Source organism: Talpa europaea, assembly GCF_964194135.1.
Source record: "Talpa europaea genome assembly, chromosome: 8".
Lineage (NCBI taxonomy): Eukaryota > Metazoa > Chordata > Mammalia > Eulipotyphla > Talpidae > Talpa > Talpa europaea.
The window spans coordinates 8,433,370-8,577,548 of NC_140075.1; positions in this window are offsets into that span (position 1 = coordinate 8,433,370).

The window sequence follows — 144,179 nt, forward strand, 5'->3', positions numbered from 1 at the left end:
TTATGCAATACCTACCAAATACCAAGGACGTTTTTTATAAGGAAATAGAACAATCCCCACATTTATATGAACCCAAAGAAGGTCCCAAATAGCAAAAATATCTTGGGAGAAAAGAAGAAAATGTAAGTATCACATTTCCTGACCTCAAAATATATATAACACCAACAGTAATCACAACATTATTTTACTGGAACAAAACCAGAACTCAGAGCAATGGAAGGCAACTAAAAACCCAGAGAGCAAATGATATAAATATGAAGAGTTCAATCTTGGACAAAGGAGCTAAAATCATACCATTCAGACAAGACAGCCTCTTTAATAAATAGTACTGGGTTGGGCTCCCTGGTGGCCTAGGGGTTAAGAGTCAGTGCTATCATGGCTATTCCCGGCCAGAGAGCTGACCCACATGTGGCACAGCCGACCTCAACTGTCCCTCCCACTGATTCCCCGAGCAGTGTATTTCAGTGGATCTGCCTGTTCTGCTCCATACTGTGTTTCTGGCAAATCTTCTCAAACCCTGAACATCTGGTCTACACCCCAGTTCCTCTATGCATACATAAATAAATATATATTTAAAAAAAAAATGGTGCAGGGAAACATGAATAATGACTTACAAAAATAAGAACCAAGACCCATTCAAAACTCCATACAGAGCCTCCCTGGTGGCACAACATATGAAGGTATCCATAGCCACTTATGCATGAGTTCAATCCCCAGGTACGGAGCTACCCATATGGTGCTGAAGACCTCTCCTGACTCGCCCGCTGCTCCCCTTACCAGTGTATTTCAGTCAGTCTGCCTGTTCTGTTCCTCACTCTGTCCCTGGTTGTGATACATATTGAATCCTCTCAGCCCCCACACCTCCGGCCTGTACCCCAGTTCTTGTATGCATAAATAAATAAATCTTTAAAAGAAAAACTCCATACAGAAAACTAATTCCAAATGGATTAAAAGTTTGGACAACCTAAGAGCCCAAATCATGAAGCACTGAAAGAAAATAAAAGGGTACACTACGGGACAGCTGCTGCAAATGTACGAGGGAACACAACCCCAATGCCAAGGGAAACAAAAGCAAGTTTCACAAGTGGGACAACACCAAATCTAAAAGCTTTTAGAACTCAAAAGAAACCAGCACAGAAACAGAAATGCATCCTACAGAATAGAACACATGCAACACATCTGTCAAGGGGTTCATTCCAAAATTTGTAACGTTCCCACCCAGTGTGAAAAACCAAGCAATGAGTCAATTGAAAAGGGCAAAGGAAATAAACACTTTTCTAAAGTGGAAATTCTGAGGTCCAACAGGCATAGGAATGTTCACCTTAATTTATTGTAAGAGAAATGTCAATTAAAACCACACTGAGATGCCACCTCAACACTTGAGAATGGTCCAAATAAAAAAGAGTGAAATGAGCAATGCTAGAGAGGGTGCAGAGAAAAGGGAGCTCTCACCCATGGCTGGTGGCCATGAGAGTTGGACAGTCCCTGCAGATAATGGGGCAGAGATTTCTTAAAGAAATAAAAATGGAAATTTCATATGTCAGCAATACTTCTACATGTTATTTATCCAGGGCCTCCCTGGTGGCGCAGGGGTCAACACACAACCAATGAAGCAATCCACAGCCACTGCCGCATGAGTTCGATTCCTGGCTGGCCAGGGAGCAACCCACATGGCGGGACAGACCTCCCCTGACTTGCCTACTGCTCCCCTCAACAGTGTACTTCAGTCTGTCTGTCTGTTCTGTTCCTCACTCCGTCCTTAGTGAATACTCTTGCCCCCTGTGCATCTGGACTGTTCCCTGGTTCTTGAATAAATAAATAAATTTAAAAAATAAATAAAAATTTAAAAAAGAATGGATTAAATATTTTGGAAAAAATCAATCAACTTTATTAAAACCTGCATTAGGTTCACATATAGTCTAAATATTTAAATATCACTGTATGCTCCATGTTGAAAATAAAACTGCAGGCATTTAAGAAGCATTCTTGTTCTTTTGAAACCAGGATCCCTAAGTTGGTGGTCAACAGAGTCATTACTTAGCTACTGTGCATGCACAAATTCTACGCCCAGTACAGGACAGTAACCTCTTCTGTCATCATGTGTCTGTGAAGATTTCTTTTGGCAATGATATCAAATAATATTCATCTCTCTATTACTACCATAAAGAAACATCAAAATTTTAATAAACTGTGCATTTCCTCAAGGAGTCCATCGTGATATGATTTGACATGTTCCTCTGTCTGACTTCAATGGCAACATTAAGGCCCCGAACTCTTCTTGGTGATTTAGATCAATGTTTTGAGTCAACCCGAAGCAGCATGTCCATTCATATGTTCCTGATTCATGGCACATTACTGTCCTAAATATACCCTGCAAGTTAGATATAAACAAATCCATTGACTAGGACAGTCTCTCAGATGTTTGAGGCAGCAAAAAAAAAAAAAAAAAGAAATCAAACACCTGACTTCACATACACAAGGGGACAAAGGCAGAGAATGAACTGATTTAGAGCTGAATTATATTCATCTCCTCTTCATAATATCTCAAGCACTCTGACAAAAAGTACGTGGAATGTAATTATACTGGTCCCCAACACATCGCCTTGGACATTTAAATGATACTAATACATACTTAGTGCTTTAATGTTGGTTTATGCTCCATAAAATATCTGATTTAAATATCAGTGAAGTTTTTGAATTATTATTGTACTGCAATTTTTAAATGTATATTTAGAGTTGATTATTCTATGACAGCTTACTTTCCCCTATCTTTACTTCTTCAAAGGATCATGCTAGCATGAAAATGGTGGTTGCAAAATATCTATTCGTACAAACCACTCATCACTTTACATTTGCATGTTTCTCACCAGTGTGCATTCTCTGATGTGCAGAGTGATTTGACTTCCGGTTAAACAGTGGGCCACATTCTTCACATTTTGAACATTTCACTCGTATATGAATTCTCCGATGTTGAGCAAGTTTTGCCTTCTGCTTAAAGGCTTTGCTGAATTCTTCACATTTATAAGCTTTTTTTTCACATTTGTATGAATTCAGTGACGATGAGTAAGACTTGACTGCTGGTTAAAGACTTTCCCAAATTCTTCACATCTGTACGTATTCTCAGCATTATGAACTCTCTGGTGTTCAGAAAGGTGACACAGGTAGAGAAAGGCTTTACCACAGTGTGGACATGTGTAAGCCTTTTCTCCAGTATGAATCCTTACATGTTTCGTGAGCTGTGGATGCCAACAAAAGGCTTTACCACACTCTTCACATTTGTGCCATTTCTCTCTCTGATGTTGAGTGAGTCTTGAGCACCATTTGTTAGCGTTGCCATATCCTTTACAGTTGCAGGGATTCTCCTGAAATGTGTGATGTTGGAGTAGTTTTGAGGACTCCTCAATATGATCCCATGTAGATTTTTTTATCTTCCCATTCGCATCTCTGATGTTGAGTACTATTTGACTCAGAGTATACACCTGTCCCATATGCACAATGTACTGAATGATTATTGCATGATGGAGTATGGGACTGCCTATATGTTCTAACTGTCTTCTCAGAGAATATGTATTATTAAAAATCTGGTAGAGATCTCTGCTTACAGAAACACCCTTATCTATGCAAGGAACAGACATAAAATGCGGCTTGACCCAAGACATTTCACACACATGATCTCTTCTTGTGGGAAGAGTTGTATTCTGGGTCATTGTTCAGCTTGGCTATCTTCATTGCAACAAATGTTCTGCCCTTCAATGGATCTTTGGCGTGTCTGGTCTTCCACTAATTGTAAATTCTCAAAGGCACAGATTCCATCTCCTCCCAGTTCCATATCTGGAAGCAAATCTTCTGTGCCTTACTATGGCATGAGGACTTGGATGTCATGAGAAGAGATGACTGGAAGAAAGCAAGTGACTATTTACCACATTTACAGCACTCAAGAAAAATACATTATATGCATAGTCTATAAAATTATAATATCAAGTAAAGGACATAGGCACGATGTTAGAATAGGTAACACTATGACTTTGCTCCTCCTATAAAGCCTAAAGGATTCTAGACAGCAACACAAAAGTTTATGAAAAGGTACTATCCTTAGGGAAAGGTAAATACAAAAAATATACAAAATTGCATGATACAGTCCTGTAGTAAAAATACTGATTCTGCTTGAGCATTTGGAAAGGCCACGTCAAAAATACCCATGGAATTATGTTCTGGAATATACGATGTAGTGAGATGTTGTGATGGCAACAATGTTGGTGTAGGGTAGGAATGTCAAAGAGTTGAGTTTCGTGTGTGCAATTGAAATTACATTCTTTTCAGTCTAAAAGGTTTCATAGCTTTTCAATATGGCACGTAATGCACATTATAACAATAAAGACACCAGGAGAACACATGGGAGGGAAATGAACATGGCTTTGTCCTGTGCACACAGGCTAGATGTGCTGTGCACACAGGCTAGATGACAATACTGTACACAATAAATAGTATTATGAATCAATATACCTCAATAAGCATAAAAAATATGATGACATATTAGACAAAAATCACCAGACAAAAAAGGAGAAAGGAATAAAAGCATGTCACACAAAGTCAAAGAAACACAGAGATGCAATTGAGAGGAAATGAGGTATGAAAAAGGCTGATCATAAAGGAAACATTTTTAAATAACAATACCTGGGCCTCCCTTTCTGTAATTAGTTTATTCATAAATGAAAAAAAATCCACACTGAAATGACAATATGTCTAAATGAATAAGAAAACGACACCAATACAATCTTATCCACATCACAACCACCAAAGATTTAAGTGCACCATGAGGAATGGAAGATGGAACTATATGATGGGAAAAGTGATAATCAAATATGGAGCTATGTTGAACACACTAATATCAGAAGAATATAAACTGAGTCAAAACCATCACAGAATGTAAAGAAGATCACAACAATAGAAAATGACATATTTTGGGTAGTCATTAAAAATATTCCACATGCACTAACGTGAGGTCACTGAATGTGTGCAGACCACACAGGCAGGACTGAATGCAGAAGAGGAAGACATTATAATTCTAGGAGAGGTTCCAGCCCCAATTGCAATTAGAAGGAAAATAATAATGTAAGTTCAAGAAGGTGAGTTGACCAATAGGGCCAAATTTAAATCAGAAATCAAGATGCAGTTCACATACACGATAGAGTAGAGACAGCTAAGCTATAAAAAAAGGATGAACTCAGGCTACTTGCAACAACAGGATGGAACATAGCAGGAGCATAGCTAATGTAGAAAATCAGGAGAAAGACATTTGCTGGATCGCTTCACTCCAATTTCAAATCTGGAGGAAAAAAGAAAGGAACCAACAAACCAGAACAAACTCTAGAAATATGACTGCAGAATTGTGGGTATTAGAGAGGGATGGAGAGTGGGTGTGGGTACAGAGGTGGGAGGGTGTTCAAAGATCTATGGAGAAGGCCCACGAGTACACTGGTGCTGAGTGTGGTGGTGGCAGACCTCTGAGAAGATGAAACTCTATTCCCTAAATCAATTGTTACCTCAATTCAAAAAATTAAAGAATATATTGAAAATATGGAGATGAAACAAATTTCCCAAAAACTGTGGACTCAGAAAACGATAAGATGTAAATTTCAAGCACTGGCACACTAACAACAACACGGATCTCAGCTGCTTAAATTAACTCTAAAACTCAAGAAACTAGAAAAGGAACAATCTAAGCTCTAAATTTCCACAAAGAAGGACATTTCAAAATAAAGAAGAAATACATAAACGTAACATGACAAAAATGTTTGGGCTTCTCTATGAACAGAAGTCTGGAATTTGAACAAAAGCAATAAATTTAACAAAATGATAGTTCAATTCACTAGAAATGAAAGGCAGAAGACCAAGAAAATCAGAAAACCCATAAAGTTATTTCCTTAGTTTTTATGTCTCCTTGGCACTGGCTACAGTCATATGCAGATGTTTTCAAAGGCATGTACTTCCCTTCATGGCAGGGAGAGACCTTGCTGTCAATTCTTATTTAAATGTTACATCACACGCTGCTCAGAATGACAGCATATGCAGCAAACTCTGCCTCATCTTTTGTCCAACTTTCTCCTGCTCATCGAAGGGAAAAAAGTTCTGCATCCAGCCTGTGGTCGTCACTGTGAAAGGCTTTCTGCACATCCTTCTGACATCAACACTCCCTGGCTGCTACTGGAGTCACTGCAATACTTGGTACCTGTTTCTACATAATTCATAGCAGCTCAAGTTTTTATCTAGTATGTTAGTTGCACTATATCATCCTTTCACTGATGCTTTTGCTTTCTTCCAGATGATTCCCACAAGAAGGTGGAATTGCACAGATCAATCTCCTCCCAAGGTATGAGCCCCCAACCTGAAACTCTTGGTTCCATGGCTTTAGAAACCACAACCTTAGGTTTCCCCTCACATGTCAGAACATCCCGTCCCTCACTGAATGATTTCTGGGTTCTCCTCAGCCTCACAAAGGCTGACTGAAATCCACTGCTGAGGGGAGCAGCAGACAAGACAGGAGAGGTCTGCTGTGCCATGTGTATAGCTCCCTGGCCGGTCGGGGATGGAACTCATGCTGCAGAGGCCACAGATAGCTTCACAGTGCTGTGCTTAACCCCTTGCACCACCAGAGAGGCCCACATTTTCCTTTCTCACAACATATCACTTCAACAAAGCAAAGACCACTTCCGTGATTACTATTCTTATCCCCACTCATAGATAATTTATCACTGTCAAAAACTTCCCGTGAACATACTGAGTGAAAAAACTATGTCTGGGGCCTCTCCGGTGGCACAGCGGTTGAGTGCTGGGATGTGAAGCTGCCCACAGCCTCTGCCGCTCTGGTTGGATCCCCGGCTGCTCCCCGGCCACTGGAGGAGGGTTCCACATGGCACGCAGACCTCTCCTGCCGTCCGCTGCTCCCCTCAGCAGTGTCCTTCGGTCCTTCTGCCTGCTCTGCTCCCCAATCTGGCTCTGGGGAATTCTCTCACCCTCCCGCACTTCTGACTGTACCCAGTGCTTGTATAAATAAATAAATTTTAAAAAAAGACTGAATAAGTACCTTAAAGAAAACAGTCGGTGAGAATAAACTAATAGAGAAAACACAGAAAATGTGATTACTGCAGAATAATTTCCTGCTGTATCAGGGACTGCATACTGGTGAAGTCCAACATTGACAACCATTAAAAAAAAGAGCAGGAGGAAATCTAGGAGAGAGCTTATGTGGAAACTGAATAAAGAATCACTTTGATAAATGCAGATAAACTGTCCAAGGTTTGGACACTGGAAAGGTAGTGCAGTGTGGCCAATATCACTGGCCTCTCTCCCAGCCTCCTGCTAGCCTCCTGCCAGGCAAGCACTGACTGACCTGAGAGATTCTGGCTTGGGGCTTCCTCCACATTCCACGGCTGTACTCCCTTCTCCAACCTGATGCTCTCCTCAGGATCGGTAACACAATGTCCTGTGATGAGGAACAGTGTTGGTTCGGTCAAGTCAAACTTCAGTTTTGAAGACTAACGAAAGCAGTGTTAAGAGCTGTGCAACAAAGGTGATCTGGAACTTTTCAGAATTAGGGCGAACACCCACAATCTAGTCTATTTGCCATGTTCAACCTCACCACCACCCAATTTCACAAGAAAGACCACACTTAATCAGTGTAGAAAACAGCACTTGCACTCGTATTACACTGGAGCGTCCTCACAGAGGGACACCAGGTGACTGCAGGTCTCCAGCATCACATCCTGGTACAGGGTCCTCTGAGCATCATTCAGGTCTTCCCACTCCTGCCAGGGGAAGTTCACAGCCACATCCTCCAATGACACCATCCCCTATGAGGGAACATTTCTCCTCATTTCAGGGCCGTCAGCCTGGGTCACACAGCAACAGTGTAAACACTCCTTCTTGTGCTCTTGTACAGGAGGCACCATCTTCCTACTCACACTGTGCTGTGAACAGAATTCTCAGGGGAAATAGTCTTACCTCTAGATTAACCCATTTGCTCCTAAAAGAACCACAATAGTTTACTATACAAATTTGGAAGTGTCTTTGATTCTATGAATACAAGGATGAATAAAATCTTCTCCTTGAAGAGCTTATCACCTGGTTGGCAGGTAAAATAGACACATACGTGGAATAACGTGCTACGTAGCAGTGTGAAAAGCCTGCTGAATGCAGACACGGTACAAGAGAAGAAAAACCAACACTTTGTAGTGTTGCGTTACACGTCACTGAAGACCCAAACGCTTAGCTCTTCCTTGTAAATCACACTGTCATGAGGATGAGACAACAGCAGATGTCATAGAGTGAGAAAATAAAAAACACTCACCATGATAACTGAACTGCAAAGAGCATGCTGCCAGGCAGAGTCCCCAGCAGTAAGGCAGGGGAGACAATGAAAGTATTCTGTCCTGAAACTGAATGATCTGGGCTCGGCGTCCCCGTGAGGCGTATCCTGACACCTCCTCTGTCAGATTCCTGCCCCTATGGCCTCACTGCTGCCTCCTGGTCCATCCCCTCATCTCCTCATCTCCCTGCCCCTGACTTCCCACATCTGAGTACCCAGAGACCACATTTCCCACAGAGTCTCCTCCTGGGTCACACCCACACGTCCCCTCTGCAGGATGGGCTCGTCCACCCCGGGTCCCTCCCGGCCCCTCTGTCCCCCTCAGACTCATGCAAGTCTGTGCAATGAGAAGGCCGCTCTGGGGCTGAGCCGGACGGTCTGTGTGTGTGGCTGTCCTTGCCAGTCCCAGGGTCCCTGGTCCCCCGGGTGCGGGTTTGTTCCTCCATCCAGGCCCGTGCATGAGTGGGGACGTCTGGACATGGGGCAACCATGTCCTCACTCCACCTCCCCCCAGTCTCATCCTCTCCCCACTTGGTGGAGTGATGGAGGGTCGGGCCCTGGGGAGGAAGGATTTGTAAGAAGATATAGTAATATAAAATTATTGCCACACATTGGTAGGAATAATTCCAGAAATTTATAAAAACAAGAAAATAAATCAGGGTTTGTAGTGGTCAAAAATGTTGACATCTGTCGGGTAAACTTAAATACATCTCTAAAATTTATAAAATAACTTGACATATCTCCTCCAGGCCTTGATTAAATACTGTGACTCATTTCACAATTACACTGACAATCCCTGAGTGTGGAGATCGGGAAAAATCCCAAGTTCACGTCCACAAATAGACAGATGTGGGCACCACCATCATGTTAGTGCCAGAGCCATGAAGGGGTCAACATGTTGCTGACAAGTTACTGAATTGCTTCCTGACTCATACCTGTAATCATGTTCAGGAGAAAAGGCATACCATTCTGAATTGAACAATAAGTGTAATGTTTAATTACCTCTTGAATGTCTTCCTCACCATCCAATTCTATTAATTGCTGTGATTTTATTCAGTGGCCAGAACCCACTGAGTGTGCCGATGCTCATCCCAGGTGTGCAGCAGAAATCGTCACAGCTCCCATGTATTAAAACCTATGATCAATGTTTTAAAAGTCAATATCTTTGACCACTGTAAATTATAAGAGAATGTGTTTTCTCTCACCGAGTCTCACCCAGGCTGACAGGGCAGTGGGACATGACAACTTGGGCCCCGTCAGCATCAGTTGTCACAATTTACACAGTGAATAGTTTAACTGCGGTGCGTTCTCCAGTCTAAAATGGAGCTTGAATCTGAAAATTTCCAAGTGTGAGTGGATTCTCCCCTGTAAACGGCTGGGGGCAGATACCCTCAGTCTGCGGGGGAAGTTCCTGCTGCCGCTTCTAGTCTGTCTCCTGAGGTTGTCCCATGGCAGGACAGAGGGCGTCCCGGCCTCTCACTCCATGGTCTGGGCTCGTGGGGAGCCTCTGAGCACTCACAGGATGTTCCACCCCATCCTGTGCCGCCTCATGGACAGAGCAAGGCCTCAGGGCTGGGCTATTTGAGCTCTGGAGCTGGTGTCCACGGGTTGGACACTGTCCAGATTCCAGCCCTCAGGGACCTTCCTCCAGAGGGACACGTGCAATGTGTTGTTGACGTTAACTGTCTTAATTGGCATCGTCCTGTAACACATTCAGTGACCGTTAGTGCACTGAGTGTGCCAGATGCAGTTTTGTTGCTTTGACCCCTGTGAGGACTGGATTGTGGTTCCTCATCCTCAGGCTCCATCAGCCTCCACTGACCAGAAGGGGGAACCTGGTGTGGCCCCATTATCAGAACCCCAGATGAGCCAAGTCTCAGAGAGCAGGAAATTCGCCGCCACCCGCATTGCGCCCTCCTGGGCCTGGCAGGTGGGGACAGGCATGTGGAGGCGGAGGGAGAGGGAGGGAAACCAAGAAACCCCCAGGAGCGAGAGGGTCTTCTGGCATGGGAATTTGTTCGCATCTCTCAGAATTATTTTATTCAAAAAGGCCATTTACTCTCAGCACCAGTGACTCTGTCATCACATTTGAACTGTTGTCGTGTGTGAGGGAAGCTTGTGTTTATCTTCCACTGCGGGGCAGTCCCGAGGCGGCACTGTTTGTGTGTCCTCGGGGTGGTCTGTGACTCGGCTCTGACACAGCAGAGTAGGGGGCCCTCTCCGGGTGTGGGACTCCCCCAGAACCTCACGGCCCCAAAAGGTCAGGGTCTTAGACAAAAGGGGATGGACAGTCCTGGGCCCACGCACTGTCCCATTTATGTCCGCAAAATCCACCAGGCCAAGTCCAGAGCTGCCCAGCGAGAGGGCACTACCCTGGTGGAAGTGAAGCTGGAGGCCTGGGGTGGGCGGTGTTGGGGCCCCATCCTGGCTGTGGGTGTATGTGGTCACTACTCCTGAGGCCCTGCCACAACCCGAGTTCCTGGACCCTCCGGCAGCCTGGACAGGCCCCCTTCCAGGCCTGCCACCCTGAGGCCACACACCACCAGTAGTTCCGGAGTGGTGTGCACCCCCACCTGGGGTTCCTGGTGTCAGCCTAGGGCAGCTACACTAGTACAGGATACGACATTCACCCCAGCCCTGTGTCCACTGCAGTGGCGGGCTGGACCCGCCACCCATATCCTAGACCTGCCTGGGCCTTTCTCTCCTTTCCCTGAAACCCCAACATGCAGCACCACAATCCCCAGGACCAGCTCCCCAGGGGAAAGGCTGGGCTGCTTAGCGAGGCCTGAAGCCATCAGAGAAGCCGGAACTCTGGTGGCCATCACTCCTCTAGGTCTGATGATGTCCACTGGGATTTGGGCAAAAGACAGTTAGTGCTTGTCCGGGACAGGACACCCAGTACACCTGCCCCCTGGCTTGGCTGGACCCGGCTGCCCATGGGAGAATCAGCTCCCCACTGCAGGACCCTGAGTTTTTGGGTAACAGGTCAGTGTCCTCGTTCCAGCAGAGAGTTCCCAACAGACCATGGAACTGAGGGGTCCCATGGAACGGCCCTGAGACTTTGCAGATGGGGATCCCGTGATGGTCACTACAAGGCCCAGCCCACCTACAACCACAAGGGCTGGTGGGAACCGAGGATACAGGGCATTCCTCCGGATACCTGTTTGGGCTCCAGGCTGCAAAAACTTGGGGCCTCAACTCAGGAAACCCCAAGTTCAGAGACAAAACCTGCTTACACTTCCTCTTCCTCAGACACCAGCCTCTGCCCCCGACTCCTGCAGGAGGATAATAAGTAAATCCACTTTTTCTGCTTACACCACCATCCCTGGTGAGGCCTCCTCCAGCCTCCCTGGTTCCCCTCAGGTTCTGCCAACCATGTTATGAGAAAATTTAAAATAAGTCTCTCATAAAGGGGACATGAAGTCATCTTCTCTATTACATATTGGTGAGTCTCCCCTTCATCAGTCTCCCCACAGCCGACTTCATGGCCTGGTTCCTCAGACTGTATATGATGGGATTAAAGGTGGGGGGCACCACCGTGTAGAACATAGAAATGACCAGGTCATACATGGACGGGGTCCCTGAGGTCAGCTTCAGATAAGCAAAGCATCCAGTGGAGACAAACAGCACCACAACCAGCAGGTGGGGAAGGCATGTGGAGTAGACTTTGGCCTTCCCTTCTGTGGATGGGATCTTCCTGACCGCAGAGAAGATGTGGACATAGGAAATGACAAGGAATATGAAACAGCAGATACCCCAGACCACAGTGATGAGCATGGGGACAAGTTCATTCATTAAATTTCCTGAGCAGGAAATAGCCAGTAACTGTGGGAGGTCACAGCAGAACTGGTGGACCACAATGGACCCACAGAAGGACAAGGAGAAGGTTACAGCTGTGTGCATCACAGCATGGAGACCCCCACCCAGCCAGGACATAGCTGTCAGCTGCACACACCTGTCCCTGATCATGATGACCTCATAGTGCAGGGGGTGGCAGATGGTAGCATAGCGGTCAAGGCTCATCAACATGAGCAGGTAAAGCTCTGTACCTGCTGAAAAAATCATCATGAAGACCTGGAGGACACAGCCCGGGAAGGAGATGGAGCTGCTGTGCCTCAGAGAGTTGGAAATGGACTTGGGGACCATGGCTGAGATGAGGCATATATCCAAGAAGGACAGACTCCTCAGGAAGAAGTACATGGGAGCGTGAAGGTGCCGGTCCAGAGTGGTGATGAGGACGATGAGCCCGTTCCCCAGCAGGGCGCACAGGTAGAACAGGGAGAAGAGCAGCGGGTGCAGGAAGCCCATCGTCCCCTGGGTGGGGAACCCCAGGAGCACGAATTCTGTCACAGCTGTGAGATTGGTCACCTCTGGAGCAGCCATCATCTGTGTAAAAAATAGAGAGGAAGAAAACATTCCCATATCTTTCAATATGGAACACAAAATGTGTTATCTGCATAAAACAATCTTGCAATATATTTATGCTTTATCGTTATCTGAGCAAATTCATATTTTATCTCATGTGAATGTGCTATTGATGTATTGTCCAAACATGTGTCTATAAATTTCTAAAGAAATGAAATTTTAAACAACCTTGATAAAACCTGAATATCAGGTCTCTCAGTGAAAAGTATTGACAGACCACCAGTGCCTAGTCATTCCCAGGCCCGCAGTTCCCCCTCCTGCCAGGCCCCAGTGTCTCCGCCCAGCTTGTCCAGGGCACAGCCCCAGAGGACACTTGACCATGCCCAGCCCCTCCCCACCCTGGAGAGTCTGTCGCTGCTCCCCCAGCACAGCCCTGGTCTGGGGACGCCCCACAGTGACGGGTGTGCAGGGAGATGGGGTGTGGGGGTTCCCCGTTTTCCTACTCCCCGGGACCCAACACTGTCCTGGAACTGAATGATCTGGGCTCGGCACCCCCGTGCGGCATGTCCTGATGCTTCCTCTGTCAGATTCCTGCCCTTGTGGCCTCACTGTTGACTCCTGGTCTGTCCCCTCATCTCCTCATCTCCCTACACCTGACTCCCCACATCTGAGGACTCAGAGACCACATTTCCCACAGAGTCTCCTCCTGGGACACCCCCACACGTCCCTCCTGCAGGATGGGCTTGTCCACCCCGGGTCCCTCCCGGCCCCTCAGTCTCCCTCAAACTCATGCAGTTCCCCTCAAACTCAGTCCCCCTCAAACTCATGCGAGGAGGCCACTCCAGGGCTGAGCCAGACGGTCTGTGCTTGTGGCTGTCCCTGCCGGTTCCAGGGCCGCGGTCCCCTGGGTGCAGGTATGTTCCTCCCCCCAGGCCCGTGATTGAGTGGGGACGTGTGGACACGGGGCAGCCCTGCCCTCACTTCTTCCCCCAATCTCACCCTCTCCCCCCTCCATGGGGTGGCGGAGGGGGAGTCCCTGGGGAGGCAGGACTTTTAAGGTCAAATAGTAATTTAAAACAATTACAACATGTTGGTAGAATTCTTCCTAATAATTCAATAAAAACAAGGAAATAAATCAGGATATGAAGTGATCCAAGATGTCGACATCTTACGGATGATATGAAACATACGTTATTGATGACAGAAACTCTGATATTTTCTCTTCCTGTGCAGTATCAGTCACGACCCCTCGGTGGTGGAGTTGGGGAAATTTACCCAAATTCATGTCCGTAAAGAGACCTGAGTCCACACCCAACTTCTCTTTAGTGCCAGAGCCATGAAATAATCAACGATGTTGCTGTAAAATTTGCAGAATTTATATTTGACTCTTAGGTCTGTCATAATAAGTAGGCAAAAGGCATAATATCTGATTTTTAACAATAAGTATTATATTAAATCTCCCCCAGAATTTCTTCATCACAGTGTATTTCCATTAGCTGTTGCCTTTTATACAGTGCCCACAACAACTCAGGGTGCTGAATGCTCAAATGGCAGTTATGCAGCATTAATTGTCACGTTCATCAAAACATTCTAATATATAAAGGTACAAGTCAATCTTTTGAACACTTTAAGTTCAAGGAGAGAATATTTCCTCTGGTTGAGACTCATCCAGCATGATAAGGCAGTGGGGCACTGAGAAACTCGTGCCTCTTCAGAATTTATTCATTTTCATGATTTATAAAATGAGCATTTTAATTACCTTGCTTTCTCATATCTAAAATGAAGCTTGCATTCTAAAAATATTCAAGTCTGAATGATTTCCATTCTGAAAACTGCCAAAGAACTGAATACTTTAAATTGGGGGGGAAAGTTCTGGCTGCCTTGTCCATCTGTGTCCTGAGGTTGTCCCCATGGTGGGACAGAAGGCGTCCCGGCCTCTCAGTCCAGGGCCTGGGCTAGTGGGGAGCCTCTGAGCACTCACAGGATGTTGCAACCCATCCTGCGCCGCCTCATGGACAGAACAGGGCCTCAGGGCTGGGCTATTTGAGCTCTGGAGCTCGTGTCCACGTGTTGGACACTGTCCAGATTCCAGCCCTCAGGGACATTCCTCTAGAGGGAAAGTGTGTGTTTACTTAACTGTGTTAATTGGAGTGTCCTGCAGTGCATCTCAGCGAGTAATTATCACACTCGGTGTGCAGCTGTGATGTTGTGTCTGGCTCACACCTCTATGGACGTGAATAGACAAATCTTCATGTCCAGGTTCCATTCCCCACCTGTCGTGTCTGCAGTGGTGGGCACCATCAGTCATAACAGTGCCCTGAGCCCCTGTCTAGACAGCTGGACAGTTGCCTATCACCCCCCATGTGCCCTTCATGGAGAGGCCCTGGGGATGGGTATGAGGGGGATGTGGAAAAAGAACTGTATCTTTTTTGAATGCTGACTAATATTCCATGGCGTATATGTACCACATCTTCTTGATCCAGTCATCTATTTTTGGGCATTTGGGTTGTTTCCATAGCTTAGCTATTGTAAACAGTGCTGCTATAAACATAGGGGTGCAGGTGCCCTTTGGAATTGATGTTTCTGTGTCCTTTGGGTAAATACTTAGGAGTGGAATTGCTGCATCCTATGGAAGCTCTATCTTTAGTAGGTTGAGGAATCTCCACACAGCTCTCCATAGTGGTTGGACCAGTTTGCACTCCCACCAGCAGTGCAGGAGAGTTCCTTTTTCTCCACATCCTCGCCAACATTTGTTGTTGCTAGTTTTTTTAATATGTGCCATTCTCACTGGTGTAAGATGGTATCTCATTGATTTGCATTTCCCTGATTACAAGATAAAAGCATGAAGTTTGCAGCAACATGGATGGAGCTGGAAGGGATCATGCTCAGCAAAATAAGTCAGAAAGAAAAAGAAAAATACAGGATGGTCTCACTCATAGCAGGAATTTAGAAAACCTGTAAATAAAGGACCAAGAAAAAGACTAATTAATACAATGTAAAAAACAAAATCAACGGGCCTCCCCGGTGGCACAGCGGTTGAGTGCTGGGTTGCCAAGCTGCCCACAGCCTCTGCAGCGCCAGTTCGATCCCCAACTGCTCCCCGGCCACTGGAGGAGGGTCCCACATGGTGAGCAGACCTCTCCTGCCGCCCGCTGCTCCCCTCAGCAGTGTAATTCGGTTCTTTTTTCTGCTCTGCTCCCCACTCTGGCTCTGGTGAATTCTCTCACCCTCCTGCGCTTCTGACTGTACCCAGTGCTTGCGTAAATAAATAAATAAATAAACAAACAGAAAAAAAAAGAGTTCTCCTTAAAAAAAAAAATCAAAATCAACAAGCAACTAGAAACTAGAAACACAATAAGGTAGGGGGAGGGAAGGTGGGAGGAAGAACTAGGGTCAAAAGAAGGAGGGGGTGCAATTGTATGGGGAATATAACCAAAATGATAATGCATACATTGTGCAAAAATGAAAAATGATGTAAGAATTATATAAAATAAAATATTTATAAAACAAGAAAAAAAACTGTGTAAAATTCATCTTGTTGCTGTGTTTTTCTTTCCCTTTGCTCATCTGTGAAGAGATGCAGTTCTCTGTATGCTTAACCTAAAAATATTGTGATTAGAATTGAATATATTCTTCTTCCTGCTTAGATATGTTATTTTTAATATTTCTCATAGAAATGAAAATTGGTGATCTCAAGGTTGATATTTTATATATTGTATTTCATTCTTGGATTGTCTTGTGTTAATGGGAGAATAAATCAGGGCAAAAAGAAAGTCAACACACTGGGAACTGTTCTGGAATTACCATTTCTGTGCTTGTCTAAATTTAATGATATTTGCATACAGTCCCCATAAGATCAAAGCATGCTCTGTCTGGTTGTGGGGCCCTCTGAAAATGACTCTCTCTTGATTAGCACTTTTTTCATGGCATATATGTTCTTACAAGGTCTGAGTCCTTGACCAGGGCTGCTTTCTATTCTCTTGTAGGTTGCATTTTTCAGGTAGAGTGGATATCATCAGAGTTTTATGTGCTGTATTAGTTTCTTTAAATATATATATATATATTTATTTATTTATACAAGTACTGGGTACAGTCAGAGGACAGGAGAGTGAGAGAATTCACCAGAGCAGGGAACAGAGCAGGCAGACTGACAAAATACGCTGCTGAGGGGAGCAGTGGGCGCAGCCAGAGAGGTCTGCACACCATGTGAGACCCTTGCTGGCAGCCAGGGATCAAACAGGCTCTGCAGAGGCTATGGGCAGCTTTGCAACCCAGCACTCAACCGCTGCGCCACCGGGCAGGCCCCTATATTTGTTTCTTAAAATCAAACAAAAAGCAATGAGAAATCAATGTTAAGACAAGGTGGAAGCTAATGACCAGTCCTGACTGACTGATTCACCCATTTATTCTATTTTCAAGAAGATATACACTTTTATACATTACGAAAATGTTTTCATTCTTTTGTTTTAGAGATATAATTCCTCTTTAATGTAAGTACAGTACAGTATGAATCAACTATGTTAAATGTTAGAATAGGGCCTCCCCGGTGGCGCAGCGGTTGAGCGCTCGGTTGCGAAGCTGCCCGCGGCCTCTGTGGCACCGGTTCGATCCCCGGCTGCTCCCCGGCCACCAGAGGAGGGTCCCACATGGCACGCAGACCTCTCCTGCCGCCCGCTGCTCCCCTCAGCAGTGTACTTTGGTCCTTCTGCCTGCTCTGCTCCCCGCTCTGGCTCTGGTGAATTCTCTCACCCTCCCACGCTTCTGACTGTACCCAGTGCATGTATAAACAAAAAACAAACAAACAAATAAATAAATAAAAAAATGCCTCTATTAAAAAAATATATTAAAAAAATGTTAGAATAAAAGTTATTTTCACTAAGTAGACATGCAATTCAAGGTCAGGGAATTGTTCTCACCTTTCATGACATCTGGGTTTACAAATGATGAAGTGTGAATTTATAAGGTAAGCTATTAAAAGTGCTTTGAGGAAATAATGAGTTAATCCAGAGGTAAGGATATTTTCTCCTGTGTAGTCTCTTCCTATCAAAATTTAGAGTAAATTGACAGTTCAGAGTCCTCTCTGATGGCATAAGGGGTTAAGTCTCAGCACTATGAAGGTATCCGGAGCCACTGCAGCACAAGCTCCATTTCAACCCAGGGAGCTGACCCACATGGCACAGCAGACCTCTCCTGTCTCACTGCTTCTCCCCTCAGCAGTGTATTTCAGTCAGTCTGTCTGTTCTGCTCCCCACTCTGTCTCTGGTGAAGCTTCTTGAAGCCCTACAATGCCCCACAGTACCTCTGGCCTGCATCCCAGGTCTTGTATGCATAAATAAAATACCAATCTTTTTTTTTAAGTTTTTTATTTTATTAAAAAAAATTAATTTATTTCTACAAGCACTGGGTACAGTCAGAAATGCAGGAGGGTGAGAGAATTCACCAGAGCCAGAGCGGGGAGCAGAGCAGGCTGAAGGACCGAAGTACACTGCTGAGGGGAGCAGCGGGCAGCAGGAGAGGTCTGTGCGCCATGCGGGACCCTCCTCGAGTTGCTGGGGACCAGACGGGGATCGAACTGGCACTGCAGAGGCCGTAGGCAGCTTTGCAAGCTAGTGCTCAATAGCTGCACCAGCCGGGAGGCCCAGTTTTTTTTTTTTTTTTAAAGATTGATTTATTTATACAAGCACTGGGGTACAGGCCAGAGGCACGGGAGGGTGAGAGAATTTACCAGAGACACAGCAGGGAGAACAGGCAGAAGGACCAAAGTACATTGCCGGTGGGAGCAGCAGGCGAGAAAGGAGAGGTCTGGCCCGCCATGTGGGAATCTCCCTGGCCAGCCAGAAATAGAACCTGTGCTGCAGAGGCTGTGGACAGCTTCATAGTGCTGTGCTCAACCAACTGCACAAACAGGTAGGTTCCTAAAAAATAAATCTTGGCCCTCCCCTGGTGGCGCAGGGATTGAGCGCTGGGCTGTGAAGCTGCCCGCAGCCTCTGCAGCGCAGGTTTGATCCCCAGCCACTGGTGAGGGGCCCACATGGCATGCAGACCTCTCCCGCTGCGCCCACTGCTCCCCTCAACAGTGTACTTCGTTACTCTGCCTGTTCTGTTCCCCGCTCTGGCTCTGGTGAATCATCTCACCCTCCTGCGCTTCTGACTATACCCAGTGCTTGTATAAATAAATAAACAATTTTTTAAATAAATAAAAATAAATCTTTAAAAAAAACCCAGCAGTACATCCTACACAAGATCAAAGACCCACAGAAGATTATGCTTTCACACTTGCTGTTCTCTGACCCAGGCTGATGACCCTGAAGTGAAGAAGAATGTTCCCTCACAGGGGATGGTGTCATTTGAGGACATGGCTGTGAACTTCATCTGGGAGGTGTGGCAGGACCTCAGTGATGCTCAGATGACCTTGTACCGGGATTTGATGCTGGAGACCTACAGTCCCTGGTGTCACCAGGCAAGGAAACGCCTTTGTAATCCTCAAGTGTATCCACTGTCTTCTACACTGTTAAATATATGCATAGTCTTGCATCTGCTTTTGTCATTTATCCAAAACTGAAGCGTATGCAACTTGACCAAGGACCAAAATTGTTTTTTTTTAAGTTTTATTTATTTATGCATACAAGAACTGGGGTGCAGGCTAGAGGTGCAAGGATTCACCAGAGACAGAGTGGGGAACAAAATAGGCAGACTGACTGAAATACACTGCTGAGAGGAGCAGCAGGCAATACAGGAGAGGGTCTGCTGCACCATGTGGGTGGCTCCCTGGCTGGCCAGGGGTTGAACTTCTGCAGCAGGAGCTGCGGATAGCCTTGCAGTGCTGTGCTTAACCCCTTGCCCCACCAGGAAGGCCCTAAAATTGTTTTTTGTTTAAGTAAATTGTGTTAATAATGTTGAGGTGAGCATCAGCTTGGAGGAGGGAGAAGAGCCAATGACCATAAAGAACCCCAAAACCAGCACTTCTCATGTCAGTCAATGTACATCTTTCAGGGAGGCTGGAAGGAACTGAGACTGGCAGACATTGACCATATGGAGCTACTTATCCCGATCCCCAAACCTTGGAAAGTTTGTCTGCCTGAATCAGACGTGTTCATCAGTCAGTTTCAATTATGACTCTCTTGTCAGTCTTCCCCTAGTTTTTGAATGGTGGTTAATTTTCGTAGACCTGTCCAGTGTCTCCTTCCTGTCTGTTCTCTAACTTTTTCTGCATTAGGTATGTTTTCCATATTTGCAATATTCCTGCATTCTCAATGGACCGTTTTTGTTCAGGTATTTTCCTCAGCGATTTGTTTATTCTTTCAGCACGTTCATGGGAAGTGTTAGACGCTGGTAAATTTTGTATTTGTGAAATAATATAATCAAAGAAATGTTCTGTGCTTTATTGAAATTACGTTCTGTGAGGAAGGAAAATGCAATAAATAAGTATATCAAATTGTGAGATAAAGCCACAGAGAATGTTTAGCTAGGATGAGAGAAAACCATGGAGGTTATTTCAGAGTGTGTGCTTTCAAGGCTTAGTTATGGAGATGGAGTCTTTTCCTTGCCGAGCTCTAGTTTGAGATGGATTGCATTTTGACATGCACTGTATATAGTTATATAATCTATCTGGGTTAGAGGTTGTGCCTGTCTGTTGAAGGTATATTTATTTGACAGCTAATGAACTCAAATGTGATAGAATGAGAGGGGATTGAATAGAATGTTACTTAGAATATGAATAGTCTTCCAACGATGAGTCTTGTGACTCCACTCACACCAGAAACTATGACTTGAAGAGCACCCAGCAAATCGTGAAGCAGAAAAAGGGATGATCAGTGACACAGGAGAGGAAACCGGAGAATGTAGTTTCTAAAGCCATGGAACCCAGAGTTTCAGGTTGGGGGGCTCACATCTCGGCAGTTTGCAATGTGCAGTTATATATCCTCCTGTGGGAATCACTGGGAAGAAAGCAAAAGAATAAGATACATACTTGGGACTCCAATTATGTAAGTATGAGATAGCTAAAACTAAAATACTAGATAAAATGTTCCAATGCCATGAATTATCACATTGAAACACTCGTTCCGAGGAGTGGAGTGAAACTATCAGGAGTGATGATCTCAGAGGATATAAAAATTGCTTTTTAATGGTGACTAATACGGCCTGGATTGCAGAAGTTAAAGTTGGACAAAGGGTGAGCCAGAGTTTTCTATTTCTGTCGAGGTTCTGAGAAGCCTGTATTGTAATGTTTAATTAAGAATTTCCTGTAATGGGGGCCTCCCCGGTGGCACAGCGGTTGAGTGCTGGGTTGCGAAGCTGCCCACGGCCTCTGCTGCGCCGCTTCGATCCCCCGCTGCTCCCCAGCCATGGGAGGAGGGTCCCGCATGGTGCACAGACCTCTACTGCCGCCCGCTGCTCCCCTCAGCAGTGTACCTCGCTCCTTCTGGCTGCTCTGCTCCCCGCTCTGGCTCTGGTGAATTCTCTCACCCTCCCGGGCTTCTGACTTTACCCAGTGCATGTATAAACAAACAAACAAACAAATAAATAAATAAATAAAACATGCCTCTTTAAAAAAAATATAATAAAAAAAAGGAATTTCCTGTAATGTCTCTCCCCCCTCTTCCCCGCAATGATAACGATGTGACTTTAAAAAAAGAAAAAAGAAAAAAAGAACCCAGATGACTATGGCCTGTGCCAAGGAGAAGTAAAAACTGAAGAAAAGTAGAAGCAGAATCCTTATTTTCAAAGCGATAGTCTTGCTAAACTGACTAAAACATGTCCTTCACTCACATCTGATAAATAGATTTTCCAGGAAAGTGATGACATCTAGAAAGCATTGTTGTTCAAAAAGTACCACCTAGGTCACATAGTTATAGGAACAACAGTAGAATGCAGGCTAAATGGTAGATTAAATGCTACTAGCTGTCATCTTCATCTAGAGTTAATTGAATATGTTTACCAAATATTTCTTCATGAATATAAAAAGTCATGCAATATGAAAGGCGCATTACTGATTGCTTTTCAACCTGTTTGGCCATAGGAAATCTATTCTTTTAATGTTATATAATTTGTTTGGGGTAGAAATTTCAATCAGAAAATCAAAACCAGGTACTCTGTTTTGTTTTGTGTTGTAGTAAAGCAACTTTGTGCCTTTATATTAACATTCACAGGAAACGTTTAGATGTTCACAGAGATGGTTATTTTTATCTTTTATTTTATTTTTTTATTTTTAAAAATTTATTTATTCATACAAGCACTGGGCACAGTCAGAAGCACAGGAGGGTGAGAGAATTCACCAGAGTCAGAGCAGGGAGCAGAACAGGCAGACTGACAAAATACACTGCTGAGGGGATCAGCGGGCATGGCAGGAGAGGTCCGTGCACCATGTGGGACCCTCCCTAGCGGCCGGGGATCAAACCGGCGCTGCAGAGGCTGCAGGCAGCCTCACAGCCCAGCGCTCAACTGCTGCACCACCAGGGGAGGCCCGGCAAGGCCCTATTTTTATCTACTTTTAGATGTCCATACTGTGGAGTACTTGATTAAAGCCAACCAGCCAAATCAGGACAGACTTTTGAGGCAAGTTGTTGTTGCCAACAGCAAAACATCAACCATGGAGGAACTTTGGGAAAACAAATTATTTGGACTCAAGTCATAGTTTGAACCTTAATAGTAGAAATGGAAACGTTTCAGCATCGATGCCTGAGAATTTTGCTGTATGTAAGAACATGTTTATCCCTGCTGAGCCTCATGAGATGCATGCTACAAAGAAACTTGAGGGCTTTAGTATGACTAGGGAAACTGTAAGGTATCCTGAGCACTGTAGTCATCAGATGATCCCACCTTTTCAGCACCCTTTTCACTTACCTGAACAAGGGAAAGCCTTCGACAAAGAAGCAATATTATTTACACATTGAGGTGCTCTTATGGGACAGACTGCCCGGAAATACAATGAATGTGAGCATACCTATGATATGGTACCTTTCATTGGTTAAGATAAAACTCAAATAGGGGAGACTCCCTGTACATGTAACAAAAGGAGGAAATGTATTGATGAGAAACCAGTACGTTTGACTCATCAACATTTTGAAGATGAACAGCATACATGTAATGAATGTGGGGGTAAACTCAGCTTCAATTTCATGTCAGTCAGCTTGAGAGAACTCTGTTAGAACAGAATATTTTTAATATAATACATGTGGTGAAATGTTGTCTGAAATGTCTTTTTACTGAGCATGAGAAAATACAAAGAGGTGATAAACCTTCTGTAACATCTGATATTTCCTTACACAAAAGGTATCAGGGAAGTGTCACTACAAGGTTCTTTGGCTATAAAGAAAGTGGGAAACCTTTCTCCTGGAAGACAGACCTCAGTGTACATCAAAACTCATAAGGGGGCCTCCCCGGTGGTGCAGCAGGTTGAGCACAGTGCTGTGAAGGTGTCTGCAGCCTCTGTAGTGCCGGTTCGATTCTGGGCGGGCCAGGGAGATACCTACATGGTGCCTCTAGGGGCAGGATGGGCACTGAGCAGGTTTTCTGATCCAGCAGATGGGTAAAGGAGAGTCCTGGAGCCCTCGGTGGCTTTCTCAGGCTTTTATTGAGCTTTCTCATGTAGTGTGGCAAACAGGTACATGGCAGGCAGAGATTCAATGGGGGCCAGGAGGCCAGAAGGCCTCCAAGCTCCCGGCAAGTTTGGGCTTCTCTGACTTCCTTTCTACCCTTCTCTCTCCTGCCTCTTCTGCTTTTCTGTTTCTGCTTCTCTTGGTGACTACTCAATACTCCTCCCATGACCCACAGAAGTAAATAAGATAGTTTGCAATAATGTAACACTATAGGTGCCCCCTCAAGCAAGAGGCGATCCTAATTGTGGGAGGGCAGAAAAGCCTGAAAAACCATTTACCCTGCAGTGCAGGCATACCTTTCCTGTCTCTCCTCCTACTCCCCTCAGCAATATTTCCAGTCCATCTGCCTGTTCTGCTCCCTGCTCTTGTTCTCTCCGGTGAATCCTTTCACCCTTCCCCCCGGCTGGGATGTACCCCAGTTCTTGTAAAATAAATAAATCTTAAAAAAATTCACACAGGCATGAAGCATTATAAATGTAAAGGATGTAAGAAATCATTCTGTCACAAGTCAGGCCTGAGTGTTCATCAGACAACTCACACACCAGAAAAACCCTATGAAAGTCCAAAGTGTAAGAAAACGTTCTACCGGAAATCACTCCTCTTTGTACATCAGGGAAGTCACACTGGAAAGGAACTCTATGATAGTCAAGAGTGTAGGAAAACTTTCTCCTGGAAATCAACCCTCATGGAACATGAGAAGCGCTATGAATGTCTAAAGTGTAAGAAAACATTGTACAGGAAATCACACCTCATTGTACATCAGAAACTCACACTGGAGCCAAACCCTATGAATGTCGAGAGTGTAGAAAATATTCAATATGATGGTTGAGATATAATTATTTTTGTGTACTTTTTATCAGTCACACTTGGGATATTATGAAGTGGGGATGAATGTAACACAGCTCTAATTCACTCCATTCTCTGGCTTTCTCCCCTTGTGTGTGTGAAGTCATGCGTTCGCTTTTTTGCTGCCTCAAACATCTGAGAGATTCTCCTAGTAGATGGATTTGTTCTTGTCTATCTTGCAGGTAAATTTAGGACAGTACTATGCCATGTATCAAGAACCTCTGAATGGAGGTTCTGCTTCTAGTTGACCCAAAACATTGATTTAAATCACCAAGACGAGGGCCTCCCCGGTGGTGCAGCGGATGAGTGCTGGGTTGCGAAGCTGCCCGCGGCCTCTGTGGTGCCGGTTCCATCCCCGGCTGCTCCCCGGCCACCAGAGGAGGGTCCCATATGGCGCGCAGACCTCTCCTGCTGCCCGCTGCTCCCCTCAGCAGTGTACTTTGGTCCTTCTGCCTGCTCTGCTCCCCGCTCTGGCTCTGGTGAATTCTCTCACCTCCCCGCGCTTCTGACTGTACCCAGTGCTTGTATAAATAAATAAATAAATAAATCTTTAAAAAAAATAAATAAATCACCAAGACGAGTATGGCCTTCATCGTTGGCATAAAAGTCAGACATAGGAACATGGTGGAGTTCAAATCATTTCATCAATTTCTCCTTATGGAAATATGCTGACAGCTGATTAAAATCATGATGTATCTTCATGGTAGTAATAGGGATCAGGACTATTATTTAACATTTCCAAAAGAAATCTTCACAGGCATAGGATGAAAGAACAGGTGACTTTCCAAAAACAGAGCATAGAGTTGTGTGTGTGCACATTAGCTAAGTAATGAGCCTCTGTGTTGACCACCAACAATGGGATTCAGGAATCAGAAGAACAAGAATGCTTCTTAAATGCCTGCAACTTGATTTTGACCAAAGAGCATACACTGGTAGCTGAACTAAGTATGTTTTAATAAAGCTGATTTTTTTTAAAAATTACTTATTTATGCATATAAGATCAGAGGTTGAAGCCGAGGTTGGGTTGGGGCGGTGGTGAGAAGATTCACCAGAGACAGAGTAGGGAGAAGAACAGGCAGATCTGCTGAAATGCACTGTGAAGGGGAGCAGCGGACCAGACAGGAGAGTTCTGCTGCACCATGTGGGTCCGCTCCTTGCCTGGGGATCAAACTCATGCTGTTGTGTCTAGCGACAGCTTGATACCACTAAGACTTTGACCCTTCTGCCACCAGGGAGGCCCATAAACCCGACTGATTTTTATGTGTATATCCTCAGGTATATTTGATATCTTTATTTGTAATTTTTTTTTTATTTTGCGTAGAAGAACAAGAATGTAGGCCAGTGGTGCCGTTGGTGAGAGGATTCATCAGCGACAGAGTTAGGAGCTGAACAGGCAGAGTAAATGAAATACACTGCGAAGAGGAGCAGCGGGCATGAAAGGAGAGGTCTGTTGTGCCATATGGGTAAGCTCCCTGGCCTGGATCAAACGCAGGCCTTAGCAGTAATAAGGGTGAGACTTAATTTCTAGGCTACCAGGGAGACCCTGATTACATTTACCTTCATCAACATTAACCAATTCCTCCTTGTTCAAGGATTTGGTAAACTATAGGAACAATAAACTGGTTGTCAACACAGTATCAGGCTCCATTCACACAGGCCTCAAATTTCAAATAGTTTTGATTGTATTTTGCAACAACTACACTTTTGTCTGTTTAGTAACAGTGGACATTGTAATGTGAATATTGACAATTATGTAGAAGTTTTGTCAAGAACTTTCGTCCAACACTCCATGGTACCCTCATAGAGGATCTTGCTACATTGCCTCAATCACACACTGAAGAATCACAAGTACATATAATTTCTTTACATGAGCTCATTTGCACATATTGGCAATGGTAGTCCCTCACAGGCCCTCCCCATGATTGGCCCTGGACCTCCACAGAGTGGGCAATAGTCTTACTGTTTTAGGATTACCTCACATAATATAATCTCAGTTCAGAAAAGTTGAAGCACTCCAGTTAGGTAGCCTAATACATTCACATGCCCCATTTCCTGCAACTCTCTCCTTCTGAACTCTGACGCATCCACATAGCTGCACAAGGTGTGAGTGGACATTTATCAGTATCTCTGTGTCATAAATTCCTCTATTTCCATTCCTCGTCTGGTCTTCTGTTGAACTGTGACTCTTAACAATTTCTACTTTAACTAGTCACATGTACAATGAGAAGCAATGCCTCAGCAATTCTCAATCAGGACCTATAAAATCGTACCCTATTTAACAGTCCATTTTCATGGCCTATACAACGAACACTCTCATGGCTGTGATACATGTTGAACGCTACATGTAAATATATTAGGAGGCATTATTTAGGAATGACAGAATGTGTGGGAAGAGAGTGTGTGTCTCTGGGCCTGATGTCCGTCACAGGCAGGCAGTGCTGGTAGAGGGTCACGCAGCAGTTGTTTAGTTTTTGGTCAGGATGCAGTAACTCTTAAAATCTGTCTGGCAGGATGGAAAATGTCGTTAAAAGCCCATTTAGCGAGAAATGAGGAGACTGCGAGCCCCTCAAACTCAGACCTTTTAAGATACAGGTGGAAGGACCCTGGCTCAGCCTGGAGGCCTCCAGCAGCTCTAAGCCCTCACACTGAAAGATATTAAAGGACTAAACATAGCAAGACAGCAGCCATTTTAAGGAAAACGACCGTTTTAAAGAGCACAGCTGTCCGTTGCAGGGTAAAACCACAAGAACCACAAGGCCAGGGTGAACGAAACTTAAAGGCTGCCAAAGAAAGGTACACAATCAGATTGAACTTGGTCCCCGTTGTGAAAGGTCCCCTTTTTCTGATATGAAAGGTCCCCTTTTTTCTGCTGTAACAGAGTATAAAAAACAACTTGTCACCCTTAAAGGGGTCCTTCTCTCAACCTGATGAGACTGCTGTGTCAGTACACCAGGCAGAGTCGGGCCCTAGCTTAAGCTAGCAATAAAGCCTTTTTGCTTTTGCATCTCTGGCTCCGTGTAGTTTTTGGGAACCCCGGACGGAGTTGAGGCGCCAACTCCTAACAACACGGTGCATGGAGAGAATGGGGTCTGAGGGCACAGAGTCCCATCTGGGAGCCTCCAAAGCTGGTCTCTCACTGGCGCCCAGAAAGGCAAAGCTACGACACAAGAAAGGCCGTTACATGGGTTTATTCAAGATGCTGTCCAGGGAGTGCGCCCTAAACACCCTCCTGGGGGTGCAGCTCCCCAAGCGCAGGGAGAGAGCAGAGTAAGAGGAACCCACTTCTCTGGCATCAAAACACTCTCCTCCTTTTCCTCGCCAAACAGACTCGGTTCCGGCGCGCCGGGCGGTCTGCGAGGCCGCGCTCACGTGGCCCCACCACCCAATATGTTCCTGAGCCCCACTGGGGGAGGACGCGCGCCCTGACGCTCCCGGACGCGCAGCGCGCGGGATAGTGGGAAATGTAGTCTCCTGAGGACACGCGGTTCCCGCCCAGGGCTCCGCCCAGGGGCGTCCTGCCTCGCCGGCCTCGTCTGCGCAGGCGCGGCCCCGTGTCCTCCCCGTCTTTCCCGGGGCCCCGGGGCCTCCGCGGTCGCTGCTCCCCCACCCCGCGCGGGTTGCGAGCGGCCTTGTCGCCGAGGCTGGGCTTGGGGTGAGGCTGAGGACCCGCGTGCGGGATCGGGGGGCGGGCGCGGCGGGGAGGCGCCAGGGGAGGCCTGAGGCGGGTGAGGGGGCCCGTGGCCCGGAACAGGCGCCAGGAGGGTCCGCCGGGGGGAGGCTGGGGGCGAGGGGAGCGGGGTCCCCGCCCTGGACACGGGCGAGCCCCCCGACGGCCGCCCCTCCGCGTTTCCGGGAGTTCCGTGCGCTGGGACGGCTGTCGTGGGCTGCGGAACCCCCCGCCACGTGCGCCCGCCCCGGGTGTGGCTTCCGCGGGTCCCCGAGCGTTTTCTCCCGGAGACCCCGAGCTCACCCTGGAGCACGCGCGCCGTTTCCCTCCGGACGCGGACGGGGCTGCGTTCCGGGGTCTCGCGTCCCTCGCGGCGTGGCTACGGGGGTCCCGGGCCCTGACTGAGCCGGCGGGTAAGAGTTTCCCGTCCTTTGTGCCTGTTTATCGTGGCCGCCGCCCCGCCGCGTGCCTGCCCGTGACCCCGGGTCTCCCCAGGAGGACGGTGTCCCGGAGGCCAGACCCCTGGGAAAGTGCCTTTCCTCCCGTGCGTGTGCGCCCTCTTTCCCCTGGAGGGACACCCCAGGCACTTCCAGGGCATGGGCACCGGGGTGTACGAGGACATGAAGCCGGGCTCTCGGAACCATTCCTGGGCGTGTCCGTCCTGCCAAAGAAGTGCATAAGGTGCACCATTTCCTTTGAAATTGTGTCCAATTTTTTAAATTCATTTTAAAATTTTTTTTAAGATTTATTTATTATTTGTTTGTTTATACATACAAGCACTGGGTACAGTTAGAAGCGCGGTTGGGCCTCCCCGGTGGCGCAGCGTTTGAGCGCTGGGTTGCAAAGCTGCCCGCGGCCTCTGCAGCGCCGGTTCAATCCCCGGCTGCTCCCCAGCCACCTGCGGAGGGTCCCACATGGCGCGCAGACCTCTCCTGCCGCCCGCTGCTCCCCTCAGCAGTGTACTTCGGTCCTTCTGCCTGCTCTGCTCCTGGCTCTGGTGAATTCTCTCACCCTCCCGCGCTTCTGACTGTACCCAGTGCATGTATAAACAAGCAAACAAACAAACAAATAAATAAAAAAAAAAAAAAGAAGCGCGGGAGGGTGAGAGGATTCACCAGAGCCAGAGCAGGGAACAGAACAGGCAGACTGACGAAGTACACTGCTGAGGGGAGCAGTGGGCTGCAGGAGAGGTCTGTGCACCATGTGGGACCCTCCTCTGGTGGCCGGGAAGCAGCCCGGGATCAAACCGGCACTGCAGAGGCTGCGGGCAGCTTCGCAACCCAGCGCTCAACCGCTGCGCCACTGGGGAGGCCCTTAAGTGATTTTTTTTAAAGATTTATTTATTCATGCGTACAAGAACCTGAGTACAGGCCAGATGCACGGAAGGGTGAGAGGATCCACCAGAGACAGAGCGGGGAGCAGAACAGGCTGACTGACTGAAATACACTGCAGAGGGCAGCAGTGGGCGAGACAGGCGATTTCTGCTGCGAGATGTGGGATTCTCCCGGGTTGGCCGTCGGGGATCAAACCCGTGCTGCAGAGACTGTGGACGGTTTCACAGCGCTGGGCTCCGTCCCCTGGGCCACCAGGGAAAGCCCTTTTTAAGTGATTAATCATCTTTGAAACTTTTGTTTAGTTCTTCACATGGACTACTAGTCAGTCTTAGGAATCATCAGTTTTATTAACTTACGGTAAATTGTAAACCCAAATAGTATTAGTAATGGACTAGTGGGTCCTTTCCTGCCCCTTCTCAGAGTGTGAGCACAGCTGTCACGCGCAGTGACTCTGGTCTCTCCCAGGCAGTGTGTGGAGCGCTCTGGACAGGAGACTCCAGGACCCGGGACCCGCTGCCTCCGTCCTTTCCTGCAGGACTCCATCATCTCTCCCAGCGCCGCCTCCAGAGTCCTCTGGCATCTTGGAGAGCAGCGGACAATGGATAAATCTCTGGTGAGTGATTTGTTTTCTTTAGCTTAGCTGGGCAGTTGGGAACAGTGCTGCTCTGCTCTTAGGTGTAGATGAATCTTGTAATGAGTTTTCACGTTGGGGTAAATAACTTAATAGAATTATTGCTGATCATATGGAATTTCTATTTTTATTTCTTTAAGAAATCTCTGCACCGTTATCTGCAGGGACTGTACTGCTCTAGTGGCTCAAACTCATGCTGCAGTGACTGGGAATAGCCTCCTAGCATTGTGTCTTAACCCCTTGCGCCACAAGGGAGGCCCGGATACATTATAAATTTTGGAATGAACTCCTTGTCAGATGTGTGACATGCAAATATTTTTTATATTCTATAGGGTGCCTTTCTGTTTCTATGCTGGTTTCTTTTGAGTTCCAAAAACTTTTAGGTTTGGTGTTGTCCCACATGTTGAATTTTGCTTTTCTTTCCCTTGGTGTTGGGTTGTGTTCCCTAATGCATTTTGTAGCAGCTGTCCTATAGTGTACCCCTTATTTGCTTTCAGTACTCCATGCTTTGGGCTCTTATGTCCAAACGTTTCAGCCATTTGGAATTAGTTTTCTGTATGGAGTTTTGAATGGGTCTTGCTTCTTAGTTTTGCAAGTCACTATACATGTTTCCTGAAACCATTTTTAGGAAGATATATTTATGCATGGAAGAACGGGGGTGTAGACCAGATGTTCCGGGCTTGAGAGGGTCCACCAGAAAGAAAGTAAGGAGCAGAGCACATAGATCCACTGCAGTGCACTGCTGAGGGAAGCAGTGAGGGAGACAGGTGAGGTCTGCTGTGCCACATGTGAGTCAGCTCTCTGGCCTGGAATGGCCATGCTGTGTATACAGCACTGACTCTTAACCCCTTGGCCGCCAGGGGTCCCCATCCCAGTATTATTTATTAAAGAGGCTGTCTTGTCTGAATTGTATGATTTTAGCTCCTTTGTCCAAGATGAACTCTTCGTATTTACATTATTTGCTTTTTGGGTTTTTAATTGCCTTCCATTGCTCTGAGTTCTGGTTTTGTTCCAGTAAAATAATGTTGTCATTACCATTGGCATTTAATATATTTTGAAGTCAGGAAGTGTGATCGTTACATTTCACTTTTTCTCTCAAGATTTTTTTTTTTTGCTATTTGGGACCTTCTGTCGGTTAACATAAATGCAGTGATTGTTCTCTTTCCTTACAAAAAACCTCCTTGGTATGTGGATAGGTATTAGCTCTGTAAATAGCTCTGGACAATAAACCATTTATGATGTTAATTCTTCCCACCTAGGAGCACAGGACATCTTTCTATTTCTTCTTATCTTTTGTTTCCTTTACTAGAGTTTTATAATTTTCAGTGTTCAGGTCCTTCACCTCCTTTAACTTTTTTTTTTAAGATTTATTTATTTATGTATACAAGAGCTGGGCTGCAGGCCAGAGGTATGGCAGAAGGGGTTGTGTAAGAGGATTCACCAGAGACAGAGTAGGGAGCAGAACAGGCAGACTGACTGAAATACACTGCTGAGGGGAGCAGCGGGCGAGACAGGAGAGGTCTGCTGCGCCATTTGGGTCACCTCCCTGGCCGGGGATCGAACTCATGCTGCAGTGGCTGCAGATAGCTTCATAGTGCTGCCTCTTAACCCCTTGTGCCACTAGAGAGGCCCCTCCTTCTTTAACTTGAATGAAATAATCACAGCTATTTCATTCTTTCTGGTGTGAATATCAATGGAAATGCCAGTCTTTTCACACACATTCTCTTCATGACTTGTTTATACTTTCAGAGAAATAAACACATTTTATCATGTATTCAATTGTAAAAAGTGATAACATAGTTCAACATATATAATGGACACCAAGGGTTCAAATATGATTGTTTCCTTGTTGTTCTGCTTAGTATTTGATCATTATTTACAATTTCCTTCCAATCTTTCAGGTCAGTCTACTATGAATTTTCCAGTTGTCCTGCCTCCCTGCTGTACAAATGTGTGCCCTGGGTCAGATTTGACATCACTGCAATTATAGTGTCCACGGTGGTTCTGTGGGCATATGTGATCTTTGGGCCCAGTGGGTGCATTAGACTGTTACTGTGTAAACATGGGTCCCATAAGGGCATTCTTCTCTCTTAGAACCAGGTCTCCCTTTTTTTAAGATTTATTTTACTTATTTATATGTAAACCAGAGGTCAGGGCATTGGGTGGGGGATGAGATGATTCACAGAGACAGAGTGGGGAGCAGAACAGGCAGATCTATTGAAATACACTGCTGAGGGGAGGAGCAGGGAGACAGGAGAAGTCTGCTGCGCCATGTGAGTCAGATCCCTGGTCAGGGATCCAACTCATCCTTCGGTAGTTGTCGTAGCTTCATAGTGCTGAGACTGAACCCTTTGTGCCACCATGAGGATACTCTCAAAACTCTCTTTTCACCTCATACCCTATTCAGAGCTCCGCTGTTGGCCACATGGTAACTGTATATTTTGATTTCAGGAACCCTTGACCTTCAGAGATGTGGCCGTAGAATTCTCGCAGGAGGAGCAGGACTACCTGGACCCGGCACAGTGGGAATTTTACCGAGATGTGATGTTGGAGACCTACAGGAACCTGGCGTCCTTGGGTGAGGAGAATATCCCTCCAGATTTCCTCATCTGCCCTCACCGTTTCCTGTGCTATGTGTGTATGCTCCTGGGATGTCCAGATTTGTAGGCTACGTTTACATCCCTGATTTTCAGAAAAACAGTGTGAGTTTGTTGGAAAGAAAGTCTCATGCTGTTTGAGCATGACTTAAACATCTCTCTTAGGTGATCTGCAGCCTGCTCTATTAGTGCTCATTCAAGAAAATCAGTTCCTTATTACAAGCTAAAATCAGTGTGTTATTGCACATTCCTATGACTCAGATGTCTGGAAATGGTTCTCAGGATTGAAAATTTATTTCTTTAAAGATTTATTTATTTATGCATACAAGAGCTGGGGTTCAGGCCAGAGGTGTGAGGGGTGAAATGACTCACCAGAGACAGAGCCGGGAACAGAACAAGCAGATCAACCGAAGCACACTGCTGAGGGGAGCAGCGGTCGAGTCAGGAGACGTCCACCTCGCCATGTAGGCCACTCTCTGGCAGGCCAGGGATTGAACTCTCGCTACAGAGGCCACGGACAGCTTCACAGGATGCTCCTTAACCCCTTGCACCTCCAGGGAGGCCCCAGGATATGAAAATTTAAATGATTTCTGGTAAAGGTGGTGTCAGAAAAAGTATTTGCAGTGATCCTTTTCTAGAACCTTCTGTATTCTCCTCTCTACTGAGCACAATCCTGTATTGGTAATTTGAAAATCTGCAGGCCATCTCATATCACCTGTCCTAATAAACAGGTCTTGCTATGTCTAAGCCTGACCTGGTCGTCTTGTTGGAGCAAAAGGTGGAGCCCTGGGATGTGAAGAGAAGTGCAAATCCCTTCCTCCTCCCAGGTAGGTGGAATGAATCTGGCAGAGGCCGCAGCTGGCAGGTGCAGTGGTACAGGAAAGCATCCTAAATATGTCTAGGAAGCTCTGTTTCAGGGATTGCAGACATGCTCATATTTTGTCCTGGAGTTTTAGTCTTACTTTCCCTGGGGGCGTCTCCTCTCGGACACCGAGTCCTCGCCTTTCCTTCTTACTGAATTGAACTTAGGTTTTGTCCATTTTGTTGATCTTTCAAAATCCAGACTTCCTTTCATGGAGAAGCACCTGCTTTTTGGCCATGATGTTACATCTATGTATTTTTTATTTCATTTTAAATGTCCTCCTTTCTGCCAATATGGAGCTTAAATTATTCTTTTTCTAATTCCTGGAGGTGTGAAGTTATGTTGCTCAGGTGAGATCCCTCTTATTGATAGTGTAATTGTTTAATGCTTTAAATTTACTTCTTAGTGTTATTTTCTGAATCCCACATGTTTTGGAAGTTTGCTTCCTTTCAGTGTCTCAGTATTTCTTAGTTATTTAGAATCTAGGAAACACGAGTTTACCTTGCTCTATGTGATTCGAGAATAGATTCTCATCACCTCAAATGTTTGTCACCACCACACCCACCACCACTGCACTTATGGGCCTCACCATAGATCTTTGAATCCACTCCCACTTTTGTACCCACAGCCAGTGTCCCTACCTCTTCAGTACCCTCACTTCTGCAGTCTTAATTCTCGAGTTCATTTTGGTTTGTATTTTCAGTTTCTTTGCTTTGTTTCTCCATATTCCAAACAGGAGTGAATTCATCCAGTAAGTCTTTCTCCTTCTGATTCATTTCACTGAGCATCATCCTCCCACAATATTCCATCCTTGTCGTTGCAAATGGCCAGATGTATCCTTTTTCAGTAGTATTCCACCCTGTGTATATACCACACCTTTCTTTAGAATTATTTTTCACCCCTGTTTGTCAACTCCGGTTCCTGAATTTATACCATTATTTTCCTTCCAGTTGCAATTGGGGCTTGAACCCCTCCTTGATCTTATGTTTTCCTCTTCTGCATTCAGTTCTGTCTTTGTGTGCTGCACACATTCAGGTCCTCATGTTAGTGCATGTGTTATATTACAGTGCTTCCCAATACATGTAGTTTTCTGTTATGTTCTTGGGGCATTCTTTTCATCCTGTGAGGCTTTAAACTCAGATCATATAATTCTGATATTAGTGTGATCAACATGACTCCATGGATCAGTTTTCATAGAATCTAGTTCCAACCTTACGTTCTACATGGTATGCTGATGTCTGTGTTGAGTTTTATATAGGTAAGATTGAATTGGTCTTATTTTTTAATTCTTTCAGACATATTTGTCATTTTCATGTGGACTTTTAATTAATTTACACACAAAGTATTTCTGAAAGGAAGGCATTAACTTTATTAAAAAATGATTCCTGTATTCTCAGCCATTTTATACCTCATTTCCTCCCTAGTACAGTTCTATTATTCCTCTCTTCCTTTCTTGTGGGTGATTTCCCTCCAGTTGCTCTCATTTTATATGCTAATTGAGGTATACTGGTTTGTAATCTTATTTACAAACATTGTAAAAAGCATTGTCACCCAACCTGTTACATATGACATCATTCTCTGTTTTCATTTCCTTTTCCATGTATTTTACTGGTATCTTTTTTGTCACATGGGGATTATATAACATGTTGAAAAGTTATTCAGCCTTATCTAAACTGAAAACAATTACATTCAACTGCATACCAAAACCCAACTGTTTAACATTTCTAAGTTCTCAAACAGAAACAGTATTTTTGCTATAGGATTATATCATACCTTTTTCTCTGTTTGCTATGTATTTACCTTTCCCTGAGGACATCACCTTTTATAAGCATGTGTGTTGCTGTCTAGTGCTCATGTTATCTGTCTAACATCAGGCCGGGGGTCTTTATTTGGTATTAATTTTGTGTATAAAATAGTTAAAATATTTTATTTTGTCTTGAGTGCTGTGAGTGTGGTAATTATTCCTTGCTGTATCCCAGCCATGTCTTCTCAAGACGACCAGGACTGCATACCACAGTCAGGCACAGAAGATTTATTCCTAAATGTGGGACCGGGAGGAGATGGAATCGACACCTTTGAGAATTTGGAATTATTGAAAGATCAGACATGTCAAGAGGCATGTGAAGGGCACAGCAGTTGTTGCGATGAAGATGGCCAAGCAGCGACAATTATCCTTAGTAAAATTTCTCCTGCAAAAACTGATCCAGTGTGTAAACCATGTTGGGTAAAACTCCATTTTATGTGTGTTGCATGTATAGATAAATATGTTTCTGTTAGCAAAGATCCATGTGGCATTTTTACCAATACACATTCTCAGAGAGGAATATTGGAACATACGGGAAGTCCCCTAGTCCATAATGGAAATGATTATTCAAAACATTGTCACCATGGGGTAGGTTTAAACTTTGTGTCAAATCATTCTCAACATCAGAGAATTAGAAAGGAAGATGAAAAATCTACACAGGATCCTATTGAGGAGTCCTCAAATCTTCTCCAATATCAGACAATTGGTGAGAAACCTTACAATTGTAAAGATTATGGCAAAGATAACACATGCTGCTCCAGCCTTAATGAACATCAGAGAAAGAAATGGCGTAAATGTGGAGAGCATGGTAAAGGCTTTTATTGGCATTCACAGTTGACGCGACCTCTAAGAAGTCATACTAGGGAAAAGCCTTACATGTGTCCAGACTGTGGTAAAGCCTTTCTATATTTGTGTCGCCTTTCCCAACATCAGAGAGTTCATAATGGTGAGAAACCTTACAAATGTGAAGAATGTAAGAAAGCCTTTAAGGTGAAGTCAAGTCTTAGTCAGCATCAGAGAATTCATACTGGCCTGAAACCTTACAAATGTGAAGAATGTGGCAAAGCCTTTAACTGGGTGTCAAATCTTTCTAAACATTACAAACTTCATACTGGTGAAAAGCCTTACAAATGTAATGAATGTGGAAAAGCCTTTATTTATAATTCAAAACTTATTCAACATCATAGAATTCATACTGGGCAGAAACCTTACAAATGTAAAGTATGTGGCAAAGTCTTTAACCAGAAGTCACATCTTAATCGACATCACAGAATTCATACTGTAGAGAAACCTTAGAACTGTTAAGAATGTGGCAGAGTCTTTAAAAAAACAGTCATATCTTAGTCAACATCATAGAATTCACACTGGGAAGAAACTACAAATGTGAAGACTGTGGCGAAGCCTTTAACTGGAAGTCAAGTCTTATTCTACATCACAAAATTCACATTAGAGAAATGTTAAAATTCAAAGGTCATTTTTTTACTGTAGTCTCTTTAACCAGAAGTCCAGAAGTTTCACCAGAAGTGGCAGTGATTATCCAGAAGTCAAATCATCCTAAACATCAGAGTGCCTAGCGAGAGAACCCATAAATGAAAGTGACCAATGGATTGTCCAAATATATATTATGAAACCACCAGATTTTCATACTGGAAACTTTAAAGAAGCAAAAATAGGAGAAAGTAATTTATAATGAAAATTAGATGCATATTTAGACATTGCAGTGCAGTAGTAAGTTAATTCCACTTGGCCAGACATAACCTAAAATGAGAATATGGTCATGGAGCATAAACCAAGATTAAAACACTAAATATTAGCATAATTTAAAAGTTCAGGAGGCCTCCCTGGTGGTGCAAGGGGTTAAGTTGCAGCTTTGTGAAGCTGTTGGCAGCCACTGCAGCACAAGTTTGATCCCTGTCCAGGGAGCTGACCGACATGGAGCAGCAGACCTCTCCTGTCTTGCCTGCTGCTCCCCTCAGCAGTGTATTTCAGTGGATCTGCCTGTTCTGTTCCCCACTCTGTCTTTTGTGAATCCTCTCACCCCCCTCACCTCTGGCCTATACCCCAGTTCTTGTATGCATAAAAATACATCTTTAAAAATCATAAATAAAACTTGAAGACAATGGTTTGGGTCATGTATAGTTATTTTCTATGTCCTTTTTTATCAGCCATACTTGAGATATGAATAGACATGATGAATGTAATTCACGCCTAAATTACTTCATTCTATGACTTTCTCATGTATGCCACATCATGTGTTTGATTGTTGCTGCCTCAAACATCTAAGGGATCCTTCTCTAATGGATGGATTTGCTCACATCTGACTTGCTCCTGCAAATTTAAGGTGGTGTCATATATCATGTATGAAGAAAATGTGAATGGATATGCTGTTTGGTTGACTCAAAAGATTGATCTAAATCACCCAATTGACATAGAAATTAGAGAAACATGCTGAAGTTCAAATCGTTTTATCCTTTTGTCCTTAGGGAATACATTGACAGTTTATTAAAGTCCTGATGTCTCCTCAGAGTAGTAATAGAGATCATGAATATTATTTGATGTTGTTGCCAAAAGAAATCTTCACAGGCACATGATGAACGAGAAGGTGACTTTCACAAAAGGGCATGGAATTCTCATCCATTCACATTAGCTAAGTAAAGAGGCTCTGTGTGTGACACTACGGGATTCTGGTATCAGAAGGTCCAGAATGCTTCTTACATACCTGAATCCTGACTTTTATTAAATAGCATACAGTGCTATCTAAATGTCTTATTTAGACTATATGTGAACTTTATATATATATATATATAATGCTCATTGATTTTTTTTAAAGAAGCATTTTTTTTTTATTTATTTGTTTTTGTTTGTTTATACATGCACTGGGTACAGTCAGAAGCGCAGGAGGGTGAGAGAATTCACCAGAGCCAGAGTGGGGAGCAGAGCAGGCAGAAGGACCGAGGTACACTGATGAGGGGAGCAGTGAGCGGCAGGAGAGGTCTGCACGCCATGTGGGACCCTCCTCCGTTGGCCAGGGAGCAGCTGGGGATCGAACTGGGACCGCAGAGGCCGCGGGCAGCTTCGCAACCCAGCGCTCAACCGCTGCGCCACCAGGGAGGCCCATGCTTATTGATTTTTAATGTAGTCATCTGGACATGCACTTAATCGTAAGTTGTCCCCCATCAGCATTAACCAATTCCTCCATTTTAAGGCTTTCTGTAACAGATGAGAACAATCAGGTGGTTGTCTACACAATGTTACATCACCAGCAGGCGCTGTTCTCGATAGCTTATATCTGAAATAGTTTTGACTGTTTTCAATATCTACACACTTTTTGTTCTCTTAGTAGTCCGGAATATTGAGTGCTTTCAAAATAATGCCAGAGTATTTTAAAGAATTTTGCAAAACACTTCATGGTATTGGTGCTTTGCCATCCATTTTTTTGTACCTAAACTATCTCTGGGGACCCTGAAGTGACACTAGACCTTCTTTTAGAGGTTCTTGCTATCGTCTGTTGTAACACTCTGCATGATCACAAGAAAAATATAAATTCTTCACATGACTTCACATGCAGAAATTGTCTTGACTCTCCTGTCTAGGGGCCTCCCCTTGGTTGGCCCTGGATAAAATCTCCATAGAGCTGACAATTGATAATACTTAGTTACTTCCATTAACTAATACTCACTGTATTTCTGCCTTTGGTTTACCTGCAGCAATACAATTTTCAGGATCTTTGAAACACTACAGTTATTGACCTTTTAGTGGCCTTCAAACAGACATTGTCTTAGATTTGATATATATGTAATCCACCATGTAAGTACATTGAGACATCACTTAGGAATGACAGATTGGTTGCGGGGGGTGGGGTCTGTAGGTGTGTGTTTATATTACGTGCATTCTGGAGAGCAGGGTGTGTGTGTAGGGAAGCATTTTGTGATGTCACTGGCCTGGGCAGCAGTTGCTTATTTTTCAGAGAAGAGGCAATTACTTCTAAAATGGGGATGTTTGCAGGAAGTATCTGGCAGGTTGGAGGCACCCTCTATTCCATTTCGGTGAAAATCAGGATAGCTCACACTGACATCTTTAAAGAATGATGTGGGGTCTCCCGGGTGGCACAAGAGATAAAGCACAGTACTATGAAGCTATCCACAGCCTCTGTAGCATGAGTTTGATTCCAGGCCACCAGGGAGAAACCCAGTTGGGGTGGCACACCTCTCCTGCCTTGCTTGCTGCTCCCCTCAAAAGTGTTTTTAGTCCATCTGCCTGTTCTGCTCCCTGCTCGGTCTCCCCTCCCACACCTCTGGCCTGTACCCCAGTTCTGGTATGTATAAATAAAAAAATGAGGAGATAAACCCTCCACATGACTAGGTAACGAAGGGCAGGAGGCAAAGTCCCTCTGTGCTCATGCTTCTTTTCCACTAGGTTAAATTCAAACGTTTTCTGGAGGAAAGTGGATCAGGGCCTCCCCGGAGGCGCAGCAGTTGAGCACTGTGTTGCGAAGCTGACCACAGCCTCTGGGGCGCCGGTTCAATCCCCAGCTGCTCCCCGGCCACCGGAGGAGGGTCCCATATGGCGCACAGACCTCTCCTGCCGCCCGCTGCTCCCCTCAGCAGTGTACTTCATCAGTCTGCCTGCTCTGCTCCCTGCTCTGGCTCTGGTGAATTCTGTCACCCTCCTGCGCTTCTGACTGTACCCAGTGCATGTGAAAACAACACAAAAAAAACAAAACATGCCTCTATAAAAATATTTTAAAAAAAAATAAATAGGGCCTCCCCGGTGGCGCAGTGGTTGAGTGCTGGGCTGTGAAGCTACCCGCAGCCTCTGCAGCACCGGTTCGATCCACGGCTGCTCCCCGGCCACCGGAGGATGGTCCCACATGGCGCACAGACCTCTCCTGCCGCCCGCTGCACCCCTCAGCAGTGTACTTCGGTCCTTCTGCCTGCTCTGCTCCCCGCTCTGGCACTGGTGAATTCTCTCACCCTCCCGCGTTTCTGACTGTACCCAGTGCATGTATAAATAATAAATAATTTAAAAATAAATAAATAAATAAATAAAAAGAAAGTGGATCAGGTGGCTTCCTGGGTGCAAATCTTTATTTTATTTTTTAATTATTTTTATTTTTTTATAGAAGCATGTTTTATTTATTTGTTTGTTTCTTTGCTTGTTTATACATGCACTGGATACAGTCAGAAGTGCGGGAGGGTGAGAGAATTCACCAGCGTCAGAGCGGGGAGCAGAGCAGGCAAAAGGACCGAAGTACACTGCTGAGGGGAGCAGCGGGCAGCAGGAGAGGTCTGTGCGCCATTTGGAACCCTCCTCCCATGGCCGGGGAGCAGCCGGGGATCGAACCGGTGCTGCAGAGACTGCGGGCAGCTTCACAACCCAGCGCTCAACCTCTACACCACTGGGGAGGACCTTCAATTTGTATATAATTTTTTATATATATTTTGTATATATAATTTTGTATATATAATTTTTTTCAAAGATTATATATACAAGAACCGGGGTACAGGCCAGATGTGCGGGAGGGTGAGAGGATCCCCAAGAGCCAGAGAGGGGAATAGAACTGGCAGACTCACAAAATACACTGCTGAGGGGAGCAGCGGGCACGACAGGAGGGGTCTGCCGTGCCTTGTGGGACCCTCGCAGGCCGGCCGGGATCGAACTGGCACTGCAGAGCCTGCGGACAGCCTCAAGTGTGATGCTCAACAGTCTGCGCCACCAGGAGAGGCCCCCAAATCAGACTGTGGGTTCACAATGACTGGCGGCTCCCCTCTTGACTCCCCTCTTGGCTACCTGTTGGCTAATTGCTTTGGCAACTATCAGTACAAACCACATCTGATAGAATGAAAGTCTCTCCGTAATTTGAGCAGAGGCCATGCCAGGGACTATATTGCTTCAGGTTGTCCTAAATTGCCTTCTGAGTGGAAACAAGTTTTTTTCTAGCTGGCCTACGAGGCTGTGATTGAATAGGGAGGGAAACCAGTGACTCTATGCGTTTCATTTTTCTAAATTGTTGGTAATATAAGTTGGGATATTCTTCGGATTTTCATTTTAGGTTTCTCCATTTAGCCATGATACTTGGGAGGTTTCTCACACGAGGCCTCTGAGCTCCATGTCTAAAACAAAAATTCTCATTTGAGGCTGGGGTATATAGAAAGAAAATAGACTTTTAGAGAAGCATGAAAAATATTTTAGTGCGTTTATTCCAGTTTTATCTACTTCAACGCGTGTAGTAGGTAGATGAAGAAATAGGAGGATTAAAGCCCCAGATAGTTGACTTTTTAATACAAAACTCGCTGCGAGTGCGCTTGGGATACACGTTAGTGCTCCGTTGGTCCCAGTCTTACCACTTGCAAAGCCTCGACTGGGAGACACAATAGGAAACGGTCTTCTTAAGCCCCCGTCAGCACTCTGCGGAAGGCTTTGTTTCAGCCCAGATGGTCAATAGCGCCCTTAGGTGTCTGGGCACATGCACTGACTGACCAGGGAAGAACTCCTGGTGATAATCCGGCGCCTTTCAGCTTTGTTTAAGATGTAGCAAGGAACCTGTGGGATGGAGGCAGCACTTTCTGGTTTTCACATCTAGTTCTGCCGTTCCCTGGTTTACTCTCTGCCACATGTGGCTCCTTCTAGTCTTGAAACTGTGGCTGATGCCACTGGTTGCTTTCACAGGGATCCCAAATTCCAAATCCTGAAGAGGGTGTAAGTCTCATGTTCTGGTATCCACTGGTGTCCAGTGTTTGGAAATGCACTGGGCTTGTTCGGAAAGTTTGGATTCTCTGAGCTTTCTTCTGGAGAGCCTGCAATCATTGTCAGTCTCTCCACGATGGGAGAGGTGTTGCAGAGTCCACCTACATTCCTTAGTCTGCCTGGCCTTCATTACCTGTATCAGGTGTATCTGGACACTTCAGGGGCAAGGCTTGCCCCTCTCCAACTCAAGACAGCTCCTCCCAAACACTTTATCTGCAGGGAGCAATTGAGGAACCCCCTGTGCGCCAACATTTCTTGATTCTTTTACTGTGTGCAGTGTTGTAGATCTGTGATTTCATTCATCTGTAAACCACGCTCAGCAGTGGGTATTGCTGGTCCCAATTTATACATGAGAAAATTGAGACTTGAAGGAAGAGCAGCTTGCCGAATGTCCACAGCTATTAAGGAAAATGGACTCCAAAGCCTTTCCTCTCCAGTAACCCGTTTGCCTCCCCAGAAGGATTTGGGCCTCTGTCCTTCTCCTGGCAGGAAAGCATTCCATGGGGACTCTGTAGGGGGCTGCCCTCCTGCCCTGTGGAGCAGCTGTGATAAGCGCTCACTGCAACCTGCATGGGGCTCTCTGCACTTCTGTCAACACCCTCCTGTTGAGCAGGAAGCCACACACACACATTCCTCCAGAAGGTTAGTGAGAGAGCTGCAAGCAGAAGTTGATTTTTCTTTCCCTTCCGAAACAAATATCGCTCAACTCCTTTAACAATTGACTTCCTAAGTTGACTTTGAGTGTAGGTGATGCAGCAAGCCCCAGACCTAGGATTTTCAAAATGTCCTTGGCCAGTTATTACCAATGACTGTCAAATGTGTTCTCGGTGGTCTGGGTGTATCCCATGGGAAAATGCCTTTTCTCAGGGAGTGGAGCTTTTACAGTTCATTTGTGACTTAGATTTTAGCTGTATGTTGAATTCATAACTTTCTCCGCTCTTAACTATCTTGTCTCATAGCAGAAGCTGTTGAATGTGGTCTGTGCTCATACATTAGGTGTCTGATGTGATTGTCTTTATTCTGGTGGGTTGGGCCGGGAAGGGGTCGCTTCAGCCGTGGCCAGTGATATCCTGGGGAGAAAGTGAATCCATTGGCCCTGGATTCTGTCCAGTATATTCAGTTCCTTTATTTCACATCCTAGGGAGGTGACATGATGGTCAAGGTTACAGTACTTCTTAGTGGTACCTTTTGTCACCCAGATTTCTAAGTCACACTGCCCTCATACCAGGATTTTGGGGGCTCTCTGATAGGAGGAGGGAGGCTCAGAGATGAAGTGACTTGTCTGAGGTCCTGGCTGGTTGTTGTATGAGTTGCAGCTAGAACTCAAACCTGCTAAGGACTGGAATGTAGCTAACTGAATGTTTAGCTACAGAATGTTTTTGTTGTATTGTAGCTGACTGAATGTTTTTAGAAACTCAATTATTTCTCCACTCTACCAAAAAAACTAGCTGTTTAAACTTTCCCATAGTGATTGTAAGATGAACAGTTCTCTCTGATTTGTCATATAGTAGGGGGAACAGGGACACCAATTCATGTGTTTACTTTTTGGATTTCCTGAGGCCAGCTCTCCTTAGGTTGCCCCCACCCCAATCCTAGATCCAGACCTAGGGCTCCACTGCCTGAGGACTCTGCTCCACCTGCTGCCTCTGTTTTTCTACTGCAGAGGCTGTGGAAGTGGGAGCTCATTAAACAAAAAAAAATCAGGAGTTCACCCTGCATTTCAGTTCCCTTTTGGAGCCAGGGTGGAGGGCAGAGAAAGAAAGGTGTGCTGCTCCACAATGTGGCTGCAGACTTTGCAGCCATTGGGCTGACCTCCCCCTGGGCAGGAAAGTGGACAGACAGGGAGTGCTCCCAATTTCAGGGGTGGCCCTACTGAGTGGCTTCCAGCACTTCTTACAAGAACAGTGAAGACCTCCTGGGCAGCTGCAACAGGTGATAGGCTCGATGGCCTCACTGGATCTTGAGCTGAAGCCAGGACTGTGCTGAGTGACCCCAGTCAGTGAGCAGTGCAAAGCAGTGGCCTCTGAACCTTCTTCTTCCCCACATCCCAGTCTCTCTGTGCTGGAGTCCTGGACAGGGCACCGGAGCATCTGGCTCAGTCAGGCTACTAAAGTATTGCACTACTGAACACTCTTGAAACTGTTGCACCCTTTCTGATTACACAGCGAGTAGAGTAATAGCAAGACTGTGCTACACGTGATGGCTCTGCACTTAGCTAGGCTGTCAGGCAGGCCGGGCTCTGCCCAATGGTGGCCTGCTGCCATTGCGTTTCCCTTCCTGTGTGGGTCTCTGCTGTCCCTGAAGCATCACCGGGATACCTTGGTGTCCTTCTGAATGTAATGACTTACTGTAACTCTAGTCACATCCCAGGAAAAGAAACAAAAGCAGGGACCTGACCGCCTCCTTAGACCCTCTTTCTTGTTTAGGCAACCAAACATATTTAGAATTGGGCCCTGTGTCTAGCCCAGGGGAGGAAGAAGTTTCTAGCAGTTAGGGCTTTCTGTTTGCTGCCTGGTGCTTTCACAGAAATACTTCATTTTTTTTTTAACCAAATTGCATTTGTTCAGTTGTCATTGTTGAGGATGTGTTTCTTGTGTATTACAGACGTGAGTATATATATGTATGTACTTATATATAGGTATGTATGTATGTAGAAAACCAAACATATATGACAAGGTTAAGGCATGTATACTAGATATTTTGAAGTTATTTATCAAGGGGAAAGATGTGTGTTATAGAGTAAACAGAGTCTGTATTTTATATATAATGCGGATAGCAAGAATAGCATCCACATTATACACAAGTTTCCTTTCCTCTTTTATTATTAAAGGAAAAAAAAAAGAGGACCATAAATGCAGCTGTTCCCAGAGTTGTGAAGGCCAGGACACCGTCGCGGGAGGGACTGCCCGGCCCTGGGGTATGCTCTGTGTTCAGGCCCAGTCCCACACTCCCCACCGGCTGGCTCTGCTTCCCCGGGGCTTCCTGCTCTCCCCCAAGGTCTGCATCGCTGGGGTGAAGGGTGAGAGTAACCAGTAAAGATTGACCAACAGAAGTGATTCTGGCTCTTCTCCTGCTGGGTCGCCTCGGGGCTCTCCTTCAGGAGCCCGCACCTTGTGGGTTGTGGACTCTGAGGCAGCGATGGGAGTGGGTCGGTGGTGGTATTTAGCGTGTGCGTGGGGTTCTTAGGGGGGAAAGGCTGTCCTAAGGCTAATTCCACACAGGCTTTGTGGACTCCACCCCCACCTCAGGTCAAAGCCAAAGACACTGGGAACTCCACATCCCATCACCACCCAAGGGAAGGTGGCTGGGACCTGAGGGTGGGGTTAAGCAGCCAGGTGGATATAAAGCCATACCCGTGGGCTTTGGAGGGGTTCCCCATTTTGGCTCTAGGCCAGCTCGCAGCGTCCTGCCTTTGGGTTTACAGGTCGGCGGATCGGGTAGGACGCATTAAAGACTTTATTTCCCTATTTTCTCCCTGAGTTGTACATTTTCCTTATTTCCTTGTCCCTTGTAAGTAAATCTTTCATTAACCTTCTGTGTGTGCCTGCAGTGGAGTATTAATGGGTCCCTTTTAAGCACACGGGTGAGGACCCACAGCCAGGCAACCCGTTCAATATCAGGGCTGCCCTATAACAGGGTGGTGTGCGTATGTGACCATAGGTGCGTGTAGTTCGTGTATGGTTGGTGTGCGTGTGTGTGTTTGTGTGCATGTGAGAGAGAAAGGCTGGTCCACACAAGCCGATGACGGCACAGACTTTAGATGGGAGAAACAAGTTTTAAAATTATTTATTATTCTGATGACTAAGTGACTACCTCCACTGATCTCTAAAGGACTTTCCTAAGTTGTATCTGATTATTCATAAGAGCATCTTTGCTTCCCTCTTTCTTAGCAGTGTTGAAGGGTCACCATCTTCAGTGAGCTCAGGCAAATTGCTAATTGGCCTGATAGTGTAACAGGGTGATCCCCAGGAAAGGGGGAGGTTCCAGGTTCCCTGGCCCACCTAAGGGAAGATGGAGCTGAGCAGGTAGAGAAGAAGTTACAGAGGAGACTGAGGAAGGAAGGAAGCAGGATGGAGACAGGAGACCTGGAGGAGGCACATGGAGTCTAGAAACACGTGAAGAAACTGCACTTGCCTTGTGGTCGTGGACGTGGTGACACAGATGTGGGTGAGACCCGTGGGAGGTGACAATGGCAGCTTTTATCTTGATGTTGATTTTGCTCTTTTACTTCCGGGCTTGTCTGGTTGTTTCTGACCCTTTTCTGTGGGTCCCCACTGGAAGATGCTTTAGACTTGTGGCAGGGTTTGAGACCTTGTTCTGGGCCGATCCCATATGGATAGACATTTACCCATGAGGGGACGGGTGACTGTGGGTGCTTCATTTAGAAACTAGATTCTTTGCCTTTCCTGTATTGTTTCCTAGTTTTATTAAAGTTCCTTCCCATTAAATTATCCTATGTTTTGTGTTGATGCGGCGGATGGCAGAACCCATTTAGAATAGGCAGGTTTGCGGGGTTTGGGCTGCCCCTCTCCCTGCCCTATAACAGTTAGACCGGCCTCCCTTTCCACCCTCTTCCAGCCTAGAGCGTGCACGCAGGCAGGTCTTCTGGTGCATAGTCTCCCTTCACTTCACAACAATGGAAAATTGGAAATAATAATACAAAGATGAAATCTTTTGTTGCGAGCCAGCCACAGCCGTCTGGGTGTCAGGGGTTCCTGAAGGATGGGATGGCGGTGGCACAATTGTAGAGAATGATAAGGGAGGGGGATGAGGAGACACAGACACTGGGTCAGGGTGAGGGCCTCGTCCTGCTGAGGGTCTCCGCAGCCCTTCATTTATGCATTTCAGGCAACCCGGGAGAGTGCGTGAGCACAGGCATGAGGGAAGGGAACAGTCACATCTTTCCCAGAGCAGTAAGGGTTGATTGACCCTTTCGCAGAGGCTGTGACTGAAAGTTTCGGTGCGGTAAAGACAAGGAGAGCCAGGCTACATTTCTCAAAGGGAGGGAAAGTTTATTGCGCCCCGCGCAGACCTCACGCACCCAAGGTGGGTGTCAGTGAAGCCACGCACGTTGTTAGGGGGAAACAGGGTTTTAAAGGGTGAGCAGGGGTCAGGTGGGAAGTTGGGCTCCTCTGGCAGGAAAAAGTTTGTTGGGCAGGGGGAGTCTTGTGGGGCAGGTAGAGTTTCTTTGTCTGAGAAGAGACTCTAGGGGGAGGGGGGGTCTCACTGTCTGAGTCCTCCAGGCAGGTATCCGCATTCCTGCCCCCCAGGTGGGCTTCCTGGTAGGCTTCTGCATTCTGGCCTCCTGCATGGACCTTTCATACCAGCCTTTTGTTGATAGGAAAAGGGGTGAAGTTTCTCTCTTTGGCTACTTCTGGCTGAAAGGGGCGAAAATCAAGGGGGTGGCTCAGGCCTGGTGATAAGGGTCTTCTGCAGGGACGCAAGAATATGGGTGTAGAAGGAGTTGGTTAAAGGTGGTAGGAGACATTTCCCGAATGCGAGCCTGTGTGAATTTTAGTAGGAGGCGAGGAGAGAAAAGAAAAAGTAATGTTCTCATTAGTATTGGCCCCAAGAGTGGGAGGAGCCATGACACTAGGATTTTGAAACCTTGTCAGCGGAGAGTTGGAGTCCCCAGTTTTACTAGTAATAACATTCTTCCCTGAGGAACAGGCAGGTACCCCCTTTATTAGCTGTTAACAAGTCCAGAGCCCGCCGGTTTTGGAGAGTGACCTGTGCCAGGGCGGTGAGCTGTCTATGTAATGATGCTGAAGACACATAGGTTTTTTTCTAAGGAGGTATCTATTCTTTCATGAAATTCCTGGGCAGAAAACAGGCTGTGTCCCAGGGCCCCACCTGCCATTCTTGCGGCTGCTATCGATGATGCCAGGCTAATTCCAACCATGATTGGGAGAAAGGCCACCCGCTTAGTCCGATGTGGTGGGAATAACCAACCTAGCTCAGACCGTCCGTACAGAGCTAACTGTGGGACCGCGAGGACTTGGATACGTGGGCCTGGAGTAGCAGAATTAATACACCGAGAGAAAGAGCCATTGCACTGTAACAGGGTGGTCCCCAGGAGAGGGGGAGGTTCCCTGCCCCACCCAAGGGAGGGTGGAGCTGAGCAGGAAGAGGAGAAGCTGCAGAAGAGACTGAGGAAGGAAGCAGGATGGAGCCCGAAGGAGGAGTGACATGGAGCCTAGAGACACGTGAAGAATCTGCGCTTGTCTTTTGGTCGTGGACTGGGTGACACAGATGTGGGTGAGACCCGTGGGAGGTGACAATGGCAGCTTTTATCTTGATGTTGATTTTGCTCTTTTCCTTCCGGGCTTGTCTGGTTGTTTCTGACCCTTTTCTGTGGGTCCCCACTGGAAGGTGCTTTAGACTTGTGGCAGGCTTTGGGACCTTGTTCTGGGCCAATCCCATATGGATGGATTTTACCCACGAGGGGACGGGTAACTTTGTGTGCTTCATTTAGAAACTAGATTCTTTGCCTTACCTGTATTGTTTCCTAGTTTTATTAAAGTTCCTTTTCATTAAAGTCTCCTATGTTTTGTGTTGATGCGGCGGATGGCAGAACCCATTTAGAATAGGCAGGTATGCGGGGTTTGGGCTGTCTCTCTCCCTATTCTACAACAGCACCAGAAAAAGTTTCCCTTTGCTGTTGTTCGGAGCACAGAAGTAACCGAAATGTTAGAAGCACAGGAATGAAAGCTCACAAGGGCATCAGTTTGCTAGCAGGGGTAGCTGTGATTGGCGTCCCACAGGGGGACTGAGAGTTGGGGAGTCTGGCAAGCAGCGTCCGTTATCTTGGCCGTAGTGGTACTGAGATTAATTGGACCTGCTGCCAGTAGAGGCCTCTGAAGGGAAGCACAGAGGAAACAAGAGGAGGTGTTAGTCCCACAAGAGTCACTTAGGAAGGTTATAGCGTTTTGGATTATATGAATCCAGGTTGAGGGTTGTCTCGGTCTTTTCTGATGCTGTTAGCTTATTTTATAGGATTTGTTCTGAATGGAGGATGTCCTGGGAGACTTGGACTGTGGCATTTTGTGTCGGGACATATTCCCTTGAGATGGACAGTGTTGCCACTGGATAGGAATGCCAGCCAGTGCACACTGCGGCTTGGACTCCCTGTACCCAACATTGATCCCAAGGATCTGAAATAGCAGAGCTAACTTCATTCATATTGAAGCCCGTATTATGACGGACCAGAGAGAACATTTGGCCTTTGTCTGGAAGTTGCACTGTGCATGACTGGTAAGGGCACCCCCCATATTCTCTATAGGCATTTTTGCAGTGATCTAAGGTTTGATGGTAAAGAAACAAAACAAGGTTTTCATAAGGTTAGTAATCTATGAAAGAGTTAGGGTGAGAGTGATGGGTGCTGTGCATCCGGCCTGTGGGCACTCCGCAGTACCCACCTAGTGGGTTGTCTCAGTGGATCCTGAGACAAAGGTCTCCCTAACTTTGAATTTCCATACACAGGACACTGAGCTAGGAGAGATTTTGACAAGAAATGCACATCCTAGTAGGACCCACGTTACGACATACATACTGTTTGTCTTCGGGGGCACGTTTGACCCCTGATAGATGGTGCCAGGAGGGGTGTCCCAGAAGTGTTACCGCTGTAGGCGTGGTGAGAATAACCATGTGTGGGCCGGTCCACCGAGGCTGCAGTGGCTTTGGCTGAAGCGATTTGAGCAGGACTTGGTCTCCCGGATGCAGTGGTGGGGAAGGTTGGTTGAGGAGGTCAAGATCCGAGGCAGGACTGGGGAAGTACCGGTCTGCGTGTTCCTGGAGCAGTTGGCTGAGTAGGGAGAGGCCAATCCTGTCCGGGTAGGTGTCCACACAGTTGGTGAGCTGATTGATGGTAACATGGCCTAGGCAGCCCTCCGCTGACCGTGCGCATCTTCACAAGAGCTGCCGTCTACAAACACAGGAGGCATCTGACAAAGGAGTCAGTCTGGAGGTTTGCATTTCGTCCAGGATTTTAGGACACGAATGAGTGGCAGAAGGGGGCCAGAGACAGGCAGGAGAGTGGCTGGGTTGAGAGAATTAGACTGAGTGGGACTCACTAGAGGGTTTTTAATAAAGAGCACATGGAAGTCCTGTGAGCGGGCAGGAGTGAGAGTGGAGAGTGAGCGGGGAGACGGGAGGGCCTGAAGGCGGTGTGGGGATTGCACTGGGGTGGGTCTTCCCAGAGTAAGTTTGAGGGATTCCTGGGTGAGTAGAGCTGCCGCCGCCAGGGCTCTAAGGCAGGGTTGCCAGCTCCTAATGGTGGGATCCATCTGCTTGGAGAGATAAGTGACAGGACGCAGGGCTGGCCCGAGAGGCTGGGAAAGGGCACCGCCGCCTTACCCCGATGTTCGGCTGTGAACAGGAGCAAAGGTTTTTCTGGATCAGGAAGGGTAAGGACAGGTGCCTGAAGAAGGATATGTGTGACCCTGTGGACTTTCCAGGGGATTGGAAAGGTTTTTTAGGAGGCTTTTGCTTCGCCGTGCAGTGGCCTGTCTGGGAAAGCAAAATTAGGGATCCCATGACAGAAGAATCCAACCAAACCTAGGCAAGAAAGGATTTGTTTTGCCGATTCAGGGGAGGGAAGGTCCCGAATGGCCTGTTTGTGGTCCACCGTCAGCTGGTTGGAGGAAGGATTTAGTGGAAGACCCAGATAGACGCCTGTGGGAACTTAAAGTTGGGCTTTGAATGGAGAGACACGGTATCATTTTGAGCACAGGAAGGTGAGGAGTTGTGCCGTGTGTTGCTGAGATAGTGGCAGAGAAGGATGGCAGAGGAGGCCAGCGACATCCTGGAGGAGAGTGCAGGGTGGAATATGACATGACGAGAGGTCACTAGCTCATGCCTGACCAGACAGATGAGGGCTGTCCCGGAACCCCTGAGGCAGGACAGCCCAGGCCAGTTGCTGGGAGGTGTGTGTCCGGATTTTACCAAGTAAAAGCAAATAGTAAGTAACATGGAGGATTTAGAGGGATGGTAAAAAAATATCTTTGAGGTGAAGTACAGAGAAGTGTGTGGTAGAAGACGGTGTATGAGACAGAAGGTGTAGGGGTTCGGCACTACGGGATGGATAGGCACCACCACTTCGTTAATGAGGCGAAGGTCTTGAACTAGGGGATAAGAACCATCAGGCTTTTCAATGGAGAGAATGGGAGTATTACAGGGCGAGTTGACAGGAGTAAGGAGTCTCTTTCCCAGGAGTCGTTGGCTGATGGGTTTGAGACCCTGACGGTGAGTGAGAGAAATTGGAAACTGGGGGTGAGAGGGAAAAGAAGAGGGATCCTTAAGGCGAATGAGGACTGGGGTACGATGGGTGGCAACAATCATGATAGAGATATTCCAGAACATGGGGTTGACAGTGGAAGGAGACAGTGGGGAGTCCTGAGAAGGATTAGGAGATGTTTGGAGCCGTGGGAGGATGAGAGCAGCGCTAGGGTGGTGGAACCATGAGAGAGTAGCCCTGAGTTTGGTCAGAAGATTGTGACCCAGGAGTGATGTGGGGCAAGAAGGCATGACTAGAAGGCCTCCCTGGTGGCGCAGCGGTTGAGCGCTGGGTTGCGAAGCTGCCCGCGGCCTCTGCAGCGCTGGTTCGATCCCCGGCTGCTCCCCGGCCACCAGAGGAGGGTCCCACATGGCGCGCAGACCTCTCCTGCCGCCCGCTGCTCCCCTCAGTAGTGTACTTCGGTCCTTCTGCCTGTTCAGCTCTCCGCTCTGGCTCTGGTGAATTCTCTCACCCTCCCACACTTCTGACTGTACCCAGTGCTTGAATAAACAAAACAAATAAATAAATAATACATGCCTCTTGGAAAAAAAAAAAAGGCATGATTAGGAAAGAGCGGACCAGTGGTCCTGAGCTGAGAAGGAAGGCCGTCAACACCCATAACCCAGGCCTGAGAAGGATAAACTTGACCGGAATAAGACGGGAGGACAGAGAAGGTAGCCCCCGTGTGAACCAGAAAGGAGATGGACTTACCTGCTACCTTGACCGTTACACTGGGCTCCTCAAAGGTTATTGGAGTCAATGAGTCCAGGCCTCTTCATTCCTCAGCCGCCGAACCCGAGACCGCCGGTGGCAAGAGTTGCAGGGACTGGAAGGACTGGCCCACCACAGCCAGGCGTGGAGGGACAGTCACTTTTCCAGTACCCTGGATGTTTCCGATGAGGCACGGTCCTGGCGTAGGGCGGGGGGTGGGGCATTGTCTGGACCAGTGGCCTTCTCAGCCACATTTGAAGCAGGCTTCAGCGGCGGTTGGTTGGGGCGCATGGGTCCCATTGTCATACTCTGTCAGGCAGCAGGCGCTGCGGTCGTTGGAGGAGCATGGCCTGGCGGTCTCAAGGCAGCTACTGGGGCCTGAGCTTGAAGCTCAGCCTTCTGGCGACTACGGAGTTCCCTCTCTGCCCTGTCCCGTTCCTCCCGGTTGTTAAATACCGTAAAGGTCATGTTCAGCAGGTCCCGGATAGGGGTTTGAGGACCATCCTCAGCCTTTGGAAGTCAGGAGGGTTTTTTGAGGCAGACGGGGTAATCTTTCTGAGCTTATGAAAGTTTATAGGTTTAGGCACTGCCGGTTGGAGACCGGCTAGGGGACAGGTCAGAGGTCAGGGTGGAAGAGAAGAGAACATGTAATTATGACATGTATGGTCATAGGCTTGGGTAAGATAATGAAATTTTTAGGTGTAGGTAGTGGGATCGTTTGTGAAAGAGCCAAGATGCTTTTCAAGTTGGGAGAGATCAGACAGAGAAAGGAACATGGACTCTACCTCCTCCTCCAGTTCCCACCCACTTCCCTGCGGGGAGGGAAAAGAGGATCAGCAGGGAGAGGGTGTGGCGGCTGGGAGGTGAAAATAAAGGGGAGGAGGGGCTGGATTGGGGAGCTGGAGGAGGTGAAGACTGAGAATCTAGAGGATCAGAGAATGCAGAAGAGGGTCTGGAGAGGGTGAAGAGAGAGAGGAGTCTTGAGACTTAGAAAGTGCGGCAGGTTTGCAGGAGGGAGGGAAGGGGCGGGCGCAAGAGAAAGCCAGCCTGGCCCTATGGATCTCTGACCATGTTCCATTGCGGGGACAGAATTTTTGAGGTCTGTGAGGACCAAGAAGTCAAAAGTGCCATGTTTGGGCCAGTGGGAACCGTTGTCCAATTGATACTGAGGCCACGTAGTGTTGCAGTGAAAGACGAGACACTTAGGGTGTCAGATGAGACACTTAGGGTGTTATGTGGCCTAAGTCCCAAGGGACCGAGGTTTGAGAGAAGGCATCCCAGTGGAGTGGCCGGAATTTGGCTTGGAATTTGCAGATCCCATGACTAAGTGAGGAAGAGAGAGCACTTAGTCAAAGTGTTATAGGACAGGGAGAGGGACAGCCCAAACCCCGCGCACCTGCCTGTTCTAAATGGGTTCTGCCATCTGCCGCATCAGCACAAAACATAGGAGACTTTAATGGGATGGAACTTGAATACAATTAGGAAACAATACAGGAAAGGCAAAGAATCTAGTTTCTAAATCAAGCACCCAAAGTGACCCATCCCCTCGTGGGTAAAATTCCATCCAAAGGGAATTGGCCCAGAGCAAGGCCCCAAAGCCTGCCACGGTCTAAAGCACCTTCCAGTGGGGACCCACAGAAAAGGAGCAGAAACAACCAGACAAGTCTGGAGGGAAAAGAGCAAAATCAATATCAAGACAAAAACCGCCATGGTCACCTCCCCACGGGTCTCACCCACATCTGTGTCACCCCGTCCACGACCAAAGGACAAGTGCAGTTTCTGCACGTGTCTCTAGGCTCCATGCGCCTCCTCCAGGTCTCCTGGCTCCATCCTGCTTCCTTCCTTCCTCAGTCTCTTCTGCAGCTTCTTCTCTCCCTGCTCAGCTCCACCCTCCCTTGGGTGGGGCAGGGAACCTGGAACCTCCCCCTTTCCTGGGGACCACCCAGTTACAAAAGGTCAAAGTACCAACTGCTCAACAGTAAAATGTGATGATGAATTTTGTCCATCGGGGTGGCCTGGAAGGCAGCCCTTGATGGAAGACTCCACTGTCCCAAGTTTTAGATCCAATGCAGGAGCTCGTCGTTCCTTCCCAAATCTGGAATTTGTTTGTGATGTTGGTTTCTCTCAAATTAGGCCCATTTCTTGTTTTGGAGACCAGGAATTATATTTTCTTCTACTAGATCAGTGTTGCTTCCATAGTTTGGGGGCACTTGCTTAATTAGAAAGCATGCATTATACTACAAGTCATTCAGGTTTTTGTTTCCTGGTCAAAGAGAAGTCTGTGTCCTGCCATGCCCATGTATCCCCCACCCTCTCCTACTGCACACAGAGAAGGGACAACCACTTTCCAGTTTTACTTCCTGCTGCTTTTCTCCTATGCCTTTTTAGCACCTGGTGTGACAAGTCTGGGTGGTTCCATATGAAAAATGACATGACGGCAGTAGTTGTCATGAGAATGAATTACACATATACGAAGTATGTCAAATTTTGTGTAGAAATGAAGAAAAAATCACTTCACCTCTTTCCAAGTAGTAGGCTCCCACTTTATTAACCCATGTTTACCTTAATCTTACCTAAGCAGAGAAGATCCCTCTGCGTAGATATACCTGGGCCATCTCTACATCTGGCAGCTGCAGTGGCCCCTGCCAGAAGACTGTCCGAGAATTCTAGACAACAGATGACAAAGATGTCATTTCTCAGAGTTTGGCTAAGTCAAAACCAGGTAGATGTGGTAAGGCGTGTGTGACCAAAACATCTAAATTCTACAGAAATGCTGATGCACAACATTCAGAGTCCTTTGTCATGTTTATTCAAGTTCAGGCTTCTTCTTGAACACTCTCTGAGTCTACATCTGCTGGGTGAATTCCTGTGAGGTGACTTGACCTGTGACTGCTTCTGCAGCAGGGATGTGGCCCAGCCAAGGCTGTGCAAAATGAGATCACCATATCGAAGTTGGTGTTTGGACTTCCTCTGAATGGCGTCCTAATTCTGGAAACACATTTCTCTCCTGATTTTACTCGAGTTCTGTCTTCTTTTGAACCAACCAAATGCTCCCTTCAGCCTTGAGTGAAAATGAAACACTAAAAAATGTTAGGAGCGCTTCTTAAGCAATTACAGATTAATTCATTTCTTGATAATATTTGTGCTCAAATTTGATGGGGGTTCCACTCCAGAATTATGTTCTAGAACATCTATGTATGTAAGTCCCATTGTCTCTGACCTGTGCATACTGGCCATCAATGCTTTGGAAGAAGGACATACTGGACAATTTTCTTGTCTTTTTTTTTTTTTTAATAGAGGCATGTTTTATTTATTTGTTTATTTATTTGTTTGTTTGTTTATACAAGCACTGGGTACAGTCAGAAGCGCGGGAGGGTGAGAGAATTCACCAGAGCCAGAGCAGGGAGCAGAGCAGGCAGAAGGACCGAAGTACACTGCTGAGGGGAGCAGCGGGCGGCAGGAGAGGTCTACGCACCATGTGGGACCCTCGTCTGGTGGCCGGGGAACAGCAGGGGAACAGCCGGGGATCGAACCTGCACAGCAGATGCCGCGGGCAGCTTCACAACCCAGCGCTCAACCGCTGCACCACTGGGGAAGCCCTTATTTTTTTTTAATAGAGGCATGTTTTATTTATTTATTTGTTTGTTTGTTTTGTTTATACAAGCACTGGGTACAGTCAAGGGCAGGAGAGTGAGAGAATTCACCAGAGCCAGAGCGGGGAGAAGAGCTGGAAGAAGGACCGAAGTACACTGCTGAGGGGAGCAGCGGGCAGCAGGAGAGGTCTGCGCGCCATGTGGGACCCTCCTCCAATGGCTGGGGAGCAGCCGGGGATCGAACCGGCGCTGCAGAGGCCGCAGGCAGCTTCGCAACCCAGCGCTCACCCCCTGCGCCACTGGGGAGGCCAATACTGGACAATTTTCAAGAACTCCAAGGGGTCCTTAGTAACAGCAGCTGATAGGGCCTATGTCCACAAAGCCTGCGGGCGCTTAGCAGTCCTCAGTCTTGAATTCCCCCAAGTTCTAATATCCTTTCAGAGCACACTGAGGGGTGGAAATCAGACAAGGGGTATCTGAGACTGCCTTGGACCTGGTGAATCACTCGTGACCCCAACATCAAGGACCAGCAGGAACAGTAGCTAATGAGATTATTGGTGGGAACAAGACCTGTGACCCACTCTTTCTAGGTCTTCTGAGACTGCCCACCTGGAACATGGGCGTTCACAGGGGAGCCTAGAAAAGTCGGTCAATCTTCAATGTGCTCGGCTAAGGAATCTGGACTTGACATTTAGGTTTCCTCAGGCACCAAAGAGTATCTGGGAAGAGCAGCTGTGAATCAGTCTGGCTCTGAAGTGCTAGAACTATATGCATTAGAGAAGAAGCAAGTGGGATGGAAGGGATGAGAAAAGAGGATCGCTGGAGGTGATGGGAGGCAGCATGGGCGCTAGAGGGAAGGAGCTAACCTGGAGTCCATGTCAAGGGTAAATGGATCAGGGGGAGACAGATGAAAGGCACATCTAAGACATATAAGTTTCAGGCAATAAGTAAGCATTACATGAGATATCTGGAATATGGCTCCTCTCTGGCTGACGGGCCTTTATCTGTGTTCTGAGAACAGCTTGCATGAGGGGGATGGCACATGAGAAGGAATGAGGGAGGAATTCTTACAGGAACTTTCAAAAGTCTGGCTGATTCACTTCTAGAGCTCATCAAAGCTATCAAGCTGTTGACGTTTGCTAGAAGAATTTTAACACCAACCATACATGGAGTGCCACACGCCCCGGGTAGACCTGGAATCACATCCTCCCTTTTAGTTGCTTTCCAGTTGTGATTTTCCCAAACCTGCAGTCTTCAAGTATTCGTCGCCTGCCACATCATCCTTTCCATCAGTCCCCTAACCCAGGCCCCTGCACACACTTTCCCCTCAGGCATCAGTCATGAAGGCTCTTCTGTGTAGGCAGCCTCTTGTCTCCTCTCAGCTCTCAGGTGCCCTGCCTCCAGGCCTCACTCGGCACCAGAGCATTTCTTTTTTCTTTCAGTAGTCCCCCTAGCTCTCCCACCGCCACATCACCCGTGAACCATCACTGTGTTTTCCTCTCCTGTCTCGCCCCCCTCACTCTCCTTCCTTTGCTGTGCACCTCAGCTCTGTGGTCAGTTTGCTAGTTTTGTCTTTTTCTTGATTGTTTTTTTTTTTTTTTTTGTTTCTCTATATTCCACATATCAGTGAGACCGTCCGCTATTTATCTTCTTCCTTCTGACTTACATTGGCTAGTGTAGCCTTCCAGCTCCATCCTTGTTACCGCAGATGGCGAGAGTTTGTCTTTCTTGATCCCTGAGTAACATTTCATCCCGTGCCACTGCACCGGAGCATTTATGAAGAACATCCCTGGGAAGAGCCCAGCAGGAGTGGACCTGCCTCAGCTGTGTCAGTCTTTGGTCTCAGCTGTCCTGAGACTCCCTGCTCTGTCCTCAGACCTCTCCGGGGTCTTCCCTCTCACCAGCTGGCCTGTGACCTCCAAGTGTGTCCCCCACTTGTTTATAGTGACTTCTTGCTTTCATTCATTGGAACTGAGGCCTCGGACATGTGCCTCCGGACCTGTTTTTCTGGACATTTCTGTACATTGGTATCCTCCTCTTTGCATGAGCAAGTGAAGGCAGCCCTCTATTCTGTCACTTGGTCTCACCCTTCCCAGCCTGCTCTGTGGGAGGCTGCACCTCCCATGCTGTCTCTTGACATCGTCGGGGCATTAGGAGAGACTCTGAGAAGCGGGGTCCCTGTGCTCCCCTGAAGAGGGAAAGTTGTACTTCCCAGAAGAGTGGAGTTCTTGCACCTCCCAAAGAAGATCTGAACAAGGGAGTCTCCATGGCAAATCCTGCTAAAGCTCTCCTCTTTGTTCCTGGTTAATGCTGAAGTAACTTAGTTATTCATTGGCCTGTGAAAACCTAATTGGGACCCAGGTGACAATTGGCTTATTGTTCTTATGCATGAACTGTCACAAAAGAGGTAAAAATTGTTAAAGGTATAGTTAGGAAAGAAAGGTTTTGGCCCTGAGAACTGTGGAGAACAAGCTGCCTGAACCAGCTGTGCTTGGAAACCATAGCCTAACCTGGGGGTACCTATTTGGGGCAACAGTACATCTCCTGGTGTATGCAAAAAGTTAACAGTGCGCAGGTTATGTGGACGTTCGGTATTTCTTGTTGAAAGTTAGATTGTTTTTTTAAAGGTTTATTTATTTAGACAAGCACTGTGTACAGTCAGAAGCGCGGGAGGGTGAGAGAATTCACCAGAGCCAGAGCAGGGAGCAGAACAGGCAGAAGGACCGAAGTACACTGCTGAGGGGAGCAGCTGGCGGCAGGAGAGATCTGTGTGCCATTTGGGACCCTCCTCCAGTGGCCCGGGAGCAGCCGGGGATCGAACCGGCGCTGCAGTGGCTGCAGGCAGCTTCACAACACAGCGCACAACCGCTGTGCCACCGGGGAGGCCTGGAAGTTAGATTTTTGTAGAACTGAAGAGTATTAATGAGTTCCTTTAGATCACTTTGAAGTAATTGGTAATGGGCTAGAGGGATTGAGTACCAGGGAATGGGTTGATTTTAGTAATACAGCATAACAATGGACTTTCATGTCCACTCAGAAATTAGGAAGGCTTGACAGGGTGATTGATTGTTACTGAACATTGTACTGTCTTAGACAATGGATTACGTTAGAAAAAGAGTACCTAAGGGAGTCATTGTCCCTGTAGATTTTCTTAATCAGATTAAGGAAGTGTCCTTTTGTAGTATGAGATCAAGAGGGTCTTTGTATGTTCATGAGAAAATTTGTAATGATTGTCTATGTTATGCTTTGATGCTTATGCTGATGTCATCTCACCGCTGGCCTTAAGGTATAAAAAAACCTGCTGAGACCCTCAGGAGGAGGTACTTGCACGAGAGACAGTGTCTGTGTCTTCCTCACTCCTACCTGGCTCCACTTCCACTCAGCCCTCCGAAAAACTTCACCAAGGTGTCCTCTCCTGCTGAGATCCCTGACAGGACATCTAGCTGGAGCTGGTCTCCAGCCTGCTCAGATTCCCCACATTGAACTCTCCCTGTTCACTGAACTCAGCCCTTTATCCTTCAATTAGATGGGAGTATGGAATCAGGGAAGAGGTAAAATGCATCTTGATTTTCCCTAATTCTAACTGAAATTTAGCATTTTATTTAATGGTGGCATCACATTATAGTTGTAGCAGCAGTGTCTGTGATTGTCCTGCCAGCAGAACCACATGTATTTTCAGCTCTCATGATTGGTTTTGCTTTTACAGTTGACTGGCCCTTAAGCAACATGGAGTTGGGGTGCTGATTACGGGCGGTGGAAAATCCATGTATGACTTTTGAGCCCCCAGAAACTTTACAGTCATCCCTTGGTATCTGGGGGAATTGGATTTAGGAATGACACCGCCACACCCCCAGCAGATAGCAGAAGTCCACAGATGCTTAAGTTCCATATAGTTGGCCTGGAGAGTCCTCAACACAGAGTCAACCTGCTGACATCTGTTCACCAGACCGAGTCCAGCACCATGAGCCAAAACGCCACCAGGGCGCTGATGCCCTGTTGCTGGGCTCTGCCCCTTGTGGTTCCCACCTTCTGTGTTTACTCAGTTCCAGCAGGGAATCAGCTCATCGGTGGCTTTGTTCTAGTCACCGGGTAGCACCAGAGACCTGCACTTGCTGTCCTGTGCTTTTCCCTAGTGGTTCTCTGAGAAAAGCGGGGGAGGGCTCAACACAGGGGCTGTCCATCAAGCCGGGTGCTGTGTCTGCTGCATGTTCACCCGGCGCTGTGCCCGCAGCTATATGGATCCCACCCCCAAATGCTGCGCTCTAGGTCTCAGTTCCTGCCTTCTGCTCCCTTGCAGGTGGAGGGGTGCACGGAGGTGCCACCTGCTGGGGTCTCCCCTTCCACATTCCCGAGGACCTCCCTGTCGAGCTGGAGACTCCCGTGCAGAAGCCACCCTCTTGGGCAGGTGTTTGCCCCAGGGATGTCCCCGCAGTGGGTCTGGGAATCACTCTGCAGCATGGGCAGGACTGAAAGAGGTGGCGGTGGGGGGGAACAGAGACCCATCGTGGCTCAGGCCCCTTGTTGGGGCAGGTCCGTTCCAGGACAGACATGCGAGATGGCGGAGACCCCGACAGCAAATCCCTGAAAACTCAGGAGCCTGAGGGCAGGCCAGGTGTGTCCTCTCCCCCAGCAGCCCCTGGAGGGGGGACTTGCAGAGAGGATGTGGCAGGTGGTGCCCAAAGCTGGGGTCATCACTGTGGGGGTCATGGGACTGACCCCACATGCCTGGGAGGCTTTGGTTCCCTGGAAACTGTTTAACCCTGTCCTTTCTCCTCTCCCTTGCACCCCAACCCTTTTGTTTTCCACGGCAGGGCTTTCACATGAGGGGGTGTTTGCTCCACACACTGCAGATGGCAGTGCCGGTGGAGGGTGTGCAGGGACTGGGGTCTCAGGGTGCCTCTGGGTCTGCCCCTGACACTGCCACCTGCCGCTGCCGCGTGACTTCCCTTTCCTCATCTCCCTCCTCTTGCTCCTGGGGTAATGCCTTACTGCTAGGGACTCTGCCTGGCAGCGTGCTCTCTGCAGTTCAGTTATCATGGCGAGTGTTTTTTATTTTCTCACTCTATGACATCTGCTGTTGTCTCATCCTCATGACAGTGTGATTTAAAAGGAAGAGCTAAGCGTTTGGGTCTTCAGTGATGTGTAACCCAGCACTACAAAGTGTTGGTTTTTCTTCTTCTGTACTGTGTCTGCATTCAGCAGGCTTTTCACACCACTACATAGCACGTTATTCCACGTTTGTGTCTATTCTACCTGCCAACCAGGTGATAAGCTCTTCAAGGAGAAGATTTTATTCATCCTTGTATTCATACACTGAAAGACACTTCCAAATTTGTATGGTAAACTATTGTGGTTCTTTTTGGAGCAAATGGGTTAATCTAGAAGTAAGACTGTTTCCCCTGAGAATTCAGTTCACAACACAGTATGAGTAGGAAGATGGTGCCTCCTGTACAAGAGCACAAGAACGAGCGTTTACACTGTTGCTGTGTGAAGCAGGCTGATGGCCCTGATGAGGAGAAATGTTCCCTCACAGGGGATGGTGTCATTGGAGGATGTGGCTATATTCATGGGAAGTTTTTGACAGTGATAAATTATCTATGAGTGGGGATAAGAACAGTAATCACGGAAGTGGTCTTTGCTTTGTTGAAGTGATATGCTGTGAGAAAGGAAAATGTGGGCCTCTCTGGTGGTGCAAGGGGTCAAGCACAGCACTGTGAAGCTATCTGGGCCTCTGCAGCATGAGTTCCATCACCGACCGGCCAGGGAGCTATACACATGGCACGGCAGACCTCTCCTGTCTCGTCTGCTGCTCCCCTCAGCAGTGGATTTCAGTCAGCCTTTTGTGAGGCTGAGGAGAACCCAGAAATCATTCAGTGAGGGACGGGATGATCTGACATGGGAGGGGAAACCTAAGGTTGTGGTTTCTAAAGCCATGGAACCAAGAGTTTCAGGTTGGGGGCTCATACCTTGGGAGGAGTTTGATCTATGCAATTCCACCTTCTTGTGGGAATCATCTGGAAGAAAGCAAAAGCATCAGTGAAAAGATGATATAGTGCAACTAACATACTAGATAAAAACTTGAGCTGCTATGAATTATGTAGAAACAGGTACCAAGTATTGCAGTGACTCCAGTAGCAGCCAAGGAGTGTTGATGTCAGAAGGATGTGCAGAAAGCCTTTCACAGTGACAACCACAGGCTGGATGCAGAACATTTTTCCCTTCGATGAGCAGGAGAAAGTTGGACAAAAGATGAGGCAGAGTTTGCTGCATATGCTGTCATTCTGAGCAGCGTGTGATGTAACATTTAAATAAGAATTGACAGCAAGGTCTCTCCCTGCCATGAAGGGAAGTACATGCCTTTGAAAACATCTGCAGATGACTGTAGCCAGTGCCGAGGAGACATAAAAACTAAGGAAATATCTTTATGGGTTTTCTGATTTTCTTGGTATTCTGCCTTTCCTTTCTAGTGAATTGAACTATCATTTTGTTAAATTTATTGCTTTTTTTTCAAATTCCAGATCTGTTCATAGAGAAGCCCAAACATTTTTGCCATCATGTTACATTTATGTATTTCTTCTTTATTTTGAAATGTCCTTCTTTGTGGAAATTTAGAGCTTAGATTGTTCCTTTTCTAGTTTCTTGAGTTTTAGAGTTAATTTAAGCAGCTGAGATCTGTGTTATTGTTAGTGTGTCAGTGCTTGAAATTTACATCTTATCATTTTCTGAGTCCAGTTTTTGGGAAATTTGTTTCATCTCCTTATTTTCAATATATTCTTTAATTTTTTGAATCGAGGTAACATTTGATTTAGGGAAGAGAGTTTCATCTTCTCAGAGGTCTGCCACCACCACACTCACCACCAGTGCACTCGTGGGCCTTCTCCATAGATCTTTGAACACCCTCCCACCTCTGTACCCACAGCCACTCTCCATCCCTCTCTAATACCCACAATTCTGCAGTCATATTTCTAGAGTTTTTTCTGGTTTGTCGGTTCCTTTCTTTTTTCCTCCAGATTTGAAATTGGAGTGAAGTGATCCAGCAAATGTCTTTCTCCTGATTTTCTACATTAGCTATGCTCCTGCTATGTTCCATCCTGTTGTTGCAAATAGCCTGAGCTCATCCTTTTTTATAGCTTAGCTCTCTCTATTGTGTATGTGAACTGCATCTTGCTTTCAGATTTAAATTTGGCCCTATTTGTCAACTCACCTTCTTGAACTTACATTATTTTCCTTCTAATTGCAATTGGGGCTGGAACCTCTCCTAGAATTATATTGTCTTCCTCTTCTGCATTCAGTCTTGCCTGTGTGGTCTGCACACATTCAGCGACTTCACGTTAGTGCATGTGGAATATTTTTAATGACTACCCAAAATATGTCATTTTCTATTGTTGTGATCTTCTTTACATTCTGTGATAGTTTTGACTCAGTTTATATTCTTCTGATATAAGTGTGTTCAACACAGCTCCATATTTGATTATAACTTTTCCCATCATGTAGTTCCATCTTCCATTCCTCATGGTGCACTTAAATCTTTGGTGGTTGTGATGTGGATAAGATTGTATTGGTGTTGTTTTCTTATTCATTCAGACACATTGTCATTTTAATGTGGATTTTTTTTCATTTATGAATAAACTAATTACAGAAAGGGAGGCCCAGGTATTGTTATTTAAAAATGTTTCCTTTATGATCAGCCTTTTTCATACCTCATTTCCTCTCAATTGCATCTCTGTGTTTCTTTGACTTTGTGTGACATGCTTTTATTCCTTTCTCCTTTTTTGTCTGGTGATTTTTGTCTAATATGTTATCATATTTTTTATGCTTATTGAGGTATATTGATTTATAATACTATTTATTGTGTACAGTATTGTCATCTAGCCTGTGTGCACAGGACAAAGCCATGATCATTTCCCTCCCATGTGTTCTCCTGGTGTCTTTATTGTTATAATGTGCATTACGTGCCATATTGAAAAGCTATGCAACCTTTTAGACTGAAAAGAATGTAATTTCAATTGCACACACGAAACTCAACTCTTTGACATTCCTACCCTACACCAACATTGTTGCCATCACAACATCTCACTACATCGTGTATTCCAGAATATAATTCCATAGGTATTTTTGATGTGGCCTTTTCAAATGCTCAAGCAGAATCAATATTTTTACTACAGGACTGTATCATGCAATTTTGTATATTTTCTTTGTATTTACCTTTCCCTAAGGATAGTACCTTTTCATAAACTTTTGTGTTGCTGTCTAGAATCCTTTAGGCTTTATAGGAGGAGCAAAGTCATAGTGTTACCTATTCTAACATCATGCCTATGTCCTTTACTTGATATTAATTTTATAGACTATGCATTTAATGCATTTTTTCTTGAGTGCTGTAAATGTGGTAAATAGTCACTTGCTTTCTTCCAGTCATCTCTTCTCATGACATCCAAGTCCTCATGCCATAGTCAGGCACAGAAGATTTGCTTCCAGATATGGAACTGGGAGGAGATGGAATCTGTGCCTTTGAGATTTTGCAATTAGTGGAAGACCAGACACGCCAAAGATCAATTGAAGGGCAGAACATTTGTTGCAATGAAGATAGACAAGCTGGAACAATGACCCAGAATACAACTCTTCCCACAAGAAGAGATCATGTGTGTGAAATGTCTTGGGTCAAGCCGCATTTTATGTCTGTTCCTTGCATAGATAAGGGTGTTTCTGTAAGCAGAGATCTCTACCAGATTTTTAATAATACATATTCTCTAAGAAGACAGTTAGAACATATAGGCAGTCCCATACTCCATCATGCAATAATCATTCAGTACATTGTGAATATGGGACAGGTGTATACTTTGAGTCAAATAGTACTCAGCATCAGAAATGCAAATGGGAAGATAAAAAAAAAAATCTACATGGGATCATATTGAGGAGTCCTCAAAACTACTCCAACATCACACATTTCAGGAGAATCCCTGCAACTGTAAAGGATATGGCAACACTAACAAATGGTGCTCAAGACTCACCCAACATCAGAGAGAGAAATGGAACAAATGTGAAGAGTGTGGTAAAGCCTTTTGTTGGCATCCACAGCTCACGAAACATGTAAGGATTCATACTGGAGAAAAGGCTTACACATGTCCACACTGTGGTAAAGCCTTTCTCTACCTGTGTCACCTTTCTGAACACCAGAGAGTTCATAATGCTGAGAAAACGTACAGATGTGAAGAATTTGGGAAAGCCTTTAACCAGCAGTCAAGTCTTACTCATCATCACTGAATTCACACAAATGTGAAAGAAAAAGCTTATAAATGTAAAGAATTCAGCAAAGCCTTTAAGCAGAAGGCAAAACTTGCTCAACATCGGAGAATTCATGTAAGAGTGAAATGTTCAAAATGTGAAGAATGTGGCCCACTGTTTAACCGGAAGTCAAATCACTCTGCACATCAGAGAATGCACACTGGGGAGGAACCTGCAAATGTAAAGTGATGTGTGGTTTGTAGGAATAGATATTTTGCAACCACCATTTTCATGCTAGCATGATACTTTGAAGAAGTAAAGATATGGAAAAGTAAGTTGTCATATAATAATCAACTCTAAATATACATTTAAAAATCGCAGTACAATAATAATTCAAAAACTTCACTGATATTTAAATCAGATATTTTTATGGAGCATAAACCAACATTAAAGCACTAAGTATGTATTAGTATCATTTAAATGTCCAAGATGATGTGTTGGGGACCAGTATAATTACATTCCACGTACTTTTTGTCAGTCATGCTTGAGATATTATGAAGAGGTGATGAATATAATTCAGCTCTAAATAAGTTCATTCTCTGGCTTTGTCCCCTTGTGTATGTGAAGTCAGGCGTTTGATTTTTTTTGCTGCTTCAAACTTCTGAGAGGCTGTCCTAGTTGATGGATTTGTTTATATCTAACTTGCAGGGTAAATTTAGGACAGTAATGTGCCATGTATCAGGAACATATGAATGGACATGCTGCTTCTGGTTGACTCAAAACATTGATCTAAATCACCAAGAAGAGTTCTGGGCCTTAATGTTGCCATTGAAGTCAGACAGAGGAACATGTCAAATCATATCACGAAGGACTCCTTGAGGAAATGCACAGTTTATAAAAATTGTGATGTTTCTTTATGGTAGTAATAGATTAATATTATTTGATATCATTGCCAAAAGAAATATTCACAGACACATGATGACATTACAGGTGACTGTCCCGTACTGGGCATAGAATTTGTGCATGCACAGTAACTAAGTAATGACTCTGTTGACCACCAACTTAGGGATCCTGGTTTCAGAAAAACAAGAATGCTTCTTAAATGCCTGCATTTTTATTTTCAACATGGAGCATACAGTGATATTTAAATATTTAGACTATATGTGAACCTAATGCAGGTTTTAATAAAGTCGATTGATTTTTTCCAAAAGATTTAATTCACTCTTTTTTTTAATTTTTTTAAATTTATTTTTAAATGTATTTATTTATTCAAGAACCGGGGTACAGTCCAGATGCACAGGAGGGCGAGAGGATTCACCAAAGATGGAGTGAGGAACAGAACAGACAGACAGACCGAAGTACACTGTTGAGGGGCACAGTAGGCAAGACAGGAGAGGTCTGTCCCACCATGTGGGTTGCTCCCTGGCCAGCCAGGAATCAAACTGGTGCTGCAGTGGCTGCGGATTGCTTCATAGGTTGCGTGTTAACCCCTGCGCCACCAGGGAGGCCCTGGATAAATAACTTGTAGAAGTATTGCTGACATATGAAATTTCCATTTTCATTTCTTTAAGAAATCTCTGCCCCATTATCTGCAGGGACTGTCCAACTCTCATGGCCACCAGCTGTGGGTGAGAGCTCCCTTTTCTCTGCACCCTCTCCAGCGTTGTTCATTTCACTCTTTTTTATTTGGACCAGTCTCAAGTGTTGAGGTGGCATCTCAGTGTGGTTTTAATTGACATTTCCCTTACAATAAATTAAGGTGAACATTCCTATGTCTGTTGGACCTCAGAATTTCCTCTTTAGCGAAGTGTTTATTTCCTTTTCCCTTTTCAATTGACTCATAGGTTGGTTTTTCGCACTGGGTGGGGACGTTACAAATTTTGGAATGAACCCCTTGTCAGATGTGTTGCGTGTGTTCTATTCTGTAGGATGCATTTCTGTTTCTGTGCTGGTTTCTCTTGAGTTCTAAAAGCTTTTAGATTTGGTGTTGTCCCACTTATGAAACTTGCTTTTGTTTCCCTTGGCGTTGGGGTTGTGTTCCCTCGTACATTTTGCAGCAGCTGTCCTGTAGTGTACCCTTTTATTTTCTTTCAGTGCTTCATGCTTTGGGCTCTTATGTCCAAACTTTTAATCCATTTGGAATTAGTTTTCTGTATGGAGTTTTTCTTTTAAAGATTTATTTATTTATGCATATAAGAACTGGTGTACAGGCCGGAGGTGTGGGGGGTGAGAGGATTCAATATGTATCACAACCAGGGACAGAGTGAGAAACAGAACAGGCATACTGACTGAAATACACTGGTGAGGGGAGCAGCGGGCGAGTCAGGAGAGGTCTGCTGTGCCATATGGGTAACTACATACCTGGGGATCGAACTCATGCTGCAGTGGCTATGGATACCTTCATATGTTGTGCCACCAGGGAGGCCCTGTATGGAGTTTCGAATGGGTCTTGGTTCTTATTTTTGCAAGTCATTATTCATGTTTCCCTTCACCAATTTTTAAAAATATGTATTTATTTATTTATTTATTTATGAATAGAAAAACTAGGGTTTAGACCAGATATTGAGGGTTCGAGAAGATTTGCCAGAAACACAGGACGGAGCAGAACAGGCTGATCCACTGAAATACACTGCTCGGGGAATCAGTGAGAGGGACAGGTGAGGTCGGCTGTGCCACATGTGTGTCAGCTCTCTGGCCTGGAATAGCCCTGATAGCACTGACTCTTAACCCCTTTATTAAAGAGGTTGTCTTGTCGGAATGGTATGATTTTAGCTCCTTTGTCCAAGATTGAACTCTTCATATTTATGTAATTTGCTCGCTGGGTATTTAGTTGCCTTCCATTTCTCTGAGTTCTGGTTTTGTTCCAGTTAAATAATGTTGTGATTACTGTTGGCGTTATATGTAATTTGAAGTCAGGAAATGTGATACTTACATTTTCTTCTTTTCTCCCAAGATTTTTTTCTATTTGGGACCTTCTGTGGGTTCATATAAATGTGGGGATTGTTCTATTTCCTTATAAAAAATGTCCTTGGTATTTGGTAGGTATTGCATAAGTTTGTAAATTGCTCTAGACAATAAGGCCATTTATGATGTTAATTCTCCCCACCTAGGAGGATGGGACATCTTTGCATTTCTCTGTGTCTTTTATTTCCTTTAATAGAGGTTTTTTTTTTTTAATTTTCAGGGTTCAGGTCCCTCACCTCCTTCTTTCACTTTAATGTACAGTCACAGTTATTTCATTCCTTTCACTGTGAATGTCCATGGAAATGCCAGTCATTTCACACATGTTCTCTCTCATAGCTTGTTTATACTTCCAGAGATATGAACCAAAAAGGTTACCATGTATTCAATTGTAGTAAAATTTTAAAATAGTTGAACCTATATAATGTAACATTTTTTTGAGAAATTACACTCAAAAACAGTAGCTTTTATTATAATGGATTCCACGTTGTATGTCTACATAGTAGGTTTGAAGTATGCACATAATATCACCCACAGCTTGGTTTCCTTTATAGTACTTGAATAATCTTGAATTCATTGACAAGACTACATTCATCCATGTAGTATGTATGTGGTCCCATTTTTATTAATTGAAACGTAACATTATATACTTTGTCCTGTGTCTTTCCCTTTTTTAACCAAACCATTCTTGTCAGCTATAAAACCTGCTGTGCTCATTCATTTAGGGTCCTCTTTGATTCATTTTAGCTCAGATCTGTAGGGAAAACCCTGGTCTGTAATATCGTGGGTGTTTGAGGAATTGGTCACATAAAAGATAAAGTATATTAAAAGCTCAGATAATTATATCTGGTTCATACATGAGTCTAATGAAAGCTGTGGGAACAGGGTCTCCCTGGGGGGGCAAAGGCTAAGCACAGCACTGTGAAGCTGTCCGCAGCCTCTGCAGCACGAGTTCGATCCCTGGCAGGCCAGGAGGCTGCCCACATGGTGCAGCAGACCTCTCCTGTCTCATCCACTACTCCCCTCAGCAGTGTACTTTGATCAGTCTGCCTGTTCTGTGCCCCACTTTGTCTCTCTGGTGACGCCTCTCACCTCCCGCACCTCTGACCTGTATCCCAGTTGTTCTATGCATAAATAAAAAAAATCTTTAAAAATGATCGTTTTTGTTGTTGTCACTTTGCTTAGTATATGATCATTACCTACAATTTCCTTTCTGTCTTTCATCTCCGTTTCTACTATGAATTTTCCAATGTCCTGCCTCCTTGGTGTACAGATATGTGCCCTCGGTCAGATTTGACATCACTGAAACCAGCGTCCACGGTGGTTTCGTGGGCATATGTGATCCTCTAGGCTCAGTGGGTGCATTAGACTGTTGCTGTGTAAACATGGATGTCACTGCATAAGGGCATTCTTCTTTCTCAGAACCAGGTCTCCCCCCCTTTTTTTTAAAGATTTATTTTAATTACTTATACATAAATTGGTGAGGTATGGGCCAAAGGTGAGGGTTTGGGGGGTGAGAGGATTCACCAGAGACAGAGTGGGGAGCAGAACAGGCAGATCTACTGAAATAAACTGCTGAGGGGAACAGCGGATGAGACAGGAAAGGTCTGCTGCGCCATGTGAGTCAGTTCCCTGGCCAGAGATCAAACTTGTCCTTAAGTGGTTGTTATAGCTTCATAGTGCTGAGACTGAACCCCTTGTGCCACCATGGGGCCCCTCACAACTCTCTTTTCACTTTGTGTCCTATTTAGAGTTCTGCTGGTGGCCATGTAGTAACTGCAATTTGATTTCAGGAACCCTTGACCTTCAGAGATGTGGCCATCAAATTCTCACACAAGGAGCAGGAGGGCCTGGACCAGCTACAGTGGAAATTGTACAGGCACGTGGTGCTAGAGACCTACAGAAATGTGGTGTCCTTGGGTGAGGAGAATATCCCTCTAGATTTCCTCATCTGCGCTCAGTGTTTCCTGTACCGCGTTTGGATGTGCTCCAGCGATGCCCAGGATTGTCAGATACTTTTAGGTACCTATTTTAAAGAAAAAACAGTGTGGGTTTGTTGGAAAGTCTCATGATGTTTCATCATGGCTTAAATTTCTCCTGTCTTAGGATGATCTACAACCTGCTCTCTGTATGTGTGCTCTCATTCAAGAAAATATGTGACTTAAGCATTATTGCTACAAGCAAAATCCCAGCTTCTCTATCACATAGTTAGGACTCAGAGTTGTAGAAATGGTTCTTAGTATATGAAAATTTCATTGATTTCTGGTAAAGGTGCTGTCAGAAAAAGTATTTGTAGTGATCCTTTTCCAGAACCTTCTATACTGTCCCCTCTACTGAACACAATACTGTATTGGGAATTTGAGAATCTTCAGGCCATCTCATATCACCTGTCCTAATAAACAGGTCTTGCTGTGTCTACGCCCGAGCTGGTCATCTTGTTAGAGCAAAAAAATGGAGCCCTGGGATGTGAAGAGAAGTCTTAGTCTTACTCTCCCTGGGGGCGTCTCCTCTCTGACACTTGAGTCCTATGTCTTTCCTTCTTACTGAATTGAACTTAGGTTTTGTCCATTTTGTTGATCTTTCAAAATCCAGACTTCCTTTCATAGAGAAGCACCTGCTTTTTGGCCATAATGTTCTATTTATATATTTCTTATTTTTTTTCAATGTCCTCCTTTCTGCCAATATGGAGCTAAAATTGTTCTTTTTCTAATTCCTGGAGGTGTGAAGTTACATTGCTCAACTGAGAACTCTCTTACTGCTAGTGTAATTGTTCAATGCTTTAAATTTACCTCTTAGTATTGTTTTCTGAATCACAAATTTTGGGGAGTTTGCTTTGTTGCAATGTTTTCTCAGTATTGCTTAGTTTTTTGGAATCAAGGAACCATGGGTTTACCTCACTCTTCGTGATTCAGGGAACAGATTCTCATATCCTCAGATGCCTGTCACCACCATACCCACCACCAGTGCATTGTGGGCTTCTCCATAAATCTTTGAATCCCCTGCCACTTTTGTACCCACACCCACTGTCCTTCCCTCTTTGTACCCTCATTCTGCAGTCCTATTCCTAGAGTTTATTTTGGTTTGTATTGTCAGTTTCTTTGCCTTGTTTTTCCAAAGTCCAAATAGGAGTGAATTCATCCAGTAAGTCTTTCCATCTGATTCTTTTCACTGAGCATAATCCTCCCCCAGCATTCCATTGTTGTTGTTGCACATGGCCAGATGTATCCTTTTTCATAGCTCAGTAGTGTTTCATCCCGTCTATATGCCACATCTTTCTTTTTGACTTATTTTTCACCCGTTTGTCAACTCTGATCCCTGAATTTATAACATTATTTTCCTTCCAATTGCAATCGGGCCTTGAACCTCTCCTTGATTTTATTGTTTTCATCTTCTGCATTGAGTTCTGTCTTTGTTTGTGGCACACATTCAGGACCTCATCTTATTTTATAGGTAATATTACAATGACTTCTCAATACAGGTAGTTTTCTGTTATTTTCTGGGGTCATTCTTTTCATTCTGTGATGCTTTAGACTCAGATCATATCATTAGAGTGATACATACAGCTCCATTTTCATAGTTAGTCTTCATAGAATCTAGTTCCATCCTTACATTCCACATAGTGCGCTGAAGGCTATGTTGAGTGTCATATAGGTAAGATTAAATTGGTGTTATTTTTATTCATTCAGACACATTTGACATTGTATTGTGGACTTTTATTTACACCAAAGTATTACTGAAAGGGAGGCGTTAACTTTATTAAAGAATGGTTCCTCTATTCTCAGTCATTATATTTTTTTAATTTTTTTAAGATTTATTTATTTATTCAAGCACGGGGTGCAGTCAGAAGCACGGGAGGGTGAGAGAATTCACCAGAACCAGAGCGGAGAACATATCAAGCAGACTGACAAAGTACACTGCTGAGTGGAGCAGTGGGCGGCATGACAGGTCTGGGCAACATGTGGGACCCTTGCTGGCGGCCAGAGATCTAACCAGCACTGCAGAGGCTGCGGGCAGCTTCACAACCCAGCGCTCAACTGCTGTGCCACTGCGGATGCAGTATTCTCAGCCATTTTATACCCCATTTCCAACCTACTGCATCACTGTATATTTTTCGACCTTTTCTTATATGCTTTAATTCCTCTCTCCTTTCTTGTTGGTGATTTCCCTCCACTTTCACACATTTTGATGTTAATGGAGGTATATTGGTTTGTAATATTATTTACAAACATTGTAAAGCATTGTCATCCAACCTATGTACACATAACATCAGTCTCTGTTTTCATTTCCTTTCCATGTATTTTACGGTATCTTTTTTCTCATGGGCATTCCATAGCATGTTGAATAGTTATGACAGTCTTTTCTAAAGTGAAAACCATGTAAATTCAGCTGCATACCAAAACTCCACTCTTTAACATTTCTACCCCTACTGACATCACAAACTGTATCTCATGATATTTGTATTCTATAACATGAATCTATGATTTTTTTTGTGCCATATTTCCAAATTCTGAAGCAGAAACAATATTTTTAGTATAGAGTTATATCTGTATTTGCTATGTATTTACCTTTCCCTAAGGCTGTTAACTATTCATAAGCATGTGTGTTGCTGTCTAGTGCTGATGTTACCTATCCAAACATCATGTCAGTGGTCTTTATATGGTAATAATTTCATGTCTTAAATATTTAAAGTATTTTGTCTTGAGTGCTGTGCGTGGGGTAGTTATTCCTCATTGTCTTCCTGCCCTGTCTTCTCAAGACAACCAGGTCTCCATGCCACAGTCAGGCACAGAAGATTTGTTGCTAAATGTGGGGCTGGGAGGAGATGGAATTGGCACCTTTGAGAATTTACAATTATTGATAGACCAGACATGTCAAGAGACATGTGAAAGGCACAACAGTTGTTGCAATGAAGATTCCCAATATGGGACAATTATCCATAACACAATTCCTCCTGTACAAAGTGATCCTGCGTGTAAACCATGCTGGGTAAAACTCCATTTTACGTCTGTTACAGGTAGAGATAAATATGTTTCTAATTAGCAAAGATCCATGTGACATTTTTAACAAGACACAATCTCTGAGAAGAATGTTGGAACATATGGGAAGTCCCTAGTCCATAATGCAAATGATTATTCAAAACACTGTCAATGTGGGATAGATTTAAACTTTCAGTCATGTCATTCTCAACATCAGAGAATTATAAAGGAAGATGAAAAATCTACACAGGATCCTATTGAGGAGTCCTCAATACTTTTCCAGCATCAGGTACTTCATGGCAAAGCTACCAAATGGTGCCCAAGACTTACTGAACATCACAGAGAGAAACGTCACAAGTGTGAAGAGCATGGTAAAGCCTTGTATTGGCATCCACAGCTGACTAACCATCTAAGGATTCATGCTGGAGAAAAGCCTACACGCGTCCTGATTGTGGTAACACCTTCCTGTGATGTGTCACCTTTCCCAATATCGGAGAGTTCATACTGGGGAGAAACCTTACAGATGTGAGGAATGTGGGAAAGCCTTTCACCAACTGTCAGCCTTTAACTATCTTAGCATCACAGAATTCATACTGAGGGGAAACCTTACAATTATGAATGATGTGACAAAGCCTTCAACAATAAGTCATGTCTTACTAGACAACATAGAATTCATACAGGGGAGAAACCTTCCAGATGTGAAGAATGTAGGCAAAGCCTTCTACCATCCATCACATTTAAGTCAACATCACAGATTTCATACTGGGGAGAAACTTTACAAATGTGAAGAATGTGGCAAAGCCTTTCACCGCAAGTCAAGTGTTACTCTACATTAGAGAATTCACATCAGAGAGAAATGTTAAAATTGTGAAATCATTTTTTTTTACTTTAGTCTCTTTTTTTCAAGATTTATTTTATTATGCATACAAGAACTGGGGTATCTGCCAGAGGTGGGGGGGTGTGAGAGGATTCATCATAGGCAGAGTGGGAAACAGAACAGGTGGATTGACTGAATTACACTGCTGAGGGGAGCAGCAGGCAAGACAGGAGGGGTCTGCTGCACCATGTGGGTAGCTCACTGACCTGGAATCCAACTCGTACTGCAGTGCCTGCGTATAGCTACATAGGTTGTGTCTTAAGCCCTTGTGCCACCAGTGAGGTCCCAACTTTGGTGTCTTTACCAGAAGTCCAGAAGTTTAACCAGAAGTGTCAAAGTGATTAACCAGAAGTCAGATCATCCTAAACATCAGAGAGTGCAAACCAAGAGAAACTGTAAATGGAAAGTGATGAGTGGTTTTTCCAAATATGAATTTTGAAGCCACCAGGTTTTCATACTGGAAACTTGAAAGAAGTGAAAATATGATTAAGTAATTTATAATACAATTTAGATTCATATTAAGATATTGCAATACAGTAGGAAGTGAGAAACACTTTACATTCCTTAAGTCAGAAAATTGTTATGGAGCATAAGCCAACATTAAAACACTAAATATTAGCATAACTGAAAAGTCTGAGGGCCTTCCTGGTGGTGCAGAGGGTTAAGTCACAGCACTATGAAGCTATCGTTTGGTCCCTGGCCAGGGAGCTGACCACATGAAACAGCAGACCTCTCCTGACTTATCTGCCCCTCCCCTCAGCAGTGTGTTTCAGTCAATCTGCTTGTTCTGCTCTGCACTCTGTCTTTGGGGAATCCTCTCACCCCGTACACTTCTGGCCTACCCCTCTGTTCTTGTATGCATAAATAAATAAAATCAATCTTTAAAAAAATAAATAAGAGTTCAAGACGATGGTTTGGGGCCCTGTATAGTTATTTTCTTTGTCCTTTTTTTAATCAACCATACTTGAGATATTGTGAAGAGACCTGATGAATATAATTCAGCCCTAAATCACTTCACTCTGTGGCTTTCTCCTGGTATGTAGGTGGAGTCATGTATTTGACTTTAGTGTGTCAAACATCTAAGGGACCCTCTCCAGTTGATGAGTTTATTTACATCTTAATTACTTGGGTACATTTATGATGGTGTCATGCATCATGGATGAAGAAAATCTAAATGGATATGCTGTTTGTGCCTGACTGCAAAGATTGATCTAAATCACCCAGAGGAGTCGTGGACTTCATTGTGGGCATAAAAGTTAGACACGGAAATGTGCTGAAGTTCAACTCATTTCATCGTTTTCTCCTTCAGGGAATACACTAACAGTTTATTAATATCCTCATGTTTCTTCATGGTAGTAATGGAGCCATGAATATTATTGGACGTTGTTGCCAAAAGAAATGTTCACAAGCATGTGATGAAGGAGCAGGTGAGCTTTTCATAACAGTGTAGAATTCTTGTCCATTCACATTAGCTAAGCAAAGCATCTTTATGTTGAACACCGACTCTGTGATCCAGGTATCAGAAGGTCAAGATGCTTCTTAAATACCTGAATGTTGATTTTGATGAAATGTGCCTTGGTATCTGAATGTCTTCTTTAGACTATATGTGAACTTCTTATGTATATTTTTTAAAATTTATTCATACAAGAGCTGGGGTGCAGACCAAAGGGGTGTGTTGTGTGTGTGTGTGTGTGTGAGAGAGAGAGAGAGAGAGAGAGAGAGAGAGAGAGAGAGAGAGAGAGAGGATTCACCAGAGACAGAGTGGGGCATAGAACAGGCCGACTGACTGAAATATGCTACTGAGGGAAGCAGAGGGCAAGAAGGGAGAGGTCTGCCATGCCCTGTGGGTAGCTCCCTGCTGTGGAGGGGGCAGATAGCTTGTCAGTCAGCGCGGTGCTTAACCCCTTCAGCCCCAGGGCGGCCCTGTTGAGCTCTCTTCCTTCAGAGCCCTGAACCCATTATGGGCCCAGTAGTTTTCACAGGCCTCCCCCACATGCTGGTTCTCCTCAACCTCCACTCCTCCCACTTCCAGGCCGCAACCCCACCCCGACGACGGCCCGACGGGCTGCGCAACGCGTTGTGGGAAATGTAGTCTCCAACCCCTGTGGTTCCCGCGGAGGTTTCTGGGCGGGGCCTCCGCGATCTGCGCAGGCGCGGCCCCGCCCCCGTCCTCCCGAATGTTCTGGCGCCTCCGCGAGCGCTGGGGCGTCCGGAGGTGAGCGCGGTTTTGTCCCTGGAGGCCGGGCTCGGGTGAGCGGAGACGCCAGGGGGTTGGGGAGCGGGGAGCGCGGGCGAGCGGGGGCCCCGGCCGCGTGGAGTCGGGCTCTTTGGAGCCGTTTCCCCCCGGAGCGTGCGTGGGGGCGGGGCGGGGCCGTTGGGGAGAACTTCCCGGCCTTTCCGGGGTGTCCCTTGCCTGGCCGTCCGGCCCTGTCCCCGGACACTGCCCGGGGTCTTCCCGGGGCGGGGCACGGGGTCCCCGAGGCGGGGGCCCTGGGGAAGCGCGGGTCAGGCTGTGCGCATGCGCGCTGACTCCTCTGGGCCCCCCTAAAGTCGGGCGGTGAGGAGAGGAGAGCCAGGCTGCGTTTCTGGGCGGGGTTGTATTGCGCCCGGGGCCAGATTCACAGACCCAAGGTGGGCGGGTGACTTCACTCAGGTTGCCAGGGGGAGGCGCCCCTGTGGCTGCGGGGAGGTCCCGGGAAACTGGGTTGGCAAGGCGGGTGGGGTGTGGGGGTGGAGTTCCTGCGGTGTTAGAGGCTACTTGTCTGAATTTCCAGGCGCCCTTCGAGTTCCCCAGGCGGCGTCCTGCTGGCTGCTGCACTCCGGCCTCCTGCCTGGATGTGTGCACCCAGGGGGACCATGTCCCTGTCAGGGTGTCCAAGGAGAGGAGGGCGGGAAGCGTCGCGGAGCCACTGCCGGGGTGTCCTGGCAGAACAGTGCGTTCGGGGCGTCGTCTTGTTGGAAATTGTGGCCACACGCTGAAGTGACTCCTCAGCTTTGAGACTGTTGTTCTTGGCGTGACTGTTGATGAGGCAGTGGGCAGTGTCACCTTTTGTTAAGTTATGGTGAACCGTAAACCCAAGTTCTGCCGCTCATGGACTTGCGGGGCCTCTCCTGCTCTTCTAGAAGTGTCACACGGCCGTCACCCGCAGTGACTCTCTAGTGTCTCCAGGCAGCGCGTGGCGGGCTCTGGCCAGGAGACTCCAGGACCCCATGCAGCTGCCTCCGTCCTCTGTGCTGGACCCCATCCCCCCTACCAGCGCCGCCTCCAGAGCCCTCGTGCATCTGTGAGAGCAGCGACAATGGACCAGTCTCCAGTGAGTGCTGTGTTTGCTTCAGCTCGCGGTGCATTGACTTTATGGGAGTACCTCAAGGACATGTACATTAGAAACATAGTTTTCTCCAGGGACACATTCCTCACCAGAGAAAGGTGTGGCGTAGATCCAGGCACTTCACATGTCCAGCATGTGTGAAGATGGGGCTCTGACCTGGTGCTCACGCAGCGCAGAGTCAGAGTCTGTACCTGGGTCACGGTTGATGATGCTGAAGGTGTGGACTGTGGCTCTTCACCCCGCTGGACAGAAACACTTCCCTGCTCTGCGCTGGTCCGGTGCGGGGTGAGGGAGGAGGGGGAGGATGGGGCCTGAGGACCTGAGTGCAGAATGGGGGTGAAGGAGCCACATGTCTTTTAAAAAGGCCAACTGATTTTTTTCAAGATTTGTTTATTTATACAAGCACTGGGTACAGTCAGAAGCACAGGAGGGTGAGAGAATTCACCAGAGCCAGAGCGGGGAGCAGAGCAGGCAGAAGGACCGAAGTACACTGCTGAGGGGAGCAGCGGGCAGCAGGAGAGGTCTGTGCGCCATGTGGGACCCTTGCTGGCGATCGAACTGGCGCTGCAGAGGCTGCGGGCAGCTTCAAAATCCAACGCTCAACTCCTTGGGCCCCCCAGGAGGCCCCAACTGAATTTTTAAGGTTTCTGTGCAGTAGCTAAAATCATATACTGTGTCCTGCACAACTCTCGGAGACTTTCATGCAGGCATCAGTCTTGGCATGTGTGCCGTTGAGTCCAATGGGGGATCCTTACACACCAGCCCCTGCCTTTCTCTCAGGTGGCCTGCAAACCGAAGGTGCCCAGTAGACTCTTCCGAGTCCTTTTTTCTGGCCGTTGTTTCCACTGCTCCTGCGCATTTCTCCTTGGTGTGGTCTGAATGCATTTCTAGTGACACTCACTACAGCCTAAGTTGCTCTCCAGTCCAGTTACACTCGCCAAAATTTCCTGCCATGTTTGAGAACACTGTGTGTGACCTTGGGGAAATTTCATTTTTTTAAATTGTTTTAAAGCTTCTTATACTTTTTTTCTTACTCTTTTACTTATTTTTCCTCCTCGATCTGTCATTGACATGTGTAGAACTAAAAGTCTTCTGCTGAAATAGTTGCCAGTTTTTTCCTACAATCCTAATGGGTCTTGCCCTACCCCTAGTTTCCCCCTCTAGCAAACCACCCTGGCGCATCCCCCGTCTGCCTGCCTCCCTAACTACTCCACCCATTTCCCTGTTCCCTCTGGTGGTCATCGTTACCTTCAAATGACCCTGTTCAACTTTTATTCAAGTATTTTGGCTGTAAATGCTTTTTGGGTATTTATATTCCACAGATGAGTGAAGCCATCTCATATGTGTCTTTACTTTTTGGCTTATTTCACTCAAGAGTAGCACCTCCCGGGGCCTCCCTGGTGGCACAAGGGGTTGAGATGCAACCGATGGGGCTGTCTGTAGTCTCTGCAGCACAAGTTCCATCCCCCGGCCAGCCAGGGAGCTACCCACATGGCGCAGCAGACCTGACTGACCTGCCGTGTCTCTCGGCACTGTATTTCGGTCTATCTGCCTGTTCTGTTCCCTGCTCTGTCTCTGGTGAATCCTCTCACCTTCCTCCCCTGCACCTCTGGCTTGTACCCCAGCTCCTGTATGCATAAATAAATAAATAAATATTTTTTAAAAAAGAAAAAAAAAAAACATCACCTCCTTGCCCACCCATTTTATCCTAAGTGTGGCCCTTTGCTCCTTCCTCACAACACTGTAGTGCTCCCCTGTATGTGCTCCACACTTCCTGCCCTGCCTCTGACAAAGGGATGTAGATTGGGCCATGACTGGGTAGTTGGAAACACAGCTGCTCTGCTCATGGATGGGATAAATCTTTTTGTGTTTGAGTTTTCCCGTGAGGATAGTGTGTAGAAGTATTGCAGCTGATATGGAATTTCCGTTTTTATTTCCTTAAGAAACCTCTGCACCCTCATCCACAGGGTCTGTTCCGACTGTCATGGCCACCAGCCATGGGTGAGAGCTCCCTTTTCTCTGTGCCCTCTCCAGCGTTGTTCATTCCATATTTGTTTTCTTATTTTTTTTTAGGGTTTCACTTTTTTAAATACTATTTTACGTATTTTTACATCATTTTCATTTTTGCACAGTGTAATCATTTACATCTTCTTTGTAGTCCCCATAACATTCTCACCCCTCACCCCCCGTTTTGTATAAATCCATTCGTTTTCATTTGGGCCTTCTCAAGGGTGAGGTGGCATCTAAGTGTGCTTTTAATTTACATTTCTCTTAAAATAAGTTAAGGTGAACATACCTATTGTCTGTAGGATGTCAGAATTCCCTCTCTAGAGAAGAGTGTATGTAGTTCCTTTCTCCATTTTTTAATTGAGATTTATTCATTTATGCATACAAGAACTGAGGTACAGGCAAGAGGCGCAGAGGGTGAGAGGATTCACCAGAGACAGAGTGGGGAGAAGAACAGGCAGACTTACTGAAAGACACTGCTGAGGGGAGCAGTGGGGAGTCAGGAGAGGTCTGCTGCACCATGTGGGTTGCTCCCTAACGGCCAGTGATCGAACTCGCACTGCAGAGGCTGTGGAGAGCTTCATAGGCTGCATCCCAACCCCTTGTGTCACCAGGGAGGCCCCCCTTTGTCCATTTTAAATTGAGTCATCAGTTGGTTTCTCGCATTGTTTGGGGATGTTATAAATTTTGGAATGAACCCCTTCTCACATGTGTGGCATGGAGAATCTTTTTCTGTTCTGTAGACTGCCTTTCAGTTTTTGGGCTGGTTTCTTTTAAGGTGTGAAAGCTTTTAGGTTTAATGGTGTCCCACTTGTTGATTTTTCCTTTTGTTTCCCTGGGTTTTGGGGTTGTGTTCCCTAGTGCACTTTGGGACAACTGTCCTTAGTGTGTCCCTATATTTTCTGTCAAGTACATCACCAAATATTTACTCCATTTGGAATTTTATAGATTGATTTATTTATCCATATAAGAGCTGGGGTACAGGCCAGACATGTGGTGGGTGAGAGGATTGACCACAGACAGAGTGGGGAACAAAACAAGCATATCTGGTGAAATACACTACTAAGGGGAACAGCAAGGAGACAGGAGAGGTCAGGTGTGCCGTGTGGGTGAGTTCCCTGACTGGGGATTGAACTCATGCTGCAGGGGCTGTGGATAGCTTCATAGTGCTTTGCCTTAACCCCTTGCTTCACCAGGGAGACTCCATGTTGCTGTATTAAGTCGGTTGGAATTTGTTGAGGATTTTCACTTCTCTGTTGTTTGATGGTGTTGGTCTATTTTTCCCTTTTATGCTGTCTTTTTTTGGGGGGATCAGGGCAGTGTTGACCTCGTCTTATGTGTTGGTGAGTTTTCCTCTGTCTTCAGTGTTTTGGAAGATGCAAATTTCTTTGTGTTTGCTTCTGTCATGGTCTCTCTGATGATTTATTTTCTGTGTCCCTGAATGCTTGAGTATCTTGTGCTCCTGAATGTAGCTAATCCCTGCGTTCCGATCTGGTCTCCCGTCTTCATTCATTCATTCATTCATAATTTAAAAGATGAACTTATTTATGCATACAGAAACTGGGGTATGGGCCAGAGGTTTGGCGGGGGGAGGATTCTCCAGAGACAGAGTGGGGAGCAGATCTGGCATATCTATTGAAATACACTGCTGAGGGGAGAAGTGGGCGAGTCAGGAGAGGTCTGCCATGCCATGAGGGTAGCTCTCTGGCTGGTGATTGAACTCGTGCTGCTGTGGCTGCGGGACAGCTCCATAGGTAGTGCCTTTACCTTTGAGCCACCAGGAAAGCCCCTGACCCTTTATTTAAATGTAAAATAGTTTTTCGCTGTTATTGCATGTGGTGTTCTTTGGCTTTTAGTATCTGACAGTGTTATACAGCCATCACCACCGTCCAGATTTTTTTATTTCCCAGTAATGAAATACTGTACTCATTAAACTCTCACTCCCAACTGCTCTGTCCCTCAGCCCCTGTATCCACCATTTACTTTCTGTTTTCAAGAGTTTGACAAACAGACTTGTATGAATGGAGACTTATTACACCTTGTTTTCTTGGTGAATCTCTTATTTTATTGCATTGTTAACTGTTTTGTCATTTCATAGGTATCGTACAGGAGTGCATTCATATTGTAGTGTGTGTCATTGTTTAGTTCCATTGTGAGGCTCATTAATAATCTCTTATGTGTATTTACCAGTCTTATTTGTCCATTAATCCATCACCTGGGGCTTGGGTTGATTTTGCTTTGGGCTGTAATGACTGGTGGTGCAGTGACAGTAGGTGAGCAAACATCTCTGCCCGTTCCTTCTGTCCCTGCTATTGGTGAACACCCTGGGGTGGGTGTGGGTCCTCCTGTCATTCTGAATTCCATTTTCCCAAGAATCACCTTCCTGTCTTCCCTCCTGGCTGCATCATTTATGTTTGCCCCAACAGTGTGCAAGGGAGCCCGGTCCCAATTTTTGCCAGTACTTGTTCTTTTCTTTCTTTTTAAACCATTGCGATCCCAGCGGACATAAAATCTCATCTCTTGTAGTTCTCATTCATTTTTACATCGTGCCTGCTCGTATTAGAATGTTCATGTGTTAGGACCCGCTTGGGTATGTGATTTGCAGAACTGTGTATTACAGTCCTTTACTCATTGTGGCACATTTCCATTTTGAACAGGGTCGAAAACGTGAGGGGATTGTATTGTCCCATTTCGTCATAAGGTCCTTTTATGGCACCCTGAGCCCACTCCTGCTGGGAGGTCCCGTGAGTTTCTGTGCACAGAAATGAGCCATCCACCTTCTCTCTGCTGTTGTTTTATTTCTCGTATTAGTGTTTTAATCAATGAGCCTGTAAATAAATGCATTTTTGTTTTCCTAGAACTGGGATGTGCCGGGTTACGTTGCGAGAGTTGCTGTCAGTGCAGCAGGCTCATAGTGTCCTGGATGCTGTTGTGTCTTTGCATTTGTTTAATTCATTGTTTAACCCTCCGGGTTTCTTTATTCCAGCAATTCTCTGCCCTTGGTTCCACTACATGCATTGCTTACTGTTTTGTCATTTCACTGGCAGCGTACAGGAGCTCCTGTGTGTGTGAACACGGGTGTGTGTTATAGTCTGCTCACTGGGTTTTCCTTTCCAGAGTTGCTTTACTGTGGCTTTCATTAGTTTTCCAAGAATGAATTATAACTAGTTATGACCGTTTTTATGTATGTTGTCTTTTTGTTGTTGTTGTTACGTAGCGTCACCCAAACCCATTGTGAATAGCGGACACTGAGCATCTTTGTTAGTCCTCCTCTCACTGTGAATGTTGATTTCGCCTGTGGCTGTGTCAAGAACTTGTTTTGTGTTGAGGAAAAATCCTCTGAATCCTTTTTTAGCTAATACAAATGGAAATTTATTTTAATGGGTTCCTATTCTATATGTATGTGGAGGTTCACAGGGTTTACTACACAGGAAAGTAAATGATGGTATAAATTTACTGATTTCTTAAAATGTTTGTTTTCTTATACCGTATATCTTATTTTCTAAAACTCTTTCATTGCTATGATCTATTTTTTTTTTCTTTCTACAAAAGAAATATTTGTCTCTTCTAGTTGTTTTTCCTCTTCTTTCGATACCTTTTGTTGTGGTCATCGTGTTCTCCCCTACGGTGATGAAAACTATCAATAATATCCTGTAGATTCCCAAATTATTTATTTTCTTCAATATTTATTTTATGTATGCATATAAACGCTCGGGTGTAGGCCACAGGTGCAGGGGATGAGAGGATTCACCAGAGACAGAGCAGGGAACAGAACAGGCAGACTGACTGAAATACAATGCTGAGGGGAGCAGTGGGGAGACAGGAGATATCTGCTGCACCTTGTGGATAGCTCCCTGGTTGGGGATCGATAGCTTCATAGTGCTGAGACTTAAACTCTTGTGTCACCAGGGAGGCCCTGATTCCCAAATTTCTGTTTTCAACTTAGACTTCCTGATCTATCAGACACATGTCCAGTTTCGTGTGGAATTCCACTGTCTACCAGCCTGTCATGCGGACAGCATATTAGGAAAACATTCCTCGTACCTCAGCCACCAAGTTATTACCAAGTTCTCCTCCCCTTTGTCCTTCCATTTTAGAAGTGATGATCTGTTCTATCATCTTCTGACTCTGTCAGCTGAACATCTTTTCTTAAAATTTTATTTTATATATATTTTACATCATTTTTTTATTTCTGCACAAGTTATGCATTTTCATCTTGGTTATAGTCCCCATACATCCCACCCCCCTTATTTTGAACCTAATCCCTCCACCCCCCATAGTGCATCTCTGGTTTATACTTGCTTGTAGTTGAACATCTCTTACATTTGCTTTTTCCCACCTCATTGCTTGAACAATCTGGTTTCGGGTTCAGTTTTTGTTTACTGTGAGTTGGAGATACCAGGCTTTGAGGTCACAGGAGTAAAATATTGGCACAAAGTTGTACACGATTTTCATTTGTTATGAAGCTCCTTTAGCACATGATTCCGGGTGTATGTCTGTTACACCTGCCAGCCAGGCTATCAGCTCCTCAAGGAGCCAATTTTATTCATCCTTTTATTCTTAGAATCATAGATACTTCCAAATATATAAGGTAAGCTATAGTTCTACTTGTAGGACCAAAGGGGTGAATGTAGAGGCAAGGCTCTTTCAACTGTGAATTCTTTACAGAACCGAAGACCCACAAAATAAGATGTGTTTGCACTTGATCTATCTGACCCAGGCTGCCGGCCCTGAGATGAGAAATGTTCCCTCAGAAGAGACGGTGTCATTTGAAGATGTGGCTGTGAACTTCACGTGGCAGGAGTGGCAGTACCTGAGTGAAGCTCAGAGGACCCTGTACCGGGATGTGATGCTGGAGACCTGCGATCACCTAGTGTCCCTAGGTGAGGAAGCTCCAGTGTAACACTAGTGCAATGCTGTCTTCTGCACCGATAAGTGTGCACTTGCGTATGAAACTGAGTGTTGGTGAGGTTGAACATGGCAGGCAGTGTACATTGTGGGTGTTTCAGTTTTCGTTTGGAAAGATTCAGATTGGCCTCTTTTGCACAGCTCTTCACACTGCATTTGTTAGTTTTCAAAGACTGAAGTTGAACTTGATCGAAGACCAACACTGTTTCTCATCACAGGGCACTGTGTTACCGATCCTGAGGAGAGCATCAGGTCGGAGCAGGGATTACAGCCGTGGACTGTGGACAATCCCCCAAACCAGGACCTCTCAGGTCAGTCAGTGCTTGCCAGGCCGGTAGGCTGCGAGGAGGCTGGGAGTGTGGCCAGTGATATTGGCCACACTGAGGTGCTTTTCCAGTGTCTAACCTTGGAGAGTGTTTCTGCATATATCAAACTGATTCTTTATTCAGTTTCCAAATATTAATCTCTTGTGAATTTTGTCCTGCTCATTAATGATGGTTGTCTATGTTCTTAAACCAGTATGCAGTCCCTGATACTGTGGGGATTATTCTGCAGTAATCACATTTCTCTGTTCTCTCTCTTAGTGTATTCTCATAGACTGTTTTCTTTAGGTACCTGTTGAGGAATTTTTTTATTCTTTCCGTATGTTTATGGGAAGTTTAGCCAGTGGTAAATTTTCTGAGGGGAGAGCAACAGTACTCACAGAAATGATCTTTACATTCTGAAGTTATATGCTCTGTGAGGAAAGAATATGTAATAAATACATTCATTAATAGAGAGGTAAAGCCACAGAGGATTTTTGACCAGCATGAGTGGAGGATGTTGTTTTTGTGTGTGTTCCATACGCATCATTATAGAGATAATTGTTTTCTTTCAGAGCTCAGGTGAGGTGAATGGGTTGCACTGACATGTCATATCTATAGTTCCCTCTGCAGTCTGGGATAGAGGCTATGTATTGCTATTGGAGATGTCACTGAGCAGGTGACTAACTCAAAAGGGATAGAGAGGCGTTGACTGGAGAGTTATTTAGAACATGAGTAGTGTTTCAGGGGCAAGCCTTGTGACCGCCCTCATAGTAATTGTGAGGCTGAGGAGGACCCAGAATTGTTCAGCGTTGGAAGGGATGTTCTGTGACTTGGGAGGGGGAACATGAGGTGGTGGTTTCTAAAGCCATGGCACCAAGAGTTTCAGGTTGGGGGCTCATACCTTGGGGAGCAGTGTGACCTGTGCAATTCCACCTACTCGTGGGAATCATTGGGAGGAAAGTAAAGGAATTGACGACAGTGTCATGTAGCTGAGAGTCACACACGACATAAAAACTGGAGCTGCTATGAACAAAGCAGAAACACAGGTTCCAGGGAGTGCGTTGAGACAACCAGGGTGTTTATCTCAGAAGGATGTGAGAAAAGACTTTAACACTGATAACACAGGATGGATGCAGAACTTTTTTCCTATCACTTAGCAGGAACGTGGGACACAATGATGAGGTGGAGTTTGGTGCATGTATTAGGATTCTGAGCCTTATGTGATATGATATTTAAATATGAACTGACTGGTCTCTTCTGTGGAGGGAAGCACATGCTTCTGAGAACCTCTGCAGGTGACCGTGGCCTGGGACGGGGTCGAAAGAAGAACTAAGGAAATGGATAAGCAGAGTGCTTGTGTCTCAGCAGGTCTCTTGCTTAAAGTGCCTGGGCAATGACTGGGTCTCTCAGTCCACAGGATTCTGGGAAAGCCATGGCCTCTGCAGGGCTTGGTTATTCAGAAAGTACCCTCAAGAGCTGCACAGGGTCAGTCTAAGAAAGTGTGCAGGATCTATGTTGGGTGAAATGCTTCTGGTTGAAATCGGCAACTCTAGTTAAAAGACTAGATTTACCAAATATTTATGATTTTATAAAAGCATTGTGAAATTAGATATACTGCTTTGTTATCCTGGTTTGGCATTAGAAAATCTGTTAATTGGGGCCTCCCTGGAGGCCTAGGTATTAAGTCTCTTAGCTCTCACTATTATGGCCTGAGTTTGATCCACAGTGAAGGAGTTCACTGACTTTGGCACAGCAAATCTCTCCTGTCTCACCCGCTGCTCCTCTCAACAGTGTATTTCAGTCAGTCCGCCTGTTCTGGTCAACATACTCCCCTACAGCACGCTCCCCTACAGCACCCCCACGCCTTCACCTCTGGCCTACACCCTAGATCTCCTATGCTAAAGTAAAAAATACCAAAAAATCTATTCTCCCCATAATTTACTACAGGCAAAAAGCATGAATCAGAAAATCAGTACCTGTAAATTATGTTGTAATATAGGAACTTCCGTGCTGCTTAGTAGTATTCACTCAGAATGCTTACTTTTTAGAGACATGGTCATTTTTATCTCACTTTAGATGTCCATACTGTGGATCACCTGACTCAGGACAACCCTGCAAATCAGGGCAGACATTTGTGGCAAGTTCTTACCACCAGCAGCAAAATACCATCCAATGAGAGAACTGACTTAACGGAAAAAAGCAATTTGCACTCAATTCATTGTTTGAACCATAGTATCAAAAATGAAAACAATTCAGCAATGATGTCTGAGAACTTTACTATACATAGGACCATGATGATCCCTGGTGAGCCTCATGAAGAACATGCTGGAGAGAATGAGGAGGTCTCTTGTAGAATGAGGGAACCTATCAAGTATCCTGAGCACCTTAGTCACCAGGTGATTCAGAACTTTCAACAGCCTTTTGAATTTCGTGAACAAGGAACAGTCGTGAGTGAAGAAACAGTATTTACACCTAGAGGAGCCCTTCTGGAAGGGATTGTCCGTAAATGCAATGAGTGCAGGGACACCCGTGATGAAGTACCTTTCGTTGTCCGAGACAGAACCCAAGGAGGACAGACTCGCTGCATTTGTAATGAAAATGGGAGAGCTGCGGAGATGACTCCAGTGCATTTGAATCCTCCTAGGTATGTTGAACATGAGCAGCAGAAATGTTATGAAAGTGGGGCCAGTCTCAGAGACACATTTCACACCTATCCGCGTGAGAGTACCCAGTTAGGAAAGAATAATTTTGGATATGAGAGATATGGTGAAGTGGCCTCTAAAACCTCTGTTCTGACTGAACATCAGAAAACACAAGCAGACGATCAACCTGATGAGTGTGGGAGCACTGCTGAGATATCCTTACAGAGGGGATACCAGAGAAATCTCACTGCAGTGAAGTTGTTTGGCTCTAACGATTATGTGAAAACTTACTCATGGACGACTGCCCTCACTTTACATCCACAATCTCAAACGGGAGTGAAGTGCTACCCTTGTCAGATGTGTAAGAAAACTTTCAGGCGGAAACCTGCTTTTAGTGTCCACCAGAGAACTCATACAAGGGATAAATCCTATGAATGTCAGGCGTGCAGGAAAGTGTTTTCCCGTAAGTCACTTTGTGTTCTACATGAGAGGACTCACACTGGAGAGAAATGCTATGAATGTGAAGGGTGTGGGAAAGCTTTTTCCAGGAAGTCTCACCTTACTGAGCATCAGAGAATTCACACTGGAGAGAAGCCTTATAAATGTCAAGAGTGTAGGAAGACTTTCCAGTGGAAGACATCCCTCAGTAAACATCAGAGAATTCACACTGGAGAGAAACCCTATGATTGTGAAGGGTGTGGGAAAGCTTTTTCCCGTAAGTCACACCTCATTAGACATCAGAGAAGTCACACTGGAGAGAAACCCTATGATTGTGAAGTGTGTGGGAAAGCTATTTCCCGTAAGTCACACCTCATTACACATCAGAGAATTCATAGTGGAGGGAAATCCTATGAATGTCCAGAATGTGGGAAAGCTTTCCGCCAGAAATCATCCCTCAGTAAACATCAGAGAAGTCACAGTGGAGAGAAGCCTTATGTCAAGAGTGTCAAGAATGTGGAAAAACTTTTTCCAGTAAGCAAGCTCTCACTGGACATCAGAGATGTCACTGGACAAAATTCCTGATTGTGAAGAGTGGTTATACTTTTCAGGAAGTCAGCCCTGACTAGGCATGACAAACTCCACACTGGAGGGAAATGCTCTGAATGTCAAGAGTGTGCAGGCAGGCCTCCCCTGGTGGTGCAGGTGGTTGAGCGCAGTGCTGGGAAGCTGTCCGTGGCCTTTGCGGTGGGAGTTTGATTCCCTGGCCAGCCAGGAGCAGCCCCATGGTGCGGCAGACCTCTCCATTCTGGCCCACTGCATGTATTTCAGCAGTGCATTTCGGTCAGTCTGCCTGTACTGTTCCCTACTCTGTCTCTGGTGCATCCTCTCACCCTCCCACACATCTGGCCTGTACCCTGGTTCTTGTATGCTTGAATAAATAAAAGTCTTTTTAAAAATATCCAAACGTAGGAGCTCAAACCACATCATGCAGCTGAGAGCAATGGGAACTGACATACAGTTTCACTCCTAATTGCATGGAGTTACCTGGTTCACTCTGTTCTCCCAAATTCATGCAGTGATGATGTCGCTGTTCCTGTTGCCGTTGCCTCTAGTATCCTCTTAAGTTCCTGGGCGATGCTATGCCTGTCCACAGCAGTTGTCTGTCTACATTGCACACTGCATGTTGCGTGGGTAAGTGATCTCTCTGTGTTTTCTAACTTAGTCGTCATGTTCTGTCCAGTACTCTAAGTCTCTGTGGTGCCCCCCCGATGCTGGAATTGCTCACCACCAAAATGTCCTCCTCTAGAAGGAAACAGTGAACTGTGTGCTATTGGCTATAGGTTGAGGTCTGCAGATGTCCTTACCTACCTTTCATGATGAAGGCTATTTGGGGCCTCCCTGGTGGCCTCGGGGTTAAGTCTCAGCGCTATTGCCGGCTCTGGCCAGGGTTTCAGCCCCAGCTAGGGAGCCGCCCCACATATGGCCGCAGCAGGCCTCTCCTGTGTCACCAGCTGCTCCCGTTAGCCAGGTATTTCAGTGATTCTGCCTGTTTGTCACCACACTCAGTATCTAGTGAATCCTAACACCCCCGAACCTCTGGTCTACACCCCAGTTCTACAAAATAAGGGAATTTTGTTGGAAGATTAATTCTGCATACAAGATCTGGGGTGCAAGCCGGAGGTATGAGGGTGTGAGAGGATTCTCCACAGAGAGGGTGGGGTGCACAACAGGCGGATCTACTGAAATCCACTGCTGAGGGGGGCAGTAGGGACACAGGATAGGTCTACTGTGCCCGTGGGTCACCTCCCTGGCCAGGGATCGAACTCATGTCTGCAGTACTGAGAACAGCTTCATAGTGGTGAGACTTTACCCCTGCGCCAACTGAGGCCCCTGAAATGTTTTTAAAGGAAAGGATTCTTGCCTGTTAAATTTTTTTTATTAAATGATTGTTCATCTTTGTGCAATATTGGGTTGCTCCCCTTCTGTATAATTCTTGCAAATGTCCTGTCCGCACTGCCCCTGTGACCCGTCACCCCAGGCCCTGGTGCTCCTCCTCCTCTCCTGGCCGCTCTTCTGCCCCATCCCCTGCTGGCGTATCAGCTCTGTCATCTGCCTTCTAGTTTTGTCATTTTCCCCTTTCCCCTGACCCTTTCTTCGTTCCCCTGTATTCCTCCTGGAGGTGATGATGTAATCCAGGTCTTTTTCCTTCACTCTTTGTTCAGAACATAACCCCTTCCGCCGTTGCTGGCTGTGTCCTGAATGTGGTCTTTGTCTGAGTCAATTCATAGCTTGGGGTGAGTGCTCGGTGTGGAAGGTGGTGGCCAAGGAAGTCCTTGATGTAACTCTCTCTACCACTCTCCCCTCAGCGGCCCTGGGCACCTTCTGGTGTGTTTCTTTGGTGCCATGGTGATGCCGAGCGGAGAGTTTGTGCAGCAGGCCTGGAGTCTGAGGCCTCGGGTGTGCTCTTCCTCATTTCTTGTCTTTGGTGCGAAAGTACTTCCAAGTGGAGCCCAGAGTTCCAGAAGAGCCAGACATTTACTCACAGGAGTAAGGACAAGAAAGCTCCCTGAGCAGAACGGTCCCGAGGGGTGGTCGCTGGGGCCGAGAAGCAGGGGCTCCCATGGCTGTGGCGGGCAGGGAGCGGGTGCTGGTCGTGGGGGTCTCTGCGGCGTGTCTCTTGCTGAGGGGCTTGGCCTGAGGCCTCTCCCGAGGCTCTGAGGCCCGCTGTTTGCCCCCGTTACTTGCCTGCATGTCCACACCTAGCCTTGGTCTGTGGATTTGCAGTTGTGCCCTGTGTCGACTCCGTGGCATCCTCTCCCAAGGGCTGGGCTCGGGGCCTGTCCATCGGGTATTGTGTCTCTGATCATGGATTTGGGACTTGGGCGCCTGCTCCTCCCTGCCCGCGCCCGCTACACAGTTTCCTCAGTCAGGAACATCTCTACGGCCAGAGTCCCCATCCTGTGTTTCCAGGTCGGTGACTGACGGGGTTTCTGCCCCTGAGAGCATCTTCCCTGATTCAGGGGGAGGTACATTGGTCCCTTCAAACTCCACCTGGAGTTTCGGGCCCACGGGCCATATTCCTCAACGCGCTGTGGGAGGTCGCTGAGGTTTTCACCCCTGGGCCACAGGCCGCTTTCCACGATGCTGCAGGCTCCTACACCATTAAAGATGGCATCGGGCCCCTCAGCCTTCACCTCAGACCTGGTCCAAAGAGGCCTGCAGGGTTTGCTAAGACAACGCTCCTCTGCTAGTGCCACTTTCCCTGGAAGTGTCTGTTGCTGTGACGTGACTGATGTGGGCTGTTGCAGCAAGGGTCACTCTCTGCTCTGAAGGTGAGGGGTTCAGGGGACTCATGTCATGTCCCCATACATCCAGGGGTGTGACGGGTGAGGCCTCTGTGGATGGGTGGGTGGCCCAGGTGGGTGGTGTTGCTGTCAGCGGTGGCCCAGGAGAGGCCTCCACCGTGCTCCGTGGGGACTTTGCCCAGCTAAGCCGCATCCCGGGGTCAGGACAAGCAGCATCTGCACAGCCCAGAGACACTGTCTACGCGCCAGCGGTGAGGACACTACAGGAGCCTTGATCTCCAGGGACAGTTTGTGGACCAGGGCAAGGGAGCAATCCCCAGAGACGAGTGGGGAGCAGAACAGGCAGATCCATTGAAATCCACTGCTGAGGGGAGCCGCGGGGAGACAGGAGAGGTGCTGCGCCCTGTGGGTCAGCTCCCTGGCTGGGGATGGAGTTCTTGCTGCAGTGGCTGTGGACAGCTTCACGGTCTGAGACTTACAGAGCAGGGAGGCTATGGGTCCATTCTTGTGTGGGGCGCTTATCCTTTGGATATGGGCACAAGATGTGTGTGCTACTTGCAGGTCTGTGCCATCTCCCTTGGTCGCCCCCACCCCTAAGTTCATCCCCTGGATGAAAGGGAGTGTACCCATAAGATACCGAGGTGGATGGCCAGTCTTGGGCTGTGAGGTTCTCTTTCTCTGGAGAAGCAGAACTGCTCGGGAAGAACATGTTCGTCTTGGTAATGTAGCCAGGCTAGACGACAAAGAATAGTTTGACTTTGTTAACAGTTAACCTTTTGCACTCCGAACCATTCTGGACATTGTCTAACAGCTACTCGAAGCTACTTTGCGGCGGAAACGTGCATTTACAGACCCTCGTATTATGTAGTGTAATTTTGGAACCAAGTAACGTATTATAATGACATTGGACTTATATGAAGTGGGTGACATCGAGGAATGTATATTTGCAAAAAAAACCCAATATTTTATTGTTTATAATTTTGTACAGTATGATAAGTTTTGTAACACTCCCCAATATGCATTGCAGGGTGATTAGTGGAGCTCATCTTAACTACTACTTATATCATGAGACTTATTCGTGGTTGGACGCTTTGCCATTGTTCTAATAAAAAATATAAACAAATGCATGGGTTGAAAGTTTCTAATTGTTATTACTAACTGACAAGATGATATTTACCAAAATAGCTTTCACCAAACAATTTATTCACTAAGAAAAGAATCACTTTTCTGATTTTCTCCTCGTTAGATCTATGTGCACTGCTAGAAGCTTCAAATCAAAATGAGCTCAGCTTTGAAAATCTTTTCTTCCAGATGTGGACTTGTTTATTTGTAATTATATATCTCACTATACAGTGCACACTATTTTTGAAAACCGACCTTTCTTCTACAAACTCCCCTTATCACTCTTTTCAAGTGGTGTCGCGAAGTGCTCAGACCGTCGTGAGCACGCATCTCACATTCTCGTCCGACACAAAACCCGCTGACATTTCTTGTATATATCTTAGTAATTTTACAATATTTTGATTTAATTTATAGTGCCTTTTCAAGATAAAACTTAAGGGAAACATGCATGTCTCAAAAAGTTGCGTTGAAATAACTGAGTTCCCCATAATCACTAATAAATTGCAATGTCCCCTGAGAGGGGACATCCGAGTGATATGCTAGAATTCCAATGTCCCCTGAGAGGGGACAGCGGAGTGCAAAGGGTTAAGCAATGAGCAGCAGGAACACAGGTCTATTTTGGGGATGTGTGTAAGCCTTTGGGACACCCTGGTTTCAGAAATAAGAGTTACACAACAGAGTGAGTGTATGTAATGCCACCAAACTCTGCACTGAAAAACATATGCCTTCCTAAGTACAAATAATGAACTAGAAGAGGAAATTAACAAAGCCATCCCACCTACAATTGCACACGCAAAAAAATTAACTGGGAATAAATTTAACAGAGGAGGTGAAAGACTTTTACAAGGAAAACTATCAAACATTGTGGAAAAAATAATAGAAAGCGTAGAGAAATGGAAAGAAAGACCCAACTCATGGGGTAGAAGAATCAACATTGTCCAAATGGTCATCCAACCCAAAGCCCCTTCTAGATTCACTGCAACCCCAATAAATATCCCGATGGCATTATTCAGAGGAATAGAACAAAGATTACTGAGGTTCATATGGAAACTCAACAGACCCCAAATAACCAAAGCTTTCCTGATTAAAAGCGGGGAGAAATGAAGGAGTCACACTTCTGACCTCAAACTAATGGTAAGGGGCCTCCCTGGTGGCCCAGGGGTTAAACACAGTGCTCTCAAACGACTGCCAGCCACTGTGCACAAGTTGGATCCCCAGCCGGCCAGGGAGCTGACTGCCATGTGCCTCAGACCTCTCCTGACTGGCCTGCTGCGCCCCTCAGCAGTGTATTTTGTCAGCCGGTCTGGTCTGTTCCCTGCTCTGTCTCTGGTGAATCCTCTCAACCCCGACATCTACGGCCTGTACCCCAGCTCTTGTGTGCATAAATAAATAAATCTTAAATATTCGTTAAATGAGTATTTTGGAAAGCCAAATAATCGAGCTAGAGTTACCTTATCAAATCCTTAGTTATAAATTAATCTGACTTGTGATATCATTTTGAAGAGTACTACTCATAAGTAGATTCATGAAACAAATCTGTAAAAACTTGGATGTGTGCAAGAATATGTGGAACATCCTGAGAGACAGAAAATACATCCCGAGAGCAGGCCAGGAGGAGATGCTCACCTTCTCACAAGCAGGGATGAGCATCAAGCAGTCTCGGTCAGGGAGAGACCACGTTGTTTCCAGCTCATGTCATGAGACTTTCCTGGGCTTGGCTGCGGTGACCGACATGTCGGCCAAGGTGAGGTGAAGTGTGGACTCTCTCAGTCCTGGGGGGGTGGAAGTTCCTGGGCCAGGTGGAGTCGGGCTGAGGAGGCGAGGGGGCCCATTACCTGTGGTGCCAGGAGCAGCCCTCGGCGGGTGGATTCCTCCATCGGTCGCGAATGTCCTCAAGGCGCTCACGGGGGATTCTCTCCATGGCGGCTGGCGAGGCCCGCGGAGGAAACGGGGTGACGAGAAGCTACGGGCGGCAGTGGGTGGGGGGACCTGCACCCGCCTGGCACCATCGCCTGCGGGGGCTCGTGCCGTTGCGGGGCGCTCTGCAGGGGGACGGACCGTCCCGGGTCCCCTGCGTGACCGTCCCCCCCATGCTCCCCCGTGACCCGTGTGTCCTCCCCACCCTGCGACGGTCTACGCGCCTCGGGAGCGTCAGTCCATCCCAGGCACGTCCTCCTCGTGTGCCGGGGTCTGAGCTGGCGGTGCCTCCTCCGGGTTCTCAATCCTCCCTCGACTCTCCCGGGCGCTGCTCCTTCGGTGCCGCTGGACACGGGGTGTCGTCAGAGTGTGGAGAGACGAGTGCGTGCGGGGGTGGTTCTGTGTCTGTCACTCACCTCCTTCATCTTCTGGGGGGCGTGACGTCGAAATTGGGAATTTAAAAAGTCCTGAGGTTACAGGAGGTGGGGGGAGCGCAAAGCCCACAGAATATCCGCTCCTTAAAGGTTCTGCATCTGCTGCATAAAAAAAGCATAAAAAGGGACCTCCCCAGTGGTGCAGCGGTTGAGCGCTGGCTTGCGAAGCTGCCCGCGGTCTCTGTGGTGCCAGTTGGATCCCCGGCTGCTCCCCGGCCACCGGAGGAAGGACCCGCATGGCGTGCACACCCCTCCTGCTGCCCGCTGCTCCCCTCAGCAGTGTACTTTGGTCCTTCTGCTTGCTCTGCTCCCTGCTCTGGCTCTGGTGAATTCTCTCACCCTCCCACGCTTCTGACTGTACCCAGTGCTTGTATAAATAAATGAATAAAAAATCTTTAAAAAAAAAAGCATAAATTTAAAACAATCTGGCCAAGCGTCTAGAGGAAGGGATGGTTGCTGGAGCCCCATGAGCAGGAGCGGAGTGGCTGAGCCCTGCACAGTGGGACCAGCGCAGCTGCCCTTCTGGTGGCCCAGGCTGCGGACACGGAAGCAACAGCATTTTGCTGCCCCCAGACCCTGCGTGCAGAGCCCCTCAAGCCTCTCATTGCCGCAGAATGTGTCCAGGTCAGTCGGCCCCTCAGGAAGACTCTGAAACATAAACTGGACAGTCGACAGAGTCATAGGTCAAGGAGCTTCCATTTTTCCTTGTTTAAGGAGAATGATTCTAACAGTGAAACCGGGTTGTTGTTTAGAGCCAAGTGGAGTTTCGGGTTCATAAGAGCATCCAGAAGTTTCTGATAACAGTAATTATTGGCAGTTTTCTCTATGGAGAGCAGTCATCTCAGCTTGGGAAAAATTTACATTTTGGGCAGATCGGTTCCTGGGAGATGATACTTAGAAGGACAGCACGGGATGCACCGATAAAGGAAAAGATATTTCATGTGGTGTCCAGGATGTCATCGTTATTCAAGATAACATTTCCATCGCTCACAGTAAAGGACCCCAGGTGCTATAACGTGGAACCTGGAACACCAGGTGCTTCAGCCTCTAAACTCCCTCCCTCTCTCATGGGGGTGCCTGTCTGGCTGTGGGCATCTACGTGATCATTTGGGACCTCTGGCTCCTCAGGTGTTGATTCTGTCCTCCTGCGTGTCTGTGGAGTCCTCTGGCTGCAGCCAAAGGAGGGATGGGGAAGGACACTGTGGGTGAGGTGGGGAGGTTTCACTAGCAGACCTCTCTCCTGCCCCTGCTCAGGTGGCTACAGCTCCCGCAGGCACCGCTGCAGTGGAGACCTGTGATGTGATCTCATTGTGGTGCGCAGAGACTGTGTGACTGCGAGCATGTGGCCGTTTTGCTCACTTCCTTGCTTGATTCCTGTGTTCACCCTCGAAAACTCAGGGGGTTTTAAGTATTTCCCTTATTTGTACTCCGGAGCCAATGCTGCATATTGTTGAGGGTCTCAAGTAGTTAAATATTTCTTGTCTAGAACGACACTTCATTGTGTCCTTGGTTCTCGTGGACCGGGTGCTCCCAGCCCTGGACACCTGGAGAGACATGTTGGCCACGGTGTGGTGCGATACACCCCCTCACTCCTTCCTGAGAAAAGCATGAGATTGTGCCATCCTCCTGCAGAGAGCTGTGCATTTAGAACATGTGGACTGCTGGATACGGTCTTTCTTTTTTGGGGGGAATGACCTGAGGAGTTGCTTTCCAATGCAGATTAAATCTTTGAGTGTGACAGTACTCACTAGCCATATCTTGCAGTAACAAATCGCTGGAGACGATGTGTAAGTCCAACCGCGAGGACGGTTGGACAGAGGACAGTGGACCATGTCCCTGGACTGCGCTGGGGTAGCTACAGGTGTACGGTGGAGCGTGCTATGGAGGATGTGGGGCCCAGCAGGGGCCTCGGTCTACGTGGGGCAGAGAAGAGTCCGCCCCAGAGGCTGGGATGCCATGAACACGGGGCAGCCAGGGTGTGGGGTGTTGCTGGGGCGGGGAGCCAGGTGCACGGCGCCCCCGCCCGATGGTGCAGTGGGCCCACCTGTCTCTCCTGGGAGGGCCGGTCTGGCGCATCCGCGGTCCCCGCTGAGGAATCTCAAGCAGGTGCCGAGCTTGGGACAGACGCCTGTCGCCGCTTGAAAGGCTCCCGACGCGTCCATGGCCGTGTTCGGAGCAGACATGGGCCATCTCCTCCCTTCTTGGCGGAACTCCCTGATGGGTGGCCCCGCGGGAGGCACCCAGGTGTGCAGGCCCCATGCACCTCCCAGGCCGCACCTGCGTGTTCCCGTCCACACGACCCGCCCGAGCCCCGGAGTGAAGTCGGGGCCGGCGGGATCCAAGCTTCGGCATGACCTGTCTCCTCGGGGCTGGGGCCTCTGTGGTCGCAGGAGGAACAGGTGAGTGGGGGGGGCGTGGGAACACCCCCGTGCGGTTGCCCGCGGAGAGGGGCCTCGAGGCCCAGGCGTGGGGGCTGCGGGTGGGAACCGGGGGGCTTGGCTTGCGTCTTCCCGGGCTGGGAGGACCCTGGGGGTCTGTGCTCATTCGTAAGCATGACCCTCCATGACCTGCCTCCGCAGACTGGTCTCCCGGCGCGTCGTGGCGAGTGGGTGCACCTGGGGTGGGTGCACCGGGCCAGTCCTGCTCCCCACATGCGTGTTCATCTCAGGGATGCGCCTCAGGGTTTGGGGACCGCGCGGCGACATAATCCAGGGCCGTCGCCCCCTCCTCACCCAGGTCTGGCTGGCAGGAGAGCACCCCGCCCCCACCGGGTCTGAATGGCACCCCGAAGGAAGGGGAGCTGGTCTCTCCACCCCACCGTGTGCTCTGGGGACAGGTGATGAGGACCTAACCCGGGGCACCCAGCCTCTACCCTCCAGAGAGGACCTTCAGGAAGGAGGCCACAGGGCCTTGCCGGGGAGGAAGGGTCAGACACAGCTCTGTGAGGCTGTCTGCAGCCTCTGCTGCGTGAGTTCGGTCCCGGCCAGGAAGCTGCCCACAGGTCACCGCAGACCCCTCCTGTCTCCCCGTTGTTCCCTCAGCAGTGTTTCAGTAGATCATCCTGTGCTGCTCCCCACTCTCTCTGGTGAATCCTCTCACCCCCCATACCTCGGGCCTGTACCCCATTTCTGGTATGTATAAATAAAAAATGAGGAGATGAACCCTCCACATGATTAGGTCACAAAGGGCAGGAGGCAAAGTCCCTCTGTGCTCACGCTTCTTTTCCACTAGTGTAAATTCAAACTTTTTTTGGAAGAAAGTGGTTCAGGCGGCTTCCTGGGTGGAAATCTTCACTTTATTTTTTTTTCAAAGATTATTTATACCAGAACCGGGGTACAGGCCAGTTGTGCAGGAGGGTGAGAGGATCCCCCAGAGCCAGAGCGGGGAATAGAACTGGCAGTCTGACAAAATACACTGCTGAGGGGAGCACCGGGCACAACAGGAGGGTTCTGCCGCACCTTGTGAGACCCTCGTAGGCCTGCCGGTATCGAACTGGCGCTGCAGAGGCTGTGGACAGCCTCAAGCGTGATGCTCAACAGTCTGCGCCACCAGGAGAGGCCCCAAAATCAGACTGTGGGTTCACAATGACCTGCGGCTCCCCTCTTGGCTCCCCTCTTGGCTTCCCATTGGCTAGTTGCTTTGGTAACTGTCACATCAAACAAAACCACATCTGATGGAATGAAAGTCTCCCAGTAATTTGAGCAGAGGCCATGCCAGGGACTTGTATTGGTTCAGGTTGTCCTAAATTGCCTTCTGAGTGGAAACAAGTTTTTTTCTAGCTGGCCTACGAGACTGTGATTGAATAGGGAGGGAAACCAGTGACCCTATGCATTTCATTTTTCTAAATTGTTGATAATGTAAGTTAGGATATTCCTCGAATTTTCATTTTAGGTTTCTCCACTTAGCCATGATACTTGGGAGTTTTCTCCCACGAGGCCTCTGAGTTCCATGTCTAAAAAAAAATTCTCATTTGAGGCTGGGGTAGATAGAAAGAAAATAGACTTTTAGAGAAGCATGAAAAATATTTTAGTAAGTATATTCCAGTTTTGTCTGCTGCAACGCGTGTAGTAGGTAGATGAAGAAATGGGAGGAATAAAGCCCCAGATAGTTGACTTTGTAATACAAAATTCATTGCGAGTGGGCCTGGGATACACGTTAGTGCTCCATTGGTCCCAATCTTACCACTTACAAAGCCTTGATTGGGAGTCACAATAGGAAACGGTCATCTTAAGCCCTCGACGGCACTCTGTGGAAGGATTTGTTTTAGCCCAGATGGACAGTAGTGCCCTTAGGTGTCTGGGCACATCTACTGACTGACCTGGGACAAAGACCTGGTGATAATCCAGCACCATTTGGCTTTAAGATGTAGCAAAGAACCTGTGGGATGGAGGCAGCACTTTCTGGTTTTCACATCTAGTTCTGCCGTTCCCTGGTTTACTTTCTGTCACGTGTGTCTGCTTCTAGTATTGAAAATGTGGCTGATGCCACTGGTTGCTTTCACAGGGACCCCAAATTCCAAATCCTGAAAGAGGGTGTAAGTCTAATGTTCTGGTATCCACTGGTTTCCAGTGTTTGGAAATGCACTGGGCTTATTTGGAAATTTTGGATTCTCTGAGCTTTCTTCTGGAGAGTCTGCAATCACTGTCAGTCTCTCCACGATGGGAGAGGTGTTGCAGAGTCCAGCCACATTCCTTAGGCTTCCTGGCCTTCATTACCTGTATCAGGTGTATCTGGACACTTCAGGGGCAGCCTTGGCCCTCTCCAACTCAAGACAACTCCTCCCAAACACTTTCTCTGCAGAGAGCCATTGAGGAACCCCTGTGCGCCAACATTTCTTGATTTTTCTACTGTGTGCAGTGTTGTAGATCTGTGACTTCATTCATCTGTAAACCACACTCAGCAGTGGGTATTGCTGGTTCCATTTTATACATGAGAAAATTGAGACTTGAAGGAAGAGCAACTTGCCAAAAGTCCACAGCTATTAAGCAAAATGGACTCCAAAGCTTGTCCTCTCCATCAAACCAGTTTGCCTCCCTACTAGAAGGATTTGTGCCTCTGTACTTCTCCTGGGCAGGAAAGCACTCCCTGCGGACTCGTTAGGGGGCTGCTCTCCTGCCCTGTGGAGCACCTGTGATAAGGGCTCACTGCAACCTGCATGGGGCTCTCAGCACTTCTGTCAACACCCTCCTGTTGAGCAGGAAGCTACACTCACATTCCTCCAGAAGGTTAGTTAGAGAGCTGCAAGTACGAGTCGATTTTTCTTTCCCTTCCGAAACAGAAATATCGCTAAACTCCTTTAAAAATTGACTTCCTAGTTGATTTTGAGTGTAGGTGATGCAGTAAACCTCAGACTTAGGATTTTCAAATGTCCTTGGCCGGTTATTACCAATGACTGTCAAATGTGTTCTCGGTGGTCTGGGTGTATCCCATGGGAAAACGCCTTTTCTCAGGGAGTGGAGCTTTTAATGTTCATTTGTGACTTCGATTTTAGCTGTATATTGAATTCATACCTTTCTCCGCTCTTAACTATCTTGTCTCATAGCAGAAGCTGTTGAATGTGGTCTGTGCTCATACATTAGGTTTCTGATGTGATTGTCTTTATTCTGGTGGGTTGGGCCGGGAAGGGGTCTCTTTAGCCATGGCCAGTGATATCCTGGGGAGAAAGTGAATCAAGTTGCCCTGGATTCTGTCCAGCATATTCAGTTCCTTCATTTTACATCCTAGGGAGGTGGCATGATGGTCAAGGTTACAGTACTTCTTAGTGGTACCACTTGTCACCCAGATTTCTAAGTCACACTGCACTCATACCAGGATTTGAGGCTCTCTGATAGGAAGAGGGAGGCTCAGAGGTGAAGTGACTGGGCTGAGGTCCTGGCTGATTGGTGTATGACTTGCAGCTAGAACTCAAACCTGCTAAGGACTGTAATGTAGATAAATGAATGTTTAGCTACAGAATGTTTTTTGTTGTATTGTAGCTAACTGAATGTTTTTAGAAACTCAATTATGTCTCGACTCTACCAAAAAAACTAGCTGTTTAAACTTTCCCATTGTAATTGTAAGGTGAACAGTTCTCTCTGATTTGTCTTATAGTAGGGAGAGCAGGGACACCAATTCATGTGTTTACTTTTTGGATTTCCTGAGGCCAGCTCTCCTTAGGTTGCCCCCACCCCAATCCTAGATCCAGACCTAGGGCTCCACTGCCTGAGGACTCTGCTCTACCCACTGCCTCCTTTTTTCTACTGCAGAGGCTGTGGAAGTGGGAGCTCATTAAACAAAAAAGATCAAGAGTTCACCCTACGTTTGAGTTCCCTTTTGAAGCCAGGGTGGAGGGAAGAGAAAGAAAGGTGTGCTGCTCCACAATGTGGCTGCATTGGGCCGTCCTCCCCCTGGGCAGGAAAGTGGATAGACAGGGAGTGCTCCCAATTTCAGGGATGGCCCTCCTGAGTGGCTTCCAGCACTTCATACAAGAACAGTGAAGACCTCCTGGGCAACTGCAACAGGCGATAAGCTCGGTGGCCTCACTGGATCTTGAGATGAAGCCAGGACTGTACTGAGTGACCCCAGTCAGTGAGCAGTGCAAAGCAGTGGCCTCAGAACCTTCCTCTTCTCCACATCCCGGTCTCTCTGTGCTGGAGACCTGGACAGGGCACCGGAGCATCTGGCTCTCAGTCAGGCTACTAAAGTGTTGCACTGCTGAATACTCTTGAATCTGCTGCACCCTTTCTGTTTACACAGCGAGCAGAGTAATAGCAAGACTGTGCTACAGGTGATGGCTCTGCACTTAGCTAGGCTGTCATGCAGGCCGGGCTCTGCCCCATGGTGGCCTGCTGCCATTGCGTTTCCCTTCCTGTGCGGGTCTCTGCTGTCCCTGAAGCATCACCAGGACCTTGCATCACCTTGGTGTCCTTCTGAATGTAATGACTTACTTGTAACTCTAGTCAAATCCCAGGAAAAGAAACAAAAGCAGGGACCTGACCAACTCCTTAGACCCCTCTTTGTTGTTTAGGCAACCAAACATATTTAGAATTCTGCCCTGTGTCTAGCCCAGGGGAGGAAGAAGTTTCTAGCAGTTATGGCTTTCTGTTTGCTGCCTGGTGCTTTCACAGAAATACTTCATTTTTTTAAACCAAAATTGCATTTGTTCAGTTGTAATTGTTGAGGATGTATTTATTGTGTTTTACAGATGTGAGTAAATATATGTATTTATATATATGTATGTATGTATGTAGAAAACCAAACATATATAGACAATGTCAAGGCATGTGTACTAGATATTTTGAAGTTATTTATCAAGGGGAAAGATGTGTGTTATAAAGTAAACAGAGTCTATATTTTATACATAATTTAGATAGCAAGAATAGCATACACATTATACACAATTTTCCTTTCCTCTTTTATTATTAAAGCAAAAAAAAAAAAAGGTAGTGCATGCAGCTGTTCCCAGGATTGTGAAGGCCACACTGCTCTGGGGGGAGGGACTCCCTTGCCCTGGGGTGCACTCTGTGCTGGGGCCCAGCCCCGCCCTCCCCGCCAGCTGGCGCTGCCTCACACGTGGCTTCCTGCTGTCCCCCAAGGTCTGCATCCCTGGGGTGAAGGGTGAGAGTAACCAATAAAGATTGACCAACAGAAGCGATTCTGGCTCTTGTCCTGCCGGGTCACCTCGGGGCTGTCCTTTAGGAGCTCGCACCTGGTGGGTTGTGGACTCTGAGGCAGAGATGTGAGTGGGTTGGTGGTGTTATTTAGCATTTGCGTGGGGTTGTTAGGGGGAAAAGGATGTCCTAAAGCTAATTCCATACAGGCTTTGTGGACTCTACCCCCACCCCAGGCCAAAGCCAAAGACACTGGGACTCCACATCCCATCACCACCTAAGGGAAGGTGGCTGGGACCTGAGGGTGGGGTTAAGCAGCCAGGTTGATATAAAGCCAGACACGTGGGCTTGGGGGGTTCCCCCATTTTGGCTTTCCACAAGCTCGCAGCGTCCGGCCAGCTCTGAGAGTGACTTTGGTTTTCCAGGTCAGCAGATCGGGTAGGACGCATTAAAGACTTTATTTCCCTATTTTCTTCCTGAGTTGTATGTTTTCCTTATTTCCTTTTCCCTTGTAAATAAACCTTTTGATACCGGAATTGTCAGGCCTAGTCTCCCAGCCAGGAACGGATCCCAGGCTGCAGGGCAGCGCTGAGCCCCAGCTGCTAGACCCCCACTGGTTGGTGTCTCACGAAGCCGCAGCAGGAACTTCGCAGACGCTCAGGCAAGCAAGCAAGAAGAGGCAGGTTTGTTTATAGAAAGAAAAAGTTTATTGAGGAGAAAAAGAGCAGAAATAAAGTGGGACTCCCAGGCCAGGAAACCAGGCCTGGGAGGGGCAAGGAAGCCAAAGTGGAGTTGTGTCTCAGGGAATATATACCTTTTTTCCCTAATTATTCTAAAGCTCCACAAGTCTCTTTGTGATTGGTTAGTTCTTGGCTGTCTCACTTAATTTGCTACTGAGTGAGGGATCTTCACATTCCTTATCTAACAGGTCTGTCTTTCCCCATTTATTATGCTTATCGCTTTATCTTTATGGCCTAGTCCTTCAGGTGAGCATCTCTACTCTTTATCTTTATCACCTGAAGAAAACCAGGACCATCCTTAGCAAGATTATCTGTAGTGCTAGGATGTTTGTTTTTCCCAGTGGAATTGGTTACATTCCCTTGGTTGTCCTTATATCTGAAGCCTCCCTAAATTAGGAGGTCCCCTCCTGCACTGTCCCTAAAATTGCCTAATTCCTAGCTTGCCCTGTGTCTCATTCCCCCCTTTACAGTGGCGCACCTAACTGCTGTTAGGACAAAGGACGTCGGTCTGATCAATGAGTGCTTCCTGCTGAAAGTGGGCAACGTGGGGAGACAGTCAGGGCTCCACAGCAGAGCGACACTCTAAGGATCTCGAAAGAAGGACAGTGGAGGCTTCATAATTTGATGGTCTCCAGGCAAGAGATGACCTCGCTGAAGGCAAGCAAGGGGAAAATGGAAAAAAAAAAAAAAAACAAAAGTTAAGAGTGAGGAGGTTTAAGAGTAAGGAGGTCACAAACTCCTTTAACCATCGGCAGGTCTAGGGTTCTGCGATTTTATATTACCACTGAGACTAGAGATTTTAAGGGGCAATGTTGGGCTAGTGCCCTAAACACCTGGAGGTGCTGTAGCCAAAATGACATAATTAGTGAGACCTAGGACTTCAGTACCATTTTATGTTTAGTAGCAGCAGCTAGGAGAGCCAATAGTGGCTGTGGAGGCTGCTAGTTTGGAATTTAGTTACAGTTTTCCCCTAATAGAGGAAGTTAGGAAAACAAAACTAAAAATGTATAAACAAGTAGCCTTATAGTGAGCAAGGTAGCTGTGCTGTAGAGTGTCCTGGCTTAGGCTGGCCATTTGTACTAGTGAGGGGAACAATTGACCAGTAGGTCAGTCGAAAGAATTGGAGTAAGGCAGAGTAAGTGGCCCCTTAATTACCAAACAGGTGACTTTTATGTCTGCCACTTTTAGGGTCACCCGAGACTTGTCCATATAAACAGTAAACAGGGAAGTCTGTGTCACCTCTGGGCTTCGTCAGAGAAGATCTTCTCCTGCACCGGGTTCTTCATAGTCAGAGGCAGCTGATGGTCAAGCCTGTCCTCCCATCCTGGCCTGTGGTTTGGGCTGGCCCCTCCCTCTCTGGAGAGTGGGACAGTCCCTTTTTTTTTTAGTGCCCTGTGCGATGGCAATGAAGGCAAGACCCAGGGGACAGCTTCTTGCAGCTGAGGTGTCCTGGTTGCAGACAGTAGAAGCAAGCTGACAGTCCATTAAGAGGATGAGGTCCCAAATGCCCTAGGGCACATGGGGCCTTGGGTAAGCCTGAGGTAGCAGGGTATTAACAATGGCAACTGCCAATTACTGGCCTTTCTCTTGCCTTCCTCCCTTTCTTTTTAGTCTAGTTAGTCCCCTCCATATTACTGTAGGCCTTGAAGGCCATGATTAAAAGTGCTAAAAGGATTTTAGGCCCTTGACTTGTCTCTGGAGTTTGCACCTGATGTCAGAGCAAGGATGACTAATGAAGGAGACTGAGACCGTTAAATTGTTTGTCCTTTTTAGGGTCTAGATTAGTATACCATTTTATAGCCTCAGTAAATTTATTCTGAAATGACTGGCTTATTAGATTTTAAGAAGTCTTATGCGCTTTAGAATAATTTTATTTGTTTACATTTATGTTGAAAAGGTGAAACAATTTTATGAGAATACTGTCTATGAGGTATCAGTATACCCAAATTGACTCACTTTGTTTTCACAACAAGAAACGTTTTTTTATATCAAAACAACTAAAGCCTGGTGCCACACAGGTGCACAACTGACATTTAAGTTAACCAAAACATTTCATGGCAAGTCACTTGAGAACACAAAATTTTCTGTCTAAAATCCCTCACTCAGACCTTTACACTTTTTTTTGCCTTTTTTTTTCTTACAATACAAACACACCTTACTTTACTTGTATTCAGAATTATCACACTTTAGTTTTTAATTTCTGCATTGTAAGACACCATAATAACTGTTACACTATCATCTCTTTAGACTATATAACTTACAGACATATTTTTTTTTTATTTTTTTTAGTTGAGATGCCATTAAACATTAGTTCCCTTACAATAAGGAGTAAAATGTAAACCTGAAAGTTGAGTTAATGGTTAATACTTTTTTACTAAACTTAGCAAAAACCTTATTTTGGCTTTAGTTTTTCCTTAGAACTGGAATTTTAAGTCAACTGCAGAGTTGCCACTGTAACAATTTTATATACCAAATTTTTCTTAGGCAAACACTAGATTGACAAAATCAAGAAAAAAATTAGACACTTAATACCATAAACATTTTTCAGTAACTTGTCCATATGGCTTTAGATGTTACCTTGAATTCTGTAAAGAAATATAGTCATTTATTGGGAGAATATATTGTTTATTTCAAGGGGAAAAGACAAGTAGATTAGTCTTCCTGGAACAAGATCTTATTAAAAGATAGAAGCCTAGAAGTAAGTTTTATTTGTTTGCATAGGCCAGGTTAATTATTATTTTCTTTGTATAGCATGAGGAAACACATTTAAACAACATAAAGTATTAATACCAACATTAAAACCTTAAGGCATGTATGTTTTTTAAACCATTAAATTTTGAATTAGTTTTTTTTTTTTTAACCACAGTTTTAGATTGTGATCTCAAGATTTAGGCTTTTACATATATATATATATATATATATATATATATATATATATATATATATATATACCATTTAAAATTAATTCTCCGGAGGCAAAAAGCAAGAACAAAGAGATCTCTTGATTTTCATTTCAAATTTTTGGCCATGTGTATTAATTTTAAGAAACAGTTATTTTTACCAATATTTGCAAAGACACTGAGAAACTACAGTTTAGTATACTCCCCTTCTTTAGTAACAATTTTTTTGTTTGACACATCCATTTAACCGAGTTTTTAATATCCTTTTTATATCAAGCAGGTTTTTAATGACATAGAAGTTAGAATTCTTACATAGAACATGTACCCAATTTTAACCCTTACTTAAAACCTAGGGTCCAACCAAAACCAGAACAATTTTAAAGTCAAGCAGTTTGTACTAACTTTCTTAGATAAGAAAAACATTTTGAGTTTGTATTTTTAATTATCATCAATTGGCTTTACATTGTTTTTGTTTTGTCACACTGAGACCAAGCACATTTTTAAGACAAAAGACATTTTTTTCTTTTCAGAACCATGTATTGGGAGGACAGAAGAGGAAGAATAAGATCTTTACAGTTTGCCTGTTTTCAAACTCTTATCAAAAATTAATTAGTCTTAATAAGAAACTAAACTTTTACAGGTCCAATAAGCAGTTTAGAAGTTGTCACTTAACCAAAAATCACCTTTTATAGCTCGTTAGCAAGTCCAAAGTAACTCAGCAGTTTTTACCTTTAACAATTTAGACTTTAAAATCAGAAAAACACAGGAAAATAGAACTTTTTCCCTAGTTTTTCAAGGTGGACAAAGGGAGAGTCTAGTTCCCCCGCAACTGGAAGGCAGTGGAGACATACCAATAATCTCAACACTGGAAAAAATAATCCAGGCAGCTGCTTATTGAGAGCAAAGGCAGTCTTTTTTTTACCAGCCAGCTGTAGTGGACCCCTTTAATTATTAGTCCCCAGCATTTTGTCTTTTTTTGTCTTGACTGTGACCAAGGAGGGTTAGCTGGAGAAGATGCCATTTATGGCCAAATTGGGCTAGTTTTTAAGAATGTGGCTTAAGGGCATGTCCCATGGAATTGAGAGAGAGCATTTTATGGTCTCTGTAGCAAGAAAAGAAAATAGCAGCGCAGAGACAAAGCTGGGACATTCCTGCAGTTAAGTCAGAGGTCATCCCATCCGACCAGGACCATATATTATGGCCTCGCAACTGGCTCTCAGCTCTAGGATGCAGGAGATATGTCGAGACTTGGGTCTAAGTGACTGACTAAGAGAAGCAACAGGTGAGATAGGAGACAATTACTCCTGAAAATTTGTCTTAACTCTAGGATGCAGGAGAGATGTGTGCCCCTTTTGCAAGGCTGACGAGGAGGCTCCCATCTGCAAAAAAGGAATGAAAGCGGGTGTCCAACACCTGCTTCTTTCCCCAAGGGCGGAGAAAACCTATAATAGGCCAAATTAAAACCTATAGACAGGTTAAATTATGGATTTAGGGTCAAATTGAACCCAATTTTAAATCCACTTCTCCCTTTTACCGGAGGCATCCCTCCATTTAAATTTGGAACTCTAACTGTGAGTGATTAAGTTTCCTCACATAAGGTCTACTGGACTTAATCCCACCCTTACCAGTGACCAATTTGATCTTAGCACTGTCCGTCTCCCACCGAACAGACAGGCGTGGGGTGCCGAAGCTTTGTGGGATCCTACTGGCGTCCTCTATCCAGTCCTTGTACAAAAGGGTTTACATTCTACTCTCCTTGTACTCTGAACACACCTGAACAGTAGAGACTCAACACAAGCCACAGACCGAGTCCTGCAACCTAACTTTTAATGATGTCCATTTAGCAGACAACAAAACTGATTTCTTTTTCTTAAGCCATAGCCCTTGAAACGGCAGTAGCCCAGAACCTGATATTTACTTGTCTTAAACTCCCTTTTGGAAAACTGCCATGAGACAAATTTATAATACCAAAGGTATAATTAATTAGCTGGACCTAGGATTTGAGGCAAAACTGTACATACATCCCTGTCATAATATGAAACTCAGCCTCTCCTGCCTGTGCCAACCAGCAGGATTAAAACAGACACCAGGGAAGAGGCTCCCAGGGGTGTCCCAAGATTTTTATAAGACCATTTTGTACCTTATGTTTGTAAGTTGCCTTGATAGAAGCTGAAAGAAGTCCATCCTATTTATAGGGGATGGATTAAGAAGTCCCTTTTTTTTTTTTCCTTGTTAGGCCTCCATGACTCTCACCTAGGTGCCAACCTAGCAGAACGCCTTGTCTGAGCCATCGGATCTCCTGGATGTCCAGGATTCCAAGGGTCACAGCTTGGTCGTTCTGAGCACCCTCGGAGTCCACGGATGATAGAGGAAAGTAGGAATCAGTGACAAGAGAATCCCGACATTCCCACTCAGCAAGTGGGGGATCAGGAAGCCTTGCCAGCTGAGAAACCTGTCACCTGAGACTTTAAGAATGGCGGCCTCACGCTAGTCGCTTTTACCGGGCCGACGGGTGCCCATTAATTTTTTGCAATCAAATAAAGGACAGAGAAAAAGTTTGTGAAATATCTACTGCCTGTCTGAAGCCCACAGATAACCGAGTAGTAAAATCAGTTGCATTGCAGGAGAAGGAAGAATAGGGAGGGGAGAGAGAGAAAGAGAGAGAGAGAGAGAGAGAGAGAGAGCAAGGAAAGATATGGCCATCCAAATAATCCTAACAGGGATCTGAGACCAGGATGGGGTTCTGTATCAGATCCTGTGTGGTGCTTAGTGAGGAATGACTTTCCCAACTGTCACATTGGGACCATTCATCCTCTACTGGGTCTCGGCAGCTCTCCCTCTGCTGAAGTCAAGGGAGGATGGACCGAGCTGTTGGGAGATCAGCCCCTTATGTGCAGCTCCCAGACGGCCTCTACATGACATATGTGTCTAGCTCTTCAGAGACCAGAGTCCCTCATACGACGACACCAGACTTTTATTCTTTGACTGGCAGATGGGCTAGTCCCCTTACCTGGTCTGGTCACCAGTTTATCCTTTCACAGGAGTCTTTAAGGCAGTCGCCCTTTGTCATTTACTGACTGTCCTGTGCCCTTTTTATGGCCTCTTTGATGGCTCCGAGAGAAAGATAATGTTTAGCGAGAGTAGTTTAGGACAAGCTGAAGATAGAAACAATTTGTGCCTCTCGGCTGACTTACCTTAAATCTTGTGAGATCCCGGACGAGCTTTTATAGGGATAGCCTCCCATTCAGGGCCCTCTTCGTCAGCATGAGCCAAAGCCCGGGGTCCGACCACGGGAAAGGCAAATGAAAAATCTCCAGTTTTACTGGCCTCTCTGGCTGATCCTAGAATGCTACCTAGTAGCCCTCGGAGGGTACTTTCATGAACAAGATTTTTATGTGATGTAGTTTTAGGTTTAGTAACGACTGGAAAAAGATTGGTGGCTGGGCGGGAGGGCTTTTTGTTTTTGAAAGTTAATCTGTCTAACATTTCAGTGTACTCATGATCACTAAGCTCATCCTCCAATTGGGAAAGGGATTCTTTCAGTATGGGAGCGGAGGCTTGAGCAAGTAGTGGGGTTTTTTCTATGTCTTTGTTCATAGTATGAACATCCTGAGCCTCATCCTTGTGTTGACTTTCCCATAATTCTGCCTCAGTGGCATCAACCAGCAGATCCCTAATCTGTATCCACAAGGACAGTGCCTGAGTCGGGACTTGAGACGGTCCACGAAGGGCATAGAAATCTTTTACATCTTTCCCTACCTTTTTCCAAGTTTCTAGTGATAAACTGCCTTCTTCTGGAAACCACGGGCATACCCGTAATATGAATTCATAAAGTTGCAGCAAAGCTTTTTTACTTACTTTAATACTGCGTGCTTCAATCATATTTCTTAGTATAGATAGAAAAAGATCTCTGGTTTTGGTCTGTAATTGACCCATGGCCTCGTGGTGCTTTGTTCACTCAACCAGAGTTTTCTTTCAACTGTGCTGTCCGGCCCGTGTCCCTCGCGGGAGCTTGTGGAGGCTTCTTAGCTAAGGTCCGTCCATATAAATCCCGGACCAGGCTACTCCGAAGAGCAGATGACCATTATGCCATATGAAGTTCCTCCACGGGAATCACGGGTGCAGCTCACTCAGTCTCCGTAGCCATAAAGGCCATGGAGCCGTAGTCATGCACTCACACACACACACACACACACACACACAGCACCACGAGTATACTTTCACACTTAGAAAAACTTCTCACTGTCTCAAACTGATCACCCTTTATCAGCTAGCTCCGGACGCTCCAGTGAGGATCCTATCCTTGACTGTTTTTAGAAAGAAGGGGTTTTCAAGGGGACTCACATTCACACTCACACACTAGAAGGGAGATAGCTTACCCAATGCAATCTCTTCGCTACTCACCTCTCCATTTAGGTGGAAATTAAGCAAAATTCGAAGTCGGGCCCCACGATCGGGCGCCACTTGCTGCGGACCAGCACAGCAGTGGATAATGAGGCCGTCTCAGGGTTGAGAGATTGCGCAGAGTGGTCAAGGCTTGGGCGAATGAATGACACACAGACACACTTCAAGAGAGTGAAAATCTGAGTGTGTCTTTATTTGAGTCAGTGGTCAGTATATATATGTTTTTCTAAAGGCATAGGATTGGTTATCAGTGAACTATACCAGCTTGCTCATAGGTTTAGCTTATCATTGACAGGGCAGTGATCTATGTCCGGAATCACATCTGGACCTAGCTACATTCCTGAGTAGACAGGCTATTAATTCTTTCTTTTGTTCTAAGTAATTACATTTTTGTTTTAATAACTACTCACTACCACTAACTTATTTTTAATTATTATTGATTATTATAGGTGAATTTTACTTCTTATAATGCAATGCTTTTTTTATTAACATCAAAGCTGTTAAAGCTGAGCATATAACCTAGAAATTACTAACCATTCTATTATTACACAGAGTTTTGTAATGTTTCATTTCAGTTAGCCTACTTATTAAATTACGTATGTTTTTTAATTAGCAACCAATGACCTTTTTAGACCGGGAAAAAGAAAATATTTGAGAAAGACAGTTGTAGTAGAATAAAGTTTGTGGGCCTTGAGAAAGCGAAATAAGGTTCCCTGTGGTCAGCGTTCCTTCTTAACAAGACTGTGGCAGCTTCTGGTGGTCGTTATCTCTTAACAGGCATCCAGCTGGCTTATCTATGCCTTAGGGAGTTTGCTGTTCTTCCCCTGCACGTGCAGTTTCTTGCCCACGCCTGACCTCAGGGACCATGGCAACAGTCTTTAGCCCTGAAGGTCACGGCAGGGGGAGGTGCAGCATGTGGTGGCTGAAATAGTTCCTTTCCACTCACAGTCCCGCTGATGCGTAGTTTGTTCTTGTTGGTCGTTTTAGTTTGTTTTTTCCTCCTTTCTGTTGGTCGGAGAGTGCCGACTTTGTGGTTGGGGAAGGGGAGCATGGTTCTGAGCTTTCCTCCCTTCTAGTCCTCTTTTATGGCAACTTTCTTCTTCAGGTAGTTTACTGGAGTCGCCCGTTTATCTTCCGTGTCCCATTGCTCTCTGGGACCTGCTGATTTTCCTCCCTATTAACTTTTTTTTTAATGGGAGATCTTACTCGCACTGTTTCCTTGCCGCCATGTAGATCCGCCTCCTGTATTTTACATTTTATTTTTTTAAAATTATTCCCCATACAATTTCAACCCCCCCATTCTGACCCCAGTCCCTCCCCTCCTGCCCCCCACCCCCCAAAAAGGGTCTCTGGTTCATAGTTTTTTGTTGATTTTGATTTTCACTTTCTTACAGTTATTCATTTTCCTGGTCCCTTATTTAAGTTTTCTAGATTCCTGCTATGAGTGAGACCATCCGGTATTTTTCTTTTTCTTTCTGGCTTATTTCGCTGAGCATGATCCCTTCCAGTGCCATCCATGTTGCTGCAAATTGCATGTGTTTATGTTTTTTAAATGCTGAGTAGTATTCCATGGTATATATGTACCACATCTTCTTGATCCAGTCATCTGTTTTTGGGCATCTGGGCTGTTTCCAAAGCTTAGCTATTGTAAACAGTGCTGCTATAAACATAGGGGTGCAGGTGCTCTTTGGAATTGATGTGTCTGTGTCCTTGGGGTAAATACCTAGGAGTGGAATTGCTGAATCATATGGAAGCTCTATGTTTAGTAGGTCCAGAAATCTCCACACAGCTCTCCATAGTGGTTAGACCAGTTTGCACTCCCACCAACAGTGCAGAAGAGTTCCTTTTTCTCTACACCCTCGCCAGCATTTGTTGTTGCTAGATTTTTTTAATATGTGCCATTCTCACTGGTGTAAGATGGTATCTCATGGTAGTTTTGATTTGCATTTCCCTGATTACAAGTGATGTTGAACATTTTTTCATATGCCTTTTGGCCATTTGCATTTCCTCTTCAGAGAAGTTTCTTTTTAGCTCTTCTGCCCATTTTTTGACTGGATTATTTTCTTTGTTGTTGTTGAGTCTCATCAGCTCTTTGCAGATTTTTGTGATCAGTCCTTTATCATTAGTGTTGTGTACAAATATGTTCTCCCAGTTGGTGGGGTTTCTCTTTGTTTTTGCTATTATCTCTTTTGCTGTGCAGAAGCTCTTTAATTTGATGTAGTCCCAGCTGTTTATCTTTGCCTTCACTATCACTGCTTTGGGTGATGTGTCTGTAAAGATGTCTTTTATGTGCAAATCAGGTAGTGTTTCGCCTATATTTCCTTCTATGTATTTTATGGTTTCAGGAATTATGTCTAGTTCTTTAATCCATTTTGAGTTGATTTTTGTGTATGGTGTGAGGTAGTGGTCAAGCTTCATTCTTTTGCATGTAGCGACCCAGTTTTCCCAACACCATTTATTGAACAAACTTTCTTTGTTCCAATGTATAGTCTTTGCTCCTTTGTCAAAGATTAGTTGACCATAAATCTGTGGGTTTATTTCTGGATTTTCTATTTGATTCCATTGGTGTGTATGTCTGTTCTTGTTCCAATACCATGCAGTTTTGATGATTGTGGCTTTGTAGTATAGTTTGAAGTCTGGGAGTGTGATGCCTCCATTTCCTTCTTTTTTTTTTTTCAGGAGAGCTTTGGCTATTCAGGGTTTTTTGTGATTCCATATGAATTTCATCAATAATTGTTCTATTTCTTTGTAAAATGACATTGAAATTTTGATTGGAATAGCATTGAATCTGTATATTGCTTTTGGTAGGATGGCCATTTTATTCTTCCAATCCATGAGCAGGGTATGGCTTTCCATTTCTTTGTGTCTTCTTCTATTTCTTTCAACAGTGTTTTATAGTTTTCTTTGTATAGGTCTTTTATCTCTTTTGTTAGATTTATGCCCAAATATTTTATTTTTTTTGTTTCAATAATAAAAGGGATTTTTTTTTTATTTCTTCTTCTTCAGATTTATTGTTTGTGTATAGGAAGGCTACTGACTTTTGCGTGTTGATTTTGTATCCTGCCACTTTACTGAACTGATTGATGAGTTGAATTAGTGTTTCTGTGGAGTTTTGGGGGTTCTCTATGTATATTATCATATCATCTGCAAATAGTGATAGTCTGACTTCTTCTTTTCCTATTTGGATTCCTTGGATGTCTTTCTCTTGTCTTATTGCTCTGGCTAGGACTTCCAGTATTATATTGAAACGCAGTGGTAGAGTAGACATCCTTGTCTTGTTCCAGATCTTAATGGAATAGCTTTCAGCTTTTCAACATTGAGAATGATACTGGCTGTTGGCTTGTTATAGATGGCCTTTATGATGTTGAGGTCTGTTCCTTGTATCCCAAGAATTTCAAGGGCTTTTATCATGAATGGGTGTTGCACTTTGTCGAAAGCTTTCTCAGCATCTATTGATATTATCATATGGTTTTTATATTTCTTTTTGTTGATGTGTTGGATAACGTTGATTGATTTTCGGATGTTAAAGCATCCTTGTGTCCCTGGAATGAATCCTACTTGGTCGTGGTGAATTATCTTATGGATACATTGTTGGATTCTGATAGCTAAAATTTTGTTGAGGATTTTTGCATCAGTGTTCATTAGGGAGATTGGCCTGTAGTTTTCCTTTTTTGTGTTGTCCTTATTCGGTTTTGGTATTAGTGTAATGTTGGCTTCATAGAATGTGTTTGGTATTGTCTCTTCCTTCTCAATTTTTTGGAAGAGTTTGTGAAGGATAGGCACTAATTCGTCTCTGAATGTTTGGTAGAATTCATTAGTAAATCCATCAGGTCCTGGGCTTTTGTTTTTGGCGATGTTTTTGATTACCATTTCAATTTCGCTGCTTGTAATTGGTCTGTTTAGGAGTTCTATTTCTTCTTTATCTAGCTTTTGATGATTGTAGAGTTGTAGGGATTTGTCCATCTCCTCTATATTGTTGAACTTGTTTCCATATAACTCTTCATAGTAGTTACTGATTTTTCTTTTGATTTCTGCAGTGTCCGTTGTGATTTCTCCTCTTTCATTTATGATCCTGTTTATTTGTGCTTTCTCCCTTTTTTCCTTTGTGAGCCTGGCTAGGGGTTTGTCTATTTTATTGATTTTTTCGAAGAACCAGCTCTTGGTTTCATTAATCTTTTGGATTTTTTTTTTTTTTTTAGTTTCAATTTCATTTATTTCTGCTTTGGTTTTTATTATTTATTTTCTTCTACTGGTTTTGGGGGTTTTTTTGTTGTTCTTTTTCTAGATCTTTGAGCTTCGAGATTAGGTTGCTTCTTTGAGTTCTTTCTTGTTTCTTGATGGGAGCTTCTATTGCTATATATTTTCCTCTACTGAACAATTCTGGGTCCTCCTCAGCCTCACAATTACTTTGAGGGCGGTCACAAGGCTTGCCCCTGAAACACTACTCATGTTCTAAATAACTCTCCAGTCAACGCCTCTCTATCCCTGAGTTAGTCACCTGCTCAGTGACATCTCCAATAGCAATACATAGCCTCTATACCAGACTGCAGAGGGAACTATAGATATGACATGTCAGTGCAACCCATTCACCTCACCTGAGCTCTGAAAGAAAAGAATTAATCTCTATAATGATGCGTATCGAGCACTCACAAAAACAACATCCTCCACTTTGTTTCACTCATGCTGGTCAAACATCCTCTGGGGCTTTACCTCTCTATTAATAAATGTATTTATTGCATATTCTTTCCTCACAGAGTGTATAACTTCAGAATGTAAAGATCATTTCTGTGAGTACTGTTGCTCTCCCCTCTCAGAAAATTTACCACTGGCTAAACTTCCCATAAACATACGGAAAGAATAAAAAAATTCCTCAACAGGTACCTAAAGAAAACAGTCTATGAGAATACACTAAGAAAGAGAACAGAGAAATGTGATTACTGCAGAATAATCCCCACAGTATCAGGGACTGCATACTGGTTTAAAAACATAGACAACCATCATTAAAAGAGCAGGACGAAATTCACAAGTGAGTAATCTTTGGAAACTGAATAAAGAATCAGTTTGATATATGCAGACACACTCTCCAAGGTTGGACACTGGAAAAGCACCTCAGTGTGGCCAATATCACTGGCCACACTCCCAGCCTCCTCTCAGCCTCCCGGCCTGGCAAGCACTGACTGACCTGAGTGGTCCTGGTTTGGGGGATCGTCCACAGTCCACGGCTGTAATCCCTGCTCCGACCTGATGCTCTCCTCAGGATCGGTAACACAGTGCCCTGTGATGAGAAACAGTGTTGGTCTTCGATCAAGTTCAACTTCAGTCTTTGAAAACTAACAAATGCAGTGTGAAGAGCTGTGCAAAAGAGGCCAATCTGAATCTTTCCAAACGAAAACCGAAACACCCACAATGTATACTGCCTGCCATGTTCAACCTCACCAACACTCAGTTTCATAAGGAAGTGCACACTTATCGGTGCAGAAGACAGCATTGCACTAGAGTGTTACACTGGAGCTACCTCACCTAGGGATACCAGGTGTTTGCAGGTCTTCAGCATCACATCCCAGCACAGGGTCCTCTGAGCTTCACTCAGGTACCGCCACTCCTGCCACGTGAAGTTCACAGCCACATCTTCAAATGACACCGTCCCTTCTGAGGGAACATTTCTCATCTCAGGGCCGGCAGCCTGGGTCAGACAGAGCAAGTGCAAACAAATCTTATTTTGTGGGTCTTCGGTCCTGTATAGAATTCGCAGTTGAAAGAGCCTCGCCTCTACATTCACCCCTTTGGTCCTACAAGTAAAATTATAGCTTACCTTATATATTTGAAGTGTCTATGATTATAAGAATAAAAGGATGAATAAAATTGGCTCCTTGAGGAGCTGATAGCCTGGCTGGCAGGTGTAACAGACATACACCCGGAATCATGTGCTAAAGGAGCTTCATAACAAATGAAAAGCATGTGCAACTTTGTGCCAATATTTTACTCCTGTGACCTCAAAGCCTGGTATCTCCAACTCACAGTAAACAAAAACTGAACCCGAAACCAGGATGTTCAAGCAGTGAGGTGGTAAAAAGCAAATGTAAGAGATGTTCAACTACAAGCAAGTATAAACCAGAGATGCACTATGGGGGGTGGAGGGATTAGGGTTAAAATAAGGGGGGTGGGATGTATGGGGACTATAACCAATATGAAAATGCATAACTTGTGCAGAAATAAAAAATGATGTAAAATATTTATAAAATAAAATTTTAAGAAAAGATGTTCAGCTGACAGAGTCAGAAGAAGACAGAACAGGCCATTACTTCTAAAATGGAAGGACAAAGGGGAGGAGAACTTGGTAATAACTTGGTGGCTGAGGTACGAGGTATGTTTTCCTAGTATGCTGTCTGCATGACGGGCTGGTAGACACTGTAATTCCATCCGCAACTGGACATGTGTTTGATAGATCAGGAAGTCTAAGGTGAAAACAGAAATTTGGGAATCAGGGCCTCCCTGGTGACACAAGAGTTTAAGTCTCAGCACTATGAAGCTATCGGCAGCTGCTGCAGCACAAATTCGATCCCCAACCAGGGAGCTATCCACAAGGTGCAGCAGATATCTCCTGTCTCCCCACTGCTCCCCTCAGCAGTGTATTTCAGTCAGTCTGCCTGTTCTGTTCCCCGCTCTGTCTCTGGTGAATCCTCTCACCCCCTGCACCTGTGGCCTACACCCGAGCGTTTATATGCATACATAAAATAAATATTAAGGAATAGAAAGAATTTGGGAATCTCCAGAATATTATTGATAGTTTTCATCACCGTAGGGGAGAACACGGTAACCAGAACAAAAGGTATCGAAAGAAGAGGAAAAACAACTAGAAGAGACAAATATTTCTTTTGGAGAAAGAAAAAAATAGATCATAGCAATGAAAGATTTTTGAAAAATAAGATACACGGTATAAGAAAACAAATATCTTAAGAAATCAGTAAATTTATTCCATCATGTCCTTTCCTGTGTAGTCAATCCTTGCACCTCCACATACATACAGAATAGGAACCCATTAAAATAAATTTCCGTTTGTATTAGCTAAAAAAGGATTCAGAGGATTTTTGCTCAACACAAAACAAGTCCTTGACAGCCACAGGTGACATCAACATTCCCAGTGAGAGAAGGACTAACAAAGACGCTCAGTGTCCCCTATTCACAATGGGTTTGGGTGACGCTACGTAACAACAAAAAGACAACAAACATAAAAATGGTCATAACTAGTTATAATTCATTCTTGGAAAACTAATGAAAGCCACAGTAAAGCGACTGTGGAAAGGAAAACCCAGTGAACAGACTATAACACACACCCGTGTTCACATACACAGGAGCTCCTGTATGCTGCCAGTGAAATGACAAAACAGTAAGCAATGCATGTAGCGGAACCAAGGGCAGAGACTCGCTGGAATAAAGAAACCCAGAGGGTTAAACAATGAATTAAACAAATGCAAAGACACAACAGCATCCAGGACACTATGAGCCTGCTGCACTGACAGCAACTCTCGCAAGGTAACCTGGCACATCCCAGTTCTACAAAAACAAAAATGCATTTATTTACAGGTTCATTGATTAAAACACTAATACGAGAAATAAAACAACAGCAGAGAGAAGGTGGATGGCTCATTTCTGCGCACAGAAACTCACGGGGACCTCCCAGCAGGAGTGGGCTCAGGATGCCATAAAAGGACCATATGACGAAATGGGACAATAAAATCCCCTTGCACTTCCGACCCTGTTCAAAATGGAAAGGTGCAGCCATGAGTAAAGGACTGGAATACACAGCTCTGCAAATCACATACCCAAGCAGGTCCTAACACATGAGCATTCTCAATATGATCAGTCACGAAGGAAAATGAATCAGAAGTACAAGAGATGAGATTTTACATCCACTGGGATTGCAATGATTTAAAAAGAAAGAAAAGAACAAGTACTGGCAAAAATTGGGACCTGGCTCCCTTGCGCAATGTTGGGGCAAACATAAATGATGCAGCCAGGAGGGAAGACAGGAAGGTGATTCTTGGGAAAAGGGAACTCAGAATGACAGGAGGAACCACCCCCACCCTGGGGTGTTCACCAATAGCAGGGACAGCTGGGACGGACAGAGACGTTTGCTCACCTACAGTCACTGCACCGCCAGTCATTACAGCCCAAAGAAAAATCAACCCAAGCCCCAGGTGATGGATTAATGGATAAATAAGACTGGAAAATACACATAAGAGATTATTAATGAGCCTCACAATGGAACTAAACAATGACACACACTACAATATGAATGCACTCCTGTACGATACCTATGAAATGACAAAACTGTTAACAATGCAATAAAATAAGAGATTCACCAAGAAAACAAGGTGTAATAAGACTCCATTCATACAGGTCTGAGTTGTCAAACTCTTGAAAACAGAAAGTAAATGGTGGACACGGGCTGAGAGACAGAGCAGTTGGGAGCGAGAGTTTAATGAGTACAGTATTTTATTACTGGGAAATGAAAAAATCTGGAAGGTGGTGATGGCTGTGTAACACTGTCAGATACTAAATGCCAAAGAACACCGCATACAATGACAGCGAAAGGAGACTTTATTTTACATTTAAATAAAGGGTCAGGGGCTTTCCTGGTGGCTCAAAGGTAAAGGCACTACCTATGGAGCTGTCCTGCAGCCACAGCAGCAGGAGTTCAATCCCCAGCCAGAGAGCAACCCACATGGTGTGGCAGACCTCTCCTGACTCGTCCACTGCTCCCCTCAGCTGTGTATTTCAATAGATTTGCCTGTTCTGCTCCCCACTCTGTCTCTGAGAATCCTCTCCCCGATACCTCTGGCCCATACCCCAGTTTTTGTATGCATAAATAAGTTCATATTTTAAAATATGAATGAATGAATGGAGGGCCACATTTTCTAGGAAAAGGAGAAAAGGAAGCAACAGTCATGCTGGGCAGCAGAGCAGCCACTGCTGCTCCCCACAGTACAAAGGTTTATAAAATGAAACACGTGCATGGTCACAGGTGACAGAAGAGCTGGTAAAATTAGGTTGCAAAATATATTCATTCTATCAATATTCTATAAACATCTATCAAAATTAAAAATATCTACCATTAACCGTAACTTCAGCAAGAATCATACGTATGACAAATGCAAACACACCAACTATACTCCAGACTCGATGACGGATACCTGGAGCTCTTTATTAAAAACTACATTGAGCATCACTGACATAAACTCCCAACAACCAAAGGTCAAATGATGAACATCTCCGCTCCCTGGTTTTACTCAGCGAGTGTCTGTGTCATGACCCTTGTTCAAACGTGTCCCACTGACTCCTGAGTACTTTCTCCCCCTGAACTCTGAGGTGTCACCACACCCTGGCCAGTCAGAGGCAGAAAAGGGAGCAACCTCATCACTGAGAAAACGCATCCATCAGGTTTGGCCAAGAATGAGAACTGTAATGTGAAAGAAAGTGAACACACACACTCACACGCACGCACACACGCACACATGCACACATGCAAGGCGGTGCTGTTGTTAGCAACCTTTAAGATATCAGGTAATACTGAAGAGTAACTTGCATTGGGTGAGACTAAACTCTGGAACAGAGAAATCCCTTTCTGGTGGTGGGAGACTTGGGCTGCGAAGGATCTAATTCCACACGGGAGGGCACAACACAGGACGAGGTTTGCATGTTGCATGAGCAGCAGGTGCAATCGCGACAGCTACAGGCACAGTCAGGTGGGAGCCGAGCCTCTGGTACTAGGCCTGGGCAGGAGGCCCACGCTCAAGTGTAACTGGCAGAAATGGCAAAACACAGTTGACTGACTCACTCAGGAGAAGTGCAGACTGAAGACGGGAGACCAGATCGGAACACAGGGACTAGTTACATTCGGGAGCACAAGATACTCAAGCATTCAGGGACACACAAAAGAAATCATCAGAGAGACTATGACAGAAGTAAAAACAAAGAAATTTGCGTCTTCCAAAACACTGAAGAGGGAGGAAAACTCACCAACACATACGACAAGGTCAACATTGCCCTGATCCCCCCAAAAAAAAGACAGCATAAAAGGGAAAAATAGACCAACACCACCAAAGAACAGAGAAGCGAAAATCCTCAACAAATTCCAACCGACTTAATACAGCAACATGGAGTCTCCCTGGTGAAGCAAGGGGTTAAGGCAAAGCACTATGAAGCTATCCACAGCCCCTGCAGCATGAGTTCGATCCCCAGTCAGGGAACTCACCCAAACGGCACACCTGACCTCTCCTGTCTCCTTGCTGTTCCCCTTAGTAATGTACTGCACCAGATCTGCCTGTTTTGTTCCCCACTGTCTCTGGTCAATCCTCTCACCCACCAAATGTCTGGCCTGTACCCTAGCTCTTATATGGATAAATAAATCAATCTATAAAATTCCAAATGGAGTAAATATTTGGTGATGTACTTGACAGAAAATATAGGGGCACACTTAGGACAGTTGCCCCAAAGTGCACTAGGGAACACAACCCCAACACCCAGTGAAACAAAAGCAAAAATCAACAAGTGGGACACCACTAAACCTAAAAGCTTTCATACCTTAAAAGAAACCAGCCCAAAAACTGAAAGGCAGTCTACAGAACAGAAAAAGAATCTGCATGCCACACATATGACAAGGGGTTCATTCCAAAATTTATAACATCCCCAAACAACGCGAGAAACCAACTGATGACTCAATTTAAAATGGACAAAGGGGGGCCTCCCTGGTGACACAAAGGGTTGGGACACAGCCTATGAAGCTCTCCACAGTGCAAGCCTCTGCAGCGCAAGTTCCATCCCTGGCCGGCAGGGAGCAACTCGCATGGCGCAGCAGACCTTTCCTGACTCCCCACTGCTCCCCTCAGCAGTGTGTTTCAGTAAGTCTGCCTGTTCTGCTCCCCACTCTGTCTCTGGCGAATCCTCTCACCCTCTGCACCTCTCGCCTGTACCCCAGTTCTTGTATGCATAAATGAATAAATCTTAATTTAAAAATGGACAAAGGAACTACATACACTCTTCTCTAGAGAGGGAATTCTGACATCCTACAGACAATAGGAATGTTCACCTTAATTTATTTCAAGATAAATGTAAATTAAAAGCACACTTTGATGCCACCTCACCCCTTGAGAAGGCCCAAATGAAAACGAATGGATTTATACAAAACGGGGGGTGAGGGGTGAGAATGTTATGGGGACTACAAAGAAGATGTAAATGATTACACTGTGCAAAAATGAAAATGATGTAAAATATGTAAAACAGTATTTAAAAAAGTGAAACACTAAAAAAAAAAATATAGAATGAACAACGCTGGAGAGGGCACAGAGAAAAGGGAGCTCTCACCCACGGCTGGTGGCCATGAAAGTCAGAACAGACCCTGTGGATGAGGTTGCAGAGGTTTCTTAAGGAAATAAAAATGGAAATTCCATTATCATCTGCAATATTTCTATACATTATCCTCACGGGAAAACTCAAACACAAAAAGATTTATCCCATTTGTGAGCAGAGCAGCTGTCTTTCCAACTGCCCAGACATTGCCCAATCTACATCCCTTTGGCAGAGGCAGGGCAGGAAAGGTGGAGCACACACAGAGGAGCACTGCAGGGCTGTGAGGAAGGAGCAAAGGGCCACACTGAGGATAAAATGGGTGGGCAAGGAGGTGATATTTTTTTTTCTTTTTTAAAAAATATTTATTTATTTATGCATACAGGAGCTGGGGTACAAGCCAGAGGTGCGGGGAGGAAGGTGAGAGGATTCACCAGAGACAGAGCAGGGAACAGAACAGGCAGACAGACCGAAATACACTGCCGAGGGACACAGCAGGCCAGTCAGTTCTGCTGCGCCATGTGGGTAGCTCCCTGGCTGGCCGGGGGATGGAACTTGTGCTGCAGAGACTACAGACAGTCCCATCGGTTGCATCTCAACCCCTTGTGCCACCAGGGAGGCCCCGGGAGGTGCTATTCTTGAGTGAAATAAGCCAAAAAGTAAAGACACATATGAGATAGCTTCACTCATCTGTGGAAAATAAATACCCAAAAAACATTTACAGCCAAAATACTTGAATAAAACTTGAACAGGGTCATTTGAAGGTTAAGATGACCACCAGAGGGAACAGGGGAATGGGTGGAGAAGTTAGGGAGGGAGGCAGACGGGAGATGGGCCAGAGTGGTTTGGTAGAGGGGAAACAAGGGGTAGGGCAAGACCCATTAGGATTGTAGGAAAAAACTGGCAACTATTTCGGCAGAAGGCTTTTACTGCTACACATGTCAATGACAGATCGAGGAGGGAAAATAAGTAAAAGAGTAAGAAAAAAGTATAAGAAGCTTTAAAAAAATTTAAAAAAAATGAAATTTCCCAAAGGTCACACATGGTGTTCTCAAACATGGCAGGAACTTTTGGAGAGTGTAACTGGACTGGAGAGCAACTTAGGGTGTAGTGAGTGTCACTAGAAATGCATTCAGACCACACCAAGGAGAAATGCGCAGGAGTGGAAACAACGGCCAGAAAAAAGGACTCTGACAGTCTACTGGGCACGTTCGCTTTGCAGGCCACCTGAGAGAAAGGCAGGGGCAGGTATGTAAGGATCCCCATTGGACTCAACGGCACACATGCCAAGACTGATGCCTGCATGAAAGTCTCCGAGAGTTGTGTAGGACACAGTATATGATTTTAGCTACTGCACAGAAACCTTAAAAATTTAGTTGGGGCCTCCTGGGGGGAGCAAGGGGTTGAGTGTTGGGTTGTGAAGCTGCCCGCAGCCTCTGCAGCGCCAGTTCGATTGCCAGCGAGGGTCCCACATGGTGCGAAGACCTCTCCTGTCGAGCTTTGCTCCCCTCAGCAGTGTACTTTGGTCCTTCCGCCTGCTCTGCTCCCCGCTCTGGCTCTGGTGAATTCTCTCACCCTCTGCGCTTCTGACTATACCCAGTGCATGTATAAATAAATAAACAAATCTTGAAAAAAAAATCAGTTGTCCTTTTTAAATGACATGCGGCTCCTTCACCCCCATTCTGCACTCAGGTCCTCAGGCCCCATCCTCCCCGTCCTCCCTCATCCCGCCCCGGACCAGCACACAGCTGGGAAGTGTTTCTGTCCAGCGGGGTGAAGAGCCACAGTCCACACCTTCAGAGTCATCAACCGCGACCCAGGTACAGACTCTGACTCTGCGCTGCGTGAGCACCAGGGCAGAGCCCAATCTTCACACATGCTGGACATGTGAAGTGCCTGGATCTATGCCACACCTTTCTCTGGTGAGGAATGTGTCCCTGGAGAAAACTATGTTTCTAATTTACATGTCTGTTGACATACTCCCATAAAGTCAATGCACCGCAAGCTAAAGCAAACACGTCAGTCACCAGAGATTGGCCCATTGTTGCTGCTCTCACAGATGCTCCAGGACTCTGGAGGCGGTGCTGGGAGGGGGGATGGGTCCAGCACAGAGGACGGAGGCAGCTGCACGGGGTCCTGGAGTCTCCTGTCCAGAGCCCGCCACACGCTACCTGGGGACACCAGAGAGTCACTGCGGGTGCCGGCCGTGTGACACTTCCAGCAGGGGCAGGAGAGGCCCCGCGAGTCCATGAGTGGCAGAACGTGGGTTGATGGTTCACCGTAACTTAGTAAAAGGTGACACTGCCCACTGCCTGATCAACAGTCACGCCAAGAACAACCGTCTCAAAGCTGAGGAGTCACTTCAGAGTGTGGACACGATTTCCAAGGAGACTACGCCCTGAAGGCACTGTTCTGCCAGGACATCCCGGCAGTGGCTCCGCGCCGCTTCCCGCCCTCCGCTCCATGGACACCCCAACAGAGATGCATTCCCCAGGGGTGCGCACATCCAGGTGGGAGGCCAGAATGCAGTGGCCAGCAGGACGCCGCCTGGGGGCTGGAACGCAAAGTGCACCGGGAAATTCAGACAACAAGCCTCTAATGCCCAGGAATGCCCCCCACCCCCCACCCCCCGCCCTGCAAACCCAGTTTCCCGCTGACCTCCCCGCCCCCACAAGGGCCGCCTCCCCTGGCAACCCACGCGAAGTCACCCACCCACCCTGGGTCCGTGAATCTGGCCCCGGGCGCAATACCCGCCCCCAGAAACGCAGCCTGGCTCTCCTCTCCCTCACCGCCCGACTTTTGTGGGGTCCAGAGGAGTCGGCGCGCATGCGCACAGGCGGACCCCGTGTCCCGCCCAGGGAAGACCCCGGGCAGCGTCAGGCGTCAGGGCCGGGCGGCCGCGCCGGGGACACCCCGGAAAGGCCGGAACGTTCTCCCCAACGGCCCTGCCCCGCCCCCACGCGCGCTCCGGGGGGAATCGGCTCCAAAGCGCCCGACTCCACGCGGCCGGGGGACCCGCTCGCCCGCGCTCCCCAACCCCCGGGGTCGCCGCTCCCCCGAGCCCGGCCTCCCCGGACAAACCCGCGCTCACCTCGGGGCGCCCCAGCGCTCGCGGAGGCGCCAGAACATTCGGGGAGACAGGGGCGGGACCGCGCCTGCGCAGATCGCGGAAGCCCCTCCCATAAACCTCCGCGGAAGCCCCTCCCATAAACCTCCGCGGAACCACAGGGGCTGGAGACTACATTTCCCACAAACCCTTGCGCAGCCCGTCGGGCCGTCGTCGGGGTGGGGTTGCGGCCTGGAAGTGGGAGGAGTGAAGGTTGAGGAGAACCGGCAGGTGGGTGAGGCTCGTGAAAACTGCGGGGCCCATAAAGGGTTCAGGGTTCTGAGGGAAGAGAGCTCAACAGGGCCGCCCTGGGGCTGAAGGGGTTAAGCACCGCACTGACTGACAAGCTATCTGCCCCCTCCACAACAGGGAGCTATCCACAGGGCATGACAGACCTCTCCCTTCTTGCCCACTGCTCCCCTCAGTAGTGTATTTCAGTCAGTCGGCCTGTTCTATGCCCCACTCTGTCTCTGGTGAATCCTCTCTCTCTCTCTCTCTCTCTCTCTCTCTCTCTCTCTATCTCTCTCTCACACACACACACACACACACACACACACACACACACACCCCTTTGGCCTGCACCCCAGCTCTTGTATGAATAAATTTTAAAAATATACATAAGAAGTTCACATACAGTCTAAATAAGACATTCAGATACCAAGACACATTTCATCAAAATCAACATTCAGGTATTTAAGAAGCATCTTGACCTTCTGATATCTGGATCACACAGTCGGTGTTCAACATAAAGATGCTTTGCTTAGCTAATGTGAATGCACAAGAATTCTACGCTGTTATGAAAAGCTCAACTGCTCTTTCATCACATGCTTGTCAAGATTTCTTTTGGCAACAACATCCAATAATATTCATGGCTCCATTACTACCATGAAGAAACATGAGGATATTAATAAACTGTTAGTGTATTCCCTGAAGGAGAAAATGATGAAATGAGTTGAACTTGAGCACGTTTCCGTGTCTAACTTTTAGGCCCACAATGAAGTCCACGACTCCTCTGGGTGATTTAGATCAATCTTTGCAGTCAGGCACAAACAGCATATCCATTTAGATTTTCTTCATCCATGATAAATGACACCATTTTAAATGTACCCAAGCAATTAAGATGTAAAGAAACTCATAAACTGGAGAGGATCCCTTAGATGTTTGACACACGAAAGTCAAATACATGACTCCACCTACATACCAGGAGAAAGCCATAGAGTGAAGTGATTTAGCGCTGAATTATATTTATCAGGTCTCTTCACAATATCTCAAGTATGGTTGATAAAAAAAGGACAAAGAAAATAACTATACAGGGCCCCAAACCATCGTCTTGAACTCTTATTTATTTTTTTAAAGATTGATTTTATTTATTTATGCATACAAGAACAGAGGGGTAGGCCAGAAGTGTATGGGGTGAGAGGATTCCCCAAAGACAGAGTGCAGAGCACAACAAGCAGATTGACTGAAACACACTGCAGAGGGGAGGGGCAGATAAGTCAGGAGAGGTCTGCTGTTTCATGTGTTCAGGTTCCTGGCCAGTGACCAAACGATAGCTTCATAGTGCTGTGACTTAACCCTCTACTCCACCAGGAAGGCCCTCAGACTTTTCAGTTATGCTAATATTTAGTGTTTTAATGTTGGCTTATGCTCCATAACAATTTTATGACTTAAGGAATGTAAAGTGTTTCTCACTTCCTACTGTATTGCAATATCTTAATATGAATCTAAATTGCATTATAAATTACTTAATCATATTTTCACTTCTTTCAAGTTTCCAGTATGAAAACCTGGTGGCTTCAAAATTCATATTTGGACAAACCACTCATCACTTTCCATTTACAGTTTCTCTTGGTTTGCACTCTCTGATGTTTAGGATCATCTGACTTCTAGTTAATCACTTTGACTCTTCTGGTTAAACTTCTGGACTTTTGGTTCAAGACACCAAAGTTGGGACGTCACTGGTGGCACAAGGGGTTAAGACACAACCTATGTAGCTATATGCAGCCACTACAGTACGAGTTGTATTCCAGGTCAGGGAGCTACACACATGGTGCAGCAGACCACTCCTGTCTCGCCTGCTGCTCCCCTCAGCAGTATATTTCATTCAATCCGCCTGTTCTGTTCCCCACCTTGCCTCTGAAGAATCCTATCACATACCCCCACCTCTGGCAGATACCCCATTTCTTGTATGCATAACAAAATAAATCTTGAAAAAAAGAGACTAAAGTAAAAAAAAAATAGACTTCACAATTTTAACATTTCTCTCTGATGTGAATTCTCTAATGTAGAGTAACACTTGACTTGCGGTGAAAGGCTTTGCCACATTCTTCACATTTGTAAAGTTTCTCCCCAGTATGAATTCTGTGATGTTGACTTAAATGTGATGAATGGTAGAAGGCTTTACCTACATTCTTCACATCTGGAAGGTTTTACCCCTGTATGAATTCTATGTTGTCGAGTAAGACATGACTTATTGTTAAAGGCTTTGCCACATCCTTCACAATTGCAAGGCTTCCCCTCAGTATGAATTCTGTGAAGCTAAGATAGTTAAAGGCTGACAGTTGGTTAAAGGCTTTCCCACATTCCACACATCTGTAAGGTTTCTCCCCAGTATGAACTCTCCGATGTCGGGAAAGGTGACACAGCACAGGAAGGTGTTACCACAATCAAGACACGTGTAGGCTTTTCTCCAGCATGAATCCTTAGATGGTTAATCAGCTGTGGATGCCAATACAAGGCTTTACCATGCTCCTCACACTTGTGAGGTTTCTCTCTGTGATGTTCAGTAAGTATTGGGCTTCATTTGGTAGCTTTGTCATATCCTTTAAAATTGTAGTTTCTCATGAAGTACATGAAGCTGGAAAAGTATTGAGGACTCCTCAATAGGATCCTGTGTAGATTTTTCATCTTCCTTTCTAATTCTCTGATGTTGAGAATGACATGACTGAAAGTTTAAATCTATCCCACATTGACAGTGTTTTGAATAATCATTTGCATTATGGACTAGGGGACTTCCCATATGTTCCAACATTCTTCTCAGATATTGTGTCTTGTTAAAAATGTCACGTGGATCTTTGCTAACAGAAACATATTTATCTCTACCTGCAACAGACGTAAAATGGAGTTTTACCCAGCATGGTTTACACGCAGGATCACTTTGTACAGGAGGAATTGTGTTATGGATAATTGTCCCTTATTGGGAATCTTCATTGCAACAACTGTTGTGCCCTTCACATGTCTCTTGACATGTCTGGTCTATCAATAATTGTAAATTCTCAAAGGTGCCAATTCTATCTCCTCCTGGTCCCACATTTAGCAACAAATCTTCTGTGCCTGACTGTGGCATGGAGACATGGTTGTCTTGAGAAGACAAGGCAGGAAGACAACGAGGAATAACTACCCCATGCACAGCACTCAAGAAAAAAATACTTTAAATATTTAAGACATAAAATTAATACCATATAAAGACCTCCGATATGATGTTTGGATAGGTAACATCAGCACTAGACAGCAACACACATGCTTATGAATAGGCAACGTCCCTAGGGAAAGGTAAATACATAGCAAATACTGATATAACCCTATAGTAAAAATATTGTTTCTGCTTCAGAATTTGGAAATATGGCACAAAAAATCATAGATTCATGTTATAGAATTCATGAGATATAATTTGTGATGTCAGTAGGGTAAGAAATGTTAAAGAGTGGAGTTTTGGTATGCAGCTGAATTTACATGGTTTTCACTTTAGAAAAGACTGTCATAACTATTCAACATGCTATGGAATGCCCATGAGAAAAAAAGATATCGTAAATACATGGAAAAGTAATAAAAACAGAGACTGATGTTATGTGTACATAGGTTGGATGACAATGCTTTACAACGTTTGTAAATAATATTACAAACCAATATACCTCCATTAACATCAAAATGTGTGAAAGTGGAGGGAAATCACCAACAAGAAAGGAGAGAGGAATTAAAGCATATAAGAAAAGGTCAAAAAATATACAGTGATGCAGTAGGTTGGAAATGGGGTATAAAATGGCTGAGAATACTGCATCCACAGTGGCGCAGTGGGTGAGCGCTGGGTCGCAAAGCTGACCGCAGCCTCTGCAGTGCTGGTTAGATCTCCGGCCACTAGCAAGGGTCTCACATGTTGTGCAGACCTGTCATGCCGCCCACTGCTCCCCTCAGCAGTGTACTTTGTCAGTCTGCTTGTTCGTTCTCCGCTCTGGTTCTGGTGAATTCTCTCACCCTCCCATGCTTCTGACTGCACCCTGTGCTTGAATAAATAATAAATAAATCTTAAAAAAAATTAAAAATTAGGGCCTCCCCGGTGGCGCAGCGGTTGAGCACTGGGTTGCAAAGCTGCCCGCGGGCTCAGCGGCACCAGTTCAATCCCCGGCTGCTCCCCGACCACCAGAGGAGGGTCCCACATGGCGCGCAGACCTCTCCTGCTGCCCGCTGCTCCCCTCAGCAGTGTACTTAGGTCCGTCTGCCTGCTCTGCTCCCCGCTCTGGCTCTGATGAATTCTCTCACCCTCCCTCACTTCTGACTGTACCCAGTGCATGTATAAACAAAACAAACAAATGAAATAAATAAATAAATAAATAAATAAATAAATAAACATGCCTCTATAAAAAGAAAATTAAAAAAATAAAATGACTGAGTATCGAGGAACCACTCTTTAATAAAGTTAACGCCTCCCTTTCAGTAATACTTTGGTGTAAATAAAAGTCCACAATACAATGGCAAATGTGTCTGAATGAATTAAAAATAACACCAATTCAATCTTACCTATATGACACTCAACATAGCCTTCAGCGCACTATGTGGAATGTAAGGATGGAACTAGATTCTATGAAGACTAATCATGAAAATGGAGCCGTGTGGATCACTCTAATGATATGATCTGAGGCTAACGCATCACAGAATGAAAAGAATGACCCCAGAAAATAACAGAAAACTACCTGTTTTTAGAAGTCATTGTAATATTATCTATACACTAAGATGAGGTCCTGAATGTGTGCCACAAACAAAGACATAACTCAATGCAGAAGATGAAAACAATAAAATCGAGAGGTTCAAGGCCCAATTGCAATTGGAAGGAAAATAATGTTATAAATTCAGGAATCAGAGTTGACAAATGGGTGAAAAATAATTCGAAAAAAAGATGTGGTATATAGACAGGATGAAATAGTACTGTGCCGGGGACCAGCCTCCGGCAAAACGTCTTGTCAGGGGTTCCTGAAAGGATGAGACGGCCTAGGCGAAAACGAAAGAACTGAAAACTTAAGGGCTGAGGGGAAGGGAATGAATAGACACCGACACTTGGTGAGGTGTTAGTATCTTCTGCCGAGAGACTCAGCAGGTCTTTATTTATTCATTATTAGTAATAATAATAAGAAAATACATTATCAAGTGTAAAGCATAAACAATTAGTATATTATGTTTCCCATAGACTACTGGCCCCTACAGGTCTCAGCTAGACGGCAGCTCTCAAGGTTAACAGATAATAAACCAAACCTAACATTAAAGCTACTTATTTTTTCATTTAGACAATTATTAAAAACAGTGAATAACCGCCAGTGCATCCCTATCAGCTAAAGCCTAAGCATCAAAGGACTATTCTATTCACATGACCTTCAGCCGGAGACCAGCTGCACTTCAGCTATCAGAACTTTTTCTACCTAGAAATTCCTTAACTCAAATAGCTTCATATTAAAAACTTTCCCAAGAAACTTCAAGAGAAAACAAAATAGAAGGACCTACTATGATTATTGTATTGTAATGCTTGTCAGGCATGTTCAATAACTTGTCTCCCATTGTCAAGTGAGCCAAACAGCCCAACAACTAATTTCTAAACAAACAATTTTTCGTGCTGTTTACTTACAGTATGCTGATACATATAATTTATTGCCTAATATACTTTCTGATAATTTTTTCTCTATGTCCATGAACAAAAAGCAAAGGGATGTCAGATCTTCAGCCCCACGGTGTGAGGCCCTTTCTCTTAGCTGCTTGTCAGTATCCTATCTGGCTGGGGCAACAAGACCTCCTGCAGCAGTACTGAGCTATGAAAAAGGATACATCTGGCCATGTGCAACAACAACAATGGAATGCTGGGGGTGGATTATGCTCAGTGAAAAGAATCAGAAGGAAAAAGACTTACTGGATGAATTCACTCCTATTTGGACTTTGGAAAAACAAGGCAAAGAAACTGACAATAGAAACCAAAATAAACTCTAGGGATAGGACTGCAGAATGAGGGTACAAAGAGGGAAGGACAGTGGGTGTGGGTGGGTACAAAAGTGGCAGGGGATTCAAAGATTTATGGAGAAGCCCACAATGCACTGGTGGTGGGTATGGTGGTGACAGACATCTGAGGATATGAGAATCTATTCCCTGAATCACGAAGAGTGAGGTAAACCCATGGTTCCTTGATTCCAAAAAAGCTAAGCAATACTGAGAAAACATTGCAACAAAGCAAACTCCCCAAAACTTGTCATTCAGAAAACAATACTAAGAGGTAAATTTAAAACATTAAACAATTACACTAGCAATAAAAGAGATCTCAGTTGAGCAATGTAACTTCACACCTCCAGGAATTAGAAAAAGAACAATTTTATCTCCATATTGGCAGAAAGGAGGACATTGAAAAAAATAAGAAATACATAAATAGAACATTATGACCAAAAATCAGGTGCTTCTCTATGAAAGGAAGTCTGGATTTTGAAAGATCAACAAAATGGAAAAAACCGACTAATTTGTCAGAGAGGAGACGCCCCCAGGTAGAGCAAGACTAAGATTTCTCTTCACATCCCAGGGCTCCATTTTTTCGCTCTAACAAGATGACCAGCTTGGGCGTAGACACAGCAAAATCTGTTTATTAGGACAGGTGATATGACATGGCCTGAAGATTCTCAAATTCTCTATACAGTATTGTGTTTAGTAGAGGGGACTAGTAAAGAAGGTTCTAGAAAAGGATCACTGCAAATACTTTTTCTGACAGCACCTTTACCAGAAATCATTGAAATTTTCATATCCTAAGAACCATTTCTACACCTCTGAGTCCTAGCAATGTGATAGAGAAGCTAGGATTTTGCTTGTAGCCATAACACTTAAGTCACATATTTTCTTGAATGAGCACTCATACAGAGAGAAGGTTGCAGATCATCCTAAGACAGGAGAAATTTAAGCGATGATGAAACATCATGAGGCTTTCCAACAAACCCACACTGTTTTTCTTTAAAATAGGGACTTAAAAGTATCCGACAATCCTGGGCATCCCTGGAGCTCATCCACACGTGGTACAGGAAACACTGAGGGCAGGTGAGGAAATCTACAGGGATATTCTCCTCACCATAGGACACCACATTTCTGTAGGTCTCTAGCACCACATCCCTGTACAATTTCCACTGTAGCTGGTCCAGGCCCTCCTGCTCCTTGTGTGAGAATTTGATGGCCACATCTCTGAAGGTCAAGGGTTCCTGAAATCAAATTACAGTTACTATATGGCCACCAGCAGAACTCTAAATAGGACACAAAGTGACAAGAGAGTTGTGAGGGGCCCCATTGTGGCACAAGGGGTTTAGTCTCACTGAAACCCTTAAGGACCCTATGAGAACCACTTAAGGACAAGTTTGATCTCTGGCCAGGGAACTGACTCACATGGCGCAGCAGACCTCTCTTGTCTTGTCCGCTGTTCCCCTCAGCAGTTTATTTCAGAAAATCTGCCTATTCTGCTCCCCACTCTGTCTCTGGTGAATCCACTCACCCCCCCAAACCCTCACCTTTGGCCCATACCTCACCAATTTATGTATAAGTAAATAAAATAAATCTTTAAAAAAAATGGGGAGACTTGGTTCTGAGAAAGAAGAATGCCCTTACGCAGTGACATCCATGTTTACACAGCAACAGTCTAATGCACCCACTGAGCCCAGAGGATCAATTATGCCCATGAAACCACTGTGGACGCTCTAATTTCAGTGATGTCAAATCTGACCCAGGACACATATCTGTACAACAAAGAGGCAGGACAATTGGAAAATTCATAGTAGAAATGGAGATGAAAGACTGAAAGGAAATCGGAGGTAATGATAAAATACTAAGCAAAGCGACAACAACAAAAACAATCATCTTTAAAGATTATTTTTTTATGCATACAACAACTGGGGTACAGGTCAGAGGGGCGGGTGGTGAGAGGAGTCACCAGAGGGACAAAGTGGGGCACAGAACAGGCAGACTGACCAAATTACACTGCTGAGGGGAGTAGCAGATGAGACAACAGAGGGCTGCTGCGCAATGTGGGCAGCCTCCTGGCCTGCCAGGGATCGAACTCGTGCTGCAGAGGCTGCGGACAGCTTCACAGTGTTGTGCTTAGCCTTTGCCCCCCCAGGGAGACCCTGTTCCCACAGCTTTCATTAGACTCATGTATGAACCAGATATAATTCTCTGAGCTTTTAATATACTTTATCTTTTATGTGACCATATCCTCAAACACCCAGGATATTACAGACCAAGATTTTCCCTACAGATCTGAGCTAAAATGAATCAAAGAGGACCCTAAATGAATGAACACAGCAGGTTTTATAGCCGACAAGAATGGTTTGGTTAAAAAAGGGAAAGACACAGGACACAGTATACAATGTTATGTTTCAATTAATAAAAATGGGACCACATACACACTACATGGATGAATGTAGTCTTGTCAAAGAATTCAAGATTATTCAAATACTATGAAGGAAACCGAGCTGTGGGTGATACTATGTGCACACTTCAAACCCACTATGTAGACATACAATGTGGAATCCATTATAATAAAAGCTACTGTTTTGAGTGTAATTTCTCAAAAAAATGTTACATTATATAGGTTCAACTATTTTAAAATTTTACTACAATTCAATTCATGATAACATTTTTGGTTCATTTCTCTGGAAGTATAAACAAGCTATGAGAGAGAACGTGTGTGAAATGACTGGTATTTCCATTGATATTCACACCGAAAGGAATGAAATAACTGTGACTGTATCATGAAAGTGAAAGAAGGAGGTGAGGGACCTGAACCCTGAAAATTAAAAAAAAAACTCTATTAAAGGAAATAAAAGACACAGAGAAATACAAAGATGGCCCATCCTCCTAGGTGGGGAGAATTAATATCATAAATGGCCTTATTGTCTAAAGCAATTTACAAACTTATGCAATACCTACCAAATACCAAGGACGTTTTTCATAAGGAAATAGAACAATCCCCACATTTATATGAACCCATAGAAAGTCCCAAATAGCAAAAAAATCTTGGGAAAAAAAGAAGAAAATGTAAGTATCACATTTCCTGACTTCAAAATATATATATATATATATATAATGCCAACAGTAATCACAACATTATTTTACTGGAACAAAACCAGAACTCAGAGCAGGGAAGGCAACTAAAAACCCAGAGAGCAAACAATATAAATATGAAGAGTTCTATCTTGGACAAAGGAGCTAATATCATACCTTTCAGACAAGACAGCCTCTTTAATAAATAGTACTGGGATGGGCCCCCTGGCGGCCTAGGGTTTAAGAGTCAGTGCTATCATGGCTATTCCAGGCCAGAGAGCTGATCCACATGTGGCACAGCCGACCTCACATGTCCCTCTCACTGATTCCCCGAGCAGTGTATTTCAGTGGATCTGCCTGTTCTGCTCCATACTGCGTTCCTGGCAAATCTTCTCAAACCCTGAACATCTGGTCTACACCCCAGTTCTTCTATGCATAAATAAATAAATAAATACATATTTTTAAAAATGGTGCAGGGAAACATGAATAATGACTTGCAAAAATAAGAACCAAGACCCATTTGAAACTCCATACAGGGCCTCCCTGGTGGCACAACATATGAAGGTATCCATAGCCACTGCAGCATGAGTTCGATCCCCAGGTAGGGAGTTACCCATATGGTGCAGCAGACCTCTCCTGACTAGACCGCTGCTCCCCTCACCAGTGTATTTCATTCAGTATGCCTGTTCTGTTCCTCAATTTGTCCCTGGTTGTGATACATATTGAATCTTCGCACCCCCCACACCTCTGGCCTGTACCCCAGTTCTTGTATGCATAAATAATAAATCTTAAAAAGAAAAACTCCATACAGAAAACTAATTCCAAATGGATTAAAAGTTTGGACATAAGAGCCCAAAGCATGAAGCACTGAAAGAAAATAAAAGGGTACACTACGGGACAGCTGCTGCAAAATGTATGAGGGAACACAACCCCAACGCCAAGGGAAACAAAAGCAAGTTTCACAAGTGGGACAACACCAAATCTAAAAGCTTTTAGAACTCAAAAGAAACCAGCACAGAAACAGAAATGCATCCTACAGAATAGAACACACACAACACATCTGACAAGGGGTTCATTACACAATTTGTAATGTTCCCACCCAGTGCGAAAAACCAACCAATGAGTCAATTGAAAAGGGCAAAGGAAATAAACACTCCGCTAAAGAGGAAATTCTAAGGTCCAACAGACATAGGAATGTTCACCTTAATTTATTGTTAGAGAAATGTCAATTAAAACCACACTGAGATGTCACCTCAACACTTGAGAATGGTCCAAATAAAAAAGAGTGAAATGAACAACGCTGGAGAGGGCGCAGAGAAAAGGGAGCTCTCACCCACAGCTGGTGGCCATGAGAGATGGACAGTCCCTGCAGATAATGGGGCAGAAATTTCTTAAAGAAATAAAAATAAAAAACAAAGAGAAACCCCACCAACTGGGAGAACATTTTTGCACACAACACTAATGATAAAGGACTGATGACAAAAATCTGCAAAGAGCTGATGAGACTCAACAACAACAAAGATAATAATCCAGTCCAAAAATGGGCAGAAGAGCTAAAAAGAAACTTCTCTGAAGAGGAAATGCAAATGGCCAACAGGCACATGAGAAAATGTTCAACATCACTTGTAATCAGGGAAATGCAAATCAAAACTACCATTAGATACCATCTTACACCAGTAAGAATGGCACATAATAAAAATACTAGCAACAACAAATGTTGGTGAGGGTGTGGAGAAAAAGGAACTCTTCTGCATGGCTGGTGGGAGTGCAAACTGGTCCACCCACTATGGAGAGCTGTGTGGAGATGTCTTGACCTACTAAACATAGAGCTTCCATATGATCCAGCAATTCCACTCCTAGGTATTTACCCAAAGGACACAGAAACATCAATTCCAAAGAACACCTGCACCCCTATGTTTATAGCAGCACTATTTACAATAGCTAAGCTTTGGAAACAGCCAAAATGCCCAAAAATAGATGACTGGATCAAGAAGATGTGGTACATATATACCATGGAATATTACTCAGCATTCAAAAAAGATAAACACATGCAATTTGCAGCAACATGGATGGCGCTAGAAGGGATCATGCTCAGCAAAATAAACCAAAAAGAAAAAGAAAAATACCGGATGGTCTCACTCATAGCAGGAATCTAGAAAACTTAAATAAGGGACCAGAAAAATGAATAACTATAAGTGAAAATCAAAATCAACAAAAAAACTATGAACCAGAGACACTTTTTGGGGGGTGGGGGGCAGGAGGGGAGGGATTGGGGTCAGAATGGGGGTGTTGCAATTGTATGGGGAATATAAAAATAAAATTTATTATTTAAAAAAATGAAAATGGAAATTTCATATATCAGCAATACTTCTACAAGTTATTTATCAAGGGCCTCCCTGGTGGCTCAGGGATTAACACGCAACCTATGAAGCAATCCGCAGCCACTGCAGCACCAGTTTGATTCCTGGCTGGCCAGGGAGCAACCCACATGGCGGGACAGACCTCTCCTGTCTTGCCTACTGCTCCCCTCAACAGTGTACCTCAGTCTGTCTGTCTGTTCTGTTCCTCACTCCGTCTTTGGTGAATCCTGTCACCCTCCTGTGCATCTGGACTGTACCCCAGTTCTTTAAAAATTAAATAAATTTAAAAAATAAATAAATAAAATTTTAAAAAAGAATGATTTAAATCTTTTGGAAAAAAATCAATCGACTTTATTAAAACCTGCATTAGGTTCACCTATAGTCTAAATATTTAAATATCACTGTATGATCCATGTTGAAAATTAAAATGTAGGCATTTAAGAAGCATTCTTGTTCTTCTGAAACCAGGATCACTAAGTTGGTGGTCAACAGAGTCATTACTTAGCTACTGTGCATGCAAAAATTCTATGCCCAGTATGGGACAGTCACCTGTTCTGTCATCATGTGTCTGTGAAGATTTCTTTTGGCAATGATATCAAATAATATTCATCTCTCTATTACTACCATAAAGAAGCATCATGATTTTAATAAACTGTGCATTTCCTCAAAGAGTCTGTCGTGATATGACTTGACATGTTCCTCTGGCTGACTTCAATGGCAACATTAAGGCCCAGAACTCTTGGTGATTTAGATCAATGTTTTGAGTCAACCAGAAGCAGCATTTCCATTCATATATTCCTGATACATGGCACATTACTGTCCTAAATTTACCCTGCAAGTTAGATATAAAAAAATCCATCCACTAGGACAGCCTCTCAGATGTTTGAGGCAGAAAAAAAAAATCAAACCCCTGACTTCACATACACAAAGAGACAAAGCCAGAGAATGAATGGATTTAGAGCTGAATTATATTCATCACCTCTTCATAATATCTCAAGCATGACTGACAAAAAGTATGTGGAATGTAATTATACTGGTCCCCAACACATCGCCTTGGACATTTAAATGATACTAATACATACTTAGTGCTTTAATGTTGGTTTATGCTCCATAAAAATATCTGATTTAAATATCAGTGAAGTTTTTGAATTATTATTGTACTGCAATTTTTAAATGTATATTTAGAGTTGATTATTATATGACAACTTACTTTTCCATATCTTTACTTCTTCAAAGTATCATGCTAGCATGAAAATGGTGGTTGCAAAATATCTATTCATACAAACCACTCATCAATTTACATTTGCAGGTTTCTCCCCAGTGTGCATTCTCTGATGTGCAGAGTGATTTGACTTCCGGTTAAAGAGTTGGCCACATTCTTCACATTTTGAACATTTCACTCTTACATGAATTCTCCGATGTTCAGCATGTTTTGACTTCTGCTTAAAGGCTTTGCTGAATTCTTCACGTTTATAAGCTTTTTCTTTCACATTTGTATGAATTCAGTGACGATGAGCAAGACTTGACTGCTGGTTAAAGACTTTCCCAAATTCTTCACATCTGTACGTTTTCTCAGCATTATGAACTCTCTGGTGTTCAGAAAGGTGACACAGGTAGAGAAAGGCTTTACCACAGTGTGGACATGTGTAAGCCTTTTCTCCAGTATGAATCCTTACATGTTTCGTGAGCTGTGGATGCCAACAAAAGGCTTTACCACACTCTTCACATTTGTGCCATTTCTCTCTCTGATGTTGAGTGAGTCTTGAGCACCATTTGTTAGCGTTGCCATATCCTTTACAGTTGCAGGGATTCTCCTGAAATGTGTGATGTAGGAGTAGTTTTGAGGACTCCTCAGTATGATCCCATGTAGATTTTTTTATCTTCCCATTCGCATTTCTGATGTTGAGTACTATTTGACTCAAAGTATACAACTGTCCCATATTCACAATGTACTGAATGATTATTGCATGATGGACTATGGGACTGCCTATATGTTCTAACTGTCTTCTCAGAGAATATGTATTATTAAAAATCTGATAGAGATCTCTGCTTACAGTAACACCCTTATCTATGCAAGGAACAGACATAAAATATGGCTTGACCCAAGACATTTCACACACATGATCTCTTCTTGTGGGAAGAGTTGTATTCTGGGTCATTGTTCCAGCTTGGCTATCTTCATTGCAACAAATGTTCTGCCCTTCAATGGATCTTTGGCATGTCTGGTCTTCCACTAATTGTAAATTCTCAAAGGCACAGATTCCATCTCCTCCCAGTTCCATATCTGGAAGCAAATCTTCTGTGCCTGACTATGGCATGAGGACTTGGATGTCATGAGAAGAGATGACTGGAAGAAAGCAAGTGACTATTTACCACATTTACAGCACTCAAGACAAAATACATTAAATGCATAGTCTATAAAATTAATATCAAGTAAAGGACATAGGCATGATGTTAGAATAGGTAACACTATGACTTTGCTCTGCCTATAAAGCCAAAAGGATACTAGATAGCAACACAAAAGTTTATGAAAAGGTACTGTCCTTAGGGAAAGGTAAATACAAAGAAAATATACAAAATTGCATGATACAGTCCTGTAGTAAAAATATTGATTCTGCTTGAGCATTTGGAAAGGCCACATCAAAAATACCCATGGAATTATGTTCTGGAATTCACAATGTAGTGAGATGTTGTGATGGCAACAATGTTGGTGTAGGGTAGGAATGTTAAAGTATTGATTTTTGTGTGTGCAATTGAAATTACATTATTTTCAGTCTAAAAGGTTTCATAGCTTTTCAATATGGCATGTAATGCACTTTATAACAATAAAGACACCAGGAGAACACATGGGAGGGAAATGAACACGGAACATGATGTCCTGTGCACACAGGCTAGATGACAATACTGTACACAATAAATAGTATTATGAATCAATATACCTCACTAAGCATAAAAAATATGATGACACATTAGACAAAATTCACCAGACAAAAAAGGAGAAAGGAATAAAAACATGTCACACAAAGTCAAAGAAACACAGAGATGCAATCAAGAGGAAATGAGGTATGAAAAAGGCTGATCATAAAGGAAACATTTTTAAATAACAATACCTGGGCCTCCCTTTCTGTAATTTGTTTGTTCATAAATGAAAAAAAATTTCCACACTGAAATGACAATGTCTCTGAATGAATAAGAAAACAACACCAATACAATTTTATCCACATCATACCCACTAAAGATTTAAGTGCATCATGAGGAATGGAAGATGGAACTATATGCTGGGAAAAGTGATAAACAAATATGGAGCTATGTTCAACACACTAATATCAGAATAATATAAACTGAGTCAAAACCATCACAGCATGTAAAGAAGATCACAACAATAGAAAATGACATATTTTGGGTAGTCATTAAAAATATTCCACATGCACTAACGTGAGGTCGCTGAATGTGTGCAGACCACACAGGCAGGACTGAATGCAGAAGAGGAAGACAATACAATTCTAGGAGAGGTTCCAGCCCCAACTGCGATTAGAAGGAAAATAATGATGTAAGTTCAAGAAGGTGAGTTGACCACTAGGGCCAAATTTAAATCTGAATGCAAGATGCAGTTCACATACACGATAGAGTAGAGACAGCTAAGCTATAAAAAAGGATGAACTCAGGCTATTTGCAAGAACAGGATGGAACATAGCAGGAGCATAGCTAATGTAGAAAATCAGGAGAAAGACATTGCTGGATCACTTCACTCCAATTTCAAATCTGGAGGAAAAAAGAAAGGAACCGACAAATCAGAACAAACTCTAGAAATATGACTGCAGAATTGTGGGTATTAGAGAGGGATGGAGAGTGGGTGTGGGTACAGAGGTGGGAGGGTGTTCAAAGATCTATGGAGAAGGCCCACAGTGCACTGGTGGTGAGTGTGGTGGTGGCAGACCTTTGAGAAGATGAAACTCTATTCCCTAAATCAAATGTTACCTCAATTCAAAAAATTAAAGAATATATTGAAAATATGGAGATGAAACAAATTTCCCCAAAACTGTGGACTCAGAAAACGATAAGATGTAAATTTCAAGCACTGACACACTAACAGTAACACGAATCTTAAATTAACTCCACAACTCAAGAAACTAGAAAAGGAACAATCTAAACTCTAAATTTCCAAAAAGAAGGACATTTCAAAATAAAGAAGAATACATAAATGTAACATGATGGCAAAAATGTTTGGGCTTCTCTATGAACAGAAGTCTGGAATTTGAAAAAAACAATAAATTTAACAAAATGATAGTTTAATTCACTAGAAAGGAAAGGCACAAGACGAAGAAAAACAGAAGTGAAACCCATAAAGATATTTCCTTAGTTTTTATGTCTCCTCGGCACTGGCTGCAGTCATCTGTAGACGTTTTCAAAGGCATGTACTTCCCTTCATGGCAGGGAGAGACCTTGCTGTCAATTATTATTTAAATGTTATATCACACACTGCTCAAAATGACAGCATATGCAGCAAATGCTGCCTCATCTTGTGTCCAACTTTCTCCTGCTCATCGAAGGGAAAAAAGTTCTGCATCCAGCCCGTGGTCGTCACTGTGAAAGGCTTTCTGCACATCCTTCTGACATCAACACTCCTTGGCTGCTACTGGAGTCACTGCAATACTTGGTACCTGTTTCTACATAATTCATAGCAGCTCAAGTTTTTATCTAGTATGTTAGTTGTACTATATCATCCTTTCACAGATGCTTTTGCTTTCTTCCAGATGATTCCCACAAGAAGGTGGAATTGCACAGATCAAACTTCTCCCAAGGTATGAGCCCCCAACCTGAAACTCTTGGTTCCATGGCTTTAGAAACCACAACCTTAGGTTTCCCCTCCCGTGTCAGAACATCCCGTCCCTCACTGAATGATTTCTGGGTTCTCCTTAGCCTCACAAAGGCTGACTGAAATCCACTGCTGAGGGGAGCAGCAGATGAGACAGAGAGGTCTGCCGTGCCATGTGTATAGCTCCCTGGCCAGTCGGGCATGGAACTCATGCTGCAGAGGCCACAGATAGCTTCACAGTGCTGTGCTTAACCCCTTGCACCACCAGGGAGGCCCACATTTTCCTTTCTCACAGCATATCACTTCAACAAAACAAAGAATACTTCCGTGATTACTGTTCTTATCCCCACTCATAGATAATTTATCACTGTCAAAAACTTCCCATTAACATACTGAGTGAAAAAAACAAATGTCTGGGGCCTCCCTGGTGGCACAGCGGTTGAGCACTGGGTTGCAAAGCTTCCCGCAGCCTCTGCAGCGCTGGTTCGATCCCCAGCTGCTACCCAGCCACTGGAGGAGGGTCTCATATGGCGTGCAAACCTCTCCTGCTGCCCGCTGCTCCCCTCAGCGGTGTACTTCGGTCCTTCTGCCTGCTCTGCTCCCTGCTCTGGCTCTGGTGAATTCTCTCACCCTCCTGCACTTCTGACTGTACCCAGTGCTTGTATAAATTAATTAATTAATTAATTAAAAAATGCCTGAATAAGTACCTTAAAGAAAACAGTCAGTGAGAATAAACTAATAGAACACAGAAAATGTGACTACTGCAGAATAATTTCCTGCAGTATCAGTGACTGCATACTGGTGAAATCCAACATTGACAACCGTTAAAAAAAAGAGCAGGGGTAAATCTAGGAGAGAGCTTCTGTGGAAACTGAATAAAGAATCACTTCGATAAATGCAGATAAACTCCAAGGTTTGGACAGTGGAAAAGTAGCGCAGTGTGGCCAATATCACTGGCCAATCTCCCAGCCTCCTGCTCACCTCCTGCCAGGCAAGCACTGACTGACCTGAGAGGTTCTGGCTTGTGGCTTCCTCCACAGTCCACAGCTGTACTCCCTTCTCCAACCTGATGCTCTCCTCAGGATCGTTAACACAATGCCCTGTGATAAGGAACAGTGTTGGTTCGGTCAAGTTAAACTTCAGTTTTGAAGACTAACAAAGCAGTGTTAAGAGCTGTGCAACGAAGGTCACCTGGAACTTTTCAGAAATAGGGCGAACACCCACAATCTAGTCTGTTTGCCATGTTCAACCTCACCACCACCCAATTTCACAAGAAAGACCACACTTAATCAGTGTAGAAAACAGCACTTGAACTTGTGTTACACTGGAGCGTCCTCACAGAGGGACACCAGGTGACTGCAGGTCTCCAGCATCACATCCCAGTACAGGGTCCTCTGAGCATCATTCAGGTCTTCCCACTCCTGCCAGGGGAAGTTCACAGCCACGTCCTCCAATGACACCATCTCCTGTGAGGGAACATTTCTCCTCATTTCAGGGCCGTCAGCCTGGATCACACAGCAACAGTGTAAACACTCCTTTTTGTGCTCTTGTACAGGAGGCACCATCTTCCTACTCACACTGTGTTGTGAACAGAATTCTCAGGGGAAATAGTCTTACCTCTAGATTAACCCATTTGCTCCTAAAAGAACCACAATAGTTTACCATACAAATTTGGAAGTGTCTTTGAGTCTATGAATACAAGGATGAATAAAATCTTCTCCTTGAAGAGCTTATCAACTGGTTGGCAGGTAGAATAACACATACGTGGAATAACGTGCTATGTAGCGGTGTGAAAAGCCTGCTGAATGCAGACACGGTACAAGAGAAGAAAAACCAACACTTTGTAGTGTTGGGTTACACGTCACTGAAGACCCAAACGCTTAGCTCTTCCTTGTAAATCACACTGTCATGAGGATGAGACAACAGCAGATGTCACAGAGTGAGAAAATAAAAAACACTCACCATGATAACTGACCTGCAGAGAGCACGCTGCCAGGCAGAGTCCCCAGCAGGAAGGCAGGAGAGACAGTGAAAGTATTCTGGAACTGAAGTCAGTCAGCTTTTATGAACTGTGGGACATGTGAGCTGAATTCACCAGAATAGAAGGATATGTGGGGTCTCCCTGGTGGCGCAAGGAGTGAAGCACCTCAGATCTGCCTTTTCTGCTCCCCACTCTGTCTCTGATGAGTCCTCTCACCCCCGCACCTCTGGCCTGTACCCACCTCTTATATTCATACATAAGTAAAAATGAATCTTTTAAATAAATCAAGCTTGAAGGGGAGTTAGGTATTTGGGGGAAATATACTCACTGGGCAGCAGGCTGAGCCACACAGCAGGACTGGAACGGACAGGCCCAGCACAGGAAGGTGAGGGGCCAATGGCCTCCCCTCGTCACCAGGTGAGTATCATGGAGGACAAAAAAGACAGGGGGAGTTGATAGGTAAATTTCCATCTGGTAATTACCAAGAGGCTGAGCTGACCCAGCACATGCATTCATCGGATGCAGGGGTGTGATCCTGTGTGGACCCTGGGGAGGACATTTGAGGCTCTACAGGCACCTCTGTGACAGGAGGATTACATTTACTGGGCGTTCCTGGGAGTCAGATGGAGGGGCTCCGACAGGCGGGTGAAGGTTGCCCTTTTGTGAGACTCATTTCCAGGAATAAGAGAACATCCCCGTGAGGAGGCGTCCAGGTTCTCACGTTGGAAGGATTTGTCCAAATCTCTCCATCCCTTATCAGAGGGGGAGGCGGCCCCTTAGGACCGCACCACCCGTACCCTTGTAGCTGGGCTTCCCACTGCCCCCCAGGACTGACCCTAATCCTCTGTCCTTTCTCTGGGGTTGAAGATGTCATTCATAGGGGGCAGAGGCCATGTTGGTGGGTCACTCAGTGTTCCTGGGTCTTCCCCAGGTGTGCGAGGAGGTGTCCGTGTTTCCTCAAGTGTATTTTCTCCCACTGATGCCCTTTATTCCGGGAAGGTCTCCATGGAGAACCTACAGGGTAGATAAGATGACGTTTCCTCCTCCCACGATCCCAGCACAGACCCGGAGGAGTATACAGAAGGGGAGACAGGAGGTGCCTCATGGCAAACCCGAAGGGAAGGGTTGACCCAGGTTGGGAGTCCTCAGCGCGTGCTGGGGAATCCAGGGCAAAGCCCCCTAACGAGCAGAGAGAAAAGGGACCTTAAAGGCATTACCCCAGGAGCGAGAGGAGGGAAAGCCGAGGGAAACGAGGAAAGGGAAGTTGCACGACAGCAGCAGGGGCAGTGTCAGGGGCAGACCCAGAGGCACCCTGAGACCCCAGACCCTGTGCACCCTCCACCGGCGCTGCCATCTGCTGCGTGCGGAGCAAACACCCCCTCACGTGAAAGCCCTGCCATGGAAAATAGGGTTGGAGTGCAAGGGAGAGGAGAAAGGACAGGGTTAAACAGTTTCCAAGGAACCAAAGCCTCCAGGGCCGTGGGGTCAGTCCCATGACCCCCACAGTGATGACCCCAGCTTTGGGCACCGCCTGCCACATCCTCTCTGCAAGTCCCCCCTCCAGGGGCTGTGGGGGGAGCGGACACACCTGACCTGCCCTCAGGCTCCTGAGTTTTCGGGGACTTGCTGTCGGGGTCTCCGCCCTCTCGCATGTCTGTCCTGGAACGGACATGCCCCAACAAGGGGCCTAAGCCACGGGGGTCTCTGTCCCACCCACCCCCTCCTCTTTCAGTCCTGCCCATGCTGCAGAGTGATTCCTAGACCCACTGCGGGGAC